Genomic DNA, 139,905 nt, shown 5'->3' with positions numbered 1-139,905 from the left:
AGCGCCACGCTGAGTGTGGGAGCAAGAGAGACGTGAACTCTCATTACTATTTCTGTATTCACGATGTGTTAAAATGATATCTGCTCTATGGGGTTACGTAGAGTGTCGATATTGATTTCACCGGTTTCTTTTTTGCTTTTTAACATGGCTATTAGAAAACTCAGCATTGCACGAGTGGCTCGCATTAAGATTTCTAGTGCTTTCCACAGAGTCTTTCCTTTCGGCAAATGTGTATCGTGGTGAAGCACTGTCCGGGAAAGTGGGGATTCCGTCTGGGGACAGCAGAGTTCATCGTTTTCTGCGTCACAGTTGTGACTTTATTTTCTCTTCAGTGGTGCCACTTATTCAGGGGACTTGCGCAAATACTTTTTTTTTTTATTGTAGTAAAATATGCATAAGTTAAAATTTGCTTTTTTAACCACTTTGAAGTGTACAGTTCAGAGCCGTGAAACATTCACAATGTTGCATAACTATCACCACTACTTCCAGAATTTTCTCATTGCCCCAAAGAGAAATCCTGTTCCCCATTAAGCAATAATTCCCCATTTCCTGCACTCTCTGCTCCAGTCCCTGGCAGCCACTTTCTGTCTCAATGGATTTGCCTCTTCTACGCATTTCTTCTAAGTGGAATCATACAATATCTGTCCTCTCATGTCTGCTTCTTTCTCAGCATCGTGTCTTCAGGGTTCTTCTGTGCTGTGGGGGGGATCAGAGCCTCGTCCCTTTTTACAGCTGCATAATATTCCATCGTGCGGGTGGACCACATTTTTCTTTGTTCACCCCTGGATGGGCACTTGGGTTATGTCCACCTTTTGGCTTTTGTGAATCTTGTTGTGCTGAACATTTGCGTACGGTCCTCCGTTTGAGTGTCTGTTTTCAGTTCTTTGGGTCCTACACCTAAAAGTAGGATCGCCTTAGTTAAGTTCTACGTTTAACTTTTTTTCTTTTTTACTACAGAATGTTTCACGAATGTGCATGTTATCCAGGGGCTGTGCTAATCTTCTCTGTATCGTGCTGATTTCAGTACATGTGCTGCAGAAGTGAGCATCCTATGTTTAAATGTTTCCTGTAGGGGCTGCGCCATTTCACCTCCCCGCCCGGCAACACACAAGGGGTCCATTTTCTCCACATCCTCGCCAACACTCATGATTTTCTGTTTCTTTTAATCATCACTGGTGGTTTTGATTTGTTTTACATCACCTTTATCCCCTTGCTACGCTTTTACAGTGCTTTCCACCCAGCAGGAGCCCCCAAATAGCTTACACGACAAACCAAATTGAGTACCAAGAATTCTAGTGTCACTTTTTTTTTTTTCCTATTCAGTTTTATTAAGATATATTCACATATCGTACAGTCATCCACCGTGTACAATCAGCTGTTCACAGGACCATCATATAGTTGTGCATTCATCACCCCAATCTATTTTTTGAACATTTTCCTTATACCAGAAAGAATCAGAATCAGAATAAAAAATACAAGGAAAAAAGAAACACCCAAATCACCCCCCCCATCCCACCCTATTTTTCACCCAGTTTCTGTCCCCATTTTTCTACTCATCCATTCATACAGTGGATAAAGGGAGTGTGATCCACGGGGTTTTCACAATCACACTGTCACCCCTTGTAAGCTACACTGTTATACAATCGTCTTCAGGAGTCAAGGCTACTGGGTTAGAGTTTGATAGTTTCAGGTTTTTACTTCTAGCTATTCCAATACATTAAAGCCTAAGAGGTGTTATCTATATAGTGCATAAGAATGTCCTCCAGAGTGACCTCTCGACTCCATTTGGAATCTCTCAGCCACTGAAACTTTATTCCGTTTCATTCTGCATCCCCCTTTTGGTCAAGAAGATACTCTCAGTCCCACGATGCCGGGTCCACATTCATCCCCGGGAGTCATATCCTGCATTGCCAGGGAGATTTACACCCCTGGGAGTCGGGTCCCACGTAGGGGGAGGCAGTGAGATCACCTGCCGAGTGGGCTGAGAGAGAGACTACCCTCCTTTTAGGTTGGCATCGTTTTTAGCTGTTTCCCTTTCTTGCTCAGCCTTTTAAACCTCCCTTGCGGGGTGGGGGGTGGATTTTCAAAGTGCTACTTTAGTTTCTGAGCTTTTTAGGTGGTTCTTTTTCTAACCAAATGTGATGGTGCCCTGCTTCAAGGTGTAAAAACCTTCCTACACCAGCTCTCTGAAAAGCCACCGTTCACCCTCTTGTGGTGGGTTATTTTCCCATTTTAAGTGCCTCCTAAAATGGACGTTCAAGAAAGAACAAATTTCCCCCCAACCCCTCTACCGCCAACTTAGAAATTAGGTTTTTACTCTGGGAAGTTTTAGACTCTCCCCAGCCCATGAGTTCAGTTCCTGCTTTCCTGGAATTTGGAGGTTCAAATGATTTTGCCAGAAAAGGGCAAAGCCCAAGTTAGAGAAATCGGGTTGTGGGAAGAGCCCTTGGCGTCTGCGTGTTGGAAAGGCCTGGCTCCGAGCGCCTGGGGGTCTCCGCCACCAGGCAGGGTGGCTGGGGTCTGGGACCCCGAACCCCAGCCCGGGAGGAAGACAAGCTTTGGCTGCAGTGGTGCCCTGCTTGCCCCACCCGGGCCCGCTTCCTTCCTAGGATGATGCTGGAGATGCCTCTTTAAAATTATCTTTTATAACAAACCAGGAAAAATAAACGTTCCTCTCCCCTAAAGGGCCTAGAGGGTGGAAATACACAACATGGAAAGGGATTTCCCCCCGTAACCCACCTCCAGAGTCAATGGCAGGTGACCCTGACTTTTTCACGAATGTGCCAATTTATTATTATCATTTTAGCAAAGAAGCCCCCAGTATCCACCACGTTTCGTAACTTACTGCACCATGACGTGTCCATCTGACATCTGTCCACTCAGGAAGCTGCTTTGTGCTTTTTCAGCTCCTGAGAACATGCCGGCCTTGATTTTGGGGGACAGAGAAGGCCGGCTGGGTTGGGGGACTGTCTCAGAAAGGGAAGTTTTTCTTTCCGTGGCTTTGTCAGAACATCGTCCCCAGCTCTTGCTCTGAACCCGCTGGGGGTTGTCGCCCATCGGGTTATTTTTTACACAGACCCTGAAGCTCACATGGGCCTTTCCCTTTTGTCTCCCACGAGGTTTTTGGGTTTTTGGCCCTCCAAGGCCTTCTTGATTTGGATGCAGAGCTTAGATTTTGTTTTTGTTTTGTTTTGATTTTACTTTGAAAATGATCAGAACATGGCGTGTGTGTTTCTCGTTGCTGTGTGAGAAGGGGGCAGCATTTGGGGCCCACCTGCTGGGGAAAGCTCAGCAGGGGCTGGGAGAGGGGCTGCCCAGGCTCGCAATGGGGCCCTGAGACCCTGACAAGCAGCTGTCCTGACTCGGTTTGCCTGGGCCTGAGGTGTGGGGGTCCCTCAGAAGGCCCCTGGAGGGCCAGTGTGCAAATGCAGGGACAGAGCACGGACCCGAGCTCGCTAGGGGCCAGAGGATGGGGGGTGACCGCTCGTGGGCTTGGGGTGTCTTTTAGGGGTGACAAGAATGTTCCGGAACTAGATAACAGCAGTGCTTGCACAATTACGTGAATAGATTAAAAACCACTGGATCATACATTTATGTATGGGTGACATTCATGGCATGTGATTATATATCATTAAAAATAAAAAAGATTCTCCACCAGGTTAGAAAACTGCCTCCAAAACCCCCAAACTAACCGGGAAACGCGTCCACCACGGGGAAGGACAGAGCCCCTTGGCCTGTGCCCTGAGGGGTGGCCAGGGTGGTGTTTTAAGATACACGTTGAGCCGGTGGGCAGCACCCCCGGGGGGCGGCATCTGTCAGAGGGGCAGGTTCCGGGCCACGGGCGTCGGGGCAGCCGGAAGGAAGCGGGCACGAGCGGGCTGGGTGTGTCCTGCCAGCCGGCTGCCGAGAGGAACTAGTTTTGTTCTGTTTTCAGGGGAAGAAACAGTACGTGCCTGTGTGTGTGTGTGTTGGGGCAGGGGACGTCTGTCTTCTCACCTTGTGTCGCTCTGGAAGTTTCTAGGACGAGGAGGTCAGGGCAGTGGCCACCTCTGATTCGGGGACGCCCGTCTGCGCGTTTCTTTCCCACGCACCCCTTGGCAGCGTCCTGAGAGGACAGAGAGCGAGCGAGGAGCCCCGGAAACGGTAACGGGACTTGGGGGGCAGCAAGGGTGGGGAGCCGTTTTCCGGGGTCCCCCCCAACTGAGGCCTTAGAGAAGAAGCGTTTTCCCTCCTCCGGCCGTGGAAACGTGGCTTTGTTTCTGACAGGAAACGGTTTGCTGTTGACGGGAACTCCGGACAGCCAGGAAATCTTCCAGAAAGTAATTGCTTCCACTTAAAAAAGAAAAATATTCCTCTGCTTTCTGAGAAGAGACAGAAATCCGCCACCCGCCCCGTTTCCTGGTTTCTCTTTTAAAGAGCCGCCGCGCTGGGTTGTTCCGATCGACGGGGATAAGGGACGTGGAAGAAGAGAAGCCCGTTAGGGACACTAGCCCGGCCGTGCCGAGGCTGCTGGGCTCCGGCCCCTGTCCCTGGAGACCCCGCTGCCCACCCCCGGGCCCCTCACAGGCCACGCGGGGCCCTCCCGGGGCACAGGGTCAGAGGGGCTCGGTGACCCCAGTCTGGCCAAGGGCAGCCCCGGGGGGGCCCGTTCAGTTATCGTGATTATTCTGTGCTTTGCCGTCCCTGTCCTGAGGTCAGTTGTGTCGTAAACGAAGGACAGACTTGAAGCTGCCAGGCAGGCGCGGGGAGGCCCCCAGCTGGCGAGGGATTTCGTGTGCTCTTGGCCTTCTCGATAGAAGCTTGAGGTTGGTGGTCGTGTCCCACAGATGGGGGCTCGGAGACGGGCACGACCTGCGATGGCGCGTCCCACGCCGCGTCCGGTGGGCAGGGGGTGCGTGTGAGTGGCCGCGTGGGGAGGTGTCCTTGGCCAGTTAGCCTGTAGCGGGGTCCGGCCCGGCTCCTCGGTCTTAAACGGAAATGGACAGCCCGAGAGTGGCCCCGGTTTGCCGCGTGAATCCCTTGGCTCCCGGAGCTGGCAGGACCGCGGGGACGTCACCTCTTGGCCCGGCGTGCCCAGCGCCACCCGCTGCCTAGCCCCCAGTAACGCCAGGCCAGGCCGCCCCAGCCCCGTTCGCTTCTCCCAGCCTGGTGGCTCGAGGCCCTGCATTTTAAATAATCACTAGCTAGCTGGTTAGTAGTCGCTTATCTGCCAACCCGGTGGGGCCCACCTGGGGTGACTCTGACTTCCTGGGGACACTGGGTGATGTCTGGAGACAACTGTGGATGTCACGACTGGGGAGGGGGCTGCTGGCATCGAGTGGGCTGAGCCCAGGGAGGCTGCCAGCACCCCCCAGTCCCCAGGACACCCCACCCCAGAGAACAACCCAGCCCCAGTCGTAGTGCTGAGGTGGAGGGAGCCGGGCTGGGCCTCAGTTTCCCCATCTGTGAAATGGGGGTACGGTTTACCTCCACAGGGCACCTGCCCTGGCATCAGCAGAAACAGAGGAAGTGACAGGGCAGCCGAGGGCCCCGGGGTGGCTTTGGGGAAGCTGAGGCGTTTCTGAAGAAGGGGTGCTGGGAACCCCACATCCTTCCTGCCCCCGTCACTGGGGGGCGGCGCACGGGCGTCTGCGGGGCAAGAAGTCCTCGGACTGCCCCCTTTCATCACGTGTTTCTTCTGAGACTTTCTCACATTTCACAGTGGAAAGAAAGAAATATTTCTAAAATAGCGTTTGCCCGAGTTTGGACCCCGGGGCTGCTTCACCCACCTGGGACCCAGGCCCGCCGAGTCGCCGGCCCCTCCCCGCCGTTCTTGTCCGTTTTTCTTTTTTCATTGAAGAACATTCTATTTGTTCTATTCACTTCCATCGCCATTCACAGCCCCTGCCCTGTTTCTGACGACGGCTTGCTGGGGGTGGAACCCCTCTCTGCCCCGTGCTCCTGCCTTAGCGCGTCCGGTTCCGCTGGTTTTAGTCTGTTCACGGAGCTCTGCCGCCTGCACCACGGTCTCAGCCAGGACATTTCCTTCTCCCTGAAGAGCAGCCGTGAGCCCGGCACCTGTCACCCCCACCCCTCCGCCGGCCGCACAACCACAGATCCACTTCCTGTCTGTGAATTTGCTTATTCTAAGTATCTCACCGAAGAGAAACCAGACAGTGTCCCTCTGGGTCTGAACTTCATTCCTGCTCGTGGCCGAGGACGATCCCGTTGTCTGGGTGGAGCTTCCGGAACTAAAGTGTGGAGGGTGCAGGGGCCGGAGGCAGCACCCACCAGGCCTGTGGGGACGTGTGGCAGCCATCCCGGCGGCTCCCTGCCCGTCCTGCAGACGTGCGTGCGCCCGGCTCACGGGTGACGGTGGCTCAGGCCTGGCCGCTCCGCTGGCAGCAGCCTCGGGCCCAGCTCACTTTCCTCCGGCCGAGGCTTGTCGTTCTCTGGGGTGGGGGCGTCCTGGGCTCGGGGGGGTGCTGAGCAGCCCCCCGGGGTCCCCCACTCGGTGCCGGGAGCAGCCCCTCCCCAGTCGTGACACCCACAGATGCCCCCAGACACGGCCAGCGTGTCCGGGGCAGAGCCCCCTGTCAGAGTGACTTCTCTTATATTTGCTCCGTGGCCCTCGGCGTCCTCGTGCGTGGACACAGGGACGGTCTTGTCCCCCTGATGCCACGGACCGTCGGGGCTGAGTCCTTCCGTTCCCCGCTCGTGGCCGGAGTTTGACTCTGCTTCCTCCTTCCACATTGACTGACTCCCCTCCCTGCTACTTCCTCCTTGTGAGCCCCCAAGAGCTCAGTTTGTGCTGCCAGACCCCCATGGACTCCCCCATGGGAGCCCCCCACTGACCGCTCACCCCGGCCCCACAGAACCCCCAGGGGAGCTCGGCCTCTGCCCCGTGGTGGCCAGTTCCAGGTGTCCAGGGCTGCGCCCAGGTGAGCGAACTCGAGGGAGTGGCAGTCCTGGGGCTGTCGGCCGAGAACTGGGCACCCCACGATGACGGGAACAACCAGCTGCCCCTGCAGGGAGCCAGACACGAGCTCCACGCATCTTCTCTCGTCCCCGCCCCCTGTCCCGGGGACGCTGAGCAGGGATCCCCAGTCCCCAGACACAGGGAGGAGCCCAGAGGGAGAGCGGGGCACCAGGGCCTCGGCTGCACCCTGCCAGATGCCCCAGCATCCCCCACTCGTGCGTGGACTTGCCCGGAACGAGCTGCTCACCTATGGCAGCACACGTGGGAGGAACTTAGTGATGAGGGACATGAGCGTGCGTTTAGGAAAGAACTGGGGAGAGGACTCAAGGGAGAGAGGCAGGTGGACAGACTGTCAGACAGAGACACATGCAAAGGTCCTGGCCTTGGGAGCTGGGACGGTGTGAGACGCCTCTCGGAGAAGGAGATGGGGTTTGCACAAAAAGGGGCTTCAGGTCGTCACCACCGATGTGGCCCCCAAACCCCACATCCCCGCCAGGCTTCGGAGCCGCCTGGAGTCAGCTCTGGCTCTGGGGCAGTGTCCCCCGCCCCACGGAGTCCCTGTAAAAGGGGGGTAACGCCGTCAGCTCCTGATAAGGCGTGGCTTGTTCTCACCATCTGGTTTCCTGCTGTGGCGGTGGCAAAGCACCACTCATGGGCGCCTCGAGCCCACTGTCTGGGGCTCTGGGGGGTCCTGACAGTCCTTGGCTTGTGGCCACATCCTCGGCATGGTCTGCTGTCTTCACATGGCCGTCTGCCCTCTGCCTCTCTGTCTCCGGGAAGGACACTCGGACGGTCCAGGACGAGCTCGTCTCCAGCTCCTTTCCCAGGCCAGGCCTCACCCACGGGTCCCAGGAATGAGGGACGTGGACGTGTCTTCATGGCGGCCCTCACTGCAGCCACCGTTAGCCCAGCCCATGTCTCGACACCGCTTTCACCCGTTCACAAGGAGAGACCCCAGGCTGCCCGTCCCAGCCGGCAACGGGCTCAGGGTCTGCTTGGAGCTCCGTCCCTCGGCGTCCTCTCTCCGAGGCGGTCGGGAGGTGTCACGGGAGCGGGCGCCCCACTTGAGTCCGGGGAACCCCCTGAGCCCCGCCCAGGAACCCTGGCCCTAACTTCCTCGGTTTTCTCTTCCAGGCAGGAGGACGAGGAGGAACCAGGGGGCCCGGAACGCAGCCCAGGGCCCGGCGTCACCATGTCCAACCCGTTCCTTAAGCAAGTCTTCAACAAGGACAAGACCTTCCGCCCCAAGCGGAAGTTTGAGCCGGGCACGCAGCGCTTCGAGCTGCACAAGCGGGCGCAGGCCTCGCTGAACGCGGGGCTGGACCTGAAGGTGGCCGTGCAGCTGCCGCCTGGCGAGGACCTGCACGACTGGGTGGCCGTGCACGTGGTGGACTTCTTCAACCGCGTCAACCTCATCTACGGCACCATCAGCGACGGCTGCACCGAGCAGTCCTGCCCCGTCATGTCGGGCGGCCCCAAGTACGAGTACCGCTGGCAGGACGAGCACAGGTTCCGGAAGCCCACGGCGCTCTCCGCCCCTCAGTACATGGACCTCCTCATGGACTGGATCGAGGTGCAGATCAACAACGAGGACGTCTTCCCCACCAGCGTCGGTGAGTCGGGGGCCACGGCCTCCCCCTCAGCCCCCACAGCCTCCCGGGCCCCCTTCTCTTTCCGAGGGGCGTCCCCAGGGTCAGAGCCTGGAAATCGTGAGCGGGCGCAGCTCTCTCATTGCATTTATTAGAACAGCAGCTTGATAGAGATAGACTTCACATCTCATACAGTTCACCCATTTGGGGTTCCCAATTCAACATTTTTTAATCACGTTCACAGAGTCGTGCAAACCGGCATCATAATCGATTCTGGAACATTTCCCTCACCCTGAAAAGAAGCCGTGAACCCATCAGCAGTCACTTCCCATCCCTCCCTCATGCCCTAAGCCCTGGGCAACCAGAAATCTACTTTTTGTCTCTAAGATTTGCCTATTCTTAGCATGTCATATAATTGGCATCAGATGTTACGGGGCCTTTTGGAGCTTGGTTTGTCCAGAATCTCCATCGGTCACGGTTCTTCCGAGTGACAGAACAAATCCTTTAATGTTTATTAAGAAATAAGGAGATGCACTTTAAGAAATTGGTTCGCATGATGGTGAGGTTGGCAAATCCGAAATCTGCAGGGGAGGCCTGTGGGCCGTAAATGCAGACGGGAGCTAATGCCGTGCTCTTGAGGACCGAACTTCTTCTGTGGGACCCTCAGTTTGCCTCTTAGGGCCTTCCGCTGATTGCCTGTGGCCCCCCACCTTATGGAGGGGACTGTCCTTTCCTTAACGTCAGCTGATTGTAGGTGTTCCTGTCGTCAGAGTCCACCGGACTGGTCGCGCGAGTCAGAACCTCATTCCGTTTTGCAGCTGAGTCCCCTTCCGTCGTAGATTTAGACCAGGTGCTGTCGATCCATCCGTCTGAGGATGGACGCTCGGGCTGTTTGGGCATTTTGGCTCTGGTGAACTGCACAGCCGTGAACGCGTGTGTGCAAGTGTGCGTGCGGATGTGTTGTCATTTCCCTTTGTAGGTGCCTGGAGGTCATTGCAGGGTCTTGTGTGGGACTTTCAGACTTTCCCACACTCTGAGCACCATTGCACGTTCCCGTCCATGGCACGTGGGGCCGTGGCTTCCCCTCCTCCTTGCCAGCACTTAGTATTGTGTGTCTTTCCAGGCTCCGGTGGGGTCACCTGTGGCCTGACTGGCGTTTCTGTCCGGCCGCGCTCCCGTCCCTCCCTCACTGCCCCTGGAGCCAGTCCCCAGCGCGGTACATCGTGGGGGTGGGAGACAGGTGTGGGATGCCCCTCCGCTCCTCCGAGCTGCTGGCACGAAAGCGGGAATGGGGACCCCTGCCGCGCCCCCTCTCACCTTCCCATCCTGGGCGGCCTCGCTCTGCCGTCTCATCAGTGTCCTGTGCACTGCGGGCTGGTGCTGGACCTGGGGGTCCTTGGCTTTCTGAGTCCCCCCGAAGCTGGGCGGCCCCTGGGAGCAGCGGGGGTTCTTTTCTTATCCCTTCCTGGCCCCCTTGTGCACCGGGTGCTGCCGAGTTCCCGCGGGGTGGGAGGGCTCCCGCCTGGGGCAGCGCTGCCCTAGGGGACACTTGGCAGTGTCTGGGGACTTTTTAAAAAAACTTATTATTCTAAAGTATGTTGAAACATGACAGTTACAAAAATAATATGAACCCCATAAAGAGAACTCCAACATACCCCCATACCCCACCCCCAGACACCCAAAGCTACCAGTTTTTTTTTATTAATCACATTTTTTTATTGTGGAATATAACATATACACATAGAAGTGATAGCTTTCCAAGTGCAATTTAACAAATAGTTAGAGAGCAGATTTCGAAGAATATTATGGGTCACAGTTCCACAGTCTCATTTATTTTCTTATTTTAAAATATAACATGTATGCAAAAAAGTAATATCTTTCAAAGTATGCTTTAACAACTAGTTACACAGGAAATTTCCAAAAATGTTCTGATTACAGTACCATAGTTTCAATTATTTCCTTATTATGAAATATAACTTATATACAAAAGGGATGTCAACATGATGGGAAAAGGGGGCACATCTGATTGATGTTCTAGAAGAGTCTGTGGCCTCTGGGTTTTGGGACTTAGCTGACATAGGCGTTCTCTGGAGGATTTAAGTCTCTGAAGAATAAACTTAGTGAGTGAAACTTCTGTAGAGTCTCAGATAGGGACCCGGTTATTCTTTAGGGTTTTCAGGACTACTGTTGACTTGGGCTTATCACACTGTGGCCACCAAATCTGCCAATTTTAACTTTTCACCCCCTTTGCTGTATTAGTCCCTCCATCCATCTGTCCATCTTTGTTCCATCCTACCCACCTGTCCGTCTGTATCTGTTTATCAGTCCGTTTTCTGCACCCTTGAGTGCATGTTGCACGCATCGTGCTCCTTGAACACCTAACCCTTCCCCGTTCATTTCCCAAGAACAAGGGTGTTCACTCCCATAACCACCTTAGGTGCGGTTGTCAAGTTCGAGAACTTTAACTTCGATACAAAGCTGAGTCTCGATTCCAGTTTTTCATGTGTCGCAGTATCATCCCTTCGAGCCTTTCCTCCCCCATCGTTAGATCCTGTGTAGGATCAGGTATCGTGTTCTAGTTGTCACTGGCTCTTTGAATGCTCTAGGGGACATTTGTGGTTGTCTCGACTGGGGAGGGGGTGCCCCCGGCATCGAGGGGCTGGAGCCCAGGGAGGCCCCTCGGCCCCCCGCAGTGCCCGGGACAGACCCCCCAGCCTCACCCGAGTCCCTGGTCTAGACCTGACGCCGCAGGACGGAGCTCCAGCCAGCTGCCTTCTAGGTGAGCCAGAAAAGCCTCCGCTCCCGAGCCCCCCACGGCTCACGGGCATGAGCCCGTTTAACCCTCACCCAGACCTCATGGGGCTTGGTGCTAAGCTCTTTCCACAGATCAGAAAACAGGATCCCGGAGAGTCAATGCCTGGCCTAGGCCAGTGGCTTCCTGACTAGAGCAACTGTCCCCCCGGGGACCCTGGGCAATATCGGGGGACATCTGTGGTTGTCACGACTGGGAATGGGGTGCAGCCGGCATCGAGCAGGGGGGGCCCAGGGAGGCTGCTCAGCACCCCCAGAAAAAGGTCCAGCCCGAATATCAACAGCCAGGGCTGAGAAACGGATCCCACCCGGGTCACGCCCCTGGGAGTTGAGGGGCTTTGGGGCCTGGGTCTCCAGACCCCCACGCTCTCAGGGAGAGGCCGGGAGCCCACACCCCACCTTCTCCTCGATGAGAGCACACACAGGAGGCAGTAGGCCGTGCTCCCCCCTGGGGCTCTCACCCCGGGGCTCCATCTCCTCTGAACTCCTTGGGGGCGACCCAGGACAATTTCCTCAGTCTCCCCGGCCCACAGGGGCCCTCGGCACCAGCTGCACCCCCAGGTGCCTCCACCACGCAGCCTCTAGTGACCCCAAGGCGCTGAAATCCACACACCCCGGCCTTGGGTAGATTTGGGGGTAGGGGCTCTCGTTTCCATTTCAGCACCACCGTGGCCCCCTTTCTGGCTTCGTTACCCTCGTGGTCTTTGCCTATGGCTGACTCGAGGGTGGGGGTTCCTGTCCAGCCACGTGGCCGCCGTTTCCCGCTGGGCCTCCTGCTGCCACGCCGTGCTGCACGGTCACATCCTTCACGAGTTCACGCTTCTGCCAGTTTTTGTTTCTGCTTTTCATTTACGTACTGCAAAAAATAAAGACTACATTTTTTTCGAGTTTGACAAATGCCTGCCTTCGAGTCCAGGTCCACAATCGAGAAAGTTCCGTCACCTCAAGCAACCCCTGAAGCCAGCCCCAGCCCCCGACAACCAGGAAGTTGTCTTCTTTTTTCTCTTCAATATTATAAAAATATTCGCCACTAACTCTGATTTCCCATCAACACCCAGTATCACTTTGTCCTGCCACCCCTACTTTTCCTGTATTTGTGTTCTTCTAGAATGCAGGAACCCTTCGTTTATGCAGAAAAACCCTCCTGATGAGCCATTTTCCAAGGCTGTCAAGCTTGCAGACTAGAAATCATGTATTCTGGCCCTCACTTCCATCTGCAAATTCAGTTCTGGAATATACTTTCTTCTGTGCTCAAGAAAATGCATCGCGTGATCCTAGTTTTCTTTTTGTGGCAAGCCATGGCTTGGTTCCTCCTTCCTTGCTTTGATTTGCTTTTCAGAAACTCACTGAATTCTGCTTCCACGGAGCGTGCCATGGGGTTGGTGTGTTCCTGCAAACCCTCAAGTTCTGAAAACTGAGTTCCTGTATTACTCAGCGAAGATCCTGTTCACGCTCCGCTTTCGTTCGTTGCAGGGAGCTAGCATATTCAGAACAAGCCTCCCTGTGGAAACAACTAAAATGCTGGTCAAGATGTTTTCTAAAACCGGAAGAGTGCCGACGTGTTGATGCAATAGTTAGGAATTCCCCAAGTGCAAATCCGAGGAGGGTGCTGGGCCTCGTGGGCCGTGGTTGGGACAGCCTCACAGGCTGAGCAGGACAGAAAGCGGGGCCCGGGGTTCAGTCACGGGGGGAAATCCAACGGGACCCTCTCCACTGAGCTGGGACCCAGGGTGAGCCAGTGACCAGAAGGTCATCCAGAAGGAACGATGCAGAGAACACAGCACAGCGGGGCCAAAAGACAGGAAATGCGGAGAAGAGACTAAGACCCACGGGCAGAGCGAGAAGTTTTAGCCTATTTCTCACCCAGGTTCCAAAGGAGCAGAAGGGAAAATGTGAGGCAGACGCGGCATTGGAGAAAGGATGGCTGGAAATTTACCAAAAGTGATTCGGTCTGCAGATTCCAGATCCCTGATGAATCAAAGGCAGGATAAATAAAAAAGAAACCCATACTTAGCCCTGACGCCATGAAACCGCAGGGCATCAGAGACGAGGAGACAGTCCTAAGAGCAGCCAGAAGGAAAATGGGATCTTCAGAGAAGCAGCTGTCAAACCAACGATGTATCAGCAGCACAAATCAGAAGACGGAGTGAAGCCTTAATTGGGGTGAGAAGAAACAGGTGTCATCCTAGAACTCTGGACCCCATGAGACATCTCGCAGGGCTGAGGGTGAAATACCGACATTTTCCGACAAATAAACGCCACCTTGTAGGTTTAACTTCTCCTGGATTTAGCTTCCAGCCCCTCTTGATTTTCCTGTACTCTAGTCTCCTGCCTCATTTTGGGGTCAAGTTTTTTTTCCTTTCAAAGAGGTTGAAACCTGCCACCTGTCACGGATGAGGGAAATGGAGAATAAAACTTAGCCCGTAAGATGCTCCGTGTCTTACGATTAAAATACCGAAGCCACCCTTTAATCATCTGGGACTTCTCCCATGAGGGAGAGGGTTACATCTACCTTCTAGCAGCTTCTCTAGCAAGACAGTGGGGAAACTGCCCCCAGATAAAGCAGAAAGGTTTTTTTACAAGGGCCCGGGCAGCTCGTCTGGCCAGTGGGGAGCCCCATGCATGTCCCGGCACATCTGGGGAAGTCGAGGCACGGCTGAGGTGATTTCCCACATCCGGTCTGTCCAGGCTGGCTGCCGCGGCCCCTTCTCCTTCAGCCCCTCAGGGTTCAAGGAGTTCTCCTGTCAGGCCCGGCTCGCCACCCATCTCATGATTTCTCCAGAAAAAGAGGTGTCTGGAGGCCAGGCTTGGGGTGACGGGCAGGGGGACAGCCCCAGAGCACCGTGCATCAGAATCGAGACAGAGGAAGTTCTCCGTGGGGTAACTACAAATACCGGAACTGCCGTATTTGGGGACTGTCACTCTCCTTTTCACTTCCTCCAGGATCTAAAAGGCAAATGCTTAAAACGTAATGAGAAATCTGTGACTTCTCATTTGGACTCAGAACATATAAGCATGTAACGTGTGACGAGAACGCCATAAAGATGGGGGGACGGGGGACAGGAACATAGTGTACGTAAACCATTGAAGTTAAGCTGGGGTCAAAGGAAAGGGGACTGTTACAGATTTAGGATGTTAAATCTAAGTCCGTAACAACCACAGAGAAAATATTGGGAAATATACAGGTTTATAGGGACAGGAATTAGAGTGCAGGTTGCCGGGGCTGGGGGCGGGGACATGGGGGGCTCTGCGTCACGGAGTTGGGAAGGTTTTAGCAATGGAAGGTGGTGGAGGCACCCTGATATCGTGAGTGTGTGAATCCTGCTGAGTGGGGTGCTGGGGAGGGCTTGAGAGGGGGAGGTTAGTGTTGTATACACGTTCCCACAATTTAAAAATACGAGATCAAGAAAGAGCCACTAAAAAAACAAACAAGCAAGGTGGTGCCAGAACGATGGTTTACAGGTAGTGTGAAAGTTCAGAGGTTGTGGGAGCCACCGCGGGGAGGCCACAGCAGGGACAGAGATGGGGGCATCTCTGGAGACCCTTGTTTGGAACGTTCTTTCCCGGTAAAGGCTCTGACGTGGCCCGCCGCAGGCTCTGAAGTCCCTTCCTAGAGGCTGTGTCCAGCCCCAAGGGCCAGCTGGGGAGTGTCCCTTTCCCGTGGGCTCCACGGGGGCCCCAGCCATGTCTGTCTTGTTCCCTGTGCCCCCACCATGCAGCCCAGTGCCCGGCGCAGGGGTCTGAGTGGTGAGCTTTACTGGACGGGCCTGGGTCTCGCTGCCCGGCTTTTCTCTGCTCCCCACAGTGGGCTGGGTGCCCTGCACTCAGTCTTGGGGAGCCACCCCTGCACCCTGCTGTTGAGCTCTGCTGGGTCAAGTTCCCCACATCTGGGCCCCCGTTGTGCCAGCTGCACACTGCCTCGGGCCTGCAGGCGCCCACCGGGAGAAGGCTGTTTTGGAATCAGAGGTCCGGGCGTCAAGACGTGACCATCTTCGGGGACTGCAGGGCCCAGAAAGCCCCGAGCAGCTCCATAGCCAGTGATTTATTTCCTTCTAGAAGCGAGTTCCCTGGGCACACCGTGGCGCCCTCAGTGAGCTGCCTCCAAACTAGCAAACCTTCTCCCACCAGCCCCCCAAGCGCCTCCCTCCAAGGGCAGGGACTGGGGTCTCCATTGCCCGGTGGAAAGTTGGCGCTCAGCCGTGCTGGGTGGGTTGAACGAAAGGAAGCCCGGCTTCCCGCCTCTGCCCACTGGGAGAGACCTGTGACCCCCCGAGCGTCCGGGGATCAGGGCCCCAAAGAGGCTTCTGGAGAGTTCTGCAGTCCTAGGAGGAAGTGAAGGGTCCGTGGGGTCCAGGGAGTCTCAGAATGGAGGAGCCAGACCCCGAAGGGCGAATGGCAGAGAGACGCTGGGAGGGCACAGGGCGGAACGTTCCGGGTGTTGAGTGTGGCATCGGCTGAAGGCTGCATCCAGCAAATCCCAGCCAGGCTGGTCGGGTGGGCAGGGGGCATCCGTCCCACCCTCGGTGAGTGTGGCCTTTTCCCGCAGCCCCCAGGGCCCCTGTCCTCACGGGTGTTCTTATTTTTCCTTCATTACGCTGTTTCACCAATTTACATACACTTTAAAGATGTTTGGAAGATGCAGGGCCACAAATTTTTCTTTTTTTTTCTTTTTTATTGTAAAAATTAGATAACTTAAAAATCATCTTAACCAGCCCTGGGTACAGTTCGGTAGCATTAAGTACATTGATAATGTTGCGTAACTTCCACCACCATCATTTCCAGGATATTTCATCACCCTAAACAGAGAACAGACCCACAAAGCAGCAATTCCCCAAGACCCCAGACCCCAGCCCCTGGCAACCTGCACGTTACTTTTGGCATCTGAATCTGATTATTCTAAGTATTTCATATACGAGAAATCAGACAGTATTTGCCCTTTCGTGCCTAGCTGATTTCACTCAACGTCACGTCTTCAAGGCGTTTATTGGAACTTCCTTCCTTTTCATGGCTGAGTAATATTCCGTTTCCCGGATCCACTGTGTTCTATTTCTCCATCTGTCTGTCGATGGCCCCTCGGGTAGCTCCTGCCTTTCGGCTGCTGTGAATCACACCGCGATGAAGCTCGGAGGGGGCAAACATCTGCCCTGTTCCTGCTTTTGGTTCTTTTGGGGTGCCTCGGGGTGGGCCTGCTGGACCTGATAGTGTTTTGAAGCAGCCGCTTCTCCCAGCATTGCAGGGGGTTCCCTGGGGTCGCCCGGAAGGGGGGCCGGGGCTGGGGGGCCAGCGGTGGCCCTTGTCCTGCAGAAGGGGGACCCTCCGCGGGGCCAGTGCTGGGCGGCCTTGACCTCCCTGAGCCCCGGGGACCTGGGGGTAGCTGGGGGGGTCCCCACGGGCGCATGCTCACCACTGTCCGTCCCTGCCCTGTCCGTCTGTCCAGGCACGCCATTCCCAAAGAACTTCCTGCAGGTGGTGAAGAAGATCCTGTCGCGGCTCTTCCGCGTGTTTGTACACGTCTACATCCACCACTTCGACCGGCTGGCGCAGATGGGCTCCGAGGCGCACGTCAACACCTGCTACAAGCACTTCTACTACTTCGTCAAGGAGTTCGGCCTCATCGACACCAAGGAGCTGGAGCCGCTGGTGAGCGGGGCCGAGGGGCAGGCGGGGGGCGAGGTCAGAGGGCGGTTGCCACCCTGGACGCGGGCTGGGCCTGGCGGCGGTTCCGGAGATGGGCTCAGGCCACGACGAGGCCCCGGTGGGCCCAGGCCAGCCCCCCACTTCCGGCTCCCCAGCGTCCCCCTGGCCATGTCTTCTTACATTTTGCCAGGGTTTGTGGGAGGCCGGCCCGGACACGGGGGTCGTCAGGGTCAAGGGTCACACATAAGCAGAAGCAGAGGCCGCCCGAGTGACGAGGAAGGGGGGTCGTGCTGGGTGGGTTGTGTCCCTGTCCCAGCAGAGCCCAGCCCTGAGGACCCCCAGTCCCCCACTGTGACCCGAGCTGCCCCCCATATCTAAGCGTATCCCTGAAGTGGGGAGCACCCATGGCAGGGCCCGCCCCTCCACAAAGCCAAGGCCCCACCCCGAGGCTCAGAGCGGGGGGTCACCAGGGGCCCCCCAAGGCGGGGGAGGCTCCTTCCTGCAGCCCCTCCCAGCCCCCAACCCCACCATCGGCTCCAGCTCGCCAAGTGCACTGGGGACCCCCTCCCGGCCCCCCAGCTGGCGCACCCCACTCCGCTCAGCGTGGGTGCTTGGGCTGTTTCATTGTGGGGTTTCATTTTTTGTTTTTTGGAGGTAAAAAATCAATTTTTAAGTTGAGGTAAAATTCACCACCTTATCCCTTCTGAAGAGTACAATTCAGCGGCTTTTAGTCACGACGCTGGGCAACCTCCACCACTCTCTAGTTCCAGAACATTCTCAGCCCAAAAAGAAACCGGGAACCCACCCTCCCCTCCCCGGCCCCCACTCATCTGCCTTCTCGCTCCGTGGATCTGCGAAAGCGGCCAGAATTGAGCCCCCTAAAGATGGGGTCGCTCAGGTAGCAACTATGGCCTTGGAACCTGGTTCCAGAACACTCCACAGCGGTCATTCGGAACTGGAGAGGCACATCCAGCCCTCCCTGAATTGTGGGTGCAGGACAGGGCCTGTCGGATTCAGCTTCAGCCCCACAGGGGCGGCAGGGGGCGGCTTTCCCGGTGCCCAGGGTCACCTCCCACAAGGGCCAGGGCTGGCACCGAGGGGTCCCTGTCCCCTCTGGGCTGTGGCTCTCTGGCCTGGGTAAGGGGCGGGCCTGGGACCCTCGCTCCAGGACAGGGACCTGGGGGGACCCCAGGGGCCAGCAGGACCCCCGTGGGCACCTCCAGCTCGGAAATGCTGCAATAAAACAGGCCGGGCGAGATCTGGGCCTACCCGGTCCCCTTCTCAGAAAAGATCAAAATCGCCACACTCCTGGGTTCCTCTCGGAGGGCGTCTCCTCTGAGGGCACCAGAGGCCGAGTTCATCATTTTCTTTTTCCCCAGCCGACGTCATTGACTCTGATCTTGGAAAATCTTTTTTTTTTAACAAGTTTAAAAAATTGTTTAAAAAAAAATCTTCACATAACTCTTCCAATTTTGTATATTCTCTGGTGGCATTTGCCCATAAGCAAACATTTTCCCTGAGTGAAAATTATAGTACCCAATTTTGTGCTCTGCTTTTTGTTTAAAACTTACATTTTCAGTTCAGTGTTTGTTTTTGTTTTTATTTTCATTTAAAAAAATTTTTTTTTACTTGGATCGTTTCTTCCATGAATTGCTTACAGTTGTTTCTGGAGAAAGTTGCAGGATATGGTCACACGTCCATCACCTTTCTCCGTATTCCTGGATGGTTTTCTTATGTGTAGTCGAAACCGGTTCCAAAACCGTCCGTTTGGCTGCTCCGCCGTCGTCTCCTGGACCTGCCTCTTGTTCTCCAGGAACGAGGCTTTGTGCACTTTTGCTGATCTGTTATAACACGGCAGGGAACGTCTGCACGCGTTTAGCATCTTTGCATTCGTTAGCAACCAATTTAGTGTCGTTTCCAACACTGCAATTACCAGGTATGAATGTAACGTTAAAATTATTCATCTTTATTCCCAGAAGTCTGGTTCCAATGTCCGGTCCACCTTACTTGGCAGGGATTGGCAATTGCAGCCCATGGGCGGCCGCCGGGTTCTGTAAATAAAGTTTTATTGGCACGCGGCCCACTTGTGCCCTCAGGGGCTGACTGGCTGCCTTTTGGCCAAACAGTCGACTTCCATTGGCGTTGTAGACGGTCTGCCTGGCAAAAGCCGAAAATATTCACTCTCCGGCCGCAACCGAAACATTTGTTTCACGTCTTGTAAACCAAAGCATCCCTCCACGAGGCCTGTCACCCCCCGGCCCGTGTCACCCCACTTTTCAGTTTATGACCGGTTTCACCTCCGCTGCGCGGGTCTGTCAATGTCTCACAACCCGGGTGCTTGTTCTTAACAGAAAGAGATGACGGCGCGGATGTGCCACTGAGGGGCCCTGTCACCCCTCGGTGCCCAGAAGCCCCCCGGGCCTCACCACTCCCCAGGAGGTGCTGCCCGGACTCGCAGAGATGCGGACGGTGGCCGTTGTTCAACGTCGATGTCTGATTCTCCAGCCTGGATGTCCTGATGGACTCCGTGTCCGGCTGCCCACCCCTCCGGCACCAGACCAGCCGTGCGGACAGCCCAGGGTGCTGGGCCTGGCTTACTTCACTCCCCGATGGCCGACTCTGCCGCGAACTTGACCCCAGCCCACCACCCAGCCTCCCTGAGCCTCCCTGAGCCTCCCTGACCCTCGGTCTTCTCTTCGGTCCCACGAGGGCCCAGAGCTTGAAGGATGGCATCCTGTGTCTTGTCAGCCAACGGACACACCCACCTTATTTTTAAACCACTTGCTTCTCGAGAACTGCTCCCAACACCCTCTCGGGAAGTTCTGCCGTACATCCCTCCACCCCACCCAGACCTACACTGGGAGGCTGCCAGGATGGCCTGATAGTCGCTGATGACCCTGGGCACATGGGCCCATCTCCCCAGTGCGGTGAGCAGACTCTGCCCCCCAACACACCCCAGTCTGGGGGTTCCAGAGGCTGAAGCTGGGGGCTCCCAGCAGGAGCCTTTGAGCCAGGCGTCCTCCCCAGCAGCCCTCCAGCCATCACGGGTCTCTCCTACCAGAGGTACGACTTGGACCCTCATTCCCGTCCCCTCGTCTCTTCTCCTTCTGGTCCCCAAAATCACACGGCTCACCCAAGGGTACACGAACCCCCCAGGACCCCTGCCTCCTGGGTCTCGTTGGAATCCTTGGGCCGAGTCTTTTCCCAAAGGCTCCTCGTGTCATCAAAGATCTCGTCTTCCTATGGTCTCATTTACAACCAGCTTGAGATTTTTAAAACAAAGACTCTTTTCACCTATAAATGGCAGCCTTCTAGAACATTCCCCATGCATCCTGTTGGCACTTGCTCTCCTGGACTTTGGGCTCCCAGGCTTGGAATCTTTCCCATTTTGCTGAACGTCTGGGTGGAATCGGTTTGTCTTCAGATACGCACGAATTTCCCACCAAAACCTTTTGTCTGACGGTCCCCCGAGGTCTTGGGACCCCAGCCCCAAAGCACTGCCCCCAGAGACTGTCGGATGGTGCAGCCAGGCCCCCCGTTGTACACCTGGATGCATGGAAATGACCAGTAACGCCACACCCTGCCCCCAGCTAAGCCGCTGCCCCTCGCCGCACCCCAGAATGGTCACCATCCCTGGAGGGGACCCTCCGGACTTCCCGAACCCCATGTGAGTCTCTTTCTAGGTGCCCTGGGAACCCCACGCCATCCCCACCTCTCTCCCCTGGCTCTCGCTGGGAAACTGAGTAAGTGCAATTAACAAGGACCTCCACCGTCACTGAGAGCCCACCCCATGCACGCCGGAAACACATCTTCGGGCCTTGCGGATGCCACCCGGCTCCAGCCATGAGAGCTGCTTGGCAGAAAGAGCTCCGGGGCTCCAGTACCTCTGGCCTTCACCAAACCAGGGTCTCTTTTTACTGAATGTATTTCCTCTTAAATCTGAATCGATGGGGACCCCAGGACCAAAGCCACCCCTGCCTTCTCGAGGACACTGGACGCTCCAAGCCATCGGGCCCGACCCTCACCCTCCCCAGACTCACCCCACCCCGAGCCGGGATGGGAGCACCCCAATAAATTGTGTTGTGCTCCCCCCCGGGCCTGCTGTGTGTTGTGTTGTCCCAGCTGGAGGGCCTGGCATCGGGGACGCACCAGGTGAAGCTTGGCCAGCGGGACACTCTCGTCCCCAAGGGGTGTCCTGGGTTCGTCTCTTTATACCTCAAACCTGTGATCTCCGTTAGGAAAGGCCTGAGCCTCATCAGGTCGGGATTCCGTGGGCTTGGGCTCCATCAAGTAACATCCGCTCAAGTAAGAGTCTAGGGACAGACAATAGGTTATCAGTAAAGAGCCCTCAAGACAAGAAGTCACGTTTAATACATTGTTACTAAAGGAGCACTTAAGGTAAAAGGAACAAGTTTACAATGTGAAAATTAATTGATAAGTCACCAAGCCTGGGAGCCCCCTTTCTCCAGACGCAGCTGGGTGTGAGATCAGAGAGCTCCCCCTTGTCTCAGTTACAGAGCATTTATAGCACTCGATTTAGTGAAACTTCAATTAAGTCATATTCTATTATTACATTAAATGATGCTTCATGAACACAAATGTCTCACGAAGCAAAGCTTCTCGATCCACGAGTGGTTCAAGATCAAAGGAAGGTGTCCACGTTATCAGAGACTTAGCCTTGAGTGCCTATAAAACTCCACTGATAATACTCTTACTAATTAAGCTATGATTTCTGTAAGAGCAATATAATGTACTTTTACTTATATAAAGTTTAAAAATTAGAAACGAGATCACTGTTACTTGTCTCTAACTTGTTAATATAGTTTTCTCCTTTTGTTCTCTGATTAGCATAGCCATTATATCACACTGATAAACGTACACTTGATTAGCGCTGTATTCAACCTTGCTACATCACTTATGACGTCTCTGTGATTAAAGTAACAGCCGCAGCCCATCATCCTGTTTCCACAGAGGACCAGGTGGCTGCATGTTCTATCTAAGAAGGCTGAGAGGGCCTTTCTGCTTTCTTAACTGCTTAGCTTCTCCTTCAGAATAATCTTCTAATGTGGGACTTGAAGGGTGTGGGTCATCTGTCCCAGTCATTGCAGTGAGGCCTTTCCACTTTCTATCATTTGGAAATTGTACTCAAGTGCTTGGGGGTAAAAGTTCTGTTAAATCTGCTTCTACATCAGAAGGAATAACTGTTCTCCACTATCAGAACAGAAAAGCTCAGGTGGTCTGAGCGCAGCACGGAGAGGAGTCAGTGTCCTCCTGATCAGATTCCTCAGGAGAGAGAGGATCCTGTGACAGGGCCGACGTGGGTGCCTGGAACCGAGGAAACCCGAGATGTCACAACAGCCACCTGCCTCGAAAGGGCCCGACACACGAGCAGGGCCACAGGACACAGGCGATATTAAAACGTCACGGGGCGGAGGGCACAGCTAGGGAAAAACTGTCAAAAGACACAGCTTTCTTATTTGGGAGGGCAACGCCAGAAAGTTGACAAAACTCCGACAGAAGGAAAGCGCTCGCCTCGTATTCAGATTCTTGTCTTGCCTGAGTTGCTTTTGGCTCTCACCAAATGTCATTATTTTTTTTAAGCAATATAAAAATGTTTAATGCTGGAAGTTTTGTTATTTCACTTTAATGGACATCAAAGGTGGCCTACTAAATTGGAAAACTAAGTCATTAATACGCATATAATGAAAACATAACTGCCTACAAAATTGATCTTGAAGGAACGTTCATCACAATCCAAAACAATATAAAAACTTAAACAAGTCTATGCAGAAGAAAAACTTTGCAAGACCAGTGTTTTAGGGACAATACACACGTATAAAGTCCTACTCATCAACAATTAACTTTTAAAAAAGGCAAGCCATGCAGCTCGAGATGGTTTCTAATCTGTGAAGTATCTGGGAAGTAGGAAAGCAGTCAGAGAGAAAAACCACCCTCCCACCCACTTAACAAAAAAAAGAAAATGAAAAGAAATGAAACAAAATCCATTTAACAAAACCTAAAAATAAGCTGGACTTCACAGCTTGCATTTCAGAACTGAGGTTGTTAAAATTATGATCTACTCAAAAGAATACAAAGTAAATACTAAATATGAATGGCACTTCAAAATAGTTTGCAATGAAAATAAAAAATAACCTGTTAATATTCTAAGTTGGTAACTTAAAAGTAACCTGGCTGTTTAAAAAACAAAAGAAAAAAATTACACATATGTTACTAGATATCCTAAAACTGATACCAGACCTCATAAATGGGCTGTTAAAATTTTGTTTAATGTGGATATAATGCATGGCATGCATTTTCAGGCTGTTGAATGATTGATTTGCAAGAACTACCGTTCTCTTTACCTGAAGATGGTGACTGAAGAATTTTCTAAAGAAAAACAAACCAATTTAAACTTAATGAAATTAAAATATGAGATCAAATCTAAATTATATGTTAAAAAAAGAATCATTATAATCCTTTGCCAGTGTCTGGTTACTCCAGGAAGTTATATTATCTCCCTGTAAACATTAATTTATGGTAGACTGATTTCAGTTTTTATCTTGTTTATAAATTACTGACTTAAATTATTACAAAAAAAAAAAAAAGCTAGGATTGGTCTCAAGAAATAAGTAGTCAGAATTGAATGATGTCTTAATTGTATTGTACAAAGACTGGTTTATTAGTTCTGTAAAAGTTCTAGGGTTATGTAAGTCACCAAATATCACTTTGACTCGGCCTCGTTTGCTTCATCCAAGTAAGGGGTGCAGGGAAGGTTTGTCCAAAACCAGAAGGAGAGCCTGGTGGGAAATGTCTGGAAGTGGGGGCAGCCTCGATACCCACTTTTCCGGGACGTTGGCCACGTGGTGCCTTTACCCTAAAACTTTTGTGTTTTTTTACTGCGAAAAAATGTGGGGATCAGGTTCTGTAGTCTCAGGGTCCCCCTCAGCTCTAGGAGCCTGTGGTCGCCAACTAAGGGGTTTGGTTTTTCCAGGGTTGTCATCCGTCCTGCTCACGGGGGGCCCATCAGAGATCCCTGCCCACTCGTGTCCCCCGGCGTCCTCCGAGCCCAGCGCCCGGCTCGCCTGGCAGTGCCCGTCCCCTAGAGGGCCCCGTGTGCCCATGGGAAGGAGGCATTTTCTAACTCAAGGCACCTGATGCCCAAAATGCCTCCCAAGAAGCCACCGATTCCCCCCAGCTCTGTCCTTGAGTCAGGCAGATGCACCGCCACTGTGTCCAGGGCCAGTTGTTGAATCTGAGGGTGCTCGGGGTGCCCACCCTCATTCCCGGGAGCCGTGACCCTGTCCCCTCACCTGGCAAAGGGCACTTTGCAGATGGGACTGAATGAGGGGTCTGGGGATGGGGTTCTCCTGGGCCGTCCGGGGGGCCGGAGGGTCGGAGCAGACACCGGGGGATGCGCGCAGCCGGCTTCGAGGACGGAGGAGGGGGCCACGAGCACAGGGGTGCAGGCGCCTTCGGGAGCTGCAAACGGCCAAGTCACGATTTCTCCCCTGGAGCCTCCAGAATGAACCAGCCTGGCAACCCTGTATTTTAGGACTTCGGACTGCAGGATGGTAAGCAGATAAATCTGCACTGTTTTGGTTTGTGGGGGTTGTTAGGGCAGCGGAGGAAATCTCATGCACCTTTGGAAGAAATATCTTGCCCTCGGTCTGCCCACAGCATGTGCGGAAAAGGGCCCTGCCCCCCACGCTCTTACCCAAAACCCACATGCGCGGGTGCACCAGGAGGGAAACACCCGGCCAAACCCCCATGGGGGCCTGGCTGCAGACCCCTGCCCTGTGGTCATCACAGCCTCAGGGAGAACAGCAAGGAAGCCCAGCACAGGCTCCCAGACGGGGTCTCGGGTGGAGGGGAAGAGGCTCGAGGGGACGTTGTGGGACACACGGAGAAATGGATTCTAGACTCTCAGCTCTACGCAAGGCTACATCTCTCCAACTCCATGGCGGCCCTGAAGATGAACATCTGTGGCCGTAGGAAGTGACCATGGGAGTGTTGTGTGTTCAAGGAGCATAATGTGTGCAACCTGCTCTCCAGTGTCGAGAAAATAGATTAGACAGGTAGGTAATAGGTAGATAGATGATAGATCAATCTATAGATAATAGATAGATAGATAGATAGATAGATAATAGATACATAGATGATAGAGATAGATATAGATGGATAGATGGATGAATGGATGGGTGAATAGATAATAGATATAAGATTGATGATAGATGATAGATAGAAATTGATAATAGATGATTGATAGATGATAGATAGATAATAGATAACAGATGTTGGATAGATAGATAGATGTTAGAATGACTTGGCAAAGGTGGCAAAATTTTAACTTTGGATCAGATATGTGGGGGAGGAGGGAGGGAGTGTGTTGTTCTCCACGTGGGGTTTGTATTATTTTTGCAGCTTAAGTGAAGTTACTTCAAACAAAACGTTAAAAGGACCAAAAGGAAACAAACTAAAGAAATGAAATAAAATGAGCTCTATGATGTCTTACCAAAAAAAGAGAAAGAAAGGGAAAAAAACAAAGACCATCGGAGAAGCTGTACCACCCCGAGCGCGGGCGACATGGCGAGTGGCTGTCCCATGGGACCCTGGGAGGGGTCGGCGAGGCGAAGTGTGACCCTTGGTTGTCATAACAACCGAGCTCAGTTCCTGAAGGGTCCCCTAGGAGACGTCCGTGTTGGGGTCCTGGGGTGGACCCTCTGGGCACCCCCTGCACCTCCCCAATTCTTCTATAATCTAAAGCCGTGCCAAAATCACAAGCTTATTAAGAAATAAAAACAAGGGAGGACCATGTTCCACCAGTTCACCCCAGAACTTGTCCACCCTGAAGGGCCCCCGGGGGCAGGTGGTGGGAGAAGACACAGGGGCGCTCAGCCCCCTCCCCGCAGACACGAGGTTTGTATGCTCCCAGTGGGCGCGACAGAGAAGGGTGGGACAGCCAGGAAGGCAGCCTGCGGTCAACGTGGAGGTCATTTTGTCCTGGGCAGACGGACAAGTAGGTGCAGACCATTTCCATCTCGGCAGAAGCCGCCTCTGGAAGCGGCTCCAAAAGTCAATGTGGAGACTTCTCGGATCCCTCGGCCCATAATATTGATGGTTAAGACTCAGAATTTGATGTCTGCTTCTCGTGTGGAAGGGGACGGCCTGGGGCGATTAGGATCTGACAGGGATGGGGGCCCAGGGCAAGACCCCGGAGTTACCCTTCTCTCTGTTGAGAATCCTGGCTTTTGAGGATTTAACCAATCCCCAGCAGCTGGAGGTGTTGGTTAGTGCCGGTGTTTTACAGCTACAATAAATAATAATTAGATGTCCCTAATTGTTACTTAGATAAGACACCAAGACCAGTGTTGGTGTCAGAAGGAATTAGGTTTTAGGATTATTTTAATATGCGTGTCACCCTGTAGAGAGGGGGTACCAACTTGTACGTCCACTGATGCGTTTGCTAGTTTCCCTGTGTCCTCCGCAACACTGAGTTTTGGATTTCATGTTCTTTATCAATTTGGTGGGGAAGAATCATTCACAGTTTATATTTATATTTATGTTGCCCATTCATGTGCTTTGTCCACTTTTCCACTGGGAAATGGTTCTTTTTCTTATTGGTCTCTAAAAACTTTTTACATATTGCTATATACGTTTTTCCCATGATGGTTTATAAAAGCTTTTCCATATATTTGACATCTATGGTACAAATTTTTTTTCCCAGTTTGGTTTTTGCCTTTGACATTCTGAATGAGCTCTGACCTTTTTGGTCTTGGTTCTGATCAATTTTTTCCTTAATGTTTTTCCACCCCTGAGGATAAGCTTAGAACTCCAGCTGGGGAAGGCCTTTATGTAAATATCCACCTCTGGTTCTTCTGGTTCTCTGTGGTTTTTCTATCTTTATAGAACTTTTTAACTAATGAACGAACCGCCTGTCCCAGCACCCTGCAGCCCTTCCACGCGGATCAGAAAGTCTTCTTAGCCATTTGCATCTGTTTCTGGATTTTCTAGGAGTTTGCCAATTGCAGTTTTCATGTATCTTATCAAGTGAGAGTAATTTTAATATCTGGCAATATAACTTCCTCCTCACTACTATTTTTGTATTTTCTTCACTCTTCTAAGTGTATATTCCAGATGAACTTTAGAATTAGATGAAGTTCAAAAAAAATTAAAAGTGCCTTTGGGGTTTGGGTGAAAACAGTGAATTTGGAAAATAACTTGGGCCCCATTGTCACCATCAGGACACAGATGTCCCATTTATTCCATTTATTCCAACTGGCTGCGTCTCTGGGGAAAGCCCATAAAAATCGCTTCCGTCCTTTAGCGGTCCTACATGATTTTTTCCTTTTTTTTTTTTTCCTCTCATATAAATTTTTAAATCTGTATACCGTGAAAGTCACCACTTTAAAGTGTACAGTTAGTTGGGGTTTAGCCTGTTCACAAGGTTGTGCAGCCATCACCACTGTCTAATTCTGGAACCTTCTTGTCACCCCAAGAAGAGGCCCCGTGGCCCATGGCCGTCCCTCGTCGTTTGCTGTTACCCAGGCCCCAGAAGACACTCATCCACCTTCCGTCTCTAGGGATTTGTCTGTTCCGGAAAGATCAGGTCTGCGCGTTTCTTTTAAACTTAATTCTTCTTTATTTTTGGTTGCTCCTGTAAAGGAGAGATTTTTCCATGACGTCTTTTTGTTTTTCCCATTGTACTTTTGAAACAGTTGTGCCTGGTATGTAGAAAATCTCTTGTTTTGTCATTGATTTTGTAACTGGCTTCTTTTCAGAATTTTGAGTTTAGTCTTCTGCATTTTCCAGGTGGGGATTCACGTTTGCAGGTGATAGTAACCAAATATATTCACCTCTTGTGCCTAGAATCTGTTGACAGTGGTTCACAGAGGCTGAGAACGGGCAAAATTTAGCTCAGTTTTGGTTTGGAGCTGTGTGTACCCCAGAAAACACACTCTTAAACCTAACCCATTCCTGGGGTGTGAACCACTGTCAGTGGGAACTTGTGAAGAGGTGACTTCAGGTAAGGTGTGATCCAGCTCGCTCAGGATGGAACCTGGAGTCCTTTATGAGAGAGTTAAGTTCAGACAGATGGAGAGAGAGAAAGCCGCGAGGTGCAGCCAGAAGCTGAAGTCGGTATCACCCGGAGGGGAAGGGAGAGCCCAGGAGACACAGCCACATGCATGGCCACATGGCAGAGGAGCCCGGGATCGCCGGCAGCCGGCCCCAGAACGCCACAGTCTTCGGGGAGAAAGCATCGCCTGGATGATGCCTCGATTTGGACTTTCTTTTAGCCTCAAAACTGTAAGCTCATAAATTCCCGTTGTTTATGTCAACCCGTTTCGTGGTATTGGCTTGAGCAGCCCAGAAACTAAAAGTAGTATTTTTCGTTTGTTTATAAAACCATATAGTCAACCCAGGTAAAATCGAAATCAGTATGGATACCATTAGATTGTTTAGAGGGGGCAAAAAGCAGAAAAACATGTTCGTTTAAAACAGAAGGTGGAAAATAAGACAGCAACGGCGAATGTTTTTAGACCTTCTCTGGAAACAAGACTAGCCGAGTAGAATCAAATGCATCGGGTAGACAGATACCTGCCGCCTGCTGCTGTAAATAAAGTTTTATTGGCACACAGCCACACCCGCTCGTGACGCAGCATCTCTGGCTGCTGCACAGCAGCCAAAAACATTGACTATCTGGACGGAAAAAGCTCGCCGACCCCGGATGTAAAGATACAGACTGGATTGCCTATTAAAATACAAAGATCCCCCATATTGGGGTAAAAATAACATTACTATTTTCTCCTTTTCAAATAGACCTGGGCAGACAGAAAGCAGGGGGGTGGTCACAGGGGGTGGTTGGAAGGGGACGGGAGTTGTTACTAAATGAGGGTGATTTTGCTTTGGGATGATGAAAACAGGCCGGGAAAGGAGGAGCTGAAAGTTCCACAGTCTCATCAATGTACTTACTGTCCACGAATTATCCGCTTGGAATGATTTTCATGTAATGTATATTTTACCACAATTAAAAATAAATTAAAAATTGCTTGAAAAGACACAAGGTTGAAACTGCCCACCTCTGGATTTTATGATATGGGAATTATATCCTATCAGAGCTGTCATAAAAAAGACATAGAGAGATTAAAAGTAAGAAATTCTGCAAAATTATATCGAAATAAAGCAAACCACAAGAAAGCAGGGATTGCAATATTAATTGCTGAGCATATGTGGGACGTAGTCTGCTTATTTTGACCAAAGGTAAAATGTACAGGGAAGATAACAGCAGTTGGAAAAACCTTTGGGTATGGAAATACAGTAAATAAAATAGAAATTCAAGAAAAACAAATACAAAATAATCCTAGTAAAATAATGTAATAAATATTTTAAGTTCCTGAAATTTCTCACAGCCAAATACATATATGTGTGTATTTATGTATATAATTTTCTAGGTTGATTTACTAGTTATTTTTTCAATTTTTTTTTGAAACTAGAGTCCCCCCCTTTTTTTTTTGTTGGAATGCCACAGACCAATAGAAACATTTGTGAAAACTGATTTTTTTTGGTATGTATATATTAGATTATAAGAAAAATGTTGAATTCCCCCCCCCAAAAATAAACAAACAAAAATAAGGTTGTCATCTCTAACAGGAATGAGGTAAAACTAGAAATGAATGGCAAAAGGTTCAGTAGCCGTCAGCCCCTGGGAATTTAAAAAGGCTTCTCCTAAATCCTTTGGAGAGGGAGAGCTGCCCACGGCTGACAGGGAAGGAGCCGGCTTTTGGGTCAGACCAACCCAGCAAGAAATGTGAGCTCCGTGAAACACCCGCTCACTCTCTGCAAAACGGAGATCGCACGGCCGTGTCACCGCGAGAAGCTGCCGCCACGACCGGGCGGTTATCAGTAGCCAACTCGCTGTACCCGTCGACTGTTACAGCCTCACAAATTGCTGCCAACACAGCAGCTCCCGACGACACGAGTTTGTTACTGCACAGTTCCCGGCAGTCCCCAGCTCGGGCTCTGGCCGAGGCGTTGGCCGGGCTGGGGTCTCATCCGGAGACTCGACTGGAGAAGGACGTCGGCCACAAGCTTACTAGGATTGGGAGCCAGGAGCCCCTGTGCTTTCTGACTGGGTGCTCCTGGCAAAGCCGCCAGCTCCGTCAACGCCGACAGGGGAGATGGGTGTGACCGTCTGTGACACGTCACCATGCACACGTCATCGCGCACATCCCGTCACCTTCGCCGTGTTCACCGGTTAGGGGAGGCTGTCCCCCAAGGGCCCTGTGAGGGACAAGTAGGAGCACGGGATCATCTTGGAGTCCACCCCTAGACTCCCCAGCTTTTTCTTCTTAAAGTGGAGCAACGCTGCCTGGGCTGAACTGTCTACTCGGGCCACGGTTTAGGGGGCTGCTCTACGGACAGTACCCACTCAGCTAGGGGTCTCTCTATACCAGCGTTCACGGCTGAAACCAGCGTCTGGTCATTCTCTGGGGTGGGGGTTCCTGGGCACTGGGGGGTGCTGAGTGGCCTCCGTCGTCTCCCCCCATTCGATGCCAGCAGCAGCCCCCTCCCCAGTCATGACACCCGCCAGTGTCCCCCGACATCCCCTGTGTACCCAGGTGCAAAGCCCCATTCTGATGTAGTCCTGCACTCGCACGCCCGGCCACGGGACATTTGTGCCTTCAGTGTCCCTGCCTGGAATGTGGGATCTCCTGCCGACTCCACACCCTCACCCACCCTTTGTCTTTTGTGTTTGTTGGTTCATTCATTTTCTGTGTTATTAGGAAATCGTAGGTTTGTGGGTTGACAGAAAACCATGCGGGAAATACAGAGCCCCCATGTGCACCCCGTTCCCCACTACCCTTTGCCTTTCAAACTCACGCTTTCTCATGCTGCCGAGTTCGTTTTGAAATTTCTCGAGAGAGGGAAGCAGGGGTCTTCTGGAATGTCTTGTTTCTGTGATCAGGAGTTTTCCACGGTCGTGGGTGCTCAGCCCTGGGTCACGCACCTCGTGCAGATTTTGTTCTCTCCGTTTGCTCCCAGATCTTCTCCTGTGGTGACTGATTCTGGGCCAGGAATGGTGCTGGGAAAGGGAAGTTTCCGTTCGCTGTGAGTCCTATCGGGGTTGGCAGGTGCCCCTCAGCCGCCCTCTTGAATCTAGTCTACTCACAGAGCTGTGCAACCATCACCACTAATTCCAGAACATTCTCATCACCCAGCGAGAAAAGTCACACCCTTTAGCGGCCATGTCCCCAACACCCCATTCCCCTCGTTCCCTGGCAACCTCTACTTTCTGTCTCCATGGATTTGCCTCCTTTGGAGATTTCATATAAATGGGACCAGGCTACGTGTGTCATTTTGTGTCCGGCTCCTTTCTCTGAGCATCGTGTCTTCCAGGTTATTCTGTGTGGTAGCATGAGCCAGAGCCTCATTCCTTTTTAAGGATGAATAAATGCTGTTCCATTGCACGGATGTCGTTCAGTTCATCTGTCACGAGCTGTCAGATGCTCGGGTGCCTCCACCTTCCGCCCACCACGCGTCGTGCCGCTGCCGTTTGCGTGCCTGGCCTTGCATCCGGCGCTGGTGAATTGGGCCCCTATTTGCTCCGTGCTTCTGCTGACCTGGGCCTGACCCTTGTGGTGCTCCGGGAGCAGATCCTACATTCCTAGATATTTCTGGAGCCTTCCGCCGTTCTTTCCTGGCCAGAAGCAGCGAATGTGAAAACAAACCCAGCTGTCGTGCCCTGCCCGCCGCGGCCCTCGCGGCCCCGGAGAGGGATGTCTGCTTCCAGGGCAGCCGGCTGGAAAAACACCTGCCCATCCTGGAAAACAGCCCGTGAAGGGTACATCGGGCCGCCGAGACCCCGCAGCCAGGGTCTTCCGTCTGGGCACCCAGACATCAAGCAGCCGTGCGGGCTGCATTCGGGAGGCTCGGCCGGGCTCGGGGGGTCTCGGTCCCTGCTTGCTGCTGTAACAAGTGAGCACACACGTGGCGGCTTAAAACAGCGGGCTTCTGTTCTCCTGTTCTGGAGGTCAGTTGTCCGACAGAGGTCTCCGGGGCTAAAAATGAGGTGTCGCGGAGCTGGTTCCTCTGCCCCATGACACACGAGGACACATTAACCATTGTGTGCTGCAGGGCAGGCATGAGGCAGGCGTGGGGCAGGCGGTGGCCGGCTCTGACCCGGTACCTGGTGTCGGTCCCCCTTCTCGTCTCAGCTCTTGGCCTCAGCTCTGTCCTCACAGCCCCCTTCGGAGCCCCGACTCTCCCTGCCCTCCACCCGTGTCCCTCACCTGGCCACCTCTGCTCCCCCAGCCATGCACCCCAGCCCCCTCCTTCCATCCTGGCCTCACTGAGCCCAGCTTCTTCCTGAAAGTTCTGGTGCCTGATCCGAGCCTGGTCTACCAACGTCCTCAGCTTCTGACCCGGCCATGAGGATGGCAGTGACTCAGTCTGTCTGATGCTGATGAACGACGTGGGACTGGGCCGGACCCCACACGTCAAGGGCCACCCTCTAAAGATGCTGCTTCAGGCTGCAAGTTCCGAGCTCCTACCACACCCCCTCGGGTTCGATAATTCACTGGAACGACTTGCAGAACTCGCCGAGAGTGCTCTGTGGACAATTGTGGCTTTTATTAAAGTAAAAGGAGGCAAAGAAGAGGAAGCCAAACCAGGAGACCCGAGGGTGAGGTCTGGGGGGTCTCAGACGCCAGCTCCCGTGTCCTCCCCACGTGACAGCAGAAGGTGTCACCGTCCCGGCTCGGTGTGGCCGAGGCCAGTCGTGGGAACTCCTCCGAGCTCTGCGCGACCCGAGTTTATAGGAGACCCCGTCACTCGACCTCCTGGATGTCAGGGAGCTCGTATGAAGCAGCCCAGAGCCCACAGCCTTTCTGGGGGCTGCAGGGGGAGCTGACCCCACCCCAGACCATGAGCATGTCTGGGGCCCACCGCGAAGAACAAACAGTGTCCCCGTCACCGTTTTCTTGTCACATGGTGCCAGGACAGGCCAACTCGGATGGGCAGCCCGTCCCTTTGACACACCTCACGCATGGGCTCTGCCCCCGTGGGGCCCCCAGCACCCCAATCCAGCATTCGGAGGCTCCCCTAGGGAGGGCAGGGCAGGGGTAGCCCCTGGTACATTCATGTGGGGGCATCGGAGCTGGGATTGGGACAGGATATCCCAAGCAAAAGCCGTGGATCCCCAGCCTGGAGTTGCCAGTGAGACCTGTGGCAGGGCTGTGTGGAAAGGGCTTCAAAACCAAGCTTGTTCTCCTTCTGATTGGACTGTGGTATCAGGAAGTCTGTACCAGTCAGCTACTGCTGCGTAACAAATCACCTCACAGTCAGAGGCTCGAAACCACACCCACTTCTCATCACACAGTTTCCGTGGTGAGAAGTCTAGGCCCAGCTTAGCTGGGTTTTCCATTTGGCATCTCACGAGGCTGAGCTTAAGGTGCCGACTGGGACCACGTCACATCTGGGGGCCTGACCGGGGAGAGATCCACTTCCAATTCCCCTCAGCTTGCTGGCAGAATTCATCTCTTTGCAGGTGTAGGACTGAGGTCCCTGTTTCTTTCTGGCTGTGGGTTGGGGGCCTGTCTCGGCTCCCAGGGGCTGCCCTCGGGCCCTTCCCCAGGCCGTCTCATGACATGAAAGCCTGCTGCTCCCAAGCCAGCAAGGGGGCCTCTCTCCCTGCAGGGAGGGCCCAGGGCCTTTTCAGGGCTCACCTGACTAGGCCAGTCCCACCCAGAATCATCTTCTGTTCGATTAGCTCAGAGTCCACTGATCAGGGAACTAATGGACACCTGCAGAATGCCTTCAGCTTTGTCCTTTAACGAAATCCCTCCGGAGGGAAAAAACCGTCTGTGCTGTTTTGAATGTATTATGTCCCTAAAATGCCATTATCTTTGATGTAATCTTGTGTGGACAAGCATATTAGTGTTGATTAGGTTGGAATTCTTTGAGTGTTTCCACGAAGATGTGGCCCAACCAAGTGTGGGTGATGACTCTGATTAGAAAATTTCCATGGAGGTGTGGCCCCGCCCATTCAGCGTGGGCCTTGATTAGTTCACTGGAGCCCTATATAAGCTCAGACAGAAGGAGCGAGCTTGCTACAGCCAAGAGGGACACTTTGAAGAACACACAGGAGCTGAGAGAGGAGCTGCAGCTTACAGAGACATTTTGGAGACGGCCTTGGAAAGCAAACTTTTGCTCCAGAGAAGCTAAGAGGACAAACAGCCCCAAGAGCAACTAAGAGTGACATATTTGAGGAGCTGCAGCCTAGAGAGGAATGTTCTGGGAGAAAGCCATTTTGAAACCAGAATCGGGAGCAGATGCCAGCCATGTGCCTTCCCACTAACAGAGGTTTTCCAGACGCCATTGGCCATCCTCCAGGGAAGGTACCCGATTGTTGATGCCTTACCTTGGACACTTTATGGGCTTAAGACTGTAACTTTGTAACCAAATAAACACCCTTTATAAAAGCCAATCCATCTCTGGTGTTTTGCATCCCAGCAGCATTAGCAAACCGGAACACCATCCTGGCCACAGGATCTGTTTCTTAGCTTCTGTCTAAGGGTGTTGCTGTAGAGAAATATTTTATTTTCATATAGTCGAATACATCACTCGCCTCTTTGATCGTTTGGCTTTGGGGATACGGTTGAAGAGGTTTACCCCACCCCAACATCGTCCAGATCTCCTCCTGCATCTCCTCCTGATAGTTCTAGAATCTCTCAGGCTGGTTTTTTGGTCGGGGCTCCGAGGCAGCCCTTCTCGGGGAGAGCCGTCAGTCCTCGGAGGGGGTCCCCACAACCCCTCATCCACAGGGCGGTGGTCCCTGAGCCCAGCTCCCCACACTCACAGACATGGGCCTGGGACACCGGTTTTAGGGGACGCCGAGTCGGTCTGCCCAGTGGCACGCACAGTGGGGGTGCCAGTATTGGGGTGGCAGAAACCCCAAGACCCCGGCTAATCCCCTAGCTGGGAGGTGCCTAGCGGCCAACACTGGGGCAGATGCAGGGCTTGTCTGGGGGGGGCAGCCGGGAGGGAACACGGAGCCCCAGTCCCCCCGAGGTCCCGTAAGACGTCCCCTGCTCGCATCACCCACATCTCCAAGAACCATCGCCAACAAGCGCCAGAGCTCCCTGCGTGCCAGGCCCTGCCCTCGCCGTTCACGTTCTCCTCCTTTAACCTCCGATGCTTCATCCCAGTTGTGTCACATTACGTGCCCTTTGTAAATGATTAAAGCAACTCGGAAATTTATTGCCTGGAAAGTGAGAGAACCAGAATTCCCAGAGAAGCACTGGGAACTTTTTGGGGTAGGTTCTTTCAACGTCTTCCTTCCACGTATGCATGTGTGAAATAAGTTTTTAAAACATCAGCCTGTTGATTACACGATCTGTACAAAATATGTATTGCCTACGTGTGTGCTAAAGATTTTAAAATTAACACTCGCAATTCTGTCATCCAGTTTAAAAAATATAATATTGCCAATACTTATGTTCCCTTGAGAGGTATCATTATCTTCCTTTTCTGTTTTTTAATCTTTTTCATGTTTTACCACAGAGAAATAGGTCTCTAAACAATATATGTGTAATTTTTCTTTGCATTCCCTCTTTCATTTTTTTTAAAACTTTAAACAAATTTGTATTATGCAAAGGTTTGCCTCTTTTATTTTTTATTAACTTGTTAGAGTAGTTGCAGTTTTCCAGAAAACTCAGGCCTGGAATACAGAGTTCTATTATTAACCCCTTGCCTTCATGTGACGCATTTGTTATAACTCATGAAAGAATATTTTTATAATTGTACTATTAACTAGAACCCATCATTTGCAATAGAGTGCACTGTGCTGTACAGTCCTATGGTCTCTTTTTTTTTAAATTTTTATTCTAGTAACATACACAATCTAAAATGTCCCCTTTAACTGCATTCGCGTATATAATTCGGAGCTGCTGTTTGCACTCAGTGTCCTGCCGCTGTCACCGTGTGTGATCTGGTCTTTTTCAAACTGGATAGAAACGGTCCCCGCCGTCGACCTGCACAGCCCACCACGAAGCCCCTCGCCCCAGGGGTCCACGGTGCATTTGAGACGTGGCAGGTGCGACCGAGGAGCGGGATTTTCGTTTTAATTCATGACAATTTAGATGCAAAACCGAGGCAGTGTAAAATATTTTTCTGCAAAATGCGACTTTATGGTTTGGCCAGGGTGACATTGCACTTGAAGCATCTGGCATGGGCTGAATCGCATCCCCCCAAACACACGTCCAGTTCTAACCCCGGCCCCGTGAACGGGCCCTAGTCTGGAAACCAGATCTTGGCAGATGTGGTTTGTAAAGAGGAGGCCGAGCTGGAGCAGATGGGCCTGATCCAACAGATCTGGGGGCCTTTGAAGAAGAAGGGGTTCTGGGCCCAGAGGTGGACCCAAGGGGAGACGGCGAGAAGACAGGGGCAGGGACAGAAGCCCGAGGATGGACGGCCACCGACCGGAGCTGGACGGAGCCAGGGAAGGAAAAAGAACATGAAATATCTCGCGAATCATTTCTGTGCTGGTGACGTGTCAAAATGATCCTCTTTGGGTTACATTAGTTTTGGTGAAATATATTCCAAAAACGAATTCCTGTTTCTTTTAAAATAAAATGTTAAACGTAAAATTGACTTCTTTTTAAGTAAAATGCAGCTACTGAATGCCAAAATGCGTGCACGAGGCTCGCATCGTGTCCCCGTCTGTCGGTCACCGCTGCTGGAGGTCTTTGGGCACATGCTTCTCTGTAACGGATGGACGCCGTTCCTGTGGCGGGAATAGACCAGTTTATTCACAGACACCCCCCACCCCCCGAACGGATTTTGGGGATGTTTTCGGCTCTTCTGTTTCTTCTTTCCTTTTCCAGCCCAACCGCTACAACCCCCCTGTGTGTGGGTAAACGGCTGGGAAGCTTCCAGAAGTGCAGACACAGCTGTTGCCACCCCAGACTCCCTCCCAGGAGGGGACGGGGGGCAAGAAACAGGCAACAGCCTTTTTGTGCTCACAGCACAGAATTTGGAACACACCTTCTGTTTCGGTTTGCTGAAGCTGCCAGAATGCAGTATACCAGAGATAGCTGGCTTTGGCAACGGGGATTTATTAACTACAATCTGCAGTCGTTAGGTTGTGGAAATGTCCAACTGGAGGCAACGGCAGGACGATACCTTCTCTGAAGACAGGCTGCCGGCACCCAGGGCTCCTCTGTCACATGGGAAGGCACATGGCCGGTGTCTGCTGATCCTTCGCTCCCGGGTCTCATTGCTTCAGCTTCTGCCTCAGTGGCCTCCTCTCTTAGCTTCTCTGGGGTGTTCTCTAAACTTCTCTGTGTGCTTCTCTGAATTTTACCTCTTTGTGTTTTATCCTCTCATAAAGGACTCCAGTAAGTGGATTAAGATCCCCTTGAAGGGGTGGGTCACATTGTCAATTGAAACAACCGAATCAAAAGGCCCCACCCACCATCCACAGGTCTACACCCACAGGGATGGATTAATTGAAGATCTTACTTTTCTGGGGTCCATAAGGCCTCCAAACCATCACACCTTCCAGTTAAAAAGGTTATTGTAGATATATATATATATAGTAAAATGTGCCACTTGACCATTTTTAAGTGCACAATGCCATGGCCTCAATTACATTCACTGTGTTGTGCAACCACCACCACATCTATTTCCAAAACGTTTGCCTCACCCCAAACAGAAACTTTACACCCGTGAAGCAATCCCTCCCCCAGCCCGGGCCGCCTCTAACCCACTCCCTGCCTCCTTTAATTTGCTTCGTCCAGAGATTTCATAGAAAAAGACTCGTGCGATATTTGCCCTTTTCCGTCTGGCTCCCCTCACTCGGCCTCGCCTTTTCATGGTTCCTCCACATCCTCATGTGGATCTCGGTCGAATAATATTCCCTCGCATGGAGAGATTTCCAATTTTTAAAATAGGAAAATGAGGAGCCTTCCCTGTGGCCAGCCGCTGTGTGGGAACAGCCCGGGAAGGCCAGGACACCTGCTGTCGGGGGGTCGGCCGGGGTGCAGGGCTGTGCTGGTTTCCCGCGTGCCGGGGACAGGTGGGGCTGGGACCCCACATGGGGATGTCCAGTCTGGAGCTGGGGCAGGCGTGCAGGCCGGGGGTGAGGTTCTGGAACCTTCCGATCGCAGGGGGCAGTTCATTCTGCGTCCACCAGGCACCATCAGATTTGGGAGAGGGGGTGGCCTGTGAAGTTTGCGGAATAAGTGTCGCTGCTTGGATGTCTTCCGAGGCATGTGTAATTTTAAACGCAGCCATCCTTAGAAAAACCACTGGTCTTTTTGCGTTTATCAGGAGGAGGTCTGGATTTTTAAAATTAGGAGAGATGCTGGTTTCTGGGAGAAGAGCCGAGGGCCCGGGACCACCCCTGAGAGCACATGGACCTAAGGGATGAAAGAGGAGACGGCAGAGCTCACGGTGTCACCTGTGACACAACTCAGGGCCAGTGGGGGCCTGGGACACGGCACCCAGGGGCATTTCAGAGGAAAGGCCTCAAATAAGAGGGTGACTGGAGACCCCTTGGGGAGAGGTCCAGGGGGTCATCCCAGGCCGGGTGTCCCAGGGGTGCCATCTAAGGGCAGAGTGGCCATGGGCCCAAGAGGGGCCCAGATTGGAAGACAAGAACACGAGGGAGGGGAGCTTAGATGGGTTCAGGGTCCAGGGGTCCCCAAGTGGCCTAGAGGCTGAGTTCAGGCCCAGATGGGGGCTCATATGTTTGGGAATGAAGAAAGTTCTTAGAAAAAAAATTCAAAGTCACCGAGGAATGTAGATGTTTAAAAAATCTCCCTTGAAGGATGAGTCTCCCAGGAAGACGGAAGCCTGGACTCCGTGTAGGCTGCAGACGGGGTCCCCAGGGTCCCAGTGGGAAGGAGGCACTGCGGTGAAAGTCGGGGTTCAGAGTCGTAGGGGAAGCCTGAGCCCCTCTGTGATCTTCAAAACATCCTCGTCCTGATCCCCGGAACCTGCAGAGAGGGTGCCTCACGCGGCACAGGGGACTTTGCAAGTGGGGTTACGTGAAGGGCCTTGGGAAGGGGACATGACCCTGGGCTACTGGGGGGCCTGACGTCAAGGTTAGAGCCAGAGAAGGAGAAAGAGAGAGAGAGAGAGAGGAAGGGGCTGCGGAGGAGGGGGCCACGAGCCCAGGAACTCGGACAGCTCCTCAAGGCTGGAAAAGGCACTAAACGGCTTCTCCCCAGAAGCTTCTGGAAGGAACCAGCCTGGCCACCCCTCGACGGTCGCCCTGTGGGACTCATTTTGCAATCTGACCTCCAGAACCCCAAGACGGTCAACGGGGTTGTTTACGCCCGTCTGTGGTCACTTGTCACAGCGGACAGAGGACGCGCACCCACCCTCCTCCGGGGGCCTGAGCCCAGGGAGGGGCCCCGGGTCCCGAGGGCAGATCCGGGCACAGCCCCCGGGGCCTCGGGGACAGTCCCAGCTGCAGGGTCCCGCGGATCCTGCCCTGACCTTTCCCGGGCCAGCACGGGGGGCGAGTTTTGGGAATTATTCCGTCCCTCCCTCCCTCCGATCAACGGCGGGGTACCCAGGGGGCGCAGCGGGTTCTGCATGCACCGCCCCCCGCAGTCCTGCTATTGCGCATCTGGGGAAACTGAGGGTCGGGGAGGCTGGGGGCCTGGCCTGGAGCCACGCAGCGGGGCCGGACAGAGGAAGGGGCGAAGTCCGGCCGGGAGCCGCCTGCGCCCCACAACCCGGAAGCAGGCGCCTGTGTTGTTGACAGGCCCCCGACAACAACAATCCCATTGGTTGGAAGGCGGGCCCCGGCCACGCCCCACGTCACCGCCCCCGCGGCCCCTGGAAGCCTATTGGCCCAGACTTCGGGCCCGCCCCCTTCGCCCTGGGAGCCCGGGCGTCCTGCCGGCGCCGCTGACGCAAACGCGTTGCCCTGGCAACCGCTCCCCGCGGAGGCCCGGAGGCTCCGGCCAGGGCGCAGGCGCGCAGCCGCGGGGCGCACAGGGCCGGCTCTCCGCGCCCCCCGCCGCCTGCACCCCGGAGCCGCGGGAGTGGGGGGCACCCTGGGATCCCCCCACTGACCGGAAGGAGGAGGAGACCCCGGGCCGGTGCCCCCCAGCGTAGATCCCGCTTGGGAACCCTTGGAGAGGGGCGCGCAGGGGATTTAGCAGCACAAACCACTGTGACCCCGCGGGCAGGTCCCGGTCCCGGCGCCCGGGTCCCTGCGCCCCTCCCCGCCCCAGCGCCTCCGAGAGCTTCCTCCGTGCGGGGGCAGCGGCCGGGGCGCTGGGACTCCCCAGCCCGGGGGTGGACCGCGGCTCCCTCCCCTGCGGAACGGGAACTCCCTGATGCAACCGCGCTGGGGCTTGCGCGAGCCTCCTACGCCCGTCGGGGCACACATTCATTATCTCACAGTCCTGGAGGTCAGAGGTGGATGCCAGCGGGCCCAGGGTCGTCTGTCCACCTCCAGCTCCTTCTCTTAATCCCAGCTGCAGAGTCCCTTTCTCCAACCACAGGCTCTGGGATCAGGGCAGGGCTTGACCCAGGTCTCTGCAGCAGGGAGCTGGCTCTGTCCTGTGTCCTGGGCCTAGGAGGAGGGGGACACAGGACGTCCATGGCTAAGTGTCACCCTCCCAGCCGGGAAAGGCTCTCAGGGCAAGGGGGAGTGTGTTTCCGGGCGGGGAGAGGTGCATTTGGCCAAAGGCCCTGGGACTTGACACCTGTCCGGACACGTGGTACCACACTGCACCCCAGCGTGTCCCTGCTCCTGCAGCCACGTCCCTCCAGAGCCTGCAGTCACACCTGGAGAGCCCCCCACCCACCTCAAAACTAGGGGTCCTCGTACGTGGTGTTCCCGGTCATGGCTGGGGAGCAGCTCAGCTGGAAAGTGAGACCCAGGAGAGCCACCTGGGTGTCCTCTGGGCTCCTCTTAGAGGAAACGAGGTGACAAGCAAGTAAATGGCTTACCCAGTCCCCGGGGCGGGGCGGTGGCCTTCAGCCACCCTCTGCTGAGCCCGCCCTGCCAGCCACCTGGCCTCACCCCCCCTGGGGACTGTGGGGTGAGGTCCCTGCCTCCTGACTCCCAGGGAGGCGGGTGTCCACAGGGCTCCCCCTGTCCCCCGGCTCAGCTGTGGGGGAGACAAGCAGCAGCCACAGCCGGGGCCCCGTGCTGGCCCCACCCTCTCCCCACCCCCAGCGGAGCCCGGTGGGACCTGGCCCCGTCCCCACGACTGCTGAGCCCTGGAACGGAGCAGGGTGAGTCAGCCCGCAGGAAGGGACACTTGCGGCCACTTGCATCAGATGCTCCAGCCGCGTGGCCCCACGGCCAGAGGACCAGCAGGGGCCCCAAGCTTGGGACCCTCCCCACGCCCCTTGCTTCATCTGCGGACCCCCCTGAGATTTGTGCTTCGTGTCCCTGGGAGACCAGACAGGTGGGAAATGTTGGGGAGAGAGCGAGACAGAGCACCCACTGCCCCCCAATGCCCACAGCCGCCCCAGCCCTGTGGCCCTTTCTCAGGAGGTCTCTGGGGGCCGGGACCTGGGCCCCTCCCACACCAGCCACACCTGTGGCCCCTCTGAGCTGCAGGTGCCTGGCTCCGAGGCAGGGGAGCTGCCCCCCACTCCCCAAAGGCACAGGCTTGGGAGGAGCAGTCAGAGGACCCCAGGGGGATCAGGACCTGGGGCCACCCAGGGACCAGGGGGGGTACACGGGACAGATTCTCCTTTGGGGGCCTTGCAGCCTCCAGAACCGGGAGAGAACAAACTGGGATTGTTATAAGCCACCTGGTTTGGGGTCCTTTGTTACACGGTGGCATCTCGTTAGTGTGCACGTGGGCAGGTGTATACTTGGGCTGCACACCCGTCTCTGCTCTCTCTGAGTGTGCACAGTCACACACACCTTCCACAGATCCACACACACATACATAGACCAGCAAGTGTGGGGGAGCCGGTGCCTTGTACTCACGTATGTTGGGAGAACAGAACAAATGCAGGACGCCTGGTTAAATTCCAGTTGCACCCGGAATAACTGTTTGAGATATACTTATGCATGGAATTGACTTAGGCAGGGGGGTATACTTATACCAGAAAAATGTGTTTGCTGGTTATCTGAAATGCAGATTTCACTGGGCATCTTGTATTTTTATTTGTCGACCCTGGCCACCCTGGGGCCCTGCCTCATTTCCTGGTGTCCTTCCAGTACTTCACCCTGCTTCCGTGGCCCCAGGCTGGTTCTGGTTCCCCCAGGGCCAGTCCAGAGCCCCCCACCTCTCAGGGTTGGGATGGGGGGACCCCAGGGGAGCAGCCTGTCCAGCTCACCCCAATGCACCGTCCTTTGCTCCGGCTGCCAGGGGGAAGCAGGAGGTGCACAGGGGTGGCCAGGCTGTCTGGGAGGTGCTGGAGGGGTGCAGGGGGACCCTCCCTTTCCCCGACTCCCACTGCCAGGGCCCCCCAACGCAGGGCAGGCTGAGCTGGGATGGGGGCCAGCTGCCTGCTTGAGGGGTTCACCCTTGCCAGCTCAGCCCCCCAGGCATGGGCACAGGGGCTGCTCCAGGCCAGACCCAGGGAGGGGGGCAGGGGCTCGGGGCTCTGCTGGGTCCCCACCCTGACCTGTCCCCGTGGATCTGCCTCAACCACAGGAACACACCTGCACCCCCACCTTCACCTGCACCTCCTCACACCCGTGGGTGCAGACAGACTGACACACGACGCAGGCATGTGGCGCTAGGCTGGCCCCTCCCAGCCCTCACACGGGGTCTGCTCCCCCTTCCCCACCCCTCCCCACCATCTGGGGGCTGGGAGTGGGCAGAAGGGGAGCGCAGGACCCAGCTCGCCCAGTGGGAGGAAGGAGGGGACATGGGGCAGCGTCTACAGACATCTGTGGTTGTCACCACTGGTTGGGGGGCTGCTCCTGGCTTCGAGTGGGGGAAGCCCAGGAGTCTGCTCAACACCCCACAGTGCTCAGGATGCCCCCAACCCAGAGAACAGACACAGCTAAATAGGCACACGAGGGGATAGACTTACCAAGCCACACGCTGGGGAAAAGGGTTATACTTATGCACTTCTGCACATGTACAAACAGGCCACCTGGACCCACCCTGCTGACGGCCGGGTACACACAGAGGGTCTAGAAGCAGGGTGGAGGGGCAGGGGCCGGGCCAGGAGGAAGCCCCAGTCCTCTCCGAGGCAGACAGGTCAACCAGCCCTACCCCAGGCACCCGTGCCAACGTCTAAGCCCACACGCACACACATGGGACAGCCAGGGCCTGCCGCCGCCCCTCCCTCCATTGCCGAGACTCGGGGTGACATCAAGGCCCGGAGTCTGGCTGGGGAGTTCCTGGTTGGCTCTTCCAAAGGCCCTGGGGGTGACCCAGGCCAGGCTTCCCAGCTCCTGCAGCCTTGAGGGCAGAGGGTACATGGGGTGGTTGCCCAGGGGGGAAGGGGCCCACGCAGCTTCACGTCAGTCCTGCGAAGGGCTGAGGGAGGGTCCTTTACAGATTTCAGGCCCCTTTCCCTGCCAGCAGTGGGAGGAGCTCACGGGGAACTGCCTGGAGGAGGCCCAACTAGGGCAGGAAGCAGGCAGATTTGCACCTACAACATGGACAAACCTCAGAAAACACTATGCTCAGCAAAAGAGGCCAGGCACAAAAGGACACATGTTCTATGGTTCTACCTGCATGAAGCGTCTAGAAGAGGCAAATCTATACAGCCAGAAAGAAGAGTGGTGGTTGCTAGGGGCTAGGGGACAGAGATGGGGAGTGACTGTTTTGTAACAAGATAGAGGTGGTTACACATCACGGTGAATGTCCCAAAGGCCATAGGATTGTTCACCTCAAAAACGCTAATTTTATGTCATGTGGTTTTCACCTGAATAAAAATAATAATAATAATAAAGAGGGAGCCACAGCAGGTTCTAGAGGGAGGGTGGTGTTCAAAATAGTGTATTCTGAGCTCCATTCGGCAGGCAGGGGGCATTGCCCTGCCTGGGCCCAGGGGACAGGGCGCTGCCCAGTGAGAGGTTCCGCGGGTCCCGGAGCCCCGGGCAGCTCTAACAGAGACCCCTGCCCACCGCCCGGAGCCTGCCAGGACTCCGCGGCCAAAGCTGCCTGCAAGTTGTGCTGCGCAGGGGCGGACGAGGGAAAACGGACACGCCCCGCGCCCGGAATGCGCAGCCGCACTCGGAGCCCCTGTACGCTCAGCGTCCCTGCACGCCCCGCGGCGCGCGGGGGGCGGAGCTTCCAGGGGGCGGGGCCTGGGCGGGCCAGGCCTATAACAGCGGCGGCGGGGTGGCGCGTTCGGCTCCTCGGTGGCGGCGGCGGCGGCGGCGGAGGTGGCCCAGGCGGAGGCGTCCGCGGTGGCGGCGGTGGCGGCGCTGTTCCCTGCGCGGTCCGCGACGCGGGGTCCGGGCTGCGTGACGTCGGGCGGCGGCGGCGGCGGCGGCGGCACTGCGGCCCCGGCCCGGCCCCGACCCGGGTGAGCACGGCCCGCGGACCCCGGCGGCTCGGGCGACCCCGGCCCCCGCGGACCCCCGGCCCGGGCCCCGCGCCGCCAGCCGCTCACCGCCGTCCTTTGTCTGCTCCGCCGCAGGCTCCCCTCCCGGCCGCCCGCCCGCCCGGCCGCCCCCGGGCCCTCCGCCCCCTCCCCCGCTGGCGGGGCGCGGACGGAAGATGGTGCAGAAGAAAACCGCCGAGCTCCAGGGCTTCCACCGATCGTTCAAGGTGAGGCCCGGGGTCGGTTTGGCGGCGCCCGGGGCTGGACCACCCGAGCGGCGGGTGGAGGGGGGGCGCGCTCGGCTCGTGCCCTGCCCCCGCCCTGCGCCCTGGGCTGGTGTGCGTTGGTGGGGGGTGGGGGGGTCTGGGCAGCCAGCGGGCTGCAGCCTGGTCCCCGCCGTCGAGTGGCCTCGGGGGACACCCCCTCCACTATCCCCAGCCCGGGCTGGGTGCCCCCGGCCCCGCGGGGCCCCCACGATCCCCACCTGGGCCAGCGGAGTCGGATGGGGTGGGGGTCAGGTGCCGAGTGTCCCGGTGGGGGGAGCCCTCCTGCAGGATCCCCAGGTCCCCAGGCTGGGCTGGTTGCCCGCTGCACCCCCGCAGGCGGCCCGGATCACGGAGAGCACGGGCCCCCCGATCCAGCCGGGTTTCCCCCAGACAGCCGGGGCCAAGTGCCATTTCCTGTCGGAGCGGGAAGTTTCAGCGGCGGTGGCCGTCGCAGATGATCGGGTCTGTGGGGGAGGGCAGGTGCCGGGCAGGGGCCCCAGGGGCCGGGCCCAGGGGACGCAGTGATGTCAGCGGCCGGGCCCCACCCCGCAGGCCGCCTGGGTTATGTAATGGCCTCCTCGGGCAGGGACTGGGGGGTGTGTGCGAGGGTGAGTGTGTGTTCCTGTGCCGTGTCTCTCCGGGACGGAGGAGCGAGCCCGGTGTGTTTGGGGAGGAGTCCCGGGTCCGGGTCCGGCGGGCTTGGGGTGGCCCCGAGACGGGGTCAGCGCGCAGGGCTGGTGCCCTGGCCAAAGCCAGCTCGTGCTTCTGGATGGTTCCAGCTGCCTCCTGCCAGAGCCTGCTGACTGGGGCGGCAGCCAGCCCCGGGCCAGCCGCCCACACTCCTGGGACCGGGACTGGCTTCTGTCAGGCCTGGGAGTCCCCCAGGGAGCCCTGGACAGGCAGGTCCCACCCTGAGCGGCCCCCCAACATCTTACTCTCCCCACACAGTAGGCTGCACATAGTAGGAAGGCACCTCTGTTGGGTGTTTTGTTCATGTCTTTCCTGTTTTAAATGGAAGGTCAGAGACGGGGGCCTTTGCCTGGGGCTCCCTGTGGGAGCTGACTCTTGACCCCATCTGTATCGGGGTCTAGGGTTTCTGAGGGGGGACTGGGAGGGTGGCACCTGCCCAGAGTGCAGCCAGGCCCGGCGGCCACCCCTTGGTTACTTCATCCTTGTGAGGTCCCGTGAGCTGGGGGCTGTCCCTCCCGCCTCCCAGGGAGCCAGCGAGCCCAGCCCCACGTCTGCCTGCCACCCACTCTGCACGGGGAGCCTTATCGGGCCTTATCTGGTGGCCCGGCCTGGTGTTGGCAGGAGCTGCCCCTGTGGGGGTGTCTGACTCCTGGTGGGGGCTGGGGCCTCGCCCGGGCTGGGCTGGCTGCAGGCCGCCCCTCCATGTCCCCTGCGTGTGCCCCCGACCGGCCTCCTGGTGACGATCTGGGGGCTGGCAGTGTGGGCGGGGAAGCCGAGGGGACCTGCATCTGCTTTCCAGCCCTGCCTGGCCCAGGTCTCTGCTGGATGACCCCCCGCCCCAGTTTTCTGGCCTGGGTCAACCGGCATCAGAGCTGGGACTGGGGCCTGGAGCTCTTGCCAGCCCTCTGCTCCCCGGCATTTACGGGCCCTCTTGCCTGTCCCAGGTCTGCCAGGATCCCTGTGTAAAGGCACTGGGGAGCGTCCGTACCCCCATGGCCTGCACCCATCCCGCTCGTGCCGAGGGGCCGTCAGCCCGGGACTGGCTCGTCCACCTGCAGAGCGCACTTGTTCAGGCCGTTCTTTATTTGGGGGAGAGAAGCTTTCCCGAACTTCCCGCCCCCTTCCTTCCCTGCTTGGCGCCTCCTCCCAGACCCCATCTGTGGGGCCCGTTCCTCTCTTGGCCCAACTCCCCGAGGGGAGGGCCTCAGCTGGGTGCTGGGTGCGGAATTCACACCCGTGGCCCAGGCAGGGTGGGGAGGGGAGAGAAGCTCGAAGGCAGGGAAAGCGGTGGAACCTGTTCCACAGGGGGAAACTGAGGCTAGAAAGTCCAGGGGGCTTGCACAGGGTCCCCCAGGGGTGGGGGGTGTTGAACGGGAAGGCCGGGGAAAAGCGGGCATGGCAGGCCCAGCTGGGAGCCCTGCCCGGGAAGCCGGTGACTCACCTCCCTCCTGATGCCTTTGATCGGCCAGCCTCTGAAGTCACCGGGGGTGGGGGGCCGTCCCTGCTCCCCAGAGGGGCACGCCAAGGCCGAGGCGTGGGCAGGGCCGGGCCGCACCCCTGCCTTGGAGGCCCCGCCGGCCCTGGTTCAGGGGTCCTCTGCTTGGGGTCCTCGCCTCCCCGTCTCGGGGGAAGTCGGGGCCTCTCCCCTCAGCCCTGCCAGCCTCCGGGGCTGGATCATTCCCTGGTGGGGGTGTCCTGGGCCCCGTGGGGTGTTGAGCAGCCTCCCTGGGCTCCCCCCTCGATGCTAGGAACGCCCCCAGTGCCCAGTTACAAACGCCAAGGGATGGCGGTGGGGCAGGTGTGGGGGTTCCCCTGGCTGCTGGGGTGGCCCTGGGGGAGGGAGGGGGCAGGGGGCTCGGCCGGATGGGCCCTGAGTGCTGTGGCCTCTCGTTCCCCTGCAGGGGCAGAACCCCTTCGAGCTGGCCTTCTCCCTGGAGCAGGCCCACCACGGAGACCCTGCCTTCAGCTTGGAGTGCCCGGCCCGGCCTGGTGAGGGGCCCGAGGGGCAGGGCCTGGGGGAGGGGCCAGGGTCCCCTCCAGAGCGGGGGTCCTCACCTCCCTCTCTCCCCACACAGATATGCCCGCCAGCGAGCCCATCGACATCCCAGATGCCAAGAAGAGGGGCAAAAAGAAGAAGCGCTGCCGGGCCACAGACAGCTTCTCGGGCAGGTTTGAAGGTGAGCGGGAGCGGGGGACGGGGCAGGTGGGGACCGGGGAGGTGGCTCTCTCTCTCTCTCTCTGTCTCACACCCCTGCTGCCCCCCAGACGTCTACCAGCTGCAGGAGGACGTGCTTGGGGAGGGCGCACACGCCCGCGTGCAGACCTGCGTCAACCTCATCACCAACCAGGAATACGCCGTCAAGGTGAGGGCCGCTACTCTGTCCGTCTCCCCGTCCCTCCGTCCCCCTCCCCGCGGCACCCCAGCTCCGGCATGGCAGCGATGGCATTCGGGGAAAACCATGTCTAAAAATGGCCCCAGTGCCCACCCTGCCAGGTGACTCAGGCCACCCCTGGGATGCCAGGTCGGTTGTGCTGAGCCCCAGGCTGTGGCCTCATGACCTCCCGCGTGGCGCCGCCTCCAGCCCGGGCACAGGGGCCATGATGGTGGTGGCGCCAGGCAGTGTAGGGGCAGCATGGCTCCTGCCCCCGGGAGCTCCCAGGTTGGGTTGCGGGATGGTGCCAGAGATGGAGAACCTTCTGCACAGCGTGTGTCCTGAGCTTTCCTCCTAGTGGCCCCGCCACTCCCCTCAGAGATGGGGATGCTTACACTCAGGGAGGCTCGGTGCCCAGGTGCCCGGGCTGACCACCAGAGTGCGGTGGGACCGGCTGGTCCAGTGAAGCTGCGGAGAGAGGAGTCAGGAAGTAGCAGGAGGCAGCTGGGTCCGGGCGTCCGGGAACTGGACGTGCCCCGTCCCCCAAGTTAGCACCTCCAGTGACGCTGCCCCCACGCCCTTCTCTGCAGTGGGGGGGACTCCCCATTTCCCACAAGCACAGGAGGAAGTCAAATTTCACCCAGAGCCGCTGGCAGGTACCTGTGGCTTAAACAGGCTGTGGTGCCAGCTTAAGAGCTCTGGATCTGGGGGGGTCCGGCCACTGGGCTGGCTGAGGGACAGCGGGGCCATTTGTCACTGGACAGGTGGCAAGTGCACAGTGGTGGGCTGGGCTGCCCACCTGCCCACTGAGGGGCCAGAGGGACAGCTCTGGGTAGAGGTTCCCCCAGACACTGGGTGCCTCAGGGGATCAGGGGCAGAGGCTCTGGCCACCTTCCTGAGGTCTAGGAGCTGTGCCCACGGGACGGCTGGGCTGTGGATGATTGGCTCAAGGCGTGGGGGCAGCTGCCCAGGCTGGCACAGGGTCCTGCAGCAAGTCAGGACTGGGCGGGCCATGAGCTCTGACAGTGCCTGCCCGGGAGGGGCCTGGTGGCCCGTGGCCTCATGGTCCCAGGTGGTTCCCAGAGGTCCCCAGCAGCAGAGAGGGTAAGAGGGGCTGCAGAGCCGTCTGTTGCTTCTCGCAGCCTCTCTGCTCGCCACCACAGACCTCCCTGGTGCCTCCATCTGTGCTGACCCTGCGGCTCTGGCTTCCGGCTCATTCCATGCACGCAGCGGCCGTGAGCCTGGGTCTGCAGAGCCAAAGGGCCTGAGCACGCGGTGGCACTTGTGGCTGTGCCTACCCTGGGCCTGCAGGGGTCCAGCTGACTCAGGTGCTCTGCCCCCTCCAGATCATTGAGAAGCAGCCGGGGCACATCCGGGGCAGGGTTTTCCGGGAGGTGGAGATGCTGTATCAGTGCCAGGGACACAGGTAACGCAGCCCCCAATCCCTGTGAGCATGTATTGGGCACCTGCTACATACTGGGCCCCGTGCTGGGCCTGGGGGACATCTCCGCAGGGCGGGGTCGGGTAGGTGGGCAAGTGGGAGTGTCCCTCCTGGGCTGGGTGGGGGATGTGGGGCCGCAGGAGCCACAGCTCTTCCCCTGCCCCCCCCCAGGAATGTTCTGGAGCTGATCGAGTTCTTCGAAGAGGAGGACCGCTTCTACCTGGTGTTTGAGAAGATGCGGGGAGGTGTGTGCGTGGAGGGGCGAGGGGCTCGTGGGGTCCCAGCGTCCTGCTTGCTGGGTGGCCCAGGGTGGAGGGCTCGGGGCCCCGGGGGGTCGGTGCGGGCGCTGGGCGGCGGCACAGCGTCTTCCCTTCCCCCGGCCCCAGGCTCCATCCTGAGCCACATCCACAAGCGGCGGCACTTTAACGAGCTGGAGGCCAGCGTGGTCGTGCAGGACGTGGCCAGCGCCTTGGATTTCCTGCACAACAAGGGTGGGTCCGCCTGCCACGCCCCGTGCAGCGCGCGCCGTCCGCGCCCTCTGTGCCCCAGTCCTCCCGGGAGAGCCCCGCCCACGCCCCGCCCTCCGGAGAGCGCGCCGCCCACACAGCCTGCCCCGCCCCGGGAGAGCCCCGCCCACACCCCATCCTCCTGAGGGCCCCGCCCACACCCCATCCTCTGGGAGAGCCCCGCCCACGCCCCGCCCACGGGAGAGCGCCGCCCACACAGCCTGCCCCGCCCCGGGAGAGCCCCGCCCCCACAGCCTGCTCCGCCCACGGGAGAGCCCCGCCACACCCCACCCTCCTGGGAGGGGCCCCGCCCACCACCCCTGACCCACCACCCCTGACCCACCCTGGGCCCCTCCGCCGGCTTCTCCCGGCAGGCATCGCGCACAGGGACCTGAAGCCGGAGAACATCCTCTGTGAGCACCCCAACCAGGTGAGGGGCACGGGGGCCGGGGCGGGGCCCTCCCTCCCCACAGCGGCCGGGACCCGCTCTCACCCCCGCCCCTGCCCCCAGGTGTCCCCGGTGAAGATCTGCGACTTCGATCTGGGCAGCGGCATCAAGCTCAACGGGGACTGCTCGCCCATCTCCACCCCGGAGCTGCTCACCCCGGTGAGGCTCGGGGGCGGGGCGGGGCGGGGCGGGGCGGGGCGGCACCGCCCCCTTCCGCGGTGGCGCGACCTCCTGCGTCTTGGGCCCGCTCGGCCGCCGTCGGGGGGCGGAGCGCGGGCTTCCGCTCGGCAACAGCCGCGGATTGGGCGGGGGGCCAGTGGCGGCCGCTGATTGGGTGGGCCCGGCGCGCGGTGGCGGGCGGCTGCCGCCCGAGTCTCTGGGAAGTCCCCGCTGGCGGCGCAGGGGCGCCCTGACCCTCGCCCCCCGCCCCCAGTGCGGCTCGGCGGAGTACATGGCGCCTGAGGTGGTGGAGGCCTTCAGCGAGGAGGCGAGCATCTACGACAAGCGCTGTGACCTGTGGAGCCTGGGCGTCATCCTGTACATCCTGCTCAGCGGCTACCCGCCCTTCGTGGGCCGCTGCGGCAGCGACTGCGGCTGGGACCGCGGCGAGGCCTGCCCCGCCTGCCAGGTGCGCAGGCGCGGGGCTTGCGGCGAGGGGCGGGGCTCCGGGCTGCCCCGCCCAGTCCCCGCCCCGCCCCTTTCCGCGCGCTCGTGTTTTTTTTTTTTTCTTTACCTCGTTTTTTTCTTTTTCTTTTTTTCTCTCTCTTTTTTTTTCTTTTCTTCTGCTCTTTTTCTTTTTCCTCTTTTTCTCCTTTTCTCTTTCTCTCTTCTTTTCTTCCCCTTTTTCTCTCTCGTATCTCTCCTCCCTTCCCGCCTCTCCTCTCTCCCCCTCCAGCTTTGCCCGTCCGCAGCCCCTGGTTGCCTCCCTCCTTGGCGGCCGTCCGGCTACCTTCCTCCCTCCGTGTCCCCACAGAACATGCTGTTTGAGAGCATCCAAGAGGGCAAGTACGAGTTCCCCGACAAGGACTGGGCCCACATCTCATTTGCTGCCAAAGACCTCATCTCGAAGCTCCTCGTCCGGGACGCCAAGCAGAGGCTGAGCGCTGCGCAGGTCCTGCAGCACCCCTGGGTGCAGGGGGTGAGTCGGGGCTCCCACAGGCTTCCCTCGGCCAACACCCCCTACTAGGGCCGTGCCTGTGAGGGGCTGGGGCCCGGGTGCCGCCTGAGTGCCTGCCGGCGCTCGGGGCAGGGGGTGGCCGAGCCTGCAATCCCGGAAGCCGAGTCCCTCCCCTGCCCCAGCCAGCCCCTCACCCCAGCCACCACGCCAGGCCGTGAGGCCCCCAGGGCAGCAGAATGTACTAAGGATTGGAGCTGTGGCTCCAGTGACCAAAATCCCACAGCCCCGAGGGCACGGGTAGGTGTCTGGTCAGGAGTGCAGCTTTAGCAGTGTCCACTTCAAGTTTTGGTCACATTGGGGGGCTCTGTGGGGGGCAAGGAGCAGGCCCCACTCTTGAGGGGAGAGGCCGGTGGATCTGGTGATGACTGATGTGTTCAGCCAAGCCCCTTCCAGAAGGATCCAGAGCTCTGTGGGCCGTGATGGGGGCTGGTGGGCAACTCTTCGCCCCTGTTCTCAGTGCACCATCTCCTGCTGGTTGTGCTTAGCGCCTGCTCTCGTTCCAGGAGCGCATGTGCTGGGGTAATGATTGACACGGTCGCCCCGTAAACCTTGGCCGGGCTCCTGGAGTCACCCCAAGGCTCCCGGGCAGCTGCCTTGCAAAAGCTTTTATTAGAAAGCGTTTAGAGACACGGGAAGATGCAAAGGGCAGGGCAGGGAACACCACGTCCCTGCAGTCTAGGTTCAGGCATTGCCGGCGACTGCTGCGTCAGCGTCGTGTCCACCTGGGACAAGGAGTGTGGGTTGTGGCCCAAAGCCCCGAAATGCAGTTCTCTAGGACGCCCACGAGCGTTCTCACCCCAGAGAACTTAGCAGCACCCCCAACGCCCTGTTGTGTCCAGGGCCCCGAGCTCCTGGGCCAGGGCTGCTCGCTGTGTTCTCTGGGCCTCCCTGGTCAGGGGTGGTCCTGGCGCGTTTCCCCCGGCACCGGCCGTCAGAGGCAGGCAGGCTGGCGGCCGAGGAGCAGCCCCCCAGGGGTGTCTCTTTCCTGTGGCATCACGCGGCGTGTCTTCCCGCCCCCCATGGGTCATGAATGATGGCGGGAGGCTTGCTGAGGGTCATTGGGGGACAGGTGGGGTGAACTTGGGGGCACTCTTAGTTTTTGTTAGAGCATTGTAATTTAGTTGTTTGGAGGTGTCACTCGTTCAGGAGGTGGGCGTTCTAGCTCCATTGCAGCGTCACATGCGTGAGACCCCTCTGAACCCCCCTGCAGCCCTGGTGATCTCGTGCGGGGACGCAGGGCAGGGGTGTGGTCAGGAGCTGGGGAGAGGGGGCCCACAGCCTTCTGGCCTTGGCGTGGAGGCGCCATGCATGAGTTGCTCTGCAGGGGGTGAGTTCTGCAGCGTTGAGAATGAGAAGCCTGGGGTGGGGGGTTGACCCGGGGCTGCAGAGGCAGATCTGGGGTCTTGGGCAGTGTTGGGGTGCTCCGGGGAGACATCAGGCAGGAGGGAAGGGCCGGTCGGGTGCCAGCAGACACTGGGCAGGAAGGGGTGACCTACGTGGGGAGGCCTGGCTTGGCAGAGGGAAGGGACATAGGGGTTGGTAGATGCAGAGGTGGGGAGTGGGGGTGAGTTGCCTGTGAACAGCCTTGGGCTGCCAGGCTGGTTCACCGCTCACGGGGTGGTCTCGGGTCACTGGACCCTGGCTGCGTTCTGGTCCCTGTGGCCAAGGTTGGGTTGGGGGGCTGCTGCCAGGCATCCCTGTTTGCGGAGCAGCCCTGTGGGGCCGAGGGCCGGGCCGTGGGCTCCGGTCTCCAGCCCCATCCCCCCTTCTCGTTGCAGCGCGCCCCGGAGAACACGCTGCCCACGCCCATGGTCCTACAGAGGTGAGGCCCCCCTCTGCCCGGGCCGGGAGAACCCCAGTTTCCTGTGGGCGTGGCCAGGGCTCCACTTCAAGATGTTTGACAAAGTCCGGGACACCCTAGGACAGTTTCAAATGGGGGACAAGAGGCAAAGCCCCTCATCGTCGTTGGGTGGAGGCGCCCAGGGATGGGGGGACAGGATGAGGGGCCTGCCCAGCCCCCCCCCGGGTGACCACCCCACCCCATCCCCCAGGAACAGCTGTGCCAAAGACCTGACGTCCTTCGCGGCCGAGGCCATTGCCGTGAACCGGCAGCTGGCCCAGCGCGAGGAGGACGCGGCCGGGGCGGTGGGCCCGGGCCAGCCCGTGGTCATCCGAGCTACCTCGCGCTGCATGCAGCTGTCGCCGCCCTCCGCCTCCCAGCTGGCGCAACGGCGGCAGAAGGCCAGCCTGTCTGCGGTGCCCGCCCCAGTGGTCCTTGTGGGGGACCGCGCCTGACCCACCCCTGTACATAGGCCGCCCCAAGCCCCCCGGAGACCCAGATGATTTTCTAAGCTATTGCCGGCTGGCGAGGCCGGGCTGCTCCCCCGGCGGGATCCCCAGGCCCGATAAGCTCCGCTGGGGGCAGAGCCGTGTTTTTATATAAGTTTTGCTGTTGGGTTTATTTTTGTTTTTTTTTTCCTCATCCCGTTTTTGTAACAGCGTTAAGAGCAAAGCAAGAACTTGGGGAGCAGAGTGGAGGGCGCGTGAGGCTGCCCCCCTGCCCACCACGTACTGTGAAGGTCTCACCCAGCCCCCCAGGGCCCCCCACGGCCCCCATCCCCATCCACAGGTGTGACTCAGGAGAGCTTGCCCCCACCAGGAGGGTGCGCCGGGCCCAGCCTTCCAGGTGGGGGACCCCTCCCAGACTCCTCAGTGTTTCCAGGGACAGCAGACCCCAGCCTGGCCCCTCGGTGAGATGGCAGCTCCTTTCCTGCTGCAGCCCACGGGCCTTCCTGGGGGCTCCGCGGGTCTCCCCTGTTCCGAGGAGAGAGGGTGGCTGTCCCTCAGCCCCTCTGTAACCCCCTGTCCCATGAGAGTTGACAATCCAGGGCCTCCCCAGGAACCCATGTGTCCAGGCTGGTGACATTGGTCACTGACCTTGAGCTTAACCTTCAAGTGACCCTGGGGAATGACCCCCTCCCCACCCCAGACCCTGGGGCTGAGGCGGGAAAGCTGGTACCTGCTGTTGGCCCTGGTCCACGTCTGTGTCCCCCAAGGGGGTGGGAGAGGCGGGGCAGGCGCCTGGCAGCCGACACGAGGCCCCCGGGCACCCGAGTGCCCCTCTCAGGTCTCGATCCGACCGCGGCCATGTCCTGCCCTGCGTCCCCGTGGGCCTGGCACGGAGACCCAGTCAGAACTGGGGGCTCCCCTTTGAGTTCCACCTGCCCACCTTCTGGAAAAGGGCGCCCAGGGACCGCAGGGGGCGCATCCGTGGCCATCTTCCCCCCACCCCGACCCTGTGCCCAGGTGAGATGCTGCCCGGCCTGGCTCGGGGGGACGCGGATGCCCCCGCTTCGCTCTGGGGTGAAGTACTATGCAATAGAGCTTTCTCTTCACACGCACATGTGGGGCCGCTGGCCGGGGACGGGGCGATGGCCGGGGAGCCACCCCCCCCAGGTCTGCTCAGGTTGCCCCCGCGGGTTGGCCGCCCCGCCCGGGTCAGGGGTGCGCGTGGTTAGTTAGTTTTTTAAAAACCATCAGTTGACTTCAATGCCCTGTTCTTGGAGAATACTTGAATGTCAAAGGGGGTCTCGGACTGGGGGGAGGGCTGGACACCCGCCTGCCAGCTCCCCCTGCCCTCAGTCGCGGTGTGGGGGCTGCTGGCTGATGCCCCCCGGGCCTCGCCGGCCTGCGTCTGCCCCCCACGTCCCCGCCGCACCTCCTGCAGGGGGTGGGGGAGGCTGCCCCACGTCGCCTCTTGCCCATCGGCGAGTCCACATTTTGCAACTGGGGATTCTCTGCCTTTTTGTAAAAAAAAAAAAAAAAAAAATCAGAAAGAACAGCTTTGTTCCGGGGTGGGACGGGCGGTTCCTCCCTTGGCCCGTTGCGGCGCCGGGCTGGTGGGCCGTCAGGGCCGCTACTGTGAATCGAGTCCAGGTGACCCCCGGGTGCACCCAGGACCCGGCCAGCCCCTGGCCCGGGGTGGGGTGGGGAGGGCGGTGTTTAAATGTTGAGACGTTTGAAAAAAAAAAAAAAAGACAAAAAAAATTTCAGAGGATTTTTTTAAAGCGGGGGACAAACATCCAAGCACTTTAACTCCATTGTACCAGGTGAACTGATACAGCTCAGAAGTTTTCCTTTGTACCAACTGTCAAGGCCAGAATTTTGTATTCTGTTTTGTAAGGATTTAATAAAAGTCATAAAAACTTGGCCGCACGGGCCCACGTCCCGGCTTTCCATTGCTGCCGCGTAACAAGCAAACCTGGTCTCCCACACCCGGGGCTGCTGTGGGGCGGGGGTTTGGACGGGGATCATGGGGTCGGCTCGTCCGCCAGGAAGGCACGGGATAGATGGCAGTGGCTGGCACCTCTCTCAGAAGTGTCCTTGGCCACATGCGTGGGCTGGGAAGTGGACCCCAGGGCCTGGCAGCCATGTGGCGTGTCGCCTCAGCTGTGGTCAGGGAGGGGACACGGACCTCACTGCCGAGAGTCGGGGCTGGGTGCCCAGCTCCGCACAGCACAGTCGGGAAACCCAGTGGACTCCGCGTCAGCCCACCTCGTCCTGTGAGGCCCATCTCTGTGGCCATAGTTAAGTCTTTGCTGTAGGCAGCAGACCCCTGTGGGTGCATCAAGGGGGGCTTCCTGGAGGAGGGACAGGGAGGCCGTGAAGCCCAGTGGGCATGGCCCACAGCCTGGGCTGGGATCCCAGCTCCACGCTGGCTGTCGCAAGTGTTTGTTTCCCCTCCTGTCCACGGGGGCCCGAGAGCAGCTGGGGGAGGTTGCCAGGAGATGGTCCAGGGAGGACAAGGCCCAGCAGAAGCCAGGGTGGGAGGAGGCAGGAGGTGGGGATCACGCCGCCCCAGGCAGGTGAGGACACTCCCAACCATTCTGGGGGGCAGGGGCACCCCAAGAGAGAGGAGTCCCACAAGTCTTTTTAGATAACAGCTTGATGAGGTGATTGCACATCCCATACAATTCACCTGTTCATAGTATACGAGACAGCAATTTTTAGTAGTTCACACAGTCATGCAGCCATCACCACTAGTTCCAGAACATTCTCACCACCCCCAAAAGAAACCCCGGGTCCCTTAGCAGTTGCCTACAGTCCCTGGCAACCACACGGCCACTCCCCAGGCCTGTCCTGGGCATTTCATATAGTGGAACCAGATGCTCGTCAACCTTTCACTCACTCTGACGTCGTAGCGGGTATCGGAACTCCGCTCCTTTCTACCATGGCATGGGGGGCCACGTGTGAGCCCACCCGTCGGTGGCTCCTGCTTTCAAATCGTGCTGCTGGGAACAGAGGCGGACAAGGCTTTGTATGCTCCCCATCAGCTTCCCTCTGGCTCCTTCACCGTCTGGGGTTCCAGCCCTGTCCCAACCAGAGGCCGCTCTCTGTCCTCCACCTGACTGCCATTCCTCTTCTCTCTCCCGGCTGAGGTCCTCCTTGCCAGACCCACCCTCTCTGTCCCTGTCATGGCCTTTGTCCCAGGCCAGGGCCACCAGCCTCCACACCTGCTCTGCCTCCCTTCTCCTAAAGACTTGAAATCAAGCTGCCCCTCGCTCACTCTAACACCTCCCATGGCTCTCCATTGCCCTCAGAATAAAGTCAGAGCACCTCCTCCAGACCTACAGGTTCCCACATGCTCTGGGCCCTTCCCAGGGCTCCAGGCCTACCCCTCGATCTCAGCTGCTTTCTCCTCGTGCCCTGAGCTTCCAGCTGTGGCACCTCTTTACCCGTCGTTCCCTGTGCCTGGAAACCTCCCCGTCACCCGGTGACTTCACCCGGTACATCCTCCAGTTCCGAGTTCAGGGGTCACTTCCTCCAGGCAGCCCTCCCAGAACTCCCCCACCTCCACCCCAAGGAACTCAGGCCCTCGTCACCGGCCAAGTAATGCCCCATGACCGCTTCTCACCGTGGGGTGCTTCATGGCAGGGGCTGGGACTCTCTTAGCACCACTATGCCCAACAGGTGCTGGGCCCCCCTCCCCCAGGCCATCTCAGGGGCTCCATGCCTGGCCACCTCCCTCCCAGGTGGCACCGAGCCCTGCCCGGCCTTGCCAGGCCGCTGACCGCTCCCTGCTCCTGCTGCCTGCCAAGACCTGCAGCCGGGAACAGCTTGTCCTGGAGCTGGTTCCGCAGATTTTGTTTTCGCAGCTTCCTCGCGGTGACCCCGCCCTCCGCCAGGCTCCCTGCTCCTGGAGAGGCAGGAAGGTTCCGGAGAAATGGGGCCAGGTGCCTCTCCCAGGCCGCGTGACCTTGGCCACTCAGGGGCCCTGAGCCCGTCCCCGCCCTGGCAGGGTGGCGAGGCCAGCCCCGGGCAGCAGGCGCCCGGCCAGCAGCAGCTGGACACGTCAGGCCCGTGCTTTGGGGGAGCTGCACCCCCCAAACACAGAAGGACGCGACAGTGTGAGACCCCGACCAGAGGGTACACGGTGCCTGGGAATTCTGTCGTCTCTTTGCAATGCTTCTGCAAGCCTAAAACCATTTGAAAAATTAAGCGTGTTATTTAAAAGTTTTCAAATACTGCACAAAAATATTATGTACTGCTGAACAGGTTGGGGTGGTCACAGCCTAGACACCCCTGAAGATCGGGAAACTGATTGAACTAGAGGAAGGGGCAGCAACAGACAAGATAGAATTTAACAAAGGATGATGAACACTGAATCTCTTAAGTAATTTGCTTTTTATTAGTTGCTAGAGTACTACAATAGCTTGAAGGAAAGAATCGAAATGGTGGAGCTGTAACCCCTGGCATCCTTTGAAATTTGTTCTATAGCTACTTGTTAAGTTGCAATTTGAAAGCCATACTTTTTGTACGTATGTTATGTTTCACAATAAGGAAATAACTGAAACTATGTACTATAACTCATAACAACTTTGGAAATTTCCCATGTATCTAATTGCTAAATCATACCTTGAAACACAGTACCTTTTTCTGTATTTGTTATATTTCATAATAAGGAAACAACTGAAACTGTGGAACTATAACATAACATTCTTTGAAATTTGCTCTCTAAGTACTTGTTAAATTGCACTTGGAAAGTTATCACTTTATATGCTTTCGTATATATGTGATATTATACAATTTAAAAATATTATAAAAAATATCATGTATTGCCTCAAAAAATTAAACACAGGGTTACCATGTGACCCAGGAATTCTGCTCCTAAAACACCCCGAAGAATGGAGAACAGGGACTGAAATGAACCCTCGGACGTGACTGCCCATCGCAGCGTTATTCACACTCACCGAAAGCTGGCACCAGCCCTGGTGTCCGTCAGCAGAGGATGGAGAAGCACAAGTGGCCCCTCCGGACAGGGACTATTATTCGGCCGTAAAGAGGAGGAAGGTCTGGTCCACGCGGCCAGTGGCTAGTCCTTGAAGACATGAAGCTCAGCCAAGAGGCCACACACAAAAGGTCAAATGTCGTGTGACTCGGTTGGGGTGAAACGTCCAGGAGAGGCAAAGCCACAGGAAGGAAAGTAGATTTGAGGTTCCCAGGGGTCACGGTGGGGGTCTGGGTGGCGACTGCCGACAGGCACAGGGCTTCTTGTGTGTGTGTGTGTGTGGGGGGGGGTGATGGAAATTTCTGGAATTAGATAGTGGCGACGGTGGCAGCACGTCTGTGAACGTGTGAAAAACCAAGGAGTTGTAAACTTTATAGGAATAGCAAGGCGGGAAAAGCCAGCAGGACTGAGACATGTGACTGGGTACACAGCAGGTGCTTAATGAATGTTGAGGCATGCGGAGGGAGCCACACGTTTTCCACTAATTGTCACCAATACATGTGCCCCTCCTGTGGGTCACCTCGTTTCACCCTCGTTTCATCAGCCCCTACTCCCCTAGGGCCATCCCCGTCTTCAACTCAAACCTGCAGCATGAAGGCGTCGAGTCAGACAAGAGGAAGGACTTACCTCGCGGGTTAGAGCTGGAATGGGGTGAGCCCTGGTGAGACATGCTGTGTGACGCTGACCCCATCTCCTCCCCTCTCTGGGCTGCATGAATTCCTTCTTTCAAAAAGGTATCTCATTCCTCAGGGAGATCGTAGGGTGCCTGTTTCCCGGGTGGAATGTGAAGGCAGCAGCTCCGTCGTGCTTCCCTGCCTTGGTTTCCCCTTTGCAAACACCTGTGAGGTGGCAGCTATTTCCGACGCTCAGGGGCTGGGGCTGGGGTGGGGGTGTCCTCCAGGGACTGGGGACCTAGGATGCCTGGTCCGAAGGCCTCAGGGAGAGCTTCCCCCAAAGCAGTCGGATTCGCAGTCATACGACTGCTGACACCTCTTTCTAACTAGGACGTTTACAGCAGTGCCCAGCGCCAGGGGCTCGCGGACACACGAAGGTGGGTGACCACCCGAGGGTCTCGCGCCCCAAACGCCGCCTCCCCAGGCTGTCGTGTTCCTTCTCCAGGGCCTGGTTCCGGGGCTGCCACGGCCAGAAACCGGGCTCACCCCGCTCCAAAGCGGGGCCAAGCAGGGTGAGGCAGGCATGGCACTCGCCGCAGGCGCCAAATGTAAGGGAACCCCCAAAAACTCTTATCACCAAGGTGGTAATATTTTTTAATTGAAATTTTTGTTGAGACGATTGTAGATGCACACGTTATTGTAAGAAACAACATAGAGACCCCTGTGGACTTTTCCAGGTTCCCCTGCTCACAGTTGGGGTCTCGGCATTGGTAGAAGCCACCGAGGCTACATGGAGGCCCCCGTTTTACCGGAATTTGTGTACGTGAGTGTGTTTACTGTTGAGTTTTGAGAGTTCGTCTCGTATTCTAAATGCTAGTCCGTCGTCAGACGTGTGGTTTGCCAGTATTTTCTCCCACTCTGTAGCTCATCTTTTCATGCTTCAAAAAGCATCTTTCCCAGAGCAAAAGTTCTCAATTTCAATGAAGTCTAGTTTATCGATTTTTCGTTTCGTGCATTTGTGTCAACTCTAGAACCCCTTGCCCTGCCCTAGATCCTAAAGGTTTTTCCCTTAAAAGTTTTATAGTTGCACGTTTTACATCTAAACATCCTCTCTCCCTCCGCCCTCCTTCTCTCTCCTCCCACCTTCCTTTCCGTCATAAAAGTAACATATATCTGGAACGGCCTTAGAGCTATTTTATTTCACAGAATGAACGTATATAAAATACATTTGTGCTGTGGCTTTCTAAAAGATCTTCAGTGCCTAGGAGTTCTCCCTTCTGACGTCCCGCTGGCGGTGGTTTGTGTGGCTGTACCGACAATTGCCGACAACCCGCACATCGGCCTGGTCGCCCCAAATCCCGCTGGCCTGGCTGGACGGGGCATTGCCTCCCTGCGCCCCAGCCTGGACTCTGTCTCCCATGAGCCCAGCGGAAGGGAAACCTCTGATTTCCGCATTGACTGAGCCTCTGCCAGCCCGGGGGCCCCGGGGCCACCTCCTTCCGGCACCCGCTCAGGTACTCCATCCTCCGCTCCGGGGGCTGCAGCCTGTCACCTCGCCCGGAGCGTGCCCCCCGTGGCTGGCTGGGTCTGGTTCTGTTTGCTTTGGCCTCCTGGGAAGGGAGGTGGTCCTGGCTGCTGGGCCCCGTCCCTCTGATTGGCACCTGCACCGTATCGTGGCGCTGCAGGTTGGGGGTAGGAGCCGGGCAGGGCTGGGGCTCCCTCTGGGACGTGCACTAGGAATTCGGACCTTCCTGGAGGGAGGAAGTGTGGGGTGGGGGCTATGTGACAACTCCCCTGTCCCAAAATTGCCAGGATGGATGAAAGAGCTGGTGCAAAATATGTTCTCAGAGAGGTGATGAAGGGCGGCATTTGGCATTGCGGGCTCAAGTCGGGGATCAGAGACCGGACTCCATGCTGACGAGGCGAGGCGCAGGCCATGGCGATGCCCCCCACCCTGCCGCTGGGACGCCCACTCACCCTCGGGTGGGGGCCTCATGCATTCCCTGGCTGTGTGTTACAGCTGTCGCCTGCCACGTAACAAACAATCCCCAAACTCAGCGGCTTAGAACAACCATTTTATTTTTAACTTTTTTTTTTTTTTTAACTTTAAACTTTTTATGTTGAAATCATTTCAAACGCCCAGGACAGTTGCAAAAACCACACAAAACCCATAGAGAACCCCACAACCATTTTATTTGGCCCAAGGTTTTGTGAGCCGGGAGTTGAGGAAGGGCCCGGACAGGCGGTTTATCTCAGCATGTTGGTCTGTCTCCAAGCTGCACAAACAGCCGGGGAGGACACGACACCCCCATGGTACAGACTGGGCACGAGAGGCTCCCCTTTTGTCCCGGCCCCAATTCCCCTTGCAGCTCTCTTATTTCATTCTCCCAGACCCCACCCCAAAGAGCTGCTCGTTTCCAACAGCCTGGAAGACAGAACGACACAAAAATGTCGTCCCTAAGCCGGCCTTCCCCGAGATAAGGATGGCAAACACCCAGGCTTCACCCCAGGGGGTGTTTGTGCGGCGTCGAGGCCTCCCCCACTGGGACCCCCCAGCTTTAGATGCCCTTTCGTCACCTGCTGTGCCAGGTCCCCCTTGTCAAAGGTTGCCTCGGGGAAAGAGAAGTTACGACTCGCAAAGCTTCTGGGCAGCCTCTGTTAAATGGAGAGAAAGTAAACCTCGGTGCTAAGTCTCGTTAATAAAGAACCCCATTATGCCGAGGACTTTGGAGTTTCCAAGTTCTAGGCTCGCCCTTGCCCAGCCCGATAAGATAAAGGAGAGGAGGTGGGAGGAGACGGGGCGGGGGGAGTGCTGGGGTGGGGGTGTGAGGCCACTCACCTTCCTTCAGTGAGAAGCTTCCGGAGAGATGCATGTTCCTTCCCGAGCAGGTGCAAAGTTCTTCCAGACTATTACAGAATATTCCAACATGTTAAATCATTAAGTTCCTGGCTAACATCCCTGGACTGCAATCCTCAGCCCTGAGGCTTGTACAGTGTTGGAGTGTTCGGTCAGTCTCTGGAATGCGCTCGATGTTGGGAGCAGTTTGCTCACTTGTAATTTTTACAACCCAAATCTTATAGGACCTCCTGTTTATCTGAGCAAGCTTGGACCCTCAGCTGTGATTTTGGATCTTTTTGGTGATGTTCCTAGAAGCAAATCCTGAGATGGAGATTTGTGGGAAGAGGATTTATTAGGATTCTGCAGGAAAACCTGGTGGGCCAGTGCTTCCCAACTCGGGGCAATTTTGCCTCCCCTGAGGGACATGAGGCAATGTCTGGGGACATTTGTGGTTGTCATGGCTTGGGGGAGGGGCTGCTCCAGGCATCGAGTTGGGGGAGCCTGGGGAGGCTGCTCAGCACCCCCCAGTGCCCAGGACACCCCCCAAACAGAGAATGATCCTGCCCCGATGCCAGCAGTGTTGAGGGTGGGAGATCCTGGCTCAGGGATGGGAAACCCAGAAGTGCAGAGCAAGGGAGACACATCCGACAAGCTTCCCGGGAGGGTGACTCTGGCTCGGGGGCCTGCAGCAGGGGCTGGAGGTAAACCCAGAGGGACCAGGTGTGCAGGGACTAGGACTGGCGCCCAAGGGGTCAGCGCTTATGTCACCTCCACCTGCGTGGAGCAAAACAAAAATGGTGGCTCCGACAGCACAGCCCGGAGCCGGCTTTCCAACGAATGACGGTGTGCCAGTTGGCTATACTGTGTCCCCCCAGAAATGCCACGTTTTTTGATGCAATCTTGTGGGAGCAGATGTATGTCTTTGGATTAGGTTGGAAACTTTTGATTGAGTGTTTCCGTGGAGATGTGACCCACCCAACTGTGGTGAGGCCTTCGTGCTGGTTTGCATGTATTGTGTCCCCCAAAATGCCATGTTCTTTGATGTAATCTTGTGGGGCAGATGTTGTTAGAGTTGATTAGATTGTAAGTCTTTGAGTGTTTCCATGGAGATGCAACCCACCCAACAGTGGGTGGTGACTCTGATTGGATAGTTTCCATGGAGGTGTGGCCCTGCCCATTCTGCACGGGCCTTGACTAGTTTACTAGAGCACTATATAAGCTCAGACAGAAGGAGCAAGCTTGCTACAGCCAAGAGGGACACTTTGAAGAACACACAGGAGCTGAGAGAGGAGCTGCAGCTTACAGAGACATTTTGGAGACAGCCTTGGAAAGCAGACTTTTGCTCTGGAGAAGCTAAGAGAGGACAAATGGCCCCAAAAGCAACAAAAGTGACATTTTTGAGGAGCTGCAGCCTAGAGAGGAACGTCCTGGGAGAAAGCCATTTTGAAACCAGAACTTGGAGCAGACGCCAGCCACGTACCTTCCCAGCTAACAGAGGTTTTCCAGACACCATTGGCCATCCTCCAGTGAAGGTACCCGATTACTGATGTGTTACCTTAGACACTTTATGGCCTTAAGACTGTAACTGTGTCACCAAATAATCCCCCTTTATAAAAGTCAATCCATTTCTGGTGTTTTGTGAAAAGGCAACATTAGCAAACTGGAGTAGCCTTTGATTGGGTTATTTCCGTGGAGGTGTGGCCATGCCCATTCAGGAAGGGTCTAGATTGGTTCACTGGAGACCTTTAGGGAGCTCAGGGGTCAACACAGACCAGATGCTTAGAGATGCAGACAGAAGGACGTTTGGAGATGCTAAGCCTAAGAGACAAAGCCCCGAGTTTGCCCTGGAGAAGCTAAGAGAGGACCCCCACACGCTTAGAGAGAAATGCCCCAGGAGAAACATGAAGAGAGCTGAGAGAAGCCGAGAGAGACAGAAGCCAGCCACACTTGGGAGAAAGCCATTTTGAAATACAGCCTGGGAGCAAAGGACCAGCAGATGCCAGCCACATGCCTTCCCAGCCAACAGGGGTGTTCCGGACGCCATCGGCGTTTCTTCAGTGAAGGTATCCTCTTGTTGATGCCTTAGTGTGGACACTCTTATGGCTTCAGAACTGTACATTTGTGACCTAATAAATCCCCTTTATAAAAGCCAACCCATTTCTGGTATTTTGCATCATGGCAGCTTTAGCAAACCAGAACAGATGGCAGCTATCAATATATGGCCATAGATCAAACGGGGGCCTGAGCCCCAGAATCTCTGACTTCACTCAAAACAGAGGAGGGTGGATGACTTATTGAAAAACCCTCCACTTGGGCTCGCTGGGTGGAGCTGCTCACATGGGTTGCCTGTCCCTCGTTCAGGGTTCAGGTTCGTGCCGGTTCATTTCATCTGCTCTTTGTGGTCACCCACCTTCGAGATGGCGTTCCGTGCTCCTGCTTCCTGGAATTCATGCCCTGTGTGGTTTCTTCCCGTGCCTAGTAGGGCTGGCCTGGGGGCCAACAGGACACTGGAGCATTGATGGAGCGTGGCTTCCGAGATTCGGTCATAAAAGGCACGGAAGTTTCCTCCTGCTCTCTCCGATCGCGTTCTGCGGGGGAAGCTGGCTGCTGTGCCGTGAGGACGCACCAGCAGCTCTGTGGAGAGACCTGAGCCCTCCTGCCCACGGCCGGCACCCGCCTACCCTTTTCTCAATGCCTGACTTGCCAAGGAGCCCAGGCCGTGTATCCCTCCTTCTGGCAGGTCCAGTTGCTTCCCGATGGGGCTGTTTGGCTTGTTTCTCAACCCCCTCAGTTTCTTATAAGCAGGAAATTAGATTCAAAGACAGCGGAGTCAAGTGAAACATCTGTGGTTTGACTGTTTCAGGGGTAGTGCCAGCTAGTTCATATGGGACACTCACCGTCACGTTTCGGGGTGCTACAGTTTACCTCGTTTCTGTAAAGTTGTGGGGATATGTCTAGACGGGATTGTTCGTGATGAGATTTTAGCACACGCAGCGGCCCAGTTCCCCTTCGATGACTCACCTCAACACCCAAAGCCATCCATAACCACTGGCTGAAGGGATGACGACACCAAGAGCTGCAAACCCTGGTTGGCCCCAGTGGAGTGTGTCTCCTTCCTTTCCCGAGACCCGTCACAGACTCAACTCATGACCTGACTGAGCTCGTGTTGGATGGCGCTGAGGGCGAGACTCTTGTCCCCATGTTGGAACATTCCGGGCTGGACCCAGGCAGATCCCACAGTCTGATTGGGTGGGAAACTCTAAATAGCCCAGAGATTAAAGCTGGGCAGGGGTCACAAGCACCCAGCTCCTGATCGGGGCTGGGTCTCACCCCCGGGACCCCTGACCCACCCGTAGGGGGTCTCACACCATTGAGGGGTCCCTCCCTGAGCCCGTGCTACGGAGGAGACCGGGCTGGCTCTTTGGAGGTGTCTCCCTCTTGGACCTGGCTGATGGATGTAGAAGAAGTGGAACCAAGAAGCATCAACCCACCGCTGACCCGACCGGCAAATTACAGTTGCTCTCCCGCCCCACAAAGTTTTTTCTTCCATGTCAGGCATTTTTGGTGTGAATCATATCCCTGGGTGACAGCTCCAGTCTCCTGGAGTTGGGAGGACTGGAAGAGTGACATTCCACTCTGGGAAAGGGGCAAGCCCTGCTCCTCCATGGTGGTTTCCCAGAAGATGGTAGAATCTCCAGAAATTCACGAAATGTTCCGGGACAGGCTTTGCACACAGCGCCCTCTGGAGGCCGCCACCGCTGGCGCAGATGGAAGGAAGCCCGGGAGAGGAGCTCAAAAATATCTCAGAAAATTGCTACAGTAAACGTACTCCTTCATCTTCCCTGGTCGCTCCTGCGTTCCCAGATAATCCCTGCCTCTTAGGAAGATGGCGGGACCCGGATGCAGAAGCATAATGTTTTTATGCCAACTGGACTTTATGGAGGTAAAATTTACCTGCAGAGAAACGCACAGATGGAAGTGCCCGGTTTGATGAGTTTCAATAAATGCTCACCATCAAGGTCCAGGACACCCAGAAAGTTCCCTCCACTCCCCACACAACCGTTTTCTTGATTTTTACACATTTTGCCGATTCTGGAACTTTACCTAGGTGGAACCATCGAGATGGGATCCTTTGAGGGCTGGTTAAAGAACCGTGATTTTACAAGTGAGATAAGATTCGTGTTCAGGAAAGAAAGTCTTCAAGATAATTTTGTCTTTGTTTTGACTACTAAGTGAAGTTTCTTTTTAATTTTAATTGCAACATAAACAGCTTTCTGGATCAATGAATTGATCTCTTCCCTGGCTGACATGGAAATGAGATGGCTTAAAATATAAAGGTCTTCACACTGGAGAACAGCTGGGTGTTATCTGCTAAAGCTGCACACATGCCTCTGTAGCCCAGATTTATATATACTCGAAGGAGACGTATGCAAACATTCAACAGAAGACACGTGTGAGCTTGCTGGGGTCAGCTTTACTCCCGACAGCCCCCGCTGGGGATGATGGAAATGTCCATCGATGGTTGAAAGCAGAGCTCGATCATGGGGCAGTCACACAATGGAACACACCACTGAGCTATTGTTACCCAGAATCCCGTACATGGTGAGTGTATAAAAGAACACGTGACTGAGTCCATTTATAAAAACTTCAGATCAGGCAAAACCTATTGATGGTGAGAGAAGTCTGATGAATAGTTACTTTTGGGGGTTGTCCACAATTGAGGGGGCCTAGGAGAGGCTGCTGGGGATGCTGGTGATTGTTCTAACTCTTGACCTGGTTGTAATCACCTACATGTGTTTGCTTTGTAAAAACATCCATCACCCCGCTTTCTGCCTTTTTCTGGTGCGGGTGCTACTCTGTTACAAAACGTTTCCTTGAAACAGAAACAATCTAAAGTAAAGATCTTATAAAAGGAATTGTAACTCCCTTGACCACATACAGGTCTAAAAAATGGTGAGTTGAAGTAGGATTGTTACCAATTCACCAGTTTTTGTGTCTCATCCTGGTTTTGCAAAGAGGACTAATCTTGCTAGTGGTAACAAAAAGCAGATGACAGAGAGCCATCAGCCCTCCCCCAAGGCGCTGATATTTTAAAGGGGGAAGGATGGTGGCCCCCTTCTTTAACAGAAGGTATTTCTTAAAGGTTTTGAAAATTTAAAAAGTTTTCAAAATTAGGGGCTTTTGTTAAACGCTTTCGGTTTGAAGCAGGACAAAGAAGACAGCATATTTAAATTTAGCTTTTATTTTTCATTCGTCAAAATATTTTTCTATTCATGCTAGAGGAAATATGTCTCAGGGAATTTTTTTTTTTTTTTTAAACTTCAATGTTGTGTTTCATCTCTGTTGCAATAAATAGGACAGTGTCAGCAAGATGCAAAATTGGGGATCCAAGCATGGCATGTTTTAATCCAAGCAAAGGTTCACACTTTGGTTTCACAGATGAAACGGCTAAAGCTTTCTGAATCCCCAATAAAAACACTACCTTTAGATGAACTGCTGTTTCAGAGAACAATTGTGAATGTGGCTTTGCAACTGAAATGTGCTATAATCTAGCTGGTGTCTTAAAAATTTTTTGTGAAAACGGTTTCATCATGAAATGTAACCCATGTCAGAAAAGCTGAGACAATACAAATGGGTATTTTAACACGCTGTCATAAAGCCAAAACATAGACCCTTGCCGGGACCCCACCTCGACTGTGAAATGCATCCGAAAGCCCATCTTTCTCTTCCCCCAGATGTAACCAGTACCTTTGGTTCAGGGATCGTTACTTTCTCACTTTGTTTACAGTTTGCCCACAAAAGTACGCAGCCTAAATAAATTTTGCTTTTCCTCTTTTGAAACTTCATGTAAATGGAATTATACTGTTTATATTCTTTTGTATCTGGCTCCTTTTAATTACCATCAGTCCATGTTATTCCATGTATGTGGTGGTTTGGAGCTGTATGTACCCCAGAAAAGCGTGTTCTTAAAGTTAATCCATTCCTTGGGTGGGGACCCATTGTAAGCAGGACTTTCTGATGCAGCTGCTTCAGCTGAGGTGTGGCCCAGCTCGATCGGGATGTGTCTTAATCCTATGACTGGAGTCCTTCGTAAGAGACAGAAAATGAGACAAAGACGCAGAAAGCCATGGAGCAAGAAGCTGAAATCAGCAGAAGCCAGAAGAGAAGGGAGGGACCAGCAGAGGCTGCCGTGTGCTTTGCCATTAGGCAGAGGAGCCCAGGGTCGCTGGCAGCCAGTCTTCAGGAAGACAGTGTCGCCTTGGGGATGCCTTGATTTGGACATTTTCTTGGCCTCAAACTGTAAGATGATAACTTCCTGTTGTTTAAGCCAACCTGTGTCATGGTATCTGCTTTAAGCAGCCTAGGACCTAAACCAATGTGGTTGATTTTATTCATTTTCATTACTATGTAATGAAAATATCATTAGGCTGTTACCCATTTGACCAGAGTTTTTCAAGTTTCGGGCTATTATATAAAAAAAATATTGCTATGAACACTCTTGTACATGTGTCTTTTATCTGGGTACACATGTGTATGCATATTGCTAGGGTATATACCTTGGGGTGGAATTCCAGGTCATGGTTTTTGTGTATCTTCAAACTCACTTTATAATGCCAAAGTCTTTTTCAAAATGTTGCACCAGTTTGTATTCCCACCACAAAGATCTCTGTTGCTTTGCATCCTTGTCAACCCTTGTTGTCAGCACACCTGAAATTTTGTTCCCAACCTATAGGGGTGTAGTGGTATCTCATTGTGGTTTTAATTTCCATTTCTCTGTTTACTAATAAGGTTGAACCCCTTTTCATACGTTCATTGGCCATTTGGATTTCCTCTTTCATGAATCATCTTTTCTAGGGCTGCCCCGTTTTGTACTTGTCTCCCTTTTTCTTGTTGATTTCTATGAACTCTTTACATATTCTGGATCTGAGCCTCTGTTTCAGTTATTTGTGTTACAAACACCCCCATAATGTGACTTGCCTTCTTGCTCTCTTACTGGTGTCTTTTGACCAGTTCTTAATTTTACTATAATCCAACATCTCATTCTTTTCCCTTTACTAGTAGTGCTTTATGCCTTTTGTTCCAGAAATCCTCCACCCCCAGGTTAAAATTTTCTCATTCTATATTATCTTTCATCACTTTATTGTTCCACCTTTCTCATTGATATCTATGGCCCTACTGAAATTGGTTTTCTGTGTGATGTGCAGGAGGGGTCTCATTTTCTCTTTTGTCCATCGTGCTTGTCCCAGCACCATTTACCCAGAAGACAGCCCTTTCTGCCCTGCTCTGCCACCTTTATGGTAAACCAGCCCTGGAGACATTGGTCTGGTCTGCTCTGGGGCCCCGCAGGCATATGTTTGTCTGTCCGTAAGTCCCTGTCTTAGCCACCCCAGCTGCATGTGAAGTCCTGATGGCAATGTTATGGTGTGTGATGAGACATCAGCACAAACAGCCACCTGGTCCCCATCGCCAGCTCACCTAATGATCGCTTTGGCCCAAAGCAGTAACTTCTCGAGGAGTTTGTGAGTGCTTGGGGCTGTCATTTGCTCCCACCACAGGGCTGGGTGAGCTTGGCAGCCCTTGTAACGGGTGTGACGTCACTGGGCTGAGTTGAGTCTTGCAGCCCGTGTGCAAGTCCATTGTGGGTTCACCATTGCAGCATCTCCCCATGGAACCTCTGGGCGTCGAGTGGCTTGTATTTGCCCCCCTCTGTCTCATAGAGTGAACTGCGTAGAGCTGATCTCAATGGCCCTCCAGTAGCTAAATGCCATCACCAGGTAAGATCTGGTGGCTTCCATCTACCGAGTAAGAAGCTTCAGGAGTTGAAGCTCCACCGGCACCCTAGAACCCTAGACCATGAACTTAAACGATTTGACCTATTTGTGCAACGACCACACATTCCTCCTGTCCTGATATGCACCACCATTTACAGGGTGACTTTGATGAGGGGGATCTCTTTCTCCACCCCTCTGAGCTCAGGCATGGCCAGTTGACTTGCTTTGACCGATGGAACGTGGTGGAAAGAGGCTTGCAAGCGTTCTGGAGCCCAGACCCCAAGGGGCTCCAAGAGGCCTTGAAGCTTCTGCCTCTTCCCCAACATTGCCATGGTGGAAGGCAGCTGGTGTGGCCTCGGGGAGACTGAGTGGCCCCTGGGAACCGAGGCCTCCCAGCCAGCAGCCAGCACCACCTGCCCAATGTGCGAATGAAGCCCAGCCGAGCCTCCAGGCGTCTGGGGCCGCGTGGCTGAGCCGCAGTTAGACCCGCAGAAGAACTTCCCAGCCAACCCACAGAACGGTGAAAAATTAAAAAGCCTCATTTGCCTCCCCCTTCGATATCTTATTATGAAAAATTTCAAACATACAGCACAATTTAACTAATTTTACATTGAACACCCCTATTCCGAACATCTATGTTCCACCATTGCCATTTCAGTATCCCCATCGTCTCTCCATGCCTGGGTCCACTCATCACACCATGTTATTTTTTTTCCGTATGATTTTTAATTTTCATTGGAGTAATATCTATACAACTCAGGACTTCCCATTGTAGCCACTTTCCAGTGTGCAATTCAGTAGTATTAATTGCACTTACAATAGTGTGCTGCAACCACCGTTATCCATTACCCCAACTTTTTCATCACCTCAAATAGAAGCTTTGCATCCATTTAAGCAATAGCTCCCCCCTCTCCTGCCTGCCCCCCGACCCTTGGTAACTAGAATCTTCTGTCTGCCTCTATGAAATTTGTTTCTCCTAGGTAGTTCTTGTATGCAAGGTTATACAGTATTTGTCTTTTTATATCTGGCTTATTCCACTCAACATGTCCATGTTGTAGCAAGGACCAGAACTTCATTCCTTTTTATGGCTGAGTAATATTCTGTTTTATGGAGAGACCACGTTTTATTTATCCATTCCTCTGTTGATTGACACGGGGGTCACAGCCACCTTTTGGCTCTGAACAATGCCACGATGAACATTGGTGTAAAAATGCCTGCCCGAGTCCCTGTTTTCATTTCTTTGGCATATGCATCCAAGAGCGGAATTTCCGGATGACGAGGTAATTCTACATTGAACTTCCTGAAGAACCGCCAAACTGACTTCCACAGCGGCTGCGCTGTTCTACGTCCCCACCAGCTACGCATAAGGTTCCTATTTCTCTGCATCCTTGTCTGCACTTGTTTTTTCTGTTTTTTCAGTAATGGCCATCCTAGGGGTGTGTGACGTGGTAGCTCATTGTGGTTTCGATTTGCATTGCCCTGATGGCTGATGACGTGAGCATCTTTCTCTATGCTCACTGGCCATGGGTCCTTCTTATTTTTTGATGCATGTCAAAGTTGCAGGCATTGGGCCACTGCCCCTGAATAACTCCGCATGCAAATAGTTAGCATATCATTCACAAGAGTTTGATATTTGCTTACTTTTTCTTTTCCTTTTGACGTAAACCTCTGGATGAGGGCTTGCATACCTGTGAGATGGAAACTTCTGTTAAGATAGAGAATGCACCATTCACCCTGTGGTTGGAGAATGACAGCTTCAAAAGATGCCACTTCCTAATCCTGGACCCTGTGAACATCCCCTCCAGTGGCAAAAGGGGCTTTGCAGATAGGATGAAGTAAAGGACCTTGAGGTGGGGGATTATCCCGGATTATCCAGGGTGGGGGTGGGGGGCAAGTGTCCTTATAAGAGGGAGGTGGGGGGTCAGGGTCAGAGAAGGAGATGTTGGGGTGGTGTGGGGCCATGAGCCAAGGAATGTGGGCAGCTTCTAGAAGCTGGAAAAGGCAAAGAGTCTGCTGGGACCTCCAGAAGGAAGAGAGCCTGTCGACAGCTTGACTGTAGCCCAGTGAGATCCATGTCACACTTCTACCCACAGCACATAGCATAATAAATCCGTGCTGTTTTGAGCCACTAACTTGGTGGCTATTTGTTTCAGCAGCCTTGGGGAACTAATAGACACCCCCGGAAATGACCTGGCCTCCCCCCCGGTGACACATCTAAGTCTCAGGTGTGGTACTGGGTAACTGTTCATATAAATAACCACACACAGTGTCTGGGATTATTACAAGGGACGCAAGAACAAAGCCACTTCTTTGTCATTACTGGGAGGTGTTCAAAGATGTTCACTTGGGGCAGATGTATCAGTTATGTGCCTTTGGCCATGAGTAACAGAAAACCAGACTCAACTTGCTTAAAACTGTAAGGACATTTATTGGCTCGTAGAACAAAAGCCCTGAGTAGCGAGGCTTGCAGGTACGGTATGATCAGGGTGCTTTGGCTGAGTCATGCAGACCGATTCCTTCCATTTCTCCACTCTGCCATCCTGGGGCTCAGGCCCTCAGGCCCCCTCCTCCTTCTCACTCCACAGTAATCTTTTCCCGAGTTTCCCATCCATGGACTTTGATCTCATCAGCCCATCCATCCCTGAACCAAGCAGCTAGGAAGACACTCACTCTTACCACGTTGGTAACTGTTATCTTAGACCTTAGTTTCCAACCAGCAGTTATCTTAGACACTGTCGATACTCATATCATTATCTGGATTTATATCTTGTTAGCAGATAAAACAAATGAGAAATGACACAAATTATAACCAAGAACTTCAGAGACTTCTATGGCTCACCAAATGATAAAAGAAAAATGTAAAATTGTGGTTTGGGTGAGGGGCTAAGAATTTAAGTAGGTGTATTATAGAGCAAGGGTCTGCAAACTTTTTCTGTAAACGACCAGATAGTAAGTATTTTCTGCCCTGCAGGCTATGTGTTCTCTGGGGCAGTTACTCAGCTCTGCCTCTTTGGCGCGGGAGCAGCCAGAGGCAGATGTAAATAAACGGGTGTGGCTGTGTGCCAATAAAACTTTATTTACAACCACAGGTGGAGGGCTGGATTTGGCCAGAGTTTGCCTATTATTTTGCTAGAACAAAGTTATCTTTTCTAGTCCATCACTGAAGGGGCCTTCAAATGAGTTTGATAATTGGAGAGGTCACCCCAATGGCCAAACTGTGGTCCCCGATTCTTTTCTCCACCTAAAGGGCTCCAGATAGCGGATTCTGTAGTTAGAGGCAGGGAAGGTGCAATATGGGGAATATGTTTGCTAGCAAGTGAGGAGGCTTCTCAAAATTCTGGGGGGCACACTTGGGGGTCCCCCTGCCATCAATGAAGATTACAGTTCACTAAAACAGCTGGAGTTTGTGAGTGCACGTGAACCCATAAAGATTCTCAAGAGGAAAGAACCAGGATTTCCTTTCTTTGTCCAGGGACTAGTACTATGTCTGAACCTGATTTTATTCAAACATAAAAAAAAAAAAAGTTCTGATTTCTGTTTGTCCTTTTTCAGCACCTCCGTCCAAAAAGGGCGATATCCTCTTATCAAATTATATATATTCATGAAGATTCCAAGTCTATAAAATCATTCTATTCTTTGTATAAAACAAAGACAACAAGGAAATATACTTAAGTGTTAATACTGGTTAAATTAGGATGGTGGATGATAGATGAAATTCATTTTTATTTTCCTATATTTTTCTGTTTTTTTCCAAGCTTTCTTTTATTTTTTCTTTCTTTTTTTTTAATTACAGAAGTTGTAGGTTTACAAAAATCCATAAAATAGAGTTCCCATATTGTGCCCTATTATTAATGCCTTACATTAGTGTGGCATTTATTTCTCATATATTACTTTGAGAATGGAAAAAACAAAACTTTGCATCCCCTCTCCCAGGCTGCACCCCCGGGTTGCTCCAGGGACCCCATTTTGGGCCTCCCTCACTTCGGGTGCCTCATCTTTCTGACCGTTGCTCTCTGTCGCCCTTTGGCGGCGGTTAGCGGTGCGGAGGCCCCAGTGCGCGGACACCCCCTCCCGGGCCTGGGGTTTGGAGTCTGGGGGTCCAGGATGCGGGATTTGGGGTCTAGGTAGGGTCTGCAGCCTGGAGTTCAGCGTCCGGGATCCGCGTCTAAAGCACCAGAATCTGGGGTCTGGGGTCAGAGTCTGGGGTCCACGGTCTGGACAGTGGGGTCGGGGATCCGAGTCGGGCGGCGCGCGCCCTCCCCTCCAGCCCGCAGGCCCCGCCCCCGCAGGCCCCGCCCCGTCCTCCCCGCAGGCCCCGCCCCGCCCTCCCCCAGGCCCCGCCCCGTCCTCCCCGCAGGCCCCGCCCCGCCCTCCCCCAGGCCCCGCCCTCCACCAGGCCCCGCCCCGTCCTCCCCCAGGCCCCGCCCCGCCCTCCCCGCAGGCCCCGCCCCGGCCCCGCCCTCCCCCGCGGCGCCGCACCGACAAGATGGCGGCGGGTGGGAGCGGCGGGCGCGCGTCGTGCCCGCCGGGGGGTCGCGGGCTCGGGCGCGGGGGGGCGGCCCGGGGCCCAGCGCCAACGCGGCCGGCCCAGCCCCCGGCAACGCGGCCGCCGCCAACCGCCCGCCGCCGCCGCCGCCGCCGCCGCCCCGGGCCCCCGCCGCCCCCGGCGCGCCCGCCCCCCGGCCCGGGCCCCAGTTGCGAGCGCGCAGGCCGCGGCGGGCGGCGGGGAGCGGGCGGCCGAGGAGGCGGCGGCGGCGGGCGCGCTGCTGCGGGAGCCCGCGTACAACTGGCAGGCCACGAAGCCCACGGTGAAGGAGCGCTTCGCCTTCCTCTTCAACAACGACGTGCTCTGCGACGTGCACTTCCTGGTGGGCAAGGGCCTCGGCGCGCAGCGCGTGCCCGCGCACAGGTGCGCCCCCGCGGGGACCCCCGGCCTGCCCGCTGCACCCGTCCCGGCCCTCCCCGGCCTCGGCGCGCGCCTCCCCCTGCCACCCCCGGGCCCACAGCTACCCCACCCACCCTCTTGCCGCTGACCCAGGGGACCCCAGCTTGCCCCCTCACCCCCCAGTTTGCCCCTGCAGGGGTCTCGTCTCCCCAGTTCCCCCCACCCCGCACCCTGAGCCTCCCATGTGCAGCAGCACCCCCCCCTCCCCGGGCCAGTGGTCACCGGCCCCCCCAAGCCCCCCTCCTGCAAGGATGGGATGCTCTGCCACATCCTGGGGCAGCCCCCAGGCTCCAGGGCGGGGGAGCTGTGGGTCCCCGTGACCCCACTCCCCGCCGGACCTGGGGGTGCCTCCGGCGGGGGCTCCCAGGGTGGGTGCCGCTCCCCCCTCATGTCCCTCCAAGCTGCCGCGGACCCTTCCCCTCCAGGCTGACGCGCAGCTCTTACTGCGTTTGTGCCCCTGAGAACCTTTGTGTCCGGTTTTCTCTTGGCTTTTTATGCACAACAGGGTCCCCCCCCTCCCCGTTTGGGTTTCCCCAGTGGCAGGTTGTGGGGACTCGTGGTTGCGTCCCCTGGACCTTCCAAGGCTTGGCTTCCCTGTCCAAAGGGGCCTGGCCTCTGCCGCTGCCCCCCAGGCTTATAGTGGGGGGCCCTCCTCGCCCCCCCAGCCTCCCTGCACCTGGCGCCTCGGCCTGCTCGTTGTGTTCCTCTATGCACCTTGGCACTGTTGGACTCGATAGATGCTCCTTCAGCCCCATCAGTCCCCTCAGAACATGCCAGAATAAGTAACACAAAGTTGGTGGCCCACTCTCCCTCCTGGTGGAGTAGGCCTTTGGGGGATCTGGGGTTTCTGTTGGAGGGAGCCAGTGGGACCCCCTCACCCCGGCCTTAGGGCATGTGCCTGATTGCTGGGGTGTCCATTTGCTTGGCGGCAGAGCGGGGCATTAAAGGGGGTTCTGGCTCTCACAGCATTGGAGTTGGGTCTGGAGGGGGGCATCTAATTAGCCTTTCTGGGCACTGTGGGGTCCCTCCAGGCTGCTCTGGGGAGGGGTGGGTCTGACCTGGTCCAGGGGCAGCACATGCTGATGGGGTGCATGGGGAGGGGATGGGAGGGGAGCACTGCAGAGTCTGGGATGTGCGGGCCGACAGGAAGGAGCTGGGCAAGTGGGAGCCACAGCAAGGCCGGAGCTGAAGGAGCGAGGGGGCGTGGATTGTGGAGTGATGCTAGAGAAGTGTCGGAGGTCTTTGGGAGTGGCCGAAAGGGGAGGCGTGTCCGCGGCCAGGTAGGAAAGGGGCTCAGCAGTGAGGGAGGGAGGGGCTGCAGCGGGTTTGGGTCTCCTGACTTCTGGCTTGAGCGTCTGCTGGTGAGGACGGGCTTTGGGAGGGGGTGTTAGCGTTCATGGGACACGCTTTGGGGGACGATATGCCCGGCAGGGTGACCTGTTGGTATTTGGGTTGGAGGAGTGCAGCTGCACCCTGAGCAGGTGGGATCTGGGGTTCACGGTGTGTGGGGCCCCGCGAGCTGCAGGAGCAGGCTGGCGGCCTGGGGAGAGCAGGTGGATGGAGAATCGGGGCTGTTAGGACTGATTCTAGAAATGCCAGCGGGGAACCGCCGGAGAGCCGGGGTCTCAGGGCAAAGGGGCAGGTGGGCCTGCAAGGCTGGGAGAGGTGGAGGCTGCAGAGTTGGGGGCTTCCTGGGGGGTGGGGCAGGCCATGGGGTGCACCCCCCTTCAGAGCCGGGGCCGTGGCCCTGGAGCAGCTGTGGAACCTGGGACGCAGGTGCGCTTTGGTTTTGCGATGGGCTGGGGGTGCATGTTTATGCTGCTGGCCCTCCACGGTCTGTGACCAGGCCCCGTCCCCTCGCAGCTCGCCTGGCCGGTCCCAAGGGCCGTGCACCGAGGGCGCCCAGGCAGGGGTGTCGGGCCACCCAGCGGTGAGCGTCCTGCCCCGGCCCCGCCACGGTCACCAGCTCTGAGGTCCCCGGGAGAGATGGCCCTCGCTCGCCTCCTTTCTTTGCAGGCCTAGGGTTGTAATTTCACTCTCGCGTCTGACGTTTCACCTGCGTGGATGGCACAGGTGATTGCTGGGCCTCAGCGCCCTCACCTGAGAGGTGGGGCAGGTGGGACGCCTGGTCGGGGATTCCATGGGTTAGCGGTGCGCGGGGCCTCGGGCTGGGCTTGCTGCCGGTGGGGGCACGGCCCCGAGCAGGAAACGAGCCCCGGTGAGCGGCTCCAGAGAAAGCGGCAGGCCTGCCCTGCAGGAGAACCCCATGTGTGAGGTGTGTGGACGTGGCATCCGGAGCTGGGTTCCTGCCCCACCCGGGCCGGGCACAGGGACTCGCCTCTGGAGAGCAGGGCAGGGAGGGCGCAACGTGGCGGCTTGCACAGGGGAAACTGGCCGGGTCCACCCAGCACCGCCAGCTGTGTCAGGTGGGCGTCCCAGCCAGGAGGGGATGGGACGAGATGGGCACAGTCACCCACCTCATGGATTGGGCGGTGCCCCCAACCCTGGAACCTGTGGGTGGAACCCTGTTTGGAAAAAGAGTCTTTGCACAATCATAATGAAGTTTCTTTTAAAAAAATTTTTGTTGTGGTAAAATATGCAAATCATACAAATCATTTTAACCCCTTTTAAGTGGACAATTTTGTGGCCCTGTGGATGGTGACAAGACTGTATAACCTTCACTACTGCCTGACTCCAGAACGTTTTCATCATTTGAAACGACAGCTTGCGCCCATGTAGCAATAACCCCGCGTTCCGTCCTCCCGCCACCCCTGCTGACCACTGCTCTGCCCACTGTCTCCATGACTTTGCTTATTCTGGTTAATTCATAGGAGAGAAGTACCCAATGTGTGTCCTTTTGTGTTAGGCTCATTTCATTCAACATGACGTCTTCACAGTTATGTTGCGGCACAGATCAGCCCTTCACTTCTTTTTACGGCTGAGTAATATTCCCTTGTCTGGATGGACCACATTTTGTTTCTCCATCCGTCTGTCGATGGACCCTTGGGTGGCTTCCATCATTTGGCTCTTGTGAATCAGGCTGCAGTGGACACTGGTGAGCAAGTATCTGTTCGAGTCCCTGCGTTTACTTCTGTGGGGAAATTCTGTACTTAACTTTTGGAGAAACTGCTAGCTCTTTCCCACAGTGGCTCCACCGTTTCATAGTCCAGCTCCACCTGCTCACCACCACTTGCTGCTTTCAGTTCTCTTCACAGGAGCCATCCTTCTGGGGACGAGCTGGTAGCTCACTGTGGTTTGGGTTTGCATTTCCCTGACAGCTATGAGGTTGAGCATCTTCTCATGTGCTTTTTGGCCATTTGTGGATCTTTGTGGGAGAAACGTCCATCAGTTCCATTGCCCATTTTTTTTCAAAATTCAGTTTTATTGAAATATATTCACATACCATACGATCATCCATGGTGTACAATCAACTGTTCACGGTAGCATCGTATAGTTGTGCATTCATCACCCCTATGTATTTTTTGAACGTTTTCCTTATACCAGAAAGAATCAGAATAAGAATAAAAAATAAAAATAAAAAAGAACACCCAAATCACACCCCCATCCCACTCTATTTTTCATTTAGTTTTTGTCCCCATTTTTCTACTCATCCATCCATACACTGGATAAAGGGAGTGTAATCCACAAGGTTTTCACAATCACACTGTCACCCCTTGTAAGCTACACTGTTACACAATTGTCTTCAGGAGTCCAGACTGCTGGGTTGGAGTTTGGTAGTTTCAGGTATTTACTTCTAGCTATTCCAATGCATTAAAGCCTAAAGAGGTGTTATCTATATAGTGCATTAAGAGCGTCCACCAGAGTGACCTCTCGACTCCGTTTGGAATTTCTCAGCCACTGAAGCTTTATTTCGTTTCATTTTGCATCCCCCTTTTGGTCAAGAAGATGTTCTCAATCCCACGATCTGTTGCCCATTTTGAGAACTGGGTTGCTTGGCTTTCTGTTGTGAGGGTTTTGCTGACCGTGGACCCGTCGGCCGTCTTGGTGGGAGTCAGGAGTGGAGATGCAGCCGTGCGGGGGGCCCTGCAGAAGGTTCTGTCGTCTGGTGGTTCGGACCCCTGTGAACTCCGCACACAGCTGACGAGGTTTCCCTGTGATTCGTGTGAGCCGACCCCCCGCCATCCTGCACGGAAAGGGACGGGGAAGGGACGGATGGAAGGAAGGTCGACTTCCAGGGCAGAACCGTGGACGCCGAGGCCCGGCCGAGAGGCAGCTTCACCCTGGATGGGGGCAGGGCTGCCACCCGCCCTGCAGGGAGAGAGGGGGCCTGCGCCCCAGTGTTTCGGGGGAGCCCGGGGGCTCAGAAGGGTGGGGCTGCCGCTCCCTCAGGCCCGGAGGACAAGACATCAACCCACAGGAGACTCACCTGGAAACGTGATGGCGTCTGCCTTGCTGGTTTGGGAATCGTGTGGGACCCACGACTCCTCTTTCCTTCCAGCTTCTTCCTTCTAGAATGGGGATGTCTGTCTTATACTTGTCCCACCTTGGTGTATCGGAGCAGGCCCATCAGAGAGGAATTCTGTCCCTCGAAGGGCCACACTCGGGGCTGAGGTTGTGAGACTTTGTCCTTAGCACTGTTCAAGATGGCGTAAGGCTCCTGGGATGCTGGGATGGGGTGAGTGTCATTTGCCTGTGGGAAGAACATGTCTCTTTGGGGTCCAGTGGATGGACAGTTTGGGACTGAATTGTGTCCCCAAAAGGCATGTGCGGGTCCCAGCCCCTGTTCCTGGGGGTGGGAGCCCATTTGTAAAAAGGCGCATCGGAAGTGTTGCTGGCTAAGGTGTCCATAATCCAATATGGCGGTCGTCCTTGGAGCAGAGGAGATCAGCACAGAGAGGAAGCAGGAAGTCAGCAGAACCCAGGATATTCTAGTTGTTTCTTGTAGGTAGAATCGTGCAGTACCCGTCCCTCGGTGTCTGGCTGACTTCACTCAACGTGACAGTCACGTGTATCAGAACCACGTCCTTTTTCACGGCTGGATAGTATTCCATTGTGTGCATGGACCACTTCTTGTTTCTCCATTCATCTGCTGGGCTTTGGGTGGCTTCCACCATTGGCTGTTGTGAATAACGCTGCGATGAGCACTGGTGTGCAGCTATCTGCCCAGGTCCCTGCTTTCAGTTCTTTGGGGTTACTCCTAGGAGTGGGATTGCCAGATCTGATGGTAATTCTGTAACTTTCTGTACAACGGTTACTATTTCTCTACAGCCTGTCCAGAACTTGTTACTTTCTGTATTTTTCCCCCAGATTCTCCCCATCTCTCTGTTCTGCCATCACTGTTTTGTGCATGTGTGTGTGTTTTAAAGAAGCTTTTATTGAGATGAATTCACATACTGTAATATCAGCCATTCTAGTTGGTGTGAGATGTTTTGTAATTTGCCTTTCTCGAATGGCTAGTGACGTTGAGCATCTTTTTATGTGCTTATTGGCCATTTGCATCTCTTTGGAGAAACGGCTAGTCAAGACCTTGGCCCATTTTTTAATTGAGTGGTTTTTTTGTTGTTGTTGAGTTGTTGGAATTCTTTAAATATTCTGGATATTGATATTAAAACCTTATCAGATATGTGGTTTCTGAATTTTTTCTCCTATTCTGTAGGTTATCTTTTCACTTTCTTGATAATGCCCTTTGATGTACCAAAGTTTCTAATTTTGATGAAGTCCCATTTATCTGATTTTCCTGTCGCTGCCCATGCGTTCAGTATAAAGTCTGAGAATCCATTGCCTATTGCAAGGTCCTGAAGAGAATTCTCCAGGTTTTCTTCCAAGAATTGTATCATTTTACCTCTTATATTTGGGCCTTTGCTCCATTTTGAGTGAGTTTATATATGTGGTTTGAGGTAGAGACCCTTCATTGTTTTGCAGGTGGATATCCGGTTTTCCCAGCACCAATTGTTGAAAAGACTATTTGTGGCCATAGATGTATAGTTAATTTCTGTGCCCTCAGTTCCATTCCATTTGTATCTGTGTGCCATGTGCACACTTTTTTTTTTTTTTTTAATCATCATTTTATTGAGATATATTCACATACCACGCAGTCATACAAAACAAATTGTACTTTCGATTGTTTACAGTACCATTACATAGTTGTACATTCATCACCTAAATCAATCCCTGACACCTTCATTAGCACACACACAAAAATAACAAGAATAATAATTAGAGTGAAAAAGAGCAATTGAAGTAAAAAAGAACACTAGGTACCTTTGTCTGTTTGTTTGCTTCCCCTACTTTTCTACACATCCATCCATAAACTAGACAAAGTGGAGTTTGGTCCTTATGGCTTTCCCAATCCCACTGTCACCCCTCATAAGCTACATTTTTATACAACTGTCTTCGAGATTCATGGGTTCTGGGTTGTAGTTTAATAGTTTCAGGTATCCACCACCAGCTACCCCAATTCTTTAGAACCTAAAAAAGGTTGTCTAAAGTGTGTGTAAGAGTGCCCACCAGAGTGATCTCTCGGCTCGTTTTGGAATCTCTCTGCCACTGAAGCTTATTTCATTTCCTTTCACATCCCCCTTTTGGTCAAGAAGATGTTCTCCATCCCACGATGCCGGGTCTACATTCCTCCCCGGGAGTCATATTCCACGTTGCCAGGGAGATTCACTTCCCTGGGTGTCTGATCCCACGTAGGGGGGAGGGCAGTGATTTCACCTTTCAAGTTGGCTTAGCCAGAGAGAGAGGGCCACATCTGAGCAACAAAGAGGCATTCGGGAGGAGGCTCTTAGGCACAACCATAGGGAGGCCTAGCCTCTCCTTTGCAGCAACCGTCTTCCCAAGGGTAAAACCTATGGTAGAGGGCTCAACCCATCAAACCACCAGTCCCCTATGTCTGTGGTCATGTTAGCAACCATGGAGGTGGGGTAGGCGAATACCCCTGCATTCTCCACAGGCTCCTCAAGGGGGCACTACATCTTTTTTTTTTTTTCCTTGTTTGTCTTTTTTCTTTTCTTTTTTTTTTTTTTTAACTTTCCCTTCTTTTTTAAAATCAACTGTATGAAAAAAAAGTTAAAAAGAAAACAAACATACAATAAAAAAACATTTCAAAGAGACCATAGCAAGGGAGTAAGAAAAAGACAACTAACCTAAGATAACTGCTTAACTTCCAACATGTTCCTACTTTACCCCAAGAAAGTTACATAATATAGCAACATTTCAGTGAACTTGTTCCTACTACATCCATCAGAAATTAACAGACCATAGTCATTTCTGGGCATCCCCAGAACGTTAAATAGCTTATCTGTTCTTCTTGGATTATTGTTCCCCCTTCCTTAATTGCTCTCTACTGCTAGTTCCCCTACATTCTACATTATAAACCATTTGTTTTACATTTTTCAAAGTTCACATTAGTGGTAGCATATAATATTTCTCTTTTTGTGCCTGGCTTATTTCGCTCAGCATTATGTCTTCAAGGTTCATCCATGTTGTCATACGTTTCACCAGATCGTTCCTTCTTACTGCCGCGTAGTATTCCATCGTGTGTATATACCACATTTTATTTATCCACTCATCTGTTGAAGGACATTTGGGTTGTTTCCATCTCTTGGCAATTGTGAATAATGCTGCTATGAACATTGGCGTGCAGATATCTGTTCGTGTCACTGCTTTCCGATCTTCCGGGTATATACCGAGAAGTGCAATCGCTGGATCGAATGGTAACACTATATCTAGTTTTCTAAGGAACTGCCAGACTGACTTCCAGAGTGGCTGAACCATTATACAGTCCCACCAACAATGAATAAGAGTTCCAATTTCTCCACATCCCCTCCAGCATTTGTAGTTTCCTGTTTGTTTAATGGCAGCCATTCTAACCGGTGTTAGATGGTATCTCATTGTGGTCTTAATTTGCATCTCTCTAATAGCTAGTGAAGCTGAACATTTTTTCATGTGTTTCTTGGCCATTTGTATTTCCTCTTCAGAGAACTGTCTTTTCATATCTTTTGCCCATTTTATAATTGGGCTGTCTGTACTATTGTCATTGAGTTGTAGGATTTCTTTGTATATGCAAGATATCAGTCTTTTGTCAGATACATGGTTTCCAAAAATTTTTTCCCATTGAGTTGGCTGCCTCTTTACCTTTTTGAGAAATTCCTTTGAGGTGCAGAAACTTCTAAGCTTGAGGAGTTCCCATTTATCTATTTTCTCTTTTGTTGCTTGTGCTTTGGGTGTAAAGTCTAGGAAGTGGCCGCCTAATACAAGGTCTTGAAGATGTTTCCCTACATTATCTTCTAGGAGTTTTATGGTACTTTCTTTTATATTGAGATCTTTGGTCCATTTTGAGTTAATTTTTGTGTAGGGGGTGAGGTAGGGGTCCTCTTTCATTCTTTTGGATATGGATATCCAACTCTCCCAGCCCCATTTGTTGAAAAGACCATTATGGCTCAGTTCGGTGACTTTAGGGGCCTTATCAAAGATCAGTCGGCCATAGATCTGAGGGTCTATCTCTGAATTCTCAATTCGATTCCATTGATCTATATGTCTATCTTTGTGCCAGTACCATGCTGTTTTGGCAACTGTGGCTTTATAATAAGCTTCAAAGTCAGGGAGTGTAAGTCCTCCCACTTCGTTTTTCTTTTTTAGAGTGTCTTTAGCAATTCGAGGCATCTTCCCTTTCCAAATAAATTTGATAACTAGCTTTTCCAAGTCTGCAAAGTAGGTTGTTGGAATTTTGATTGGGATTGCATTGAATCTGTAGATGAGTTTGGGTAGAATTGACATCTTAATGACATTTAGCCTTCCTATCCATGAACATGGAATATTTTTCCATCTTTTAAGGTCCCCTTCTATTTCTTTTAGTAGAGTTATGTAGTTTTCTTTGTATAGGTCTTTTACATCTTTGGTTAAGTTTATTCCTAGGTACTTGATTTTTTTAGTTGCTATTGAAAATGGTATCTTTTTCTTGAGTGTCTCTTCAGTTTGTTCATTTCTAGCATATAGAAACATTACTGACTTATGTGCATTAATCTTGTATCCCGCTACTTTGCTAAATTTGTTTATTAGCTCTAGTAGCTGTATCGTCGATTTCTCAGGGTTTTCTAGATATAAGATCATATCATCTGCAAACAATGACAGTTTTACTTCTTCTTTTCCAATTTGGATGCCTTTTATTTCTTTGTCTTGCCGGATTGCCCTGGCTAGCACTTCCAGCACAATGTTGAATAACAGTGGTGACAGCGGGCATCCTTGTCTTGTTCCTGATCTTAGAGGGAAGGCTTTCAGTCTCTCACCATTGAGTACTATGCTGGCTGTGGGTTTTTCATATATGCTCTTTATCATGTTGAGGAAGTTTCCTTCAATTCCTACCTTTTGAAGTGTTTTTATCAAAAAGGGATGTTGGATTTTGTCAAATGCTTTTTCAGCATCTATTGAGATGATCAATTGATTTTTCCCTTTCGAGTTTTTAATGTGTTGTAATACATTGATTGTTTTTCTTATGTTGAACCATCCTTGCATGCCTGGAATGAACCCCACTTGGTCATGGTGTATGATTTTTTTAATGTGTCTTTGGATTCGATTTGCAAGTATTTTGTTGAGGATTTTTGCATCTATATTCATTAGGGAGATTGGCCGGTAGTTTTCCTTTTTTGTAGCGTCTTTGCCTGGTTTTGGTATTAGATTGATGTTAGCTTCATAAAATGAGTTAGGTAGTGTTCCATTTTTTTCAATGTTTTGAAAGAGTTTGAGTAAGATTGGTGTCAGTTCTTTCTGGAAAGTTTGGTAGAATTCCCCTGTGAAGCCATCTGGCCCTGGGCATTTATTTGTGGGAAGATTTTTGATGACTGATTGGATCTCTTTGCTTGTGATGGGTTGGTTGAGGTCTTCTATTTCTTCTCTGGTCAGTCTAGGTTGTTCATATGTTTCCAGGAAATTGTCCATTTCTTCTACATTATCCAGTTTGTTGCCATACAGTTGTTCATAATATCCTCTTATAATTTTTTTAATTTCTTCAGGATCTGCAGTTATGTCACCTTTTTCATTCATTATTTTGTTTATATGGGTCTTCTCTCTTTTTGATTTTGTCAGTCTAGCTAGGGGCTTGTCAATCTTGTTGATCTTCTCAAAGAACCAACTTTTGGTGATATTTATCCTTTCTATTGTTTTTTTGTTCTCTATGTCATTTATTTCTGCTTTAATCCTTGTTATTTCTTTTCTTGTACTTGGTTTAGGATTGGTTTGCTGTTCATTTTCTAGCTTCTTCAGTTGATCCATTAGTTCTTTGATTTTGGCTCTTTCTTCCTTTTTAATATATGCGTTTAGTGCTATAAATTTCCCCCTTAGCACTGCTTTTGCTGCATCCCATAGGTTTTGGTATGTTGTGTTCTCATTTTCATTCGTCTCTATATATTTAGCAATTTCTCTTGCTATTTCTTCTTTAACCCACTGATTGTTTAGGAGTGTGTTGTTTAACCTCCAGGTATTTGTGAATTTTCTAAGTCTCTGATGGTTATTGACTTCTAATTGTATTCCATTGTGGTCAGAGAATGTGCTTTGAATAATTTCAATCTTTTTAAATTTATTGAGGCTTGTTTTATGTCCCAGCATATGATCTATTCTGGAGAAAGTTCCGTGAGCACTAGAAAAGTATGTGTATCCTGGTGATTTGGGATGTAATGTCCTGTAGATGTCTGTTAAATCTAATTCATTTATCAGATCGTTTAGGTTTTCAATTTCCTTATTGGTCTTCTGTCTGGTTGATCTATCTATAGGAGAGAGTGATGTGTTGAAGTCTCCCACAATTATTGTGGAAACATCAATTGCTTCCTTTAGTTTTGCCAATGTTTCTCTCATGTATTTTGTGGCACCTTGATTGGGTGCATAGACATTTACGATTGTTATTTCTTCTTGCTGAATTGCCCCTTTTATTAGTATGTAGTGGCCTTCTTTGTCTCTCAAAACATCCCTGCATTTTTTTTTTTTTTTTTTTAGATTTATAATAGGATTTTTTTTTAATCATCATTTTATTGAGATATATTCACATACCACGCAGTCATACAAAACAAATTGTACTTTCGATTGTTTACAGTACCATTACATAGTTGTACATTCATCACCTAAATCAATCCCTGACACCTTCATTAGCACACACACAAAAATAACAAGAATAATAATTAGAGTGAAAAAGAGCAATTGAAGTAAAAAAGAACACTAGGTACCTTTGTCTGTTTGTTTGCTTCCCCTACTTTTCTACACATCGATCCATAAACTAGACAAAGTGGAGTTTGGTCCTTATGGCATTCCCAATCCCACTGTCACCCCTCATAAGCTACATTTTTATACAACTGTCTTCGAGATTCATGGGTCTGGGTTTTAGTTTAATAGTTTCAGGTATCCACCACCAGCTACCCCAATTCTTTAGAACCTAAAAAAGGTTGTCTAAAGTGTGCGTAAGAGTGCCCACCAGAGTGATCTCTCGGCTCGTTTTGGAGTCTCTCTGCCACTGAAGCTTATTTCATTTCCTTTCACATCCCCCTTTTGGTCAAGAAGATGTTCTCCATCCCACGATGCCGGGTCTACATTCCTCCCCGGGAGTCATATTCCACGTTGCCAGGGAGATTCACTTCCCTGGGTGTCTGATCCCACGTAGGGGGGAGGGCAGTGATTTCACCTTTCAAGTTGGCTTAGCCAGAGAGAGAGCATCGCTGCATTTGAAGTCTATTTTATCTGAGATTAATATTGCTACACCTGCTTTCTTTTGGCTGTAGCTTGCATGAAATATTTTTTTCCATCCTTTCACTTTCAGTTTCTTTGTGTCCCTGTGTCTAAGATGAGTCTCTTGTATGCAACATATTGATGGTTCATTTTTTTTGATCCATTCTGCGAATCTATATCTTTTAATTGGGGAGTTTAATCCATTTACATTCAACGTTAAAACCGTGAAGGCATTTCTTGAATCGGCCATCTTATCCTTTGGATTATGTTTGCCATATTTATCCCTCTCTCTATTAATATCCTTTATTGTACCCATACCGAATTTCTTTAGTACTGAACCTTTCTCCAAGTCTCTCTGTCCTGTCTTTGTTTCTCTGTCTGTAGGGCTCCCTTTAGTATCTCCAGTAGGGCAGGTCTCTTGTTAGCAAATTCTCTCAGCATTTCTTTGTCTGTGAAAAATTTAAGCTCTCCCTCAAATTTGAAGGAGAGCTTTGCTGGATAAAGTATTCTTGGCTGGAAATTCCTCTCACTCAGAATTTTAAATATATCGTGCCACTGCCTTCTCGCCTCCATGGTGGCTGCTGAGTAGTCACTACTTAGTCTTATGCTGTTTCCTTTGTATGTGGTGAATTGCTTTTCTCTTGCTGCTTTCAGAACTTGCTCCTTCTCTTCAGTGTTTGACAGTGTGATCAGTATATGTCTCGGAGTGGGTTTATTTGGATTTATTCTATTTGGAGTTCGCTGAGCATTTATGATTTGTGTATTTATGTTGTTTAGAAGATTTGGGAAGTTTTCCCCAACAATTTCTTTGAATACTCTTCCTAGACCTTTACCCTTTTCTTCCCCTTCTGGGACACCAATGAGTCTTATATTTGGACGTTTCATATTATCTATCATATCCCTGAGGTCCATTTCGAGTTTTTCAATTTTTTTCCCCATTCTTTCTTTTATGCTTTCATTTTCCATTCTGTCATCTTCCAGGTCACTGATTCGTTGTTCAACTTCCTCTAGTCTTGTACTATGAGTGTCCAGAATCTTTTTAATTTGGTCAACAGTTTCTTTAATTTCCATAAGATCATCCATTTTTTTATTTAGTCTTGCAATGTCTTCTTTATGCTCTTCTAGGGTCTTCTTGATTTCCTTCATATCCCGTAGTATGGTCTCATTGTTCATCTTTAGTTCTTTGAGTAGCTGCTCTAGGTGTGTCTCTTCTGGTCTTTTGATTTGGGTGCTTGGGCTTGGGTTATCCATATCGTCTGGTTTTTTCATATGCTTTATAATTTTCTGTTGTTTTTGGCCTCGTGGCATTTGCTGAACTTGATAGGGTTCTTTTAGGGTTTGTAGACCAGTTGAAGTCCTTATCTCTAATTTATCAGATCTACAGCTTCGTGGAGTACACTTTCTCTAACTAACCAGCAGGTGGCGTCCACGAGCCACCTGTTCTCCACAAGCCAGATCTCCCCTGCTTAGCCTTTTTGGTGAGTGGGGGAGTGAGTCTTGTGGGGCCCAATTGGTGTACCAAGCTTGCGTGTGTAGTTGGTGTTGCCTGCCCTGTATGTGGGGCGTGTTTCTGGGCAGTCGGGGAGGGGGGGTGGCCCTAACAATCAAATCTCCCTGATGATCCTAGAGTTTTAAAGCTACTGCAATAGTCTAATCCTTCAGTTCAGTCCTGCCACAGTTTTTCTCTGCCACTGACCCACAAGTCTTTGGTATTGGCGTATGGCTCCTGAGACTTGCAAGTGGGCCCCTCTTCCAGGCTGTGCACCCCGGGTCCTCTGTTGAGGGATGACTGTGCTATGTCACAGGTGAGTGCCGTCCCCCCAGGGCAGTTCTGGGCTGCTGGGCTGTGTTGGGAGGCTCCCAGTCTGCTCAAATGATGGCTGAATGGGGCTCTGTTAATTCACACTGCTCCCCCTTCCCAGCTCTGGGACATTCAGCTGAGGTTGCAGGGAAGGCTAATGTCCACGCCCAGTTTTGTGGTGTGTGCCTGTTATTTGAAGCACTTCCGTCACACTGGGTTGTCTGGGGCAGCTCTGGGTTATGGGGCTGGCGATGGGCAGGAGTGTTTCCTGTCCACCAGGATGGTGGCTGTGAGCGGACACCCCCCTTTTCTTGGGAAGTTGTGTTGTTTAGTGAATTTTCTCAGCCACTGGATTATTGCCTTTTGTCTCAGAGCTCTCTTAGTTCTGCTCTTGACTTGACGTGCCCAAATTTCAATTCTTTGAAGCTTTCTGTATTGAGCTTCTTAGAGTAATTGTTTTAGAAAAAGCAAAAAGGATTTAAAAAAAAAAAAAAAAAAAACGGCCCTCCTCAGAGATCTAATGGGTTATTGAAATGCTAATAGACAAAGCAACCAGGGCCATTAAGGAAAGGTGCACAGGGCCGAGAGATCAGCCTTGCTTCGGGATTTGCATATGCGCCTCAAGGCCTGATCTCCGCCCTTCCCCTTTCTGTGTTCACCAGAACTCCAAAAATCCTCTGTTTTTATTTTGGAGTTTTTCGTGTTGTTTTTTTTTCTATGCCTGTCTCCTCTCTGCTGGGCTGGCTGCTCTCAGAGTCTCTGGTGTCTGGTCTCAGTCTATCTATGGTTGGAGTTTGAATCAGTAGAATGAGTTTCCGATAAGAGCAGCCACTGCAATTCTCCCTTCTCCTTCCTGGAGCTGACAGCCCCTCCTCCCCCGGGACTGAGCCTGGCAGGGAGGGGCGCGGGTCCCCTGGCCGCAAAAACTTACAGATTTCGCTGATCTCAGCAGTTCCACGTTTTCATGAGTGTTGTATGAAGTATGCCCAAAGACAGATTGCTCTGTGGTGTCCAGTCCACGCAGTTCCTGGCTTTTTACCTACTTTCCTGGAGGAGTAACTAAAACATACAGCTCACCAGTCTGCCATCTTGCCCCGCCTCCCACACTTTTTATTATTGTAACTTTTTATTTATTGTAACTTTGTAATTAGTTTTGAAATAGGGACATGTGAGTCCCCCAGTTTTGTTCTTCATTTTTCTAGTGGTTTGGCTGTCTGGTGTCCCTTGCCCTGCCATGTGAATTTGATGTTTCCTTTTCCATTTCTGCAAAGAAGGCTGTTGGAATTTTGATTGGGATTGTGTTTGATCTGTACATTGCTGTGAGTAGAATTGGCATCTTTGTGATATTACGTCTTCCAGTCCACGAGCATGGAATTTCTTTCCATTTATTTGGGTCTTCTTTAATTTCCCTCAATAATGATTTTTAGTTTGTGGTTGTACTGTGTGCAAGTCGTTTGCATCCTTGTTTAAATTTATCCCTAGATATTTTATTCTTTCAGTTGCTGCTGTAAATGGATTGGTTTTCTCTATTTTCTGATTGATATCTACAAACACCACTGATCTTTGTGTGTTGATCTTGTACCCACCACTTTACTGAATTCATGTATTAGCTCTCGTAGCTTTTTTTTAATTCAATTTTATTGAGATTATTCACATACCATACAATCATCCAAAGTGTACAGTCAGTTGTTCATGGTACCATTATATAGTTGTGCATTCATCACAATTAATTTTTTTTCAACTTTATAATATTTTCATTGCTTTGGAAAAGAAATAAAGAAAACTCAAATCCTCCCATACCCCAACCAACCCCCTCCATTATTGACTCGTAGTATTGGTATAGTACATTTGTTATTGTTGGTGAAAGAATGTTAAAATACTGCTCACTGTAGTGCATAGTTTGCAATAAGTATATTTTTCCCTATATACTCCTCTATTATTAACTTCTAGTTATAGTGTCATAACTTTGTTCTGGTTCATAAAAGAAATTTCTAATATTTGTACAGTTAATCATGGCCGTTGTCCCCCACAAAATTCACTGCATTATACATTCCCATGTTTTAACCTGCAGCTGTCCTTCTGGTGACATGCATGACCTTAAATTTCCCCTTTCTACCACATTCACACACCATTCGGCACTGTTAGTTATTCTCACTCTAACATGCGACCGTCACTTCTGTCCCTTTCCAAACACTTAAGTTCAACCTAGTTAAACGTTCTGCTCATATTAAGCAACCGCTCCCCATTCTTTAGCCTAATTCTATATCCTAGTAACCTATATTTCATGTCTATGAGTTTACATATTATAATTAGTTCATATCAGTGAGACCCTGCAATATTTGTCCTTTTGTGTCTAACTTACTTCACTCAGTGTAATGTCCTCAAGGTTCATCCATCAACCTGTTTTTTTTTTTTTTAAGACAGTTTTGCTCACGCACCATACATTCCATCCTAAGTAAACAATCGATGGTTCGCCGTATAGTCATGTATTTATGCATTCACCACCACCGCTACTATCTATATAAGGACATTTCCATTTCTTCCACAAAGAAAGAGGAAGAGTCAAAAAAGGTAGAGAGACGAAAGAAAAAGAAAAAAAAGAAAGAAAAAATGACAGCTGAAAAGCAACAAAAGAAAAGATAAAAATAAAGCACAATAAAAGAGTCAGACAACACCACCAATGCCAAGAGTTCCATACCCCTCCCTTATGTCCCCTTCTTATAGACACTCAGCTTTGGTGTATTGCCTTTGTTACATTAAAGGAAACAATACATTGTTTCTGCTAACTAATCTCTAGTTTGCTTTGATTGTATTTTTTCCCCTACACCACCCCCTTTTCAACACCTTACAAGGTTGACGTTCATTTGTTCTCGCTCATATAGAAACATATTTGTACATTTTATCATAATCATTGGCTGCTCTGGGTTTCACTAAGCTATACAGTCCCAGTCTTCACCTTTCCTCTTGCCTTCTGGTGTCCCACAGGCTCCTAACCTTCCTCTTTCAACCATACTCAAGTCATCTTTATTCACTGTACTTACATTGCTGTGCCACCGTCACCCAAAATTGTGTTCCAAACCCGTCTCTCCTGTCTTTTCCTATGTGTCTGCAGTGCTCCCTTTAGCGTTTCCTGTAGAGCAGGTATCTTGTTCACAAAACTTCTGTTTGTCAGAGAATATTTTAAACTCTCCCTCCTATTTGAAGGGCAGTTTTGCCAGATATAGGATTCTTGGTTGGCGGTTTTTCTCTTTCAGTATCTTAAATATATCACCCCACTGCCTTCTTGCTTCCATGGTTTCTATTGAGAAATCTGCACGTAGTCTTATCAAGCTTCCTTTGTATGTGATGGATTGTTTTTCTCTTGCTGCTTTCAGGATTCTCTCTTTGTCTTTGGCATTTGATGATCTGATTATTAAGTGTCATGGCGTAGGCCTATTCATATCTATTCTGTTTGGGGTACGCTGTGCTTCTTGGATCTGTAATTTTATGTCTTTCGTAAGAGATGGGAAATTTACATTGATTATTTTCTCTATTATTGCTTCTGCCCCTTTTCCCTTCTCTTCTTCTGGGACACCAGTGACATGTACATTCATATGCTTCATGTTGTCATTCAGTTTCCTGAGACGTTGCTCATATTTTTCCATTCTTTTCCCTATTTGTTCTTTTGTTTGTAGGATTTCAGGTGTCTTGTTCTCCAGTTCCTGAGTGTTTTCTTCTGTCTCTTGAAATCTGCTGTTGTATGTCTCCATTGTGTTTTTCATCTCTTGTGTTGTGCCTTTCATTTCCATAGGTTCTGCCTGTTGTTTTGTCAAACGTTTGAGTTTTTCCTTATATTTGCCCAGTGTTTTCTTTATATCCTTCATCTCTTTTGCCATATCTTCCCTGAACTCATGATTTGATTTTTGAATGTTTTAGGAGAGTTGTTTGATTAATAATTAGTTGTTTCAATTCCTGTATCTCAGTTGAAGTGTAAGTTTGTTGCTTTGAGCCATATCTTCATTTTTCCTAGTGTAATTTGTAGTTTTCTGTTGTCTAGACATCTGGTTTCCTTGGTTATCCCAATCAGACTTTCCGAGACCAGATGGGGCACAGGTCTCAGACTGGGGCTATATTCAGTGTGAAGTTTCCCTGAGGGTGTGTCTCGTGAGATTGAGACTTTCCTGTGAGGCCTCTAGATGCTGTGCTTTTCCTAACCTGCCCAGCAGGTGGTGCCTGTCAGCCTGTCGCTCCCCACTGGTGTAAAGAGGTGTGGCCCCTTCAGTTTCTGTTTTGGCTGTTTTCCCCCAGGCTCTGAGGTCTGAGTTCTGACAGGAAAGCTGGGCCCCACCTCCTTCCTCTTAGGGAAGATACACCCCCTCGGGAGCTATCTTCTGCATTTGAATAGCTCTGCTATCTCCACCCCTGTCTGGGTCAGAGCACTGAGAACTGAAAATGGCTGAGGCTCTCTCTACTGAGCCTCTCAGGTTGAGGGAGAGAGAAAGGGGGAGAACACCCCCTTTCACAGCCTGTCCACGGGCCCCCAGTCTCACATGTCGGCCAGATAGTGCCCAGCCTTCTGTGCTTGTTTTCTTGGGGCACACGCTTTTTGGATTATTCTAAGCACAGTTGTCTCCAGAAGCCTCTGTATTTTCTCTCCATCAGCCCCACCTCGTCTCCACTGGGAGCGACCTCGGGGTACTGTGCTGCTTGTTAGGGGTTTGTGTTTGTAGCTTGTGTTCAGCAGTCCACATTTGTTGATTAAAACCCCAGTTGGAGCTGGGCTGAGCTATATCCGCTTGCTCCGGGAATGCTGCTTTCTCCCACAGCTCAGCCTGCCGTGCGGGGAGGGGGCTCCCTGCGTGGTTCCGCAGTTTTACTCACAGCTTTTGTGCTGCGATCTCAGCCATACCACCCATTCCAGGCTGGTGTACCATGTGTAGGCAGTCATGGTTGTCCCACAACAGTTGTTCTGGACTATTTACTAGTTGTTCCAGGCTATTCACTAGTTGCTCTAGAGGACTAACTAAATTCCACACCTCTCTATGCCGCCATCTTGCCCCACCTTCTCGTAGCGTTTTTGTATATTCTTCTGGATTTTCTGTGTGTAGTGTCAAGTCATCTGTGACTTCTTCCTCTCCAATTTGGAATCCTTTTATTTCTTTTTCTTGACAATTGCTCTGGCTAGAACTTCCAGTAGAATGTTGAATATCAGTGGTGACGGTGGACATCCTTGTCTTCTTCCAGTTTTGGGGGAAATCTTTAGCTCTGTCTCCACTGAGTATGATGTTTGCAGTAGGTGTTTTATATATGCCCTTTGTTATGTTGAGGAAGTTTCCTTCTGTTCCTATTTTTTGGTGAGTTTTTATCGAAGATGTGCTGGATTTTTGTCAAATTCCTTTTCTGCACCAAATTGGGATGATCGGGCTTTTTTTTGTTTGTTTTCCTCCCTTTAATTCTATTAATGTGTTGTAGTACGTTGATTGATTTGCTCGTGTTAAGCCACCCTTGAGTTCCTGGGAGAAATCCTATTTGGTTGTGGTGTAGCATCCTTTTGATGAACAGGTGGATTTGGTTCTCTAGTACTTTGTTGAAGATTTTTACATCTATGTTCATAAGGGAAATTGCTCTGTAATTTTATTTTCTTGTGGCATTTCTGTCTGGCTGCAGTATTGGGGCAATGCTGGCCTTACAGAACAAACTAGGAAGTCTTCCAGTTCAGCTTTTTGGAAGAGTTTGAGCAACTTTTTTTTTTTTTTTTTTTTGAGCAGCGCTTTGATTGTTTGGTAGAATTTACCTGTGAGGCCATCTGTGGCCCTGGGCTCTTCCTTGTTGGGAGGTTTTGATGACCGATTCAATCCCTTTCCTTGTTATCGGTCTGTTGAGATCTTCTGTTTGTTCTCGAGTTAGTTTTGGTAGTTTGAGGGTTTTTAGAAATTTGTATATTTCATTGACGTTGTGTGATTTGCGCATAAAATTGTTTGTATTAACCTCTTATAATCCTTTTCATTTCGGGGGATCGGTAGCGGTGTTCCCTGTTTCATTTTGGGGGTTTGTTATTGGCATCCTCTTTCTTTCTCTTTGTCAGTTTAGCTAAAGGTTTGTTGATTTTTTTTTTTTTTTGACCTTTTCAACCTTTGGTCTTGTTCTATTTTTTTCTTCCTATTCCCTATTTCTTTCATCTCCATTTGTTATTTCCTTCCTTCTCCTTGCTTTGCATTTAGATTTCTCTTCTTTTTCTAGATCCTCCAGCTGTGAGGTTAGTTTCTGATTTGAGGTCTTTCTTCTTTTTTGATGTGAGCCTTTAGAGCTGTGGATCTCTCTGCCAGCACTGCCTCTGCTGCACTCCGCAGGTTTCGGTATGTTGTGCTTTCATTTTTGGTTGTTGCAAGGGTCTTCCTCATTTCCCTGGTGAATCTTCTTTGACTCATTGGTGGTGTAAGTGTATTGTTTGATTTCCGTATCCTTGTGAGTTTTCTGGTCCTCCCTCTGTTATTCATTTCTGGCTTCCTTCCATTGTGGACTGCAGAAGGATACAAAGGAAGATACTCCGTATGATTTCGGGCCTTAAAAGTTTGTTTGGCCTTGTTTTGTGGCCGTATAGGGGAAGGTGTGTGTGCTGTGGGGTGACGTGCTCTGTCCGTGTCTGTAGGTCTAGCTGCGTTCGAGTGTCGTTCACGTCTTCTGTTCCTCATGTGTCTTCTGTCTGGATGTTCTATCCAGTGTTGAACACCGTGTGTTGGAGTTTTCCACTATTAGTGTGGAACTGTCCACTTCTCCCTTCAGATCTTTCCATGTTGGCTTCATCTGTTTTTGTTAGGTGCATATATATTTATGGTTGTTATGTCTTCTTACTGAATTGACCCCTTTATCAGCATATAGTGTCCTTTTTTTTCCCTTGGAATAGATTTTGACTTTGCATCTGTTTAATCTGGTTTTAGAATAGCCACTCCCGCTCTCTTCTGGTTCATATTTGCATGGAATATTTTTTTCCATCCTCTCACTTTCACCCTGCTTGCGTCTGTCTTGTAAACAGCATATATTTGGGTCACGCTTTTTTATCCATTCTGCCAGTCTCTACCTTTTGACTGGAGAGTTTAACCCGTTCACATTTAAAGTAACTACTGATAATGCAGTACTTTGCCATTTTGCGATTTGGTTGCTGTAAGTCTCCTACCTTCTTTGTCCCTCACTTCTTCCATTAATGCCTGCTTTTATATTTATTTGATTTTTTTGTGTTGTACCAAATTGATTGCCTTCTCTTTTCTTTCTTGATATATTTTTCATATATTTTCCTTGTGGTTATTTACATGGCATTAAATTGTTTAAAAAGCAGTTTTATTGAGATATATTCACATACCATACAGTCCATCTGAAGTGTACAATCAGTGGCTTCTCGTACATTCCCAGAGTTGTGCATTTGTCACCACAGTCGATTTTGGAACATTTTCATTACTTCAGAAAAGAAAACCCCAAAGCCCTTAGCAGTCACCTCCCAGTCCCTCTATCCTTCCCCAGCCCTGCGTAACCACTTGTCTGTTTGTCTCTGTAGATCTGTTTATATTTAAATTTTATTTAAATGAACTCATACAATATGTAGTACTTTGTGTCTGGTTTCTTTCACTTAGCATAATGTTTTTTAAAAAATTATTATTTTTTAATTCGAGAAGTTGTAGGTTTACAGAAAAGTCATGTAAAAAATACAGGGTTCCCATATACCTCCCTATTATTGACACTTCGTATCAGTGTGCTGCCTTTGTTACAGCTGAGGAAAGAATATTAAAATAGTACTGTTAGCTATAGTCCATAGTTTACATTAGGTGTGTTTTTCCGCAATACCACCCTATTATGAACACCTTGTATTAGTGTTGTACATGTGTTATAATTTGCCAGAGAACATTCTTATACTTGTACTATCAACCCCACTCCATCCTCCACACAGGGTTCACTGTTAACAGTCCCGTGTTTATCCTTTAACTTTCCTTCTAGCAACATACACGACCCGAAACTTCCCTTCACCACAGTCACAGACACAATTCAGCGCTGTCAGTGACACTCACCACAGGGTGCTGCCATCACCACCGTCTGTGTCCAGACCTTACAGTCAACCTAAGCAGAAATTCTGCACAAATTAAGCATCAGCTCCCCATCCTCTACCCCGTTCTATCCCCTGTTGACCATATTCTAGATTCTAACTCTGAGTTGGCTGATTATAATTAGTTCATATCGATGAGATCATGCCATATTTGTCCTTTGTGTCTGGCTTATTTCACTTAACATAATGTCCTCAATGTTCATCCACGTTGTCATTGCTCCAGGACTTCATTGTTCTTAGAGCTGAATAATAGCCCTTCTGTGTGTGGAGCACATTTTGTTACCCCATTTATAGGTTGATGGACACTTGGGTTGTTTCCATCGTTTGGCAATTGTGAATAATGCTGCTGTGAGCACCGGTTTGCAAATATCTGTCAAGTCCCTGCTTTCAGTTCTCCCGGATGTATACCTAGTAGCGGGATCGCTGGATCCTAAAGCAGTTGTGTACGTAGCTTCCTGAGGAACCCCAGCGGCTGCACCGCTTTCCGTCCCACCGGCAGCGAATGAGTGTTCCTGCTTCCCCACGTCCTCTCCGATTTCAGCAGCGGCCGTTCTGGCAGCTGTGAGGTGGTGTCTCATCGTGGTTTTGATTTGCATTTCCCTAGTCACTAGTGATGTTGAACCACTTTTCATGGGCTTTTTAGTCATTTCTGTATCCTCTTTAGAGACATGTCTGTTCAAGTCTGTTGCTCATTTTGTAATTGGGTTGTTTTTTCTTTTTATTGTTGAATTGTAGGATTTCTTTATATATTCTGGATATTAAACCTTTATCAGATATGTGGTTTCCAAATATTTTCTCCCATTGAGTTGGTTGTCTTTTTGCTTTCTTGACAAAGTCCTTTGAGGCATGAAAGTTTTTAATTTTGAGGAGGTCCCTTTTATCTGTGTTTTCTCTCATTGCTTGTGCTTTGGGTGTAAAGTCTAAGAAACCGTTGCCTACCGTGGGGTTACATTTAACATGCTAAATATATAACAGTCATATGTGGTTTGCTACCACTTGACTTCAATACATACGCAGGCTCTTTTCCTATACCCCTCCGTCCTTCATATATTTTGGGGCTTTGCCGCTAGGTTTGTTTATTCAATCTTTTGTATTGAGCTATTTCGAGTCCCTTATTCCCTTCTGTGAATATTTTTCAGGTATTTTCTTTGTGGGTACCATGGGGCTAAAAGATAACATCCTAAATCCCTAGCAGTCTCGTTTGGTTTGATACCAACTTGGCTTCGTAACACACGCTGTGTTCCCGTAGGCCTCCGCCCCCCGCTTTTATGCTGTTCTTGCCATAAATTGCATCTTCATACATTGAGTGTCCAAAATCATAGATTCTTCATTACTTCTTCTACATGTGCGTTTCAGATCCTAGTATGAGCTAGGAAGTGGCGTTATAAAACAAAAATATGGTAGAGCCGGCGTTCAGGATGAACCACGTGGCACCTTTTCTGGAGGGCTGTCCGTCTCGAGGCAGCTCTGACGCCCCGTCTCTAACTTCGCTTGGGGGGCAGGTCAAGTGGTGACGAGCTCCTCCAGCTCTCGTGTTCCCAGGAGTGTCTCAGTCCGTGCCTCATCTTTTATTCTGTTTTTTTTCTTTCATTAGAGCAGTTGCAGGTTTACAGAAACATCAAGCAGAAAGTACAGAGTGCTCACCCTTTTCTCTATCACCAACATTCTGCATTAGTAGCACCTGTGTTACAGTTCACAGAACAATATTATTATAATTACGCACTGACTTTAGCCCACTGTTTACATTAGGGCTCACGCTTCATGTTCTGCAGTTCTTTGAGTTTGTATGTCCATGTGGTAACCTTCTATACAACCTAAAATTTCCATTTTTCATTCCTTTTCGAATGTACAGTTCCGTGGTGTTAACTATGTATGTGCAAGGCTGTGCCTCTGTCCCCACCATCCACTGCAAAAGCTCTTCCATCACCCCGGACAACAGTCCCTTCCCCGTTAAACATTACCTCCCTGATCCCCTCGCCCACAGCCCCGTTACCTGTGTTCCACTTTCTGACTATGAATATTCTGCTTATTTCAAATAAGTGAGAGCAAACAACATTTGTCCTTTTGTGCCTGGCTTATTGCACGCAACATGATATCTTCCAGGATCATCCATGTTGTGGCATTTATCAGAACGTCACTCCCTTTTGCAGCTGAGTGATGTTCCGTGTATGCATCTACCACCTTTTGTTGACCCATTATCTGTTGATGGGCATTTGGTGGTGTGCTCGTCTGAATGTATTATGTCCCCCAGAAAAAGCCATATTCTTTGATGTAGTCTTGTGGGGCAGACGTTTTGGTGCTGATTAGATTTGCATGGAATGTGCCCCACCCAGCTGTGGGTGATAACTGATGAGATATTTCCATGGAGGTGTGGCCCCGCCCATTCAGGGTGGGCCTTGATCAGTGGAGCCATATAAATGAGCTGACGGGCAGAAGGAACTCAGTGCAGCTGAGAGTGATGTTTTGAAGAGGAGCCACAGCCAAGAGGGACATTTTGAAGAAAGCACAGGAGCTGCAGATGAGAGACGGTTTGAAGACAGCCATTGAAAGCAGACTCTAGCTCTGGAGAAGCTAAGAGAGGACAAATACCCCAAATGTAACTAAGAGTGACATTTTTGAGGAGCTGCAGCCTAGAGAGGAACGTCCTGGGAGAAAGCCATTTTGAAACCAGAACTCTGGAGCAGATGCCAGCCATGGGCCTTCCCAGCTAACAGAGGTTTTCCAGATGTCATTGCCCATCCTCCAGTGAAGGTACTGATTGCTGATGTGTTACCTTGGACACTTTATGGACTTAAGACTGTAGCTGTGTAACCAAATAAACCCCCTTTTATAAAAGCCAATCCATCTCTGGTGTTTTGCGTTCCAGCAGCATTAGCAAACTGGAACAGGTGGCTCCCATTTTTTGGCAGTTGTGAATAATGCTGCCACAAACATCGGTGTGCAGATGTCTATTCGAATCCCTCCTTTCGGATCGTCTGTATATACCTGCAATTGGGATTGCCAGGTCATATAGATTCTATGGGTTTTTTTCTGAGGAACCACCAAACTATTTTCTGCAGTGGCTGCACCATTTTACATTCCCACCAGCAATGTGTGAGTTCATTTTTCCCACAGCCTCTCCAACATCTGTTATCTCCCATTTTAAAAATAATAGCCATTCTAGTGGGTGTGAAATGGTATCTCATTGTGGTTTTGATTTGCATTGTCTTGATGGCTAGTGAGTTTGAGCGTCCTTTCATTGGCCATTTGGATATCTTAATTGGAGAAATGTCTATTCAAGACTTTCCCCCATTTTAAAAATTGGGTTGTGTGTCTTTTTTTGCTGTTGAGATGAGAAGTTTCTTTATAAGTTCTGGTTAGTAAACCCTTATCAGATGTATGGTTTCCAAATATTTTCTCCCATTCTGTAGGTTGTCTTTTTACTTTCTTGATAAAGTCGTTGGATGCACAAAAGGTTTTAATTTTGATCAAGTGCCATTTATCCATTTTTTCTTTTGTTGCTCATGCTTCTATTGTAAAGTCTAAGAAATCACCACCTAACACGAGGTTCTGAAGATGTTTCCCTGTGTTTTCCTCTTGGAGTGTCATAGTTTCTTTTTTTTTTTTTAATTCTTTTTTTTAATTCTTATATTCATTTTATTGAGATATATTCACATACCACGCAGTCATACAAAACAAATCATACATTTGATTGTTCATAGTACCATTACATAGTTGTACATTCATCACCAAAATCAATCCCTGACACCTTCATTACCACACACACAAAAATAACAAGAATAATAATTAAAGTGAAAAAGAGCAATTAAAGTAAAAAAGAACACTGGGTGCCTTTGTCTGTTTGTTTGTTTGTTTGTTTCCCCCATTTTTCTACTCATCCATCCATAAACTAAACAAAGGGGAGTGTGGTCCTTATGGCTTTCCCAATCCCATTGTCACCCCTCATAAGCTACATTTTTATACAACTGTCTTCAAGATTCATGATTTCTGGGTAGTTTATTTCTTATAATTAGGTCTTTGATCCTTTTTGCGTGAATGTTTGTATGTGGTGTGAGGTAGGAGTGCCCTTCATTCTTGTGTATGTGGAGACCATGTGTTGGAGAGACTATTCTCTCCCAACCGGGTGGGCTCACCTGTCAAAGATCAGTTGGCCAAATGAGTGCGGGCTGATTTCTGAGCTCTCAGTTCGGCTCCATTGGTCCGTATGTCTGACCTGTGCCAGTCCCGTGCCGTTTCAATCACTGTAGCTTTGTACAGCATTCCTCGGAGATACGCAGGTTCAGTTTCAAACCACCTCAGTCAGATGAATGTCACAGTAACGCGAGTCACACCGATCGTCTGGTTTCCCAGCGCACATAGAAGTCATGTTTGCACTACACTGTAGTCCTTAAGTGTGCACTAGCGTTCTAGCTAAGAAGACACTGCACACGCCCCAGTTAAATGTGACACCGTGAGCACACGCTGTTGGGAGAAGGGCGCTGAGCGACTCGTTTCACGCGGGGTTGCCATGGGCCTTCGGTTTCTAAAAAATGCGTATCTGCGGAGTGCAACAAGGCAAGGGTTGCCCGTAATGAGCTGTAAAATCAGGAGGTGTGAGACCTCACACTGTTCTTTTCCAAGATGTTTTTGGCTATTCCAGGCCACTGTCCTTTCTGTATGAATTTGATGGTTGGTTTTTCTGCTTTTGTGAAGTCTATTGGAATTTTGATTGGAATTGCATTGAATTTGTAGATCCTTTGGGTAAAATAGACATCTTAGCAATATTTAATCTTCCAGTCTGTGAACATGGAGTGTCTTTCCATTTATTTAGGTCGTCGTAGCTTCTTTCAGCAATTTTTATTCTTTTCCATGTACAAGTCCTTTGCATCCTTGGTTCAGTTTATTCTCACGTATTTGATTCTTTTAGTTAATGTAAATTATTTTTTTTCTTGCTTACCTTTTTGGATTGTCCTCCCGGTGTATAGGAACACCACTGATTTTTGCATGTTGGCCTTGTATCCTGCCACTTCGCTGTATTCATTTATCAATCAGCTCTGGGAGCTTTGTGGTAGATTTTTCAGGATTTTCTGTGTAAAGGATCATGCCACCTGCAATTAGGGAGAGTTTTACCTTTTCTTTTCCAATCTGGAAGCCTTTTATTTCTCTTTCTTGCCTAACAGCTCTGGCAGAACTTCCAGTACAGTGTTGAATGCAGTGCTGGCAGTGGGCATCCTCGTCTCGTTCCTGATCTTAGGGGGAAGCTTTCGGTCGCTCCCCATTGATTGTGGTGTTAGCTGTGGGTTGTCCATCTATGTCTTTTATTGTGTTGAGGAAGTTACCATCTCTTCCTCGTTTTCAAAGTGTTTTTTCAAGAAGGGATACTGGATTTTGTTACATGCCTTTTTTCATCAACTGAGATCATCGTGTGTTTTTTTCCCCTTCCTTCTATTAATATGATGTATCACATTAACAGATTTTCTTCTGTTGAACCACCCTTGCATACCAGCCATAAATCCCACTCCATCATGGGTTATATAATTCTTTTTTTTTTTTTTTGTAAACAGAGTTTTTTACAAATATAAAGTTAGGCACCTTCAAAGCTATCATTCTAATAAAGGCACTCACTGAATTAAACAAAACATTTTTTAAATATTTTTAACAGTGTATAAATACATTCACAAAATAATCTGTTGATAAAAGACTCCAGCAAAGTTTCCAGTACTGCATCAGAAGGTGGCAGATCCCCGTAACAGTTGGAGGCTGGTTCAGTTTACACTGACTTACATTCCTTTAAGAAATGCCATCCATACAGATGCACGATTTACAATATCCCTGTAATAGAAAGAAAGAAAGAGATTCCTAAAATAAAATGTTTCAGGCACTTATTATGCCGAGTATTTAAAATGTTACTGCACTACGACATCAGAACGATCCTCTCTCAGGGTAAAGGAGAGAGCTCATTAGGCCTGGGCCCCTGAAGGGCATCCAGGAATTCCAAAGAGCAGTCTGGCTTTCCTATCCCTAAAATAAATCAGCGGCAGCCATCTCTAGGTTTCCCTTAAACAAACTACAGAGAGTCTGCTGGTATTAACTGGGCCTCAAGTACATAACCTTTTGCAAATAAAAATAAACAAAATTTTAGAAAGTAATTAACGCCACTGACCCAAATTGGGTTTTAACTTGCTTGTGTGCATCTAGGATAAGCTGTTTCACCACGAAGTACATAGTCAGTTGAAAAATTAACAATTATTTCTAAGTTAAACATAAGCCAAAGGGCATACTCTTAGCATGGAAAGAAAACTTCCTTCTGGAAATAATCTACAGGAATAATGTGTAAATGCATAGAGCTTTGAGATAGACTGAGAACTTCTTCTAGGAATAACTAGAGATCAGAATGCAGAGGTCTCCGTCACTCTTGTGTACAAACGCACATGCTTTCCTGGACGTGGGACTTGTGTGCTCGCTTCACACCTGCCGGAGCCACGCAGGTGAGCACCTCGGAGCGGCACACCCGCAGTAACCACTGCCCGGAGAGAGCGCCGAAGGCAGAGCTCACCTGCGGCACCGGACAGGTGACGAGTCCTGGCGAAAGAGTCTCAATTCGGCCTCTGAGACGGTTTTGTCCCCTGGAGGGGAAGCCTGCCTGCCTCTTTCCGTCTTCATCAATACGATCCCACCGTTAGTCTTCCGATGACAGTCTTCACTGCCCCAAAGCCACGTGACAACAACAAGGTAATCGCTGCCAACAGGCAATCAAGCTGCTCCCAACAGTCCACGGCTGCACCGACTCGAAAGAATGCGTGGAAAAATGACGCTGCGGGTGTCTGATTTTGGATTTTGGGGGCGTATTTGTAGTCTTCTCTTCAGCATCAAATGGTGAAACATCTTTCCGTGGCAACGTGGCAACCCTGCCTGGAATAATTCTTTCAATTATTGAGCTGTTGGATTTTGGTTTGCTGGTATTTGTTGAGAATTTTTGTTTCTATATTCATAGGAAATACTGGTTTGTGGTTTCCTTTTCTCGTGGTATCTTCATCTGGTATTAGAAAGATGTTGGCCTCATTGAATCAGTTAGGGAGTGTTCCCTTCTCGCCAACTTTTTGGAAGAGTTTGAGCAGGATTGGTGTTGATTTTTCTTGGAATGTTTGGTAAAATTCACCTGGAAAGCTGTCTGTTCCTGGGCCTTTCTTTGTTGGGAGGTTTTCGATGACTGATTAGATCTCTTCACTAGTTATTGGTTTGTTGGGGTCTTTGGTTCTTCCTGAGTCAGTGTCAGTGGCTTGTGTGTTTCTAGGAATTTGTCCATTTGATCTAGGTCTTCTCATTTGTTGGCACACAGTTGTTCATAGTATCTTCTTACAATGCTTTTTTTTCTGTGGAGTTGGTAGTAATATTCCCCCTTTCATTTCTGATTTTAGTTGTGACCTCTTTCTTTCATTCTATACAAAGTTTTGTTGACTTTATTGATCTTTTCAGAGGGTCAACTTTTTTCTAAATGCAATTTCGTTGAGATATATTCACACACCATATAAAGAGTACACAATCAGTAGTTCACAGTGTCATCATATAGTTGTGCTTTCATCGCCACAATCAATTTTAGAACATTTTCATTACTCAGAAATAAAGAAAAAAATGAAAAAGGATACCCAAAATGTTCCATACCCTTTATTCCTCCCCCCATTATTTATGTATTTGTCTTTATTTTATTACTCATCTGCCCATACACTGGATAAAGGGTGTGTCAGTCACAAGGTTTTCACAACCACACAGTCACACAATAAAAGCTGTAGAGTGATACAGTTGTCATCAGAATCAAGGCTACTGGATTACAGTTCAACAGATTCAGGTATCATCTTCTAGCTCTTCTAATACACTGGAAACTGAAAAGGAGTATCTGTGTAGTGCATAAGTATAACCACCAGAATGACCTCTCAATTGTATCTGAAATCTCTTAGCCACTGAAACTGTATTTTGTTTCATTTCTCTTCCCTTTTTCGTTCAGGAAGGCTTTCTCAATCCCATGACACCAGGCCAGGCTTATCCCTGGGAGTCATGTCCCATATGGGGGGGAGGGCAGTGGTTTTATTCGCAGAGTTGGCTGAGAGAGAGAGGTCACATCTGAGCAACAAAAGAGGTTCTCTGGGGGGGAACTCTTAGGGATAATTGTAAGTAGGCTCAGCTTCTCCTCTGTAGTAACAAGCTTCATAAGGGCAAGTCCCGAGATAGAGGGCTTGACTTACTAAACTGGGAGTCCTTAAGCTTGCGAGGATACCAGGAATCCCCAGGTGAGAAAGTTTAATATTTCCACATTTTTCCCCAGTCCCTCAAGGGGACTTTGCAAATACTTGTTTATTTTCTGCCCAAAATGCTCTGGGATGTATTGGGACATTACATTTACCTCATTCTCTATTCTAGGTTCCGTGTAATTATGTTGTTTAAATAAACTGAACATACAGGTTAAATTAGATAGTGTGCTACAGAGCATACAAATTTTGTGCCAAATGAACATCTCTTAAATAACAGTTAAAACTCAAAAATTGATGAGACTGCTGTAGGACCTTGCAATCTAGGGACCATTACCGTAAGCCTTCTGTTGATAGCATGTGCTCTCAGATTCAGTTCTCAGAGTTTATATATCATAGTTAGTCCATATGAGTGAGGCGTTAAAATGTTTGTCTTTTCATTTCTGGCACATTTGACTCAAAAAGCTGTACCCAAGGTCCATTCACCTAGTTGCATGTCTGACAGCTTCATTCCTTGTAAAGGATCAACTTTTGATTATTGATTCTCTCTATTGTGTTTCTATTCTCTATTTCATTTATCTCCACTCTATCTTTATTATTTCCTTCCTAATGCTCACTTTGCATTTAGTTTGCTCTTTGTTTTCTAGATCCTCCAGTTGTGCGGTCAGTTTCTGATTTGACATCTTTCTTCTTTTTTGATGTGAGCATTTAGAGCTGTAACTCTGCCTCCCAGCCCTGCCTTTGCTGCATGTCTTAAGTTTGGGTATGTTGTGTTTTCGTTTTCATTCTCCTCAAGATCTGTCCTAAATTCATTTGTAATTTCTTCTTTGACCCTTTGTTTAAGAGTGTGTTGTTTAATTTCCACATTTGTGAATTTTCCAGTCCCTCTCTGTTATTCATTCTAGCTTCATTCCATTGTGGTTGAAAAAGAAGTCATTGTATGATTTCAGTATTTTTGAATCTATTGAGCCTCATTTTGTGCCCTAACATGTGGTCTGTCTTGGACAGTCACCCACCAGCCCTGGGGAAGGTATGTGTTCTGCTCTTGAGTGACGTGCTCTGTACATGTCTTTCGGGTCCAGCTGGGTTAGAATGTCCCTCGAGTCTTCTGTTTCCTTATGGATCTTCGGTCTGGGTGTTCTATTCATTGTTGAACGCCGTGTTTTGGCGTCTCCTACTATTAGTGTGTAACTGTCCACTTCTCCCTTCAAATCTGTTAGGTGCATATGTATTTATAATTGTTATTTCTTCTTATTAGACTGACCCCTTTATCAGCATAGTGTCCTTCTTTGTCCCATGTAGTAGATTTTGACTTAATGTCTATTTTTTCTGGTGTTAGATTATCCACCCCGGCTCCCTTTTGGTTGCTCTTTGCATGGAATGTATTCCCGATTATTTAATTTTTTGTATTGTACAATTTTAGTCCCTTCTTATTTCTTTCTAACTATACATATATTGTCTTTGCAGTTATTATGGGGCTAAAATACAACAGTTATTATGGGGCTAAAATACAACATGTTAAACCCTGAACAGTCACGTTTGATTGGACTCCAGCTTGCTTTCAGTAGCACACACAAACTGTGTTCCTTTCCCCCTCCATCTCCCCACCTTTTTGTTCTTGTCATAAATCACATTTTTGTACATTGTGCGTCCAGAACCATAGGTTCATCATTACTTTTCATTCATTTGCATTTTAGCCTGTGTGGGACATAAGAAGTGGAGCTATATGCCGAATATCACAATACAGTGGTTCTGGCACTTATCGTTGCCCATATGGCTCCCTTTCCCGGAGGTTTTTATCTCTTTGTTCTGCTTGGATCCACTGTCTCGTGTCCTTTCTTTTCGGTCTGAGGAACGCCCTTCAGCACTGCTTGTAGGGCAGGTCAGGTGGTGACAGACCCCTCAGCTTTTGTTTATCTGGGAATGTCTTACCCTCTCCCTCATTTTTGAAAGAAAGTCCAGCTGGATTTAAAATTCTTGGTGGGCATTTTTCTTTCGGCCTCTTAAATATTCAGTCTCAATTCCTTCTTGCCCGTATGGTTTCTGAGGAGAAACAGGAACTTAATCTTACTGGGATTCCCTTGCACATCACACATTGCTTTCTCTCATGGCCTTCAGGACGCCCCCCCTTGTCCTCAGCTTCCGCGGTTTGATTGTTATATATCTGGGCTGCTACCGCTGGATGGTTTCCTTCAAGTTTGTCCTGTGTGGGGTTTGTCTGACTTCTAGAATATGCATATTTGTTTCTTTTGTTAAATTTGGGGAATTTTCTGCTTTTGTTTGCTTGAATATTCCCTCTGCCCCTTTCTGCCTTTATTCTCCTCCTGGGACCCCCATAATACATATGTTAGTGCATGTGATGGTGTCCCGCAGGCCTCTTAGGCTGTTTTCGCTTCCTGAAAATTCTTCTCCTTTCTGCGCCTCAGCCTTAATCCTTTCCATTTCTTGTCTTCTAGTTCACCGATTCTTTCCTCTGCCAGCTCCACCCTGCTGTTGACACCCTCAGGGGACTCTCATTTGCTGTTGTGATCTTCAGCTCCAGTATTTGTTTCATTCCTGCCGGGGCCCAGACCCAGTTCGTGATGCGCACGCGTCAGCCCTGCCACGAGACTGAGAAACACTCCAGGCACGGGAGGGGACATGGATTTATTAGGACTTACGACCAGGAGGGGTCTCCGGTGGTGGTGCTCCCCAGAGGGGCGGGAGAGCAGGGGCAACATACGTCTGGTTTTACAGGGAAGACCGTCCATGCAGTGTGAGGACATCGGGCTGTGGTGGTCACTAAGGGTTTACAGCTATGACACAGTCAGTGCCGTTTTCCATCCGTGATGACAATCCTCTCCCGCCGGGGACGTGGTTTTCCTTCTGACCTTTGTCCCGGCTATGCAGGCTGTATTGTGCCTGGCTGCAGCTCCGCTCCCGTTTAGGATGGGGTCCAGGCCTGGGACCCCCAGTTCCTTCTGGAAACTTCTGTCTCCTTGTTGAGACTCTCATGTTGTTCATTCAATGTTCTCCTCGTGTGCTTTACTTCCTTCCCTGTGTTTTCCTTCATCTCCTTGAGTATGTTGAGTATCATTTTTTTAAAGTCTCGGTGAAGTCCAAAGGCTTGTCTTCTTCATTGATGGGTTCTGGATTTTTATCTTGTTCCTTTGGATGGGCTGTCATTTCTTTTTTCTTTCTCTCGTCATCTTTTGTTGCACACTGTACATTTTAATATCTTAAAGCATTTGCTCTGATTCTTAGTCCCTGATCTGTCTGTCCTTTCCGTGTGTATCCAGCTCCCGATGTGACTGAGATTTCCTTGAGCATCAGGAGCTGACATAAACAAACAGGCCAAAGCAAAAAGCACCCTTCACAGTCTTTGCACACTGGCTGTGCTCCGGCTGATGAGTTCCTGCAGAGCTCAGCCCTCCTGTCGGAGAGCAGCCCGAGGCGAACGTGCAGAGCCCCGTCCTCTGTCTCATCGGAGCCGCTGTGGAGCCGCGGGGCCTGCTTCCCCGGCCCGTGCCTGCCCATGGCCTTGGGGGCTCCCTGTTCACAGCTGAAGGGAACTCAGATGCCCTCTCTGCTCCCTTTGAAGTAGCCGCTCCCCCCTCCTGGGCGCCCTGCTGTGTGACCTAATGCAGTTCGTCCTTTGTCCCAGGCCACTGCGCCTTGTTTCCTACCCTGCTCGAGCTGTCTGCAAGGCCTTGGGGGAAGTTCTGGGATGTGAGCCCCAGTCCTGCTTCCTGGTTCATCCTCTCAGGCTTCCCCAGTAGGCTGGCCCCAACGCACAGGCACCCAGCACGCGTGTCGGGGTTGCTCTGCTCCCTCGGGCCGGCTCCACACTGTGCCGGGGACGAGATGGGGGGCAGCAGGGGCACAGGAGTGTTTCCTGAAAACATAGGCGTGCTTTCAGGTTGCTTTTTCTTGGTCGGTTACTGCAGCCCTTTAACTCATGCCTGAAGTTTTGCAGAAGACGGCTCTGCCAGTTTTTGCTAGTTGTTCAAGGATTCTCTCGGGGGGGGGGTGGCACTCTGGGGTGTCTTCTGCTGCCGTCTTGGTCGACCAGAAGCCCCCGCGCCCCCCAGCACCTGCTCCTGTTGGGGCTCCCTGTACGAGACATGTTGCTTCTTTCTTTCACTTTTCAGGCTGTTGTCTTTGGCATTCAACAGTTGGATTACAAAGTGTCCGGCTGTCAACTTTTCTACGTTTATCCTGCTTGGAGTCTGTTGAGATTCTTGGATGGGTGTAGTCCTGCTTTTCATTACATTTGGTACGTTTTCAGCCATTAATTCTTTGAATATTCTTTCTGCCTCTTTTTCTCCTTCTCTCTCTGGGACTCCCGTCATTCATACATCAATGCACGTGACGGTGTCCGCCAGGTCTTGTAGGCTCTGTTCATTTGTCTTCATTCTTTTTCCTCTCTGCCCCTGAGACTGAATGATGTCATTCAGGGAGGTCTTTTTACTTCAGCTACTGTGGTCATCACCTTCGGTATTTCTCTTTGGCTCCTTTTTATAATTTCTACCTCTCTATTGAAATGCTCAATTTGTTCACACTTAATTTTCCTGATATTCTAAATTTCCTTTAATTCTTTGTTCATTTTTGACTTTACCTCTTTGGGACCATTTTAAAAACATCTTTGGTATATGCAAAGTCTGCTCGTCTTCACTGACAGTTTCTGAATTTTTATCTTATTATTTGGATGGGCAGTCATTTCCTGTTCCTTTGTTTGTCTTGGAATCTTTTGTTGCATGCTGTACATTTTAATATTTTAATGTGTTAACTCTGAGATTTAGTCCTCTGGGGATCTGTTCCTTAACTTTGTACCTGGACAGTGATATGACAGAGATTTCTTTGCATGTCAGAAACAAATAAAAACAAACAAACCAAAACATAAAACTTCTGTCACCGTCTTTGTAGATCTGCTCTGTGTTGACTGGTGCTCCTCTTCAGAGCTTACCCTCCTAACAACGAACCTTAAGGACAGCCTGAGGCAAGCGTGCAGGGTCCTCTCCGGTGTTTTCTGAGCCTGCGTCTTGTCTTGGGCGTGCACTCATTGCCTTTCAGCTCTCACTTTTCTGTAAATGTCTTACTTTCTCTTTCACTGTTAAAAGATAATTTTGCCAGACAGAGAATTCTTGGCTGACAGTTTTTGTTTGTTTGTTTAAGTACTTTAAAAATGTCCTTCCACTGCCTGTGGACTCCAAGGTTTCTGGTGAGAAACCCACTCTTCATCTTATTGGGGATCCCTTTTGAGTGACAAGTTGCTCCTCTCCCGCTGCTTTCAAAACCCTCTCCCTGCTTTGAATTTTGACAATTTCTCTATAACGTGTCTTGGTGGAGATGTCTCAGAGTCTGTCCTGCTTGGAGTTCACTGGGTTTCCTGGGTGTGTATATTCATGTCTTTATCAGATTTGGGAAGTTCTCGGCCATCGTTTTCAAATACTTTTCCTGCCCCTTTGTCTCTCATCCTCCTGGGGCGCCAGTGATGCATGTGTTGTTTTGCTTGATGGTGTCCACAGGCCCCGCAGGCTCTGTCTGTTTTTCTTCATTCTCTTTTCTTTCCGCTCCTCACGCTACATCGTTTGAACTCTCGTCTTCTCCCTGTTCAGATCTGCTGCTGAATCTGCTTTACAAGTTTCACATTTGTTATTGTACTTTGCACCCCAATTTTTGCTTGGTTCCTGTTTCTAATTTACATCTCTTAATTTTGTTCAGATGCCGTTTTCCTAATTTTCTTTAGTTCTTTGTATCTGGAGTCCTTTAAGCTCATTGAACATATTCAATATGGTTGATTCAAAATTTTGTCTGATAATTCCTCTGGGATGGTTTCTGGCAAGTTCTCTTTTTCCTGTGTTTGGGACATACTTTTCTGTTTCTTCATGTGTTTTGTAATTTTTTGTTGATAACCAGACGTTCTGAGTGTCATGTTGACGTAACCCTGGAAATCTAGCTCTCGCACCCCTCTGGGATGCTAGGTGTGTTTGTCGTCGTTGTCCCTTGGGCACTGGAGCCATCAGTTTGTTACTTTGGCAACTATTTTTGCTCCCAAGTGAGGGATGGAGACAAAAGAGGAAAAGAAGGGACCTGCCTCTTTAGGACCCCTAGGCTGCTTTTGCCCGAAGGGCAGGAACAATGGCTGCCGGGGGCGGCCCCCAGCACCCAGCAGGAGCTGGTCCAGGGCAGCGGTGGGCAGTCTGACCCCACACTGGATCTGGAGGCCTTGGTCCACACCGCACACCCCACCCTGGCAGCTGCTTGGAGGGAGACTGTTCTAGTTTGCTAATGCTGCGGAATGCAAAACACCAGAGATGGATTGGCTTTTATAAAGGGGGATTATTTGGCTACACAGTTACTGTCTTAAGGCCATAAAGTGTCCAAGGTAACACACCAGCAATTGGGCACCTTCACTGGAGGATGGCCAATGGTGTCCGGAAAACCTCTGTTAGCTGGGAAGGCACGTGGCTGGCGTCTGCCCCAACTTCTGGGTTCAAAATGGCTTTCTCCCAGGAAGCTCCTCTCTAGCAAGCTTGCTCCTCTTCAGAACGTCACTCACAGCTGCACTGAGTTCCTTCTCTCTGAGTCAGCTCATTTATATGGCTCCACTGATCAAGGCCCACCCCAAATGGGTGGGGCCACGCCTCCATGGGAACATCTCATCAGAGTCATCACCCACAGCTGGGTGGGGCACATTCCAAGCAAATCTAATCAGCACCAAAACGTCTGCCCCACAAAACTACATCAGAGATATTGGCGTTTGGGGGACACAGTACATTCAAACTGGCACAGAGACCCACCGATGTTTCCCGGTCACCAGCCCCCCAGCTCCTCCTGGTGCTGCATCTGCTCCACTGGACGCCAGAGCTCCAGGACGGCAGATCCACGCAGCTCCTGCCCGGCCAGCGATGTTCCCGCAGAGGGACTGACTCCGGAGCCCCCACGCCGCCGTCTTCCCCCGTCTCCAGGTGGCTTTCTTCATGATTTTTTGCTCACCCGGTTGCTGCAGCTGTGAAACGGCTTCTGGGGGCTTGGAGAAAGACGGCCCTGCTGGTGTTTCTCCTGTAGGGTGCTCTGTCGGGGACGGGCCTGGGGCATCTCTCGCCGTCTGACCCCAGTTCAGGCTCCTCCCCTTCAACTTGCATATTTTACGTATTTTCCTAGAAAATCTCCCACTTCATCTGGATTTTCAAGTTTGTTGGTATGCCGTTTTCTTAAAACTCTTATTGTCTTGCTTGGGATTTTTAAAAGCCCAGAATCTGTAGTTGGAGCCCCCGTCTCATTCATGCCAGATGATGTGTTTGTTTCTTCTTTATCTTTCATCAAATTTATAACAGTGTCTCTGTTTTCAAAGAACCAGCTCATGGTTTACCTATTAATCAGGCCCTGGACCTTTAAGGCTGCAGTCTGAATTTTTTAAAAGAAATTAACTTTTCTTTATCTTCTCTCTCTCTCTCTCTTTCTCTTTCTTTTTCTTGTTACTTTTGGTTTTAGTTTTTTTTCCCCTAAGTGCTTGAGTTGTATGCTTATTTTATTTTCAATTCTTCATGAATTTCAGTGAAAGTATTTAAGATTAAGAATTTTCTTCTGAGGGCAACTTTTGCCTCGTCCCGGGCTTTGACATGAAGTGTTCTCAGTGTCCATTTCTGAAGTCTGTCATTTTAATTTCAGTTTGCTCTTCAACAAAGTCTTTCTAAGGGATACTTGTTTTTTTATTAAATCATATTTTTTTATTGTAGAATATAACATATACACATAAAAGTGATAACTCTCATGTGCAATTTAACAGGTAACTAGAATGCAAATTTCAAAGACTATCATGGGGCACAATTCCAAGTTTCAATTATTTCCTTATTATGAAATATAACACAAACAAAAAGGTAATATCTTTCGAAGTATGACTTAACAAGTAGTTGTATAGGAAATTTCCAGAGTTGTTATGAGTTACAGTACCACAGTTTCAGTTATTTCCTTATTGTGAAATATATATACAAAAAGGCATCACTTTCAAATTACAATTTAACAAGTAGCTATAGAGCAAATTCCAAAGGGTGCTGTGGGTTACAGTTCCACCATTTCAGTTCTTTCCTTCTGGCTATTCTAGTACCCTAGCAACTAAGAAAAGGAAAATTATATAGAGATTCAGTGTTCATTATCCTTTGTTAAATTCCATCTTGTCTGTTGCTGCCCCTTCCTCAGTTTAATCACTTTCCTGATCCTCAGGGATGTCTAGGCAGTGACCATCCCAACCTGTTCATGTTGAAAAGGGGTGTCAACTTTATGGGAAAAGGGGACACATCTGGTTGATGTTCTTGAAGAGGCTATTGCCTCTGGGTTTTGGGACTTAGCTGGCACAGGAGTTCTCTGGAAGATTTAAGTTTCTGAAGAATAAACTTAGTGAGTGAAATTTTATAGAGTCTCAGATAGGAATTTAGATATTCTTTAGGGTTTTCGGGAGCACAGTTGACTTGTGCTTATCACGCTGTGGCCATTTGGCAGATCTAGGTGAAGCTTGCATAGGAGTAACCTCCAGGACAGCCTCTGACTCTATTTGAAATCTCTTAGCCACTAAAACCTTATTTTGTTGCCTTTCTTTTCCCCCTTTTGGTCAAAAAGGCATTCTCAACCCCTCGATGCCAGGGTCGGGTTCATTCCCAGGATCCATATTTCACGTCGCCAGGAGGACTCATTCATCTTGGGGGTCCTGTCCCACGTCAGGAGGAGGGTGATGAATTTACTTGCAGAGTTGGGCCTAGAGAGAGAAAATCCACATTTGAATAACAAAAGAGGTTCTCTGGAGGTGACTCCTGGGCATAATTATAGGTGGGCTCAGCCTCCCCTTTACAACTGTAAGTTTTACCCGAGCAAGCCTCAAGATCAAGGGCTTAACTTATAAAGTAGTGGGTCCCTAAGTTCACACAGCATATGGTATGTCCATGATAACCCATCCATATCTCACACTGTCATCACTTAGTTGTACAATCTCATCACTCTTCATTTTAAACAATTCTCATGACCCAAAACATCTTGTAGCTCTTGTCAGCCCTTAATTATTTGTCCCGAATATTTGTGTGGTACTAGCATGGGATTCCTATTAATTATAGTCCCTAGTAGGCAATATGTAGATTTTTCCCATATACCCTTCTGTTGTCAACTCTCCGTACTAGTGTCATACCTTAGAAGTATATCATGCAAGCACCTGTCTACATTTGTGGAGCTGATCTGTGGGAAACACACCTTTAAACAACCCTTTTCAATCCTATTTGCCTTCAATACAGCTCTGATACTTATAATCCCATTAACAAACAATCATCATCGCTATCCATTACTATACCTTTGAATTCACCATCATTAACATATCTGAATATGTTAGATTATCATTCCCCCTCACCAGCTGTTAGGGTTTGCTAATGCTGCCGTTATGCAAAATACCAGAGATGGATTGGCTTTTATAAAGGGCGTTTATTTGATTAGTCTTAAAGCCATTAAGTATCCAAGATAAGGCATCAACTACAGGGTACCTTCACTGGAGGATGGCCAATGGTGTCTGGAAAACCTGTCAGCTGGGAAGGCACGTGGCTGGCGTCTGCTGATCCTGGTTGTGTTCCAGCTCCTCGCTCAGCTCCTGTGCATTCTTCAAAATGTTGCTCTTGGGGCATTTTGTCCTCTCTCAGCTTCTCTGGAGCAAACACTGGGCTCGCATCTCCAAAGTGTCAGCAAAAGTCTGCTTTCAGCAGCCGTCTTCAAAATGTCTCTCTAAGTTGCAGCTCTGCTGAGCTCCTTCTGTGTGAGCTTATGTAGTGCTCCGGTAAACTAATCAAGGCCCACCCCGAATGGGTGGGTAACACCTCCAGGAAGTTATCCAAAGTTCTCGCCCACAGTCGATGGAGTCACATCTCCATGGAAACACTCAAAGGATTCCAACCAAATGAACACTAATATGTCTGCCCCCACAAGATTGCGTCAGAGAACATGGTGTTTTGGGGGACATGGTACATCCAAGCCGGCACAGTGTCCATAATGCTTTCTGCACCTGTCATTTGGAACTCCCCTGGAAGGAAGGGCTGCCCCTTCTCCCTTACGTATCATTTGTTTGGTTCCTCAGTTACACCGTCAGGACCCGTGGGTATTTATTTCATCCTTTGGGTCACAACCCAGCGCTCTCGTTTTTTATTCTGTTGCTGACGTTGACCCAGATGTGGCCCTAATGGGAGTCCCTTTGCATCGGCTCCTGGACCCTCCTGATGTTTCCCCGTTGGTTCTGGAGTGAGCTGCCCACGACGGGGTGTCCTGCGCAGGAAGAGCACACACCTCCGCCTCCTTCCGTGCTTGGCAGCCACGACTCCTGGGCCTCGATCCCTGCCCCGCACCCCAGACTCTGCTCCCACCCCCTTCCTGCTTCTCTCATGGGGAAACTGCTCCCCGATCCCGGGGCACACACGACGGGGTGCCAGGCAGGCTCCCCCCTCCTGGGAAGGCATGGTTCCGCCCGAGTCCGCGCTCAGTTCCCAGCCGCAGCCAGCCTTCCGGAGCTGCCCAGGCTCTCCCCTCCCCCTGCCCTTGGGGCTCCGATTGCAGTGTCCCCGGGGAGCCCCTGGGTCCACTGACCCCCCAGAGACACTGTGTCCCCTCATCACCTGATGTGCTGATGTCCCAGGAGGCTGCACACGTCTCAGTTCACACACTGAGTAGGGGAGGAGGTGAACCCCAGGGGCTGGGTTTTGTCCCAAGTAACGGTGTGGGTTCCCGCCACGGCAGGGTTGGTATTTAGAACCAGGTCGTTCTCTGGGGGGGCGTCCCGGGCACTGGGGGGTGTTGGGCAGAGTCCCTGGCTCCCCCCACTCACTGCCAGGAGCCCTCCCCATCGTGATACGCACAAACGCCCCGACTGCCTGTGTCCCCTGGGCGGTCTCCGGTGAGGGGACCCTGCCTGGCAGGTTGGGGTTTCCTGCCCAGGTCGAGTCCGTGGGTGGTCGGCGGTGGGTGGGCTGCAGCGGGCGGGCTTGGGGGCGGCTGGGGAGGGCTGGGAGGCGCTGCGCGCTTTGCCCCGGTGTCGGGCCCGAATGAGGGGCCAGTGAGAGGGGAGGGGGTGGGGTGGGGACCCAGGGGGGTGCGGGGCCGACCGAGCGAGAGGGGAAGGCTGGGCCATGCACCCCCAGGGGCAGGGACGGGGGTGGGTGGTGCCTGCTGGGGAGGGAGGGAAGGAATATGGGGTGGCGGGGAGGAGGCAGCCTTTGGGGACTCCCTGCCGCGGTTGCTCTTGGTCTCCCCAATCACCTCCTCTCCCGGATCCTTTCTCTGAGGCCCCCGGCACCCTCCAGGCAGCCCAGCGGGGAGGGTGGGGGTCCCGCAGGGCCCCTCGTGAGTGGGAGGGGCGGGGGGGCACCGGGCTGACGGAGGGTCTCTCGCGCCGGCAGGTTCGTGCTGGCCGTGGGCAGCGCCGTCTTCGACGCCATGTTCAACGGGGGGATGGCCACGACGTCCACGGAGATCGAGCTGCCCGACGTGGAGCCCGCCGCCTTCCTGGCCCTGCTCAAGTGAGCCCGGGGTGGGGGGGCAGGATGTGGGGGCGGGGAGGGGCTGGGGGCCAGGGTGCAGGTGTCCGAGGCCAGGCCTGGGCCGTCCTTCCAGAAGCTGCTTGGTCTCTGGCTCATTCTACACCTGATGTTTTAAGAAATGAGGAAACATGACCCGGTTCTGCCGGACCCCGGCCTCCCTTCTCGGGTGCGGCTCATTTCCTGGCCTCCTTCCGTCCGTGCGTCCCCATGTCTGAGTCCCCATCTCCGGGTGGCGTTGCGTCCTGAGGCCCTGGGGACTGGGACTCCAGCACACCTTTGGGGGACGCCACCCCTTTTCTGTTCTCCGTGGTTTGAGGTGCACTTCGTGCCCCGTACCGTTCACCCCCGTACGGCCTGTGCTGCTGCGGCCTGGACGTCTGCTCCGATGGTGCAGCCACACGACTCTGTAACCCCAGAGCCCCGACCAGCCCAGAAGCAAATCCCTGCCATGGGCTGGGGTGGGTGTTTCCGCTCCGTGGTCACCTCTGGCCGTGCACCTACCTGGATGGGCAGCGGCCTCGGGCCCTGGTCGCCGGCTGGCTGCTGAGAAGGCTCTGCCCTTTGCACTCCCCCCCGGGCGTGCAAGGGTCCTGCCGTGGGGCTCTGGACTCACCCGTGATGGTTGCCATCAGCCGTCGCTCTCTGGGCCCCCCTCGGTGCCAGTTGTGACGACCGCAGGTGCCCACACGTCGCCCGTTCCTACCAACAGGAGGCTGGAGAAACAGCCGGGACGACCGCGGCGGTTCACACCCTCCCCAGTTTGCACAAGGCGAGTCGGGATTCGATTTCTGGAGACAGGTCGTCTTCTTCAGACTCCCCTCTTCCGTTAACACTTTATTTTACACGTTTGATCAGCTAGTACTTTGAGTGGCTCTATAAGAATTACGCTTTTCCTTTGAGCAAAAAGCTCGTTGAAGAGAAATGTGCCTTTGGTGCACCCTGTTTAGAGGGGCCCAGGCTGGGGTCCCCCGACTGCACTGCCCTCAGCCTGCCATCGTGGGGGCTGGAGTCGGGATTGGGCTTCCGGCTGTTTCTCAGAGTGGCCCCCGAGCGGCACACACCCCTTCAGGAGTCCCCTCCTCCCTGGACGGGGGCTTCCGTCCATCCATGTCCGAGGGCCTCGGTGTGGGCGGGGGTAAGCCGGCTGCAGCCACCGGGGCCCAGGACCCCGTGCTCGGGGCCTCCAGTGGCCACGCGTGTTCTAGAGCTCACGGTCACCCGGCTGGCTCCTCCCGCAGGCTCCGGGGGCTTCTGTGTCCCGGCCCCTCCTGGCTCCGGGAGGTGCCGCGTTCCCAGGCCCCTCCTGGCCCTCCTCTCTCCCCACAGCGTCCGTCGGCATCCTGCGCCTCCCATAAGGACCCTGTGGTGCCACGTTTGTATCGTTCTGTCTGTCTGTCCGTCCGTCAGTCCGTTTTCTGAACCTTTGAGTGTAACCCTTCCCTGCACATTTGCTAAGAACAGGGACGTCCACTCCGCAGCCACCTTCGGGGCAGTGGTCACATTCACGCACTCTAACGCTGATAGAAAGCGCACAGGCCACTTTCTGGGTTTCCCACATGCCCCGGCAACGTGCCTTTGAGCCTCGTCTCCTCTCTTGCCGGGTCCCCACCAGGATCACAAATCCCATTTCGTTGTCATCGTCTCTTTGCTCACTATTTCTTTTTTCATTTTAACTGTAGAAACATCCAAACAACATAAACTTTCCCAGCCCAGTGTCCGCCGAGCTCCACACTTGGTCCTGGCATAGAATTCTCTCAGTCACCATGAGACCAGGCTTCCTGGCGTTGTGCTGAGGAGTTTCACATCTGCGTTCGCGAGGGACATTGGTCTGTAGTTTTCTTTCCTGTGGTGTCTTCAGCTGGCTCTGGTGTCAGGGTGATGCCCCACGGAATGAACAAAGGGTGCTCCCTCCTCAGTTTTTGGAAAGAGGCCGAGCAGAGTTGGCGTTAGTTCTTCTTGGAATGTTCTGTAACATTCCCCCGTGGGGCCGTCCGGCCCTGGGCTTTTCTTTTTGGGAGGTTTCTAATGACTGTTTACCAGTTATCAGTCTGTTGGGGTCTCCTCTTCCTTCCAGAGTCAGTTCAAGGCAGTTTGTGTTTCTCAGAATTTGTTTCATCGACGTTGGATAATTTGTTGACATTCAGTGGTTGATCCTTTTTATTTCTGTGGGGTTGGTAGTAATGCCCCCCCTTTCCTTTCTGATATTATTTCCATTGTCTCTCCATTTATATTTGTCAGTATAGCTAAAGGTTTGTCGATTTTTAGAAGTGCAGTTTTATTGAGATGTTTTCACACACCACAGACCCATGTGAAGTCTGCAGTCACTGGCTCCCAGTATCATCACATGGTTGTGCATACAGCCCCAATACTCCAGAAAAGAAATAAAAATAAAAAAACAACCCCACATCCGCCCATTCCCCTTTTCCCCCCTATTATTGACCCATGGCATTGGGGTGGTTCATGTGTTACTGTTGGTGAAAGAAAATAGTATTAAAATATTACTGTTAACTGTAGTCCACAGTTTGTAATAGGTGCATTTCCCCCCCTTAAACCCCTCTACTATAACTCCTTGTAATAGTGGTACAATTTCTTCCAATTTATGAAAGAACTTTTTAATATTTGTACAGTTCATCCTGGACATCGTCCACTACAAGAGTCACTGTTATACGTTCCCATGTTTTAACCTTCAGCTTCCTCCTGGTGACGTACGTGACTCTAAACTTCCCCTTCGCCCCCCACTCGCTCACCATCCGGCACTATTAGTTATTCTCACAACAGCGTGCGCCCGTCACCTCTGTCCGTTTCCAGACGCTTAAGTTCACACTAGTTAAACATTCTGCACATATTAAGCAACCACTCCCCATTCTTTAGCCTCATTCGCTATCCCGGTAACTGTATTCTTACTTTATGTCTATGAGTTTACGTATTGTAATTAGTTTGTATTAGTGAGATCATAATCTGTATCCTTTTGTGTCTGACTTATTTCACTTAACATAATGTCCTCAAAGTTCATCCATGTTGTTTTGTGCTTCAGGACTGCCTTCCTTCTAATGGCTGAACAATACTCCATCGTATGTATATTCTGCATTTTGTTTATCCATTTATTGGTTAATGGACCCTTGGGCTGTTTACTTCTTTTGGCAATTGTGACTAAGGCCACCATGAGCACCAGAGTGCAGATGTCTGTTCACCACCTGACTTGCAGATGTTCAGGGTATATACCGAGTACTGGGACTGCCGGGTCGGAAAGCAGCTCTATACTGAGCTTCCTGAGGAACCACCAAACCATCCTCCACGGCGGCTGCACCGTCTTACACTCCCACGGGCGGTGATACGTGTCCCAGTTTCTCCACGTCCTCTCCAGCATTTGTATTTCCCTGTTTATTTGATGGCAGCCATTCTAATGGATGTGAGACGGTATCTCAGCGTGGTTTTGATTTGCATTTCCCTAATAGCAAGTTGAAGATGAGCATCTTTTCATGTGCCTTTTAGGCATTTATATTTCCTCACTGGAAAAAATGTCTATTCATGTCTGTCCATCTTTTAACTTTTTTTTTGTCTTTTTATTGTTGAGTTGTAGTCATTCTTTATATATTCTGGATATCAAACCCTTATCAGAGATGTGGTTTCCAAATACTTTCTCCCATTGAGTCGGCTGCCTTCTCACCCTTTCGACAGAGTCCTTGGAAGCACTGAAGAATTCGATTTTGAGTTAGTCCTGTTTATCTGTTTTCACTTTTGTTGCTTGTGCTTTCGGTGTAAGGTCTAAGAAATTTCTGCCTATCACGAGATCTTCAAGATGCTTCCCTACACTGTCTCCTTGAGTTTTATGGCACTGCCTCTTATATTGAGGTCTTTGATCCATTGGAGTTAGTTTTTGTGTGGGGTGTGAGGAAGGGGTCCTCTTTCGTTCTTTTGGATGTGGATATCCAGCTCTCCCAGCCCCACTGGTTGAAGAGACTGCTCTGTCCCAGCTGCGTGGAGTTGGGAGCCTTGTCAAAAAACAACTAATCATAGCTCTGAGAGTGTATTTCTGAACTCGGAATTTGATTCCGTTGCCTGTCTTTATGCGGGTACCTGCTGTTTTGACCACTTGGCTAGCTCATTACTGGTGGACAGAAACACCGTTGATTTTTGTGTGTTGATCTTGTGTCCTACCACTGTGCTGAACTGATTAGCTCAAGGAGCTTTGCTGTTTTTTCTGATTTTCTAAATATAGGATCATGTCATCTGCAAATAGTGACAGTTTTACATCTTCCTTTTCAATTTGGATGTCTTTTATTTCCTTTCCTTGTCTAATCGCTGTGGCTAGAACTTCTGTCGCAATGTTGAATCACAGCGGTGACAGCGGGCACCCTTGCCTTGTTCGCGATCTTGGAGGGAAGGCTTTCGGTCTCTCACCGTTGAGTACAGCGTTAGCTGTGGGTTTTCCACATATGCCCTTTGTCACGCTGAGGAAGTTTCCTTCCAGAACCCACAGCTAACGGGTCTGTAGGTTTTATTCCACGTGCTCTGGAGACACGTCCCGGGGTCTGCTGAGACGGTGTACTGCTGCAGGTGGGCTGTGGCCTCTTGCTCGTTCCGGGCCCAGAGCTTTGCTGCGCTGCGTCCCCGGGTCAGCCACGGCCCCTGACTCACGGCCGCCTCCCGCCTCCCCCAGGTTCCTCTACTCCGACGAGGTTCAGATCGGCCCCGAGACAGTCATGACGACCCTGTACACAGCCAAGAAGTACGCCGTGCCCGCCCTGGAGGCCCACTGTGTGGAGTTCCTCAAGAAGAATCTCCGCGCCGACAATGCCTTCATGCTGCTCACCCAGGTGAGAGTTCAACCAGGTGAGGAGAGTTCACCCAGGTGAGATGAATTCACCCAGGTGAGAATACACCCAAGGGAGATGAGTTCACCCAGGTGAGAATACACCCAAGGGAGATGAATTCACCCAGGTGAGGGAATTCCCAAGTGAGAGTTCACCCAGGTGAGGAGAGTTCACACAGGTGAGAGTTCACCCAGTTGAGATGCGTTCACACAGGCGAGAGTTCACACAGATGACATGAGTTCACCCAGGTGAGAGTACACCCAGGTGAGCTGAGTCCACACAGGTGAGATGAGTTCATCCAAGTGACATGAGTCCACCCAGGTGAGAGTTCACCCACGTGAGATGAGTTCACACAAGTGCGCGTTCACCCAGGTGAGATGAGTTCACCCAGGTGAGATGAGTTCACCCAGGTGAGATGAGTTCACCCAGGTGAGATGAGTTCACTCAGGTGGGGAGTTCACCCAGGTGAAGAGTTTACCCAGGTGAAGGTTGACCTGGAAATAGTACCTAAGCTTAATCACATTAAAAGTAACACAGGGCTCTGGTGGCCGTGGGGCTGGGCCAGCCAGGTGGCACCTCCTGTCCCGGGACCCAGCCTCTCCCTGTCCCTCCACGTGAGCCCACTGTGCCGGGACCGAGCCCAAGGGGGTCAGTCCTGCGGCCGAGACTCTGCCTGGCAGAGCCCATGAAGATGTGTGTGGTTCTCAGACGCGGGCTGATAATGTTGGGCAGGATACATGATTACGTCTTTGGTAGACTTGTGTCAGTAATTAGGAAAAGATACCAAGGAAGCCAGTCTTCCCTCAATTTAGTTCATCAGTCTTTAAAAGAAAATTAAATATAGACATTTTACTGGATCAGTAGCTCTTTTGGAGCATAAAAGCATGTGCTTTGATGAGCAGTCAATATATAATATAGTAGCTGGAGTTAACCACGCTTAGCATAGACCTAATTAAGCACAGCAGTTGGTCTCAGTTATATCTAAAGGTAATTATGAATTACAGGTTTCCTTTACCAGATTTAAACTAGATTTTTGAATCTAAGGGATTTGAACTATCCTTAGCTCCCAGAGCTGTAACTTTTATTTGAATCTAGTTTTCAGTGATCAAAAATAACTGCAATTACTTTGAGCGCATGATCCAAATGATGGTCACCGAGGACTGAAATCACCCTGTAACAGGAATATTTACTGCATATCCCGTCTGTAATTTCTCAGAAGGGCTAACGATGACTAGAACTGTTAAACCTCTGCACCCCTCTGTGACAGCCCTGCCCGTGGTCTCTTGATGCAACCGAGGTGTAAAGCACGACTTTGTCAAAACCATTATGGTTTCCAGTAAACCAGAAATAGGATAGTAGTTGATTTCTATCTTGTATTTGTAGCCTGGGTTTTACCACCAAAATGTAATTTTCACAGGTTGGTTCCTCACAAGTAAAACGAAGGCACCGTACATTGAAATACTTCTTGTTAGAAATTTGTCATGTCAAGCAATGTTTTAGCATTGAAAGTTCCATTGGCCAGTATGCATTTTGGAATATTTCAAAGAGGTCAGCAAATAAAATATTACATGAATTAAAAAAAAAAAAAAGTAACCCAGAAGGATCACAGTGAACAGAGTGCCAGGATTTTGCACAAAGGCGGTTTCCGGCCGGGCGGGGACTCCGGGAAGTGTGGGCTCGGCCCGTCTTGTGTGCAGTGCTGCGGCCGCACATACGTCCACACCAGCACCGCCCCGGCCTCCCAGCGCCACATCCTCGCCAGCACTTGTTATTGTCTGGTTTTCCTTCCACAATAACTGCAGTCTCGCTGTGGTTTTGAGTCGCATTTCCCTGCGGCTGATGAGGCCGGGCATCTCTCCATGGACTGATCGGCCATTTGAATATCTCCTTTGGAGAAATGTGTATTCAAGTCTGTGGCCCACTTTTTAATTGGGTTGCTTGTCTCTTTGTTGGTCAATTTGTAGGAGCTCTTTATAGATTTTATTATCAAGTATATGATTTGCAGCTATTTTCTCCCATTCTGTAGGTTGCCATCACTTTCTTGATAATTTCCTTCGATTCCCAGGAATTTTTAATTTTGATGAAAGCAAATGTATCTGCTTTTTCTTCTGTTGCTTGTGCTTTTGGTGTCACATCTAAGAATCTGTTGCTTGTGGCCATGTCCTGAAGATAGTTCCGTATGTTGTATTCTAAGAGTTTTATGGTTTTAGCTTTTATGTATTTCGGCCATTGATCTATTTTCGGTTAATTCTTTTATACAGTTGATGATGATCCAAGGTTATTTTGTTTAAGGGCCCCTTGTAATTTCATATGAATTTGAAGATCAGCTTTTTTATTTCTGCAAAAAGGCTGGTGGAATTTCGATAGGGATTGCCCTGAATTTGTAGATCGCTTTAGGCGCTGTTGACATGTTAACAGTATTAAGTCTTCTAATCCATGAGCCTGGACGTCCTTCCGTTTGTTTAGGCCTTCAGTTTCTTTCAGTGACGTTTTGTAGTTTTCAGTGTACAAGTCTTTGACCTCCTTGGTTAAATTTATTCCTAGGTACCCTAATCTTTTGGATGCTGTTATAAATAGAGTTGTTTTCTCGATTCCTTTTGGGATAGCCTGCTGCTGGTTTATAGAAACACTGCCCGTCTTTGCGTGTTGGTCTTGTATCATGGAACTCTGCCAGATTTGTTCATTAGCTTGTGTAACTTTCTGTGCATTCTTTGGGACCGTGTAAGGGTTTTTAACTTTAAAATAATGGGAATTTATCGGTTCACAGTTTTGAAGCTAGGAGAAGTCCGGAATTGACACGTGAGGTGATGCTTTCTCCCTGAAGATTGGCATCCCGGGGCCAGCTGCTGGGAACACTTGGTCCGTGGCTTTTCTGTCCCGTGGCAATGTGCATGGCGATGTCTTTTCTTTCCTCCTCCTGGTTTCGTTGACTTCCAGCCTCTCCCAGTGGCTTTCTGCCTCTCTATAAACCTGATTCAGTTGGCCACAACTTAGCTAAAAATAACATCTTCCAAAAGCCTTATTTACATTGGTTCACACCCGCAGAACGGATCAAGAACATGTGTTTTCCTCGGTCCTCCACGTTAGAGTAGGACGCCGACAGTCAAAGAAGACTCTGCCTGGCGGCTCCTGAGGAGCCTTTGCTGAGCCGCCCGTGTGCGCCTGGGTTGCCCGCGGCCTCGCACAGGAGGGAGCTGCTCTCCGGGCGGTGGCGCTGGCCAAGTGTCAGGGCCGAGGCCGTTCTTGGCTGCCTGTTGCTCGGGTGAATGTTGGGCTGCCGGCCTGTCTCGCTCCTGCTGTTTTTGACATAACTTGGTCCTGCAGCTGGAGGAGCTGCCGGAGCTGTCAGTTTACCTGGAGCCGCACACCTGGGCACTTACAGGTGGAGCTGGGGCCAGCAGGGCGGGAGTCTCGTGATTCCTGGTGTGGAGTTGGGTGCCTTGATGGGCTTTAAGGGAAGAAAAGGCCCGTGTGCGTTTTTCGGGGATGCCCTGGGTCGGGCTGATTGGAAGGCCGCTGGGTGCTGGAGGATCCGTCAATTAGAGGTCTGCGTTTGAGGTTGCCTCTCAGGGCTGGAGCAGCTGCCCCACTGTGCGCTGGGTTTCTCCGGAGCCCCCTTCTGGTGCTCCTTCACTTGCCTCTGTGGGAAGCCGGCTTCCTGGAGGTCGAGTCACTCCTCAAGCAGAACACTGTGCGAGCGACGGGCGGCTCGTGCAGGGAGGTGTCGGGGGTCCTGGGCAGCCCCGGTCGGCCCCTGGTGTCCGAGGGTAGGAGGCTGGAGCGGGGGCTCTGCCCACTCACGGCCAGGCCCGGGCCCAGAGCTCCAGGCACCCTGACCCCGAGCTAGGGGGTGAGTGGAGAGCCCACCCCTGGGTTCTGAGTAGTGACCCCCCCCCCCCAAACCTGCAGGCAGCCCTGCTGGTGCTCAGCCTCGGGCCGGGCACCCCAGCTCTGCTGAGCTCTGAGCCTGCGGCCCAGTGGGTGCAGACACGGAGCGAAGGTGGACACAGACCCTGCCCCTCGCTGGTCGCCCACCCGGGGTGCGGGTGCAGGAGACGAGGGCTCAGTTCCTCGTGGGGCAGCTCCTTCTTGCCCCTGGCCTGCCCTCTATGGTCCCCTCGAGGCAGGGTTGTCTGATCGGAGACCGCCCTCCCCCAGGGGTGCAAGTCCAGCTTTGGAAGGTACAGGGAGTCGGGTCATGTGCACACGCCTCTGGAACCTTCCGCCCAGTGGCCTGCGGGCCTGTGTGCTGCCATCGCCCCTTGGGGAAGCAAGCCACCTGGTCTGGAAGCTTCCCCAGGGCAGTTCTGGTGGGCTCCGCATCAACCGTGGGGGCTTGCCGACCCCTCGTGTGTTCCTGAAGCAGGGCCCGGGGTGGCAGCGCCTGTGTGTCCGTGTGTCCGTGTGTCCGTGTGCCGACTCTGACCCCGTTGGTGGGGGCTGGAGCGCGAAGGTGAGGGAGACCCTGGGTGTCCCCTTCCTCCTGGGCGCCCCCCCCACTGCACCGACTGGAAGCCCCAGGAGCTCCGGGTGGGGACCCACGTCCATCTCGCCCGGGGGGCCTGACCTCCGACCCTGACCCCCAGGCCCGGCTCTTTGACGAACCGCAGCTGGCCAGCCTGTGCCTGGAGAACATCGACAAGAACACGGCCGACGCCATCACCGCCGAGGGCTTCACCGACATCGACCTGGGTAACGCCCGGGGCCCCGGGGGCGGGTGGGGCCGCCTCAGCAGCCAGCCCGGCCCTCACGCCCCCGCCCCGCAGACACGCTGGTGGCCGTGCTGGAGCGCGACTCCCTGGGCGTGCGCGAGGTCCGGCTCTTCAGCGCCGCCGTCCGCTGGTCCGAGGCCGAGTGCCAGCGGCAGCAGCTGCAGGCGACGCCCGAGAACAAGCGCCAGGTGCTGGGCAAGGCGCTGGCGCTCATCCGCTTCCCGCTCATGACGGTGGAGGAGTTCGCCGCAGGTACCCGCCCCGCGCCCCGGCCCCGCCCCACCGGGTCCCAGCCCCGCCCCTGCACCCAGGCCCCGCCCCCGCGCCGAGGCCCCGCCCGCCTGGTCCCAGTCCCTGCCCCTACCCAGGCCCCGCCCACCCGATCCCAGGCCCCGCCCACACGCCCAGCCCGGCTCCACCGGGTCCCAGTCCCTGCCCCTACCTAGGCCCCACCCCACCCGATCCCAGGCCCCGCCCCATCCCTGCATGGACACCCAGGCTCTGGGGGGCCAGGCCGGTGGTGGGTGGGAGCTCGGGGTCCCCGCAGGCCAGGGGGCTCGTGGGGGCTGCACAGGACCTTGCAAAGCTGTTCAAACTGGCAAAAGCAAGAAGCGTGCAGGGTGGATCCGGGGCTCTGGGGCGCTCACTCCCCCGGGCACTGTGCGACCACACACGGGAGCCTCACCCATGGGAACCCCCCAGCCCTGGTCCGCTGTTTCCGCTGGGTCGGTCGTGGCGGCCCTGGGCGTCTGTCAGACCCGCTCGTACCCTCCTCGTAGCCCCCTCATTGCCCAGACCCGAAGTCCCCCCCACTGGGCAGACAGCCTCAGGGGTCCCCTGGCTCAGCCAGGCCCGGCCTCTCCAGGAGCCGCCTGGGGAGCAGCATCAGGACACCGGGTGCCGGCTCCTGGCACCGTCCGTCCAGCATCCAGGGCAGCGCAGGGGCAGAGACTGTGACCCCCTCTACGTGGGGTGTTTCCTGGGCTCAGCTGGCTGGATGAGGGACGTGTCCACACCGTGGGGAGCGTCCGGTCACTCCCTCCCTAGCCTTCCATTAGTGGGATTAATCACATTTAGAATGTTGTAATGCTCTTTCCCAGCATCCATTACTAGAAATTTCCCTTCACCTCAAACAGCTACCCTACACTCATTTCTTAACTCCCCATTGCCCCTTCCCCCATTTCTCTTAAGCCAAACTCTACTTTTCATCTCTGTGGTTATATTCTCTGATAATTTCTTTGTGTTTACTGTGGGGCTTAAAATTAACCCCTTAAATCCCTATCAGTCTTGTTTTTCTTTGATACCACCTTCACTTCAGTAGGGCACATAAACTGTGTTCCTATACTCCTCCATTCCCCCTCCTTTATATAGTTGTCTAAAATTACATATTTTACATTGAGTTCAAAACCACTGATTTGTCATTAGAGTTTGAGTATCTTATATCATGTAGGAAGTAAATAGTGGAGTTACAATTAAAAAATTATTGACTTCTGTTTGTATTCCATTGTGTTTGGGGAATGTTCTTTGGGTATATTCAATTTTTTTTTTTTTTTTTTTTTTTTTTTAATTTCTTGAGGCTTGTTTTATGTCCCAGCTTATGGTCCCTTCTGGGGAAAGATCTGTGATCACTAGAGAAAAATGAGTGTCGTGGTGATTTGGGATGTAACGTACTATATATGTCTGTTAAAATTGTCTATATCTCTTTGTCCTTCCTTTGTCTCTCTGTTGGTAGGGTTCCCTTTAGAATCTGAAGTAGGGCAGGTCTTTTATTGGCAAAGTCTCTCAGCATTTGTTTGTCTGTGAAAAATTTAAGCTCTCCCTCAAATTTGAAGGAGAGTTTTGCTGGATAAAGTATTCTTGGCTGGAAATTTTTCTCTCTCAGAATTTTAAATATGTTGTGCCACTGCCTTCTCGCCTCCATAGTGGCCACTGAGTAGTCACTACTTAGTCTTATGTTGTTTCCTTTGTATGTGGTGAATTGCTTTTCTCTTGCTGCCTTCAGAACTTGCTCCTTCTCTTCAGTATTTGAGAGTCTGATCCAAACATGTCTCGGGGTGGGTTTATTTGGATTTATTCTATTTGGAATATTTGTGTTTATATTGTGTAGAAGGTTGGGGAAGTTTTCCCCAACAATTTCTTTGAATACTTTTTCTAGACCTTTACCCTTCTCTTCCCCTTCTGGGACACCAATGAGTCTTAAGTTTGGACGTTTTATTTTATCTATCGTATCCCTGAGATCCATTGCGATTTTTTCAATTTTTTTCTCCATTCTTTCTTTTGTTTTTTCATTTTCTGTTCTGTGGATTTCTAGGACACTGAGATGTTGTTCAGCTTCCTCTAGTCTTGTATTGTGAATATCCAGAGTCTTTTTAATTTGGCCAACGGTTTCTTTTATTTCCATAAGATCTTCTATTTTTTATTTACTCTTGCAATGTCTTGTTTATGCTCTTCTAGGGTCTTTTTTATGGCGCTTATATCCTGGGCCATGGTCCTCTTGATGTCCTTTAAATCCTTTGCCATGTTTTCGTTCTTTGATTGTAGTTCTTTAATTAATTTTGCGAGGTATATTTCTTCTGAAATTTTTATTTGTGTGTTTGGAGCTGGATTCTCCATATCATCTGGCTTTATCATATGCATTAAGATTTTCTGTTGTTTTTGGCCTCTTGGCATTTGTTTTGCTTCATAGGGTTCTTTCAAGTTGTATCAAAAAAAAAAAGGATATCGATCTAATTTTTCAGAGACAGTTTGGTGACGTACACTTTCTCTAAGTAACCAGCAGATGGCGTCTGTGAGCCACCTATATCCCTCCAGTCAGTTCTCGCGTAGTGAGGGGAAATGATTCTTGTGTTCAGTTGGAGAGCTCAGCCTGGGCGCACCGCTGGAGTCGCCCGCCCTGAATGTGGGGTGCGTGCACGGGTGGCCAGGGAGGAAGGGCAGCTCTCTCTCGGTGTCCCATAAACCACCAGACTTGGCGCAGCGCCCCTGGGTTCTCCGAGCGGATCCCCCCTCCCAGCCGCGATCCTCCCTCAGCCGAGGGGGCTGCCGTCCTGTGTCATCAGTGTGTGCCGTCCCTCTAGGGGAGCCCTGGGCCGCTTGGCTGTGCTGCGGGGCTCTCAGCTCGTTTCAGAATACAGAATGTGTGAGGCTGTCTTTACTGCAACGCCTTGTGGGCTGAGAGCAGCTGAGGTTTTCTCCACAGAGAGAGAGCGAGAGACAGAATATTTCCCCTGATTCTCCCAAGGTCAGTTGTCACCAAAAGCCTCTGTCTGCTTGTTGAGGTTTCGCTGTCTGTGTTGAGCAGTTAATATTAAAACCTCACTTGGGGCTGGGCTGAGAAGGTGCACGGCGCGGCTTCCGTGAGGGAGGCTCCCGGCTCTAGGCTCTCAGCTCTCAGCGCGGGTCCGCAATTTTGCTTACAGATTTTATGCTGTGATCTCGGGCATTCCTCCCAGTTCAGGTCGGTGGAAGTTGAGTGTACTGTCACGTTTGTCTCCCCGCTACCATTCCAGGTTATTTACTGGTTTTTTGTTCATTTATGAATTGGTCTGGGGGAGACTAAGTCTTCCACTTCTTTCTATGCCGCCATCTTCCCAGAATCCCCCCAGACCTTCAGCTTTAACAACCCCCTGTGCCCGGCCTCCCCCTGGCTTCCTCCTTCCTATCCGCATCTGGCTTCTGGTGTTCCCCCCAATCTTCCTCCAACACTGACCTCACCGTGGGGCCAGGTGTCCGTCAGCCATCCTGGGGGCCCTGTCGGCCCCGATCCCCAGCCAGCGCGTCTCTTTGAAACCTGGCTGCACCCGCCCCTGCATCACCCATGGACCCGTCGTCCCAGCCTGGGCTCCACCCCTGTGGCCCCGTGTGGTGACGTCCTGTGTGGGGAGCGAGGGGGTTCGTGCACTCAGGGCCTCTGTCTGCTCATCTTCACGGAGACGAGCGGTGAGGGGGCACGGCACCGTCACCCCATGACCTCTGAGGTGACCCCGACCCAGAGTGATGCCCTCATGGGCAGAGGGGACGTGCCCACGAGTCAAGGGGCTTGGACCCCCCAGCCACCCCCAGGCCCTTCGCCTTCCCGTCCTTCCGGACTTTTCCTGCAGACACATTTAAAAACCCAGCTGACTTGCGTGTTCGGTTTTCTATCTCACTTTCTCGCGTTGCCCGTGTGAGCCCGTCTTCCCTGCTGCTGTTATTGGTTCAAGTGCAGGGGCCATGGCTGCCACTCCAGGGCTGAGCGGCCTCTGGGGTGAGGGCCCAAGACCCCTGCCCAGCCCCGTGCATCCGCCTGGGCCCTGAACCCCGGGAACGAGGCCGGAGATGCTGCTTCCCACCCAGGCAGCCAGAGCCGCGTCGCCTGTGAGCCCCTGGCCCCCACCCGGCTCTCAGCCCCCTTGTCCTGCGTCGATGTGCAGGGGAACGGGCCGGCCCAGTGCACGGTGCTGACAAAGTCTGAACCAAGGCGTCTACTCCCTGAGGCTTGCTGTTCCAGATGGTTCTATTGCCTCCTGGGTTTCAACCTTCTAGAACCTTCCAGGCCCAGGCCTGCTCATTGGGGCCTGTCTGTGTGGTGCTCGGGGGTGCCCAGTCCCCCAGGGCTCCCGGGGAGCATGAGCTGAGGAGACGGGGGTGAGGCTGCCCCGCAGCCAGCCCTGCTCAGTACGCGAGGGTCCCCGTCCCTGGGGTCAGGAGCTCAGGGAGGGCAAAGGCTCGGTGGGCCCCAGCTGGCTGCGGCGGGCTCGGGCGGGAGTGGTTGGCATCAGGCCCAGGGCGGTGGGCAGCCCCCGGCCGTGGGCTCGGCAGTCCTGGGGAGGAAGCTGCCAGCACTTCTGCCAAGTGGAGAAAATCCGATGACATCTCGAAAGGCGTCTTCCGGCACCTTCCAGGGCTCAGCCCGTGCCTCCCCTGCCCCTGCAGGCCCTGCGCAGTCGGGGATCCTCTCGGACCGCGAGGTGGTCAGCCTCTTCCTGCACTTCACTGTCAACCCCAAGCCACGGGTGGACTTCATCGACCGGCCGCGCTGCTGTCTCCGCGGGAAGGAGTGCAGCATCAACCGCTTCCAGCAGGTGGAGAGCCGCTGGGGCTACAGCGGCACCAGTGACCGCATCAGGTAGGCCCTGAGCGTGGGGGGCCCTCGCAGGTGAGGGGCGGGGAGCCCGGGTGCAGGTGACGGGCAGGGGGGCCCGGGTGCAGGTGAGGGGCGGGGGGCCCCGGGTGCAGGTGAGGGGCGGGGAGCCCGGGTGCAGGTGAGGGGCGGGGAGCCCGGGTGCAGGCGAGGGGCGGGGGGCCCGGGTGCAGGCGAGGGGCAGGGGGTCCCGGGTGCAGGCGAGGGGCGGGGGGCCCGGGTGCAGGCGAGGGGCGGGGGTCCCGGGTGCAGGCGAGGGGCGGGGGGCCCGGGTGCAGGCGAGGGGCAGGGGGTCCCGGGTGCAGGCGAGGGGCGGGGGGCCCGGGTGCAGGTGAGGGGCAGGGGGTCCCGGGTGCAGGCGAGGGGCGGGGGTCCCGGGTGCAGGCGAGGGGCGGGGGGCCCGGGTGCAGGTGAGGGGCGGGGGTCCCGGGTGCAGGCGAGGGGTGGGGGGCCCGGGTGCAGTGCCCGCTCAGCTGGGCCTGCTGGGTGCAGCCGTCAGTGTCCCCGGGCCCGCCTACCCGGGTCACGGCCGTGGCTCTCGGCGAGTTGCTGGGGTGAGGGTGCCAGCCCTGGGGCTGTGTCCCCAGGGAGGGTTTGCAGACAGCTCCCCCCAGCACCCACCATGGGGGCCCCTCGGCTGGGCAGTGTCGCTCTCATGGGGGTGCCCCCCGTGTGCGTCCGTCTCCGCTCCCCCCACAGGTTCTCCGTCAACAAGCGGATCTTTGTGGTCGGCTTTGGGCTGTACGGCTCCATCCACGGCCCCACCGACTACCAAGTGAACATCCAGGTACCGCCCTGCGGGAGGGCTGGGCCGGGTGCGGGGCTGGGCGCACCCCTGGGCCTGGGTTCCCCCACCCAGCCGGGCCCCGGTGCAGCCGCGCGTCCCCGCAGATCATCCACACGGACAGCAACACCGTCCTGGGCCAGAACGACACGGGCTTCAGCTGCGACGGCTCCGCCAGCACCTTCCGCGTCATGTTCAAGGAGCCCGTGGAGGTGCTGCCCAACGTCAACTACACGGCCTGCGCCACGCTCAAGGTGCACCCCGGCCGACCCGGCCCGACCCGGCCCGACCCGACCCCAGCCGACCCGACCCGGCCCGACCCGACCCCAGCCGACCCAGCCCGGCCCGACCCGACCCCAGCCGACCCGGCCCGGCCCGACCCGACCCGACCCGGCCCGACCCGACCCCAGCCGACCCGACCCGACCCGGCCCGACCCGGCCCGACCCGACCCGACCCCAGCCGACCCGACCCCAGCGGACCCGACCTGACCCGACCTGACCCCAGCCGACCCGACCTGACCCGACCCGACCCGGCCCGACCCGACCCGACCCCAGCCGACCCGACCCGACCCGACCCGACCTGACCTGACCCGACCCCAGCCGACCCGACCCGACCCCAGCTGACCCGACCCCAGCGGACCCGACCTGACCCGACCTGACCCCAGCCGACCCGACTTGACCCGACCCGACCCGGCCCGACCCGACCCGACCCCAGCCGACCCGACCCGACCCGACCCGACCTGACCTGACCCGACCCCAGCCGACCCGACCCGACCCGACCTGACCCGACCTGACCCCAGCCGACCCGACCCGACCCGACCCGACCCGGCCCGACCCAACCCGACCCGACCCGACCCCAGCCGACCCGACCCCAGCCGACCCGACCTGACCCGACCCGACCTGACCCGGCCCGACCTGACCCGACCCCACCCCGACCTGACCCAGCCTGACCCGACCTAACCCGGCCTGACCCGACCCCAACCCGACCCCAGCCGACCCGACCTGACCCGACCCAACCCGGCCCGACCCGACCCCAGCTGACCCGACCTGACCCCAGCCGACCCGACCCGACCCGACCTGACCCGACCTGACCCGACCCGACCCCAACCTGACCTGACCCGACCCCAACCCGACCTGACCCAGCCTGACCCGACCTGACCCAACCCCAGCGGACCCGACCTGACCCGACCCAGCCTGACCTGACCCCAGCTGACCCAATCCCAGCCTGTCCTGACCCCATGACCTGACCCCAACCTGACCTGACCCGACCCCAACCCGACCTGACCCGACCCCAGCTGACCTGACCCCAACCCGACCTGACCCCAGCTGACCTGACCCCAACCCGACCTGACCCCAGCTGACCTGACCCCAACCTGACCTGACCCGACCTGACCTGAGCCCGACCCTGACCTACCATGACCTGACCCAACCTGACCTTAGCCGACCCTGATTTGACCCAGCCCTGACCCGACCTGACCTGACCCAAGATGACCGTACGCTGACCTGGCGAGGCCTGGACTCCCTACCCAGAGCCCTGATCCAGAGCCCTCACCTGACCCCACCCCGATCCAGGCCCTGACCCTGGGTCCTGACTCCTGAACCCCACTCTGACCCCGACCTCAACCCCAGGTCCCACACCCAGCCCGGACCCCAACCTGGATCCCCAACCCGACCCCTGACCCAGACCTGTGACCTGACTCCTAACCTGACCAGCCCAGGCCCCAAGGATCACAAACCCGGCCCCAACCCCTGACCCTGACCCTGACCCCAGACCTTGACTCCCAGCCCAGACCCTGACCCTGACTGACCCTCACCTGGACCCCAGCCCTCAGCCCCTGAGCCCGACCTGATCCCCCCGACCCCGACCTCAATCCAGCCTTGACCCCTAGTGGCCTCGCCCCCCGACCCGACCCTGACTGGGTGCGCTCGGCCTCGCCCCGCAGGGCCCCGACTCCCACTACGGCACCAAAGGCCTCCGCAAGGTGACCCACGAGTCACCCACGACGGGCGCCAAGACCTGCTTCGCCTTCTGCTACGCGGCCGGGAACAACAACGGCACGTCGGTGGAGGACGGCCAGATCCCCGAGCTCATCTTCTACACCTGAGCCACCGGCGTCCTCGGCACAGCGGGGGGCCCAGTGGGGGCTGCGCGGGGCAGCTCGGGGCTGCGGGGGCACAGCAGGGGCTGCGGGGGGCAGCTCGGTGCCGCAGGGGCACAGCAGGGGCTGCGGGGGCGGCGCCCACGTTTATTTTTCTAACTGCACATGGCAATGCATCTGGGGTTTCCGTTCCTAGTAGACGCGGCGTGGGGGCTCGTCGTGGGTTAGGTTTGGGTCCTGTCCTCTGTGTTCCTGTCCGGAGCCCCCACCCCAGCCTGCCGAGCGCCCCCAGGAGCCCAGGGCCACAAGGGGCCTCAAGCACAGGGCAAGCACAGCCCGATGGTGTCCGTCATCCTCGGGCTCAGCACAGGCCACCCTGGGGGTGTCTCGATCCAGCAGGCGCGGCTTAGCCCCCCATGGCCCAATGTGGAGTCCGGGGGGTCCCCCCCAGCCCTGCACCCCTGTCTATGTCGCCCTGGCTGCCGTGGCTGCCCCTCTCGCCCCTCCTTGTGTTCCTGCCTCTGTGGTTCCTGCGGACCCCACGTCCCCCGCAAGCCGCGCTGAGGTGTCCCCCCCCACACCTTGCCCCCACGTGATCTTTTTTAATAAAAGAAAGAAACGCTCCGGCCCCGCGCTGCCTGCTTCTTCCTCGGCCCCACCCTGGGGCCCTGAGGAGGGGCGAGGGTCCCCGCGTTTCTCTCCTGTGACGGCCGCCCGGCTGTGGCCTGTGGGGGGGTCACGCTTGACCTCAGGGCACGTCCCCCCGCCCCCTGCCCTCCTGAGCAGCCGGGGCCTGTGGGGCCGTCACTTCCCCGGGCCACTGGCCTCTCCAGGGACCCTCCTCAGCTCCCCTCAAGCCCGACGTGACCTGTCCACTGGGAGGAGGGACGGGGCGACTCCACACCGCGGGGCCGGTTGGGAGCGCGTCCTGGCTGGGGCGGTGCCCAGCAGGCCCTCCCGGTGGTTTTCTGAAGTGAGGACGTCTGACAGATGGCCGGTGTGATGGCAGCCACAGACGCTGCCGAGTCCCACAGGCTCTCAGGTCTCCTGTGTGTGCCCTGAGTATGGGGGGAAGGGGTAGCGCAGTGTGCTCGGCCGCTGACGGCCCCCATGTCCTCTTCCTGAACATGGCCCTGTGGACGTTGTGCTCCGTGCAGGAGGAGCAAGGACCTCCGGGTGTGGGGTGGGCACGGTCTCCTGCACGGGCTGGGGGCCCCGTGTCACCCCAGAATCCTCATGGAGGGAGGCTGCGACAAGGGCGTCCCGGAAGCTTACCTGTGGCTCAGGAGGCCGTTAGGGCTTCTGACCTCAGGAACCAGGAGGAGACGTTTGGGTTTGTGGTGACTCGTTGCGGCCACTGCGGGTGTCTCGTACGGAGGGCACAGGGTTTGCCGTCCCGAGCGCTCACCGAGGGCCCCGTGGCCAGCCGTGGCTGAGCACTGCCTTGTGGACCGGGGGCTGGTGCCGCCCCTGCCGGGCTCCGGGCCCTTGGTGTGTTTGTGGATCGAATTGCTCGTTGCTTATGGTTTTCTGGCTGCTTCATCTTCACTCCCTGGGGGAGTCTGGCTGCCGCTCCCGTCTGGGCTGTAGAGACCTGGGCGAGGGGTCAGCGTGCCGTGGGCCCTGGTTAACTGAGGGCCGGCTGCTTCTCCCCGGGCGCGGCGGCAGTTGGAGGCGACATGATCTGGAGTTAAAAGCAAGTGGGTCTGAAACTGTGCTGAGTGGCGAGTGGGGTGCAGAAAGCGTGGCCTTTGGGGCAGGGTGCCGGGTGGCCTCTCGGGAGACAGCGCCCGGCCTCGGGAGGTGACAGGTCAGAGGAGCGTCCGAGGGGGGCCTTGTTAGAACCGCGGTGCAGGTTGACTTTGTTCACTTGCGCACAGATCCCCCGGCTGCCGCGGGAGAGCGCGGAGGAGCAGTGCCTGCCCATCGTGGAAACGGCAGTAAATGCTGGACCAACCCCAGGGCATGGCGCCTGCCGGCTCCGCAGGCTGACACGCGGGGGGTGGCGAGGAGGCTCACCCCATGACCCCACCTTCACCCTGGCTTTGCCGGGGGGCATGTCCTTCACGCTGGTGACGAGAGACAGAAAGCAGCAGTCTTACCCGCCGAGAACACAGGATTGTTCTCGATGACACGGCTGAAACTGGAGGGAAAAACACTCTCGAGAAAAGGGGACAGCAGAGAAGGAGCCCCAGACGCGGCCGACTGTTCCGGTGCACACGTGCGGGCAGGACTCCGGGAAACCCGGTGGAAAGCCACTGCCGGGAGGCCACCGGGCAGAGCAGTGACGTCAGGAGAGGGTCCGGGGAGCCGGGGCAGGCGCCAAGGCCCTGACGAGGCAAATACCCACTTTCGATTAAGACAGGAGGGTGCTGTCCGGGGAGCGAGCACAGCACCCCTGGACGAAGGACAGAACCCGAGCAGACGAACTCTCACAGCGTCTGAAACGAAGACACAGTAGGGCCAGAGAGAGCTGCTGTCGCTGTGTCCCCGCCAAAAGAAAATCTTTACCTCTGTGGAGAAAGACCGCGTCCACACAGCCTCTGCTCTTCGTCATTGACAACTCCCAGCCTCCACTAAAAAACTACAAAGCGTGCTAAAAACAGGATGAAAAAGCGAATATAGTAAGAGACCCACAAGTAACTCAGAAATGGGAACCATCAGAGAATTTAAAGTAACTGTGTGTTCAAGATGGTGGAAGAAATGATGAAGAATTTCAGCAACGTTGCGTATGATGCAAACGTACACTCTAGAGCTGGGCAGTGCAGCATCCGTGATTGAGAGCTCACTGCGTAGGACGAGCAGCAGACAGCCCAGCAGAGAACAGTTTACCGAGTCAGGAAGCAGGCGATGGAGGATGTCCTAGGTGAAGTGCAGGAGTGGAAAGAATGGAGAGAACTGTCGTGAGTGGAGCTGACTCAGTCCCAGGCCTGAGTCCCAGAAGGAGAGAGAGGATGGGCACAAACCGTATCCGAGGAGATGACAGGTCAGTATTTTCCAGAACAAATGAAAGGCATCAACTTATGTATTTTTTAAAGAAATCAGTGACCCAAAGCATGATTTTAAAAAGTAAGTCACAAATAGTAAAAATCTAGGAGCATCTGGGAGAGAGGGAGGGAGAGAGGAGAGGGGAACTTTCAAGAAGCCATGGTCATGCTGAAGGCCGACTTCAACAGCAGCCCTGGAAGCAGAAGACGGGGAATGACGTATTTAAAGTTTCAGTTTTGAAATAAACTACCTATTGCCAACTACCTTCAAAAATGCAAATAAGGACAAAACAGTCTATAGATTTTGAAGTCCAGTGTCTGAGTAATTATTATCAAACATAAGTAGATTTAAAACTCCAATTAAAAGATGACAATTGTCAGACTGGATACAAACACAAAACGGCAAAAGTATTTGCTATTCACAAGAAACATTTTGATTATAAAGATACAGAATGAATGAAGATAAAATGTGGGAAAAAAATCATACCATCAAGCACGTTAGCCAAAAGAAAGTTGGTGTACCTAAATTAATAGCAGACAGAGTTGACTTTAAGATGGTGAGTATTATCTTGAGTTGGACAATAACTGTGATGAAATGTAGAAATATTAAAGTTATTTCATGGGGAAAAAATGAGAAAATAGGCCCAGAAAAGTTATGAAACTGCTATAGCTAGTAAAAGCAGAGTTGGGATTTGGGGGGGGGGGGGGAGGTGAGTATTACTAAAAATAAAGAGGGACATTTTATAACAATAAATGGGTCACTTTAACAGGAAGATAATAATCCTAAATATGCATCATACTGTAGCTTCAAACTATTTAAAACTATAGTTGACAGAACACAAACATGAAACAGACAAACCTAGAATCACAGTCTAAATGACAGAACAGGCAGACAAAATACATCAGTTCAGCATATCCAGTATTTGAAAAACACGAATAACCAACTTGACCTAATTGGCACACATAGAACACTATACCCACCAACTGCAGAATACACGTTCTTTCCAAGTGCAGAAGAAACCAGAGCCAGAACAGGCGGTGTTCTATATCATGAAGTAATTCTCAACAGTAAGAACTTATTGTGTGCAGAGGATGTTCTCTGGCAACAGTGGAATCAACCTCGAAATCAATAGGAAGAAAACAGGAAGAAAAAAGAAAAACCCCAATGTTTGGGAATTAATGAACACCTTTACATAAACATAGGCTGAAAAAGAAACCCTATGGAAATTAGGAAATATATTTAACTGAATAGTATTGAAAATTACAATATATCAAAATTTTAGAATCCTAGCTAAAGCAGAATTGAAAGAAAAATGTATGGTTTATGCATAAATTACAAAAGAGGAAAGGTTTAATATCAATGGACTAAGCTTTCATCTCACGAAACTAGAAAATTAACAGCAAATCCAACCTCCAAAAGGAAAAAGAATTAAATAATAAAGATGAGAGCAAAAATCAACAAAACAGAGGGGGGGGGGCAAGATGGTGGCATAGAGAGGAGTGGAATTTAGTTAGTCCCCTGGAACAACTAATGAACAACCAGGAAAAGCTAGTAAATAATTTGGAATAACTGCTGGGGGATGACCGTGACTGTCCACACATTGTGCGCCAACCTGGACTGGGAGGAATGCCCGAGATCGCAGTGTGGAATCTTGTCAGTAAAAGCTGTGGAATTGTGCCGGGAGCTCCCTTGCGTGGCTGGCGGAGATGCAAAACCTCACTGTGGGGGAAAGCAGCATCTCCCAGCAAGTGGATATAGCTCAGCTGAGCTCCAACTTGGGTTTTAATTAACAAGTGTGGACTGCTGAATACAAGAAGCTACAAACCCCCAATAAGCAGACAGAGGCTTTTAGTGATGACTGACCTTAAAGAACCAGAAGACTCATCTGTCCTGGGAGGGGGAGCCCAGAGGACTGGCTGTTACTTCTGGCCGGCGAGTGAAACTGGGGGTGCTGTGAACTGGCTCTGAAAGGGGGCTTTCTGTCCATTTTTCTGTCTCTCAACCTGAGGGGCTCAGTGGAGAAAGCTGCAGCTATTTTCAGTTCACAGTGCTCTGACCCAGACAGGGTGGAGATAGAGTCAGGGAGACAACAATTCACATGCAAAGATAACTCCCAAGGGGGTGTATCTTCCCTAAGAGTAAGGAGGTGGGGCCCAGCTTTCCCTTCAGAACCAGACCTCAGAGCCTGGGGGAAAACAGCCAGAACAGAAACTGAAGGGGCCACACCTCCTTATACCAGTCAGGAGCGACAGGCTGACAGGCACCACCTGCTGGGCAGGTTAGGAAAAGCACAGTGACTGGAGACCTCACAGGAAAGTCTGTCATTCCTCTAAGATGCGCCCTGAATATAGCCCCATTCTGAGACCTGAACCCGTTCTGGTCTGGGAAGATCAGACTGGGGTAACCAAGGAAACCAGATGCCTAGACAACAGAAAACTACAATCTATACTAGTGTGCCAGTTTGAATGTATTATGTCCCCGCAAACACCACTATCTTTGATGTAATCTTGTGTGGGAAGACCTATCAGTGTTAATTAGACTGTAATTCTTTGAGTGTTTCCATGGAGATGTGCCACACCCAACTGTGGGTGATGACTCTGATTGGATAATTTCCATTGGGTGGGTCTGAATTAAATTACTGGAGCACTGTATAAGATCAGACAGAAGGAGCAAGCTGCTACAGCCAAGAGGGAACTTTGAAGAATGCACTGGAACTGAGAGAGGAGCTTCAGCTTATAGAGATATTTTGGAGATGGCCTTTAAAAGCAGACTTTTCCTCTGGAGAAGCTAAGAGAGGACAAACGCTCCAAGAGCAACTGAGAGTGACATTTTGGAGAGAAGCTGAAGCCTAGAGAGGAACGTCCTGGGGGAAAGCCATTTTGAAAACAGAACTTTGGAGCAGACACCAGCCACGTGCCTTCCCAGCTAACAGAGGTTTTCCGGACACCATTGGCCATCCTGCAGTGAAGGTACCCGATTGTTGATGTGTTACCTTGGACACTTTATGGCCTTAAGATTATAACTGTGTAACCAAATAAATCCCCTTTTATAAAAGCCAATCCATCTCTGGTGTTTTGCATTCTGGCAGCATTAGCAAACTAGAACAACCAGGGAAAATGAGGATAGGGCCCAGTCAAAGGAACAAACTTACACCTCAGTCAACATACAGTTGAGATATTTTTTCACTTTAATGAAACAATCTATTAAAGATTTTCAAAGAGATATGTAAATCAAATA

The 139,905-nt window shown here is 52.4% G+C and overlaps 4 protein-coding genes and 1 pseudogene across 12 annotated transcripts in view; 3 read left to right on the top strand and 2 right to left on the bottom strand.

Annotated features, from left to right (window-relative positions):
- MOB3A (MOB kinase activator 3A) overlaps positions 1-21,092 on the top strand; it is a 24,732-nt gene extending 3,640 nt beyond the window's left edge. Inside the window, exons 1-5 of one of the 5 annotated variants that reach the window (XM_037823976.1) lie at positions 3,909-4,143; positions 4,267-4,319; positions 8,093-8,571; positions 16,796-16,998; positions 18,656-19,340. In XM_037823976.1, the coding sequence (XP_037679904.1) occupies positions 8,151-8,571; positions 16,796-16,998; positions 18,656-18,736 (705 nt within the window). In that variant the 5' untranslated portion in view covers positions 3,909-4,143; positions 4,267-4,319; positions 8,093-8,150 and the 3' untranslated portion in view covers positions 18,737-19,340. The other 4 variants (XM_037823973.1, XM_037823977.1, XM_037823974.1 and 1 more) reach the window with 4 other exon arrangements.
- On the bottom strand, positions 948-1,048 carry LOC119525508 (annotated as a pseudogene).
- Positions 21,093-37,602: 16,510 nt separating the features above from the next.
- On the bottom strand, positions 37,603-41,178 carry LOC119525473 (translation initiation factor IF-2-like). 4 transcript variants are annotated; one of them, XR_005214967.1, is made up of 3 exons: positions 40,821-41,178; positions 38,786-40,585; positions 37,603-38,411 (listed from the first exon to the last, which is right to left on the bottom strand). XR_005214967.1 is itself a non-coding variant. In XM_037824260.1 (2 exons), the coding sequence occupies exon 2, from the start codon at positions 40,401-40,403 to the stop codon at positions 39,849-39,851; it is 555 nt and encodes a 184-aa protein (XP_037680188.1). In that variant the 5' UTR covers positions 40,404-40,585; positions 40,821-41,178; the 3' UTR covers positions 37,603-39,848. The 4 variants fall into 4 exon arrangements, 2 of the variants coding, with proteins under 2 accessions (XP_037680188.1, XP_037680189.1); XR_005214968.1 differs by having other exon boundaries at positions 37,603-38,214; XM_037824260.1 differs by having other exon boundaries at positions 37,603-40,585.
- A 3,163-nt stretch (positions 41,179-44,341) lies between these two features.
- Positions 44,342-55,596, top strand: MKNK2 (MAPK interacting serine/threonine kinase 2). 2 transcript variants are annotated; one of them, XM_037824055.1, is made up of 14 exons: positions 44,342-44,469; positions 44,584-44,714; positions 47,345-47,432; positions 47,519-47,620; positions 47,709-47,806; positions 49,162-49,241; positions 49,428-49,501; positions 49,643-49,747; positions 50,137-50,192; positions 50,274-50,369; positions 50,644-50,838; positions 51,184-51,348; positions 53,166-53,209; positions 53,439-55,596. In XM_037824055.1, the coding sequence occupies exons 2-14, from the start codon at positions 44,664-44,666 to the stop codon at positions 53,680-53,682; spliced, it is 1,398 nt and encodes a 465-aa protein (XP_037679983.1). In that variant the 5' UTR covers positions 44,342-44,469; positions 44,584-44,663; the 3' UTR covers positions 53,683-55,596. The 2 variants fall into 2 exon arrangements, with proteins under 2 accessions (XP_037679983.1, XP_037679985.1); XM_037824057.1 differs by lacking the exon at positions 44,342-44,469 and having other exon boundaries at positions 44,515-44,714.
- Positions 55,597-74,386: 18,790 nt separating this feature from the next.
- Positions 74,387-134,307, top strand: BTBD2 (BTB domain containing 2). Its single transcript, XM_037824053.1, is given in 11 exon segments — positions 74,387-74,458; positions 74,461-74,514; positions 74,517-74,809; positions 116,009-116,128; positions 120,810-120,966; positions 125,550-125,655; positions 125,730-125,927; positions 130,590-130,782; positions 131,497-131,584; positions 131,689-131,835; positions 133,525-134,307. Coding segments are annotated over 11 exon segments (1,590 nt in total). The 3' UTR covers positions 133,687-134,307.
- The last annotated feature ends 5,598 nt before the right edge of the window (positions 134,308-139,905 follow it).

The sequence above is a fragment of the Choloepus didactylus genome, assembly GCF_015220235.1.
Source record: "Choloepus didactylus isolate mChoDid1 chromosome 25 unlocalized genomic scaffold, mChoDid1.pri SUPER_25_unloc1, whole genome shotgun sequence".
Taxonomy (NCBI): Eukaryota; Metazoa; Chordata; class Mammalia; order Pilosa; family Megalonychidae; genus Choloepus; species Choloepus didactylus.
This window is presented reverse-complemented; position numbering and strand designations above follow the sequence as displayed.

Bases quoted from the DNA above. Each gene is read 5' to 3' on its own strand.
- MKNK2 (XM_037824055.1), top strand. From the start codon at position 44,664: ATGGTGCAGAAGAAAACCGCCGAGCTCCAGGGCTTCCACCGATCGTTC. The intron at 47,433-47,518 runs GTGAGGGGCCCG...CTCCCCACACAG, and splicing joins GGAGTGCCCGGCCCGGCCTG to ATATGCCCGCCAGCGAGCCC. The intron at 47,621-47,708 runs GTGAGCGGGAGC...GCTGCCCCCCAG, and splicing joins CTTCTCGGGCAGGTTTGAAG to ACGTCTACCAGCTGCAGGAG.
- LOC119525473 (XM_037824260.1), bottom strand. From the start codon at position 40,403: ATGAATGTGTGCCCCGACGGGCGTAGGAGGCTCGCGCAAGCCCCAGCG.